The following is a 122,107-nucleotide window of genomic DNA, read 5'->3' on the forward strand; positions in this document are numbered from 1 at the left end:
AATACCTTGAATAATTTCTCAATATATTTAAGACATCTTTATTGTGTAGGCGTGGCAGGTTGCCCACGGGCTCTTAGCTCTACTCAACTTGACACCTTTCCTAGTACAATACTACAAATTCGTAACGTCGTATTGACACTGACAAGATTTTAAAAAGCGTACGTCTGTTCATTGGTACGACGTTGTTGTTCACACTGTCTTTTAAGTGAGTGTTTAGCCTACTGCTAGAATAGGCTAAACGTTTATTATTATTTTTATTTTCCTGAATTGTCATATGCATGTGGAGCATGGTGTAATCTATGCAGCTCCTTACACTCTTGAGAATAAAAAAATTGGTTATCTGTAAAGTCGGTTTACGGACGATAGTTCAAAATGACGTCATTACAAAACATTGGTGAAATGATTGCATACTTTTATGAATAAAAATGAATCATTTTTATTAAATTTATATGAATCACCACATACTTTTAGTTAATTGTACACAACCTATTATTAGTGAACTCGCCGACGGATGCTTCTTTTTTTAATAATAAAAAATAAATAGGTACTTAAAATTGTACTAGTAATTACATTTTTGAAATGCAAAAATAATTGACCATTATTGCCGCAATTTTGTAATAAACAATAAAAACCACACAACGAAACAGTTTACATGTAGATGTAAGTTGTGTGCTGCCGCTGTTTTCCTCCTCGGACGCATAGACCAATGGAGTGGAAGAGAGATAGATGCGGCGCAAGCGTACAATGAGCGTAACGGGACAACGAGCATAACGGGACAATGAGTCGTGGTCTTTCGTGCGTACAGCCGCTGTTCATTGATTTATTATATGTTGTCACGGTAAAAGGTAAAATAATAAAATATAAACAGTGGTGGAAAGAGTCTTTCTAGTTTTTCCCGTTTGTTCTACTGCCTTCATTATGATATACTATAAGTAAAATAACTAACCAAGTTTATAATTGCAGGGAACACAGTATTGTGTCTAAGTGACACAGACAATGACAACTGACATATTTGATTTTGATATTTTATATGTCACGCGACGAAGCCCGTGGTCAACGACTAGTTGTTAAATAAAGTTCGGTTGATAACTAGTGCTTGGGAGTGAGTTGCATCAATTTGTATATGTCAAGAAATGTTAAATTTTTTTCCATCAAAACAACTCCAATGATGATGATGATGCAATCCAAGCACAGAGCAAAACAAAATTAACACGTATTTTTGTGATGTTAAATATAGTTTCTCCCTCTGCAGACTATACCATACTACTAGAACCATAGGTGTTTTATAACAACTAAGACCGAATTGTATGTCAACATATTTTTTAAGATATAACTTGGAATGATAAGCGCCATGTCAGTGATGCCAACTCCCTATAATGTTCCCCTTAAACCAACTTTAAATATCCCTAAATATCTATTAAAATCCCCTAAAGTTTTTGTTGTGCACTCGATTTGAGAAGTACATTCAAATAGGCATTAAAGAACCATTCAAGTAGTTTAAAATTGGAATAATATAGCTTTTGATAGCCACGGTTGGAGTTTATTTTAGGTTTAGTTTGTTGGTTGGGTTCGAGTCTTAATATAAATTGTATAGAATCGTGCGTTATTTAAGATTTTTTATGTTTGGTTCACTTGGCAGGTTCAGTTGGCATCAGTGACCATTGATATCCACTCTGTACCAAGGAAGGAAACAAAAACAGCTGTTTCCTCCTAAATGTATGCATACTATATTATGGTATTTGACACAAAATTTGTCCTCATATTTGTATACTTATCGGCAATTAATAAATTTAAATCCCAATTTACCAATGCCATAAGGCTAATGAAAATAGGAAAAATTATAATATACGATTTCTTTTTTGCAATAATTTATAATTTACCTTATAGACATGATAACCATTTCATTAAAGTCAGTATTCATGACACATGGTCATATTCAAAGTCATCATCAATGAAGAGTTTGATAAGTGACAAGGCGTCCGTCACTTCTGTCTTAGTAATCGCTGACACGGACACATATCTACGGATGAATTTATTTAGAATATTTACGTACTACATAAAGTATTAATAAGTGGCATATAATAAAGAAGGTCAATTACTTATTTTATTGTATTCATTAAGTCCATCTTCGTCGACTTCTGTGGAAATACATTTTCTTTAAAATGTTTATGTTTTCTAATGCCTCCTTTAACGTTAAACCTACTATTTGTTATATCATAAACTGACCGTAAAATATCGATTTATCTATACGAATCTCTGCAGCTCTATCCAGTACATATATGCTGGTATTCGGTTTGTTGTTTAAGAGTGCTTTTGTTACCGTTCCGCCACTGACCCTTGACTCCAAATCTATCACGATTTTTATGATTCAACCTTCGCATAACTGAATGATATATGAATCACGAGAAGAGCATTTATTTTACGTCAAACGAACTATCTCTGTTTGAAGAATCGTTATTCGTATATGTTTAATTAGGAAATAACAATGGTTTTCATTGGCTAAATTATATACAAAAAAGTAACTATTATATATGCTCTTTACAAAAGTCGGAGATCAACAAGTTATTTTAGGGCAATTCGTGAAACGAAACGTGATATGTCCATAATATTTATTCAACAATGTTATGATAATTGTGTTGTAATTCTTGTTAGGGCACGAAAATATACACACAGTATCCGTAATAAAGAAATATAATCACTGTTTAACTTGGAAGTGATATGTCTGCTTCCTACCACGATACAAATTGGAATGAATCAGAAATGACCTGGAGCAGAGCGAGGTAAAGACAATTTTGCGCCTCGACAAGATGGCGGCTCGATCGCTCATTCAAATGACAGGAAATAGTCAATACAATGATTAATTTTTGCAATCTTACTCAAATAAATCAACACAGGAAATAGTCAATACAATGATTAATTTTTGCAATCTTACTCAAATAAATCAACAAATTGAATAAAAGATCTCACTTTTACTGTAAACGTGAGTTTATTACATTATTAACATGACTAGGTGTTTGGAGCGCTCTATAGCAGTAGTGCTCAGCGGGAGTAAAGCCTTCCTGCCGTATATATATAAGTGGTTTTAGTAATAAGATGGTGATCATTATTAAGCTTGGTAATGTTAATTAGGAAGAAATACACCTTTCTATAGTACGTTTGAAATCGCCAACGGCGTTCGGTCGTAATATATAATGATGCATACAAATGAGACTTGATGAATTATTGAGAATATAAATTACACATTGTCGAATAAAATTAATGAACTTTATGTACTCGATGAATTAGATTTCAAATATACTGCTAAACTATATAGATAGGTACAAATATATATTATTTTAAATGTTTCATGTTACGGTACCTTTAATGTATATATAAAGATTTTACATGTTATTTTTATATTGTTAAACCGTGTTTCGTAATTTTTATTATATAGTTTTGTGTATTAAGACGTGATACTATTCCGTCGTTATCATTTGATATATCCAAGATGTCCGCTATCAGCAGTTATCACTTCTCCACCTGATAACAGATAAGTGCTGATAACAGGCGCCAGTGTGAATTCAGTTGTTGGAGTTAAAACAATGTTCCTCAATACTTAATAAAATGGTAAGTTTGTTTTTTTTTTAATTCAAGTCAATATTTATTTAAACAGACATCTATATTTCACGTTATTAGTAATAAAATATTATTATATTTGCATAAGAGTCAAAAGACGTTAGGAGTACATCTCCATGTTATGTTTTTCAAACAGTTAGCGGCGTCAAACGGCGTTAGCAAGTTGTCAAGTCCAAATTGGTACAAATCCAAGCAGCAGTAGGTTTAAATTTTCTTTTAATAGATAATAAATAATATAACAAGTCTACAAATGGAAAGTGGACTGATATCTTTGAATCTAGATTAGGTTGGATTTCGGAGCCTAACGAATGAATTTCCCCACCGATAATTTGAGATATGTAAATGACACCTCCACGGCTTAGTAGTTAACTTAAAGAGATTTACATTTAATCCCTGCTAAACATTGGAATTAAAGAATAGATAGAATCCATCATCCATCTTCTTTCTGAAATAAAATTCAACGTAGGAAGGAGCGCACCGTAGTTTCTTCATTAAGACAATAAATAGCTCTCAATCCAGCCATTGCAATTTTAATTATTTATTTATATATGTCCACGCCTGTTTACCAAATCGGTTGGCAAAGACCACGGACCCCCACTTGCTACGGTCCTGACATGCCTGTCTCGCTTTATCCTCTTTTGCTTCACCATGCATGCTCGTCGATTATGGGTACTTTTAACTTCCGTCCGTTCTCTAGAACCTTCTGGATTTGATCTCAGTATGTACAAGAAGGCTTACCCAACCCGATTTCACCATCCCCGGTTGCCTTGTATATCCTACATGTTACCAGCTTCGCATTCATCCGTTCTACGTATCCTTGTGATTTCGTCCTGTCTTAACCCACACTGCTTACTCAAAACTTGGCGATTAAAAAGAGTGGCGGAGAGTTTCTTGCCAGTTCTTCTTGTCCGCTCTACGCCTTTGACTTGCGAACTGTTAGTAAATGTACATTTAGAATCAATTTAACTTCTTTTCTGACGTCCGTAAGTGTCCGTAATGTTTATCTATATGATTCAAGTTATGTTTGAGGTTGAGTTTGTGTTTGCTCACTTATCTTTTTCTATAACAACACATAGTTCTTAAAGCTCTCATTTACACGGCATTTATCATTCATTCATTTTTCTCTGCCATACCCAACATTCCCGTATGTTAATGTCGGGTTTAAGCACTTCCCTATGTGCGGCCGTCGAGTAAGAGCTTTGAGCATCGTTTGAAATTTCTTGGCTACACATAAAGGGATGCAAAGCTCCACTTATCTTACCAGCTATTATTATTATATTTTCTTTTCCATTTCTAATAATATATGCAGCAGCTTCGTTTGTATGCTAATCGCTTACTTAGTATGCTATCATCATTCGCGGAATTTTCTTACAAATAAGTGTGAAATTATTTTTTAAACATTGCTTCAACAGCCTGATATCTTTGTTTATCAATATCCAATTCACGAGTAACACGTTATTAAAAACTAATTAAGGTAATCGAATTTTTTTCCAGTTTTCATAACATACATTCTTAATTAGATTCATATTATATGAGTTTGAACTTTTCTTTTACTATTTTTGGCTTTTTATTTTTTTACAATATTCAGAGATTCATTAATATGTTTTTTTTCATTCGAACAATACCTGCGTCATGTCATACATAAGAAAAACATGAATAAAAGTCATGAAAGTTATCAAGACGTATCTTGTAAGGAATTTATATTCTTAACAAAAGACAACGCCTGTTCTGTTTCTTAAAGCAAAAATATACACGTTGATCAATTGTGGGCTACAAAGTAGAATCTTTGAAGTATGTTTTTTTACGGTCAAAGTATCTGAATATAAATGATGTATATAATGTATATTTAACTTCATTATTGGTCTATTCATTGACATATTCGTCTTCAGATTTTGAGGTCTAGGGTTCGTCAAGTCATCGTCCAAATTTACGGTAAAAGTAGCAGAGTTTTAACACCCCCGTGCTTGTGAATAGGGCATTAAGCTTTTCGTCTTAATCTTTCCTAGATGATGATGAAGTCGTATCGAACATCCGTCTAATCGTAGCATGAGAGTAGCAGAATTTGAGTACTGACTTACACTTTTACTAAAATATCTCCTACTTCGCAAGACGGCTTATCTCTATTGAGATAAGATAATTTGGTCCATCTGTATACGTTGTAAGTTATGGAGTTTAGAGTAAATACCTATTACGATGTATTTTGCTACAGAAAATTTTATAGGAGTAACTTTAATTTTAATTAAAAAAATAAAATTTTACTAATAAATCTAAAGTATGGGATTTTCATAATTATAAGTGTTTATAATGACAGACAAAAGCTGCTAAAATTCTTTGAGTATATAAATACATATCTGTGATCATATCACTAAGATACTCTACATGTTTTTTTAAAGAAACACAATGTTTTCATTATATTAACACATAATAATTTTATTATTAATGTTCAGGACACCAATACGATAATAATCGTAAGTGTATTCGGAGGTGCGTGGATCGTTCTCCTGTTGGTGTGTATAGTACTGTGCACGCAGGTGGCCAGCCTCCGGCGCAAGATACAGGATTTGAATCACACAGGACGACTTAGAGTTCAGTAAGTTTCCATATATTTCACTGTATTGTTAAGACACTACATTAACATAGAATTAGTTCATAACCATAAGTACCTGGGGCTTACAATAGATGACCGAATGTTCTGGAAAATGCACATTAATTCTGTCTGTGATAGGCTAAGAGCAATACTTGCCAAATTCACTCTAATAAAAAATAAAATACCTCTTAAAACTTTGCTACTATTATACAAAGCACTAGCCAAATCCATTATAACATATGGACTTTCAAGCTATGGGAGAACATGCAAAACTTATCTAAATCAAATATTTGCAATACAAATACGTATTTTAAAAACAATTGCTCCCATAAAATTAAAATCACAATACAAAGCGGACTACAGAAAGCTATTTGCATTTTTCAAAATTATACCTATACACGAGAAAGTACAACTAGGATTATTAAATGAAAACTACTTTACAGAAAATTACCTCAAAACAATTAAAACTCACTATCACTATTCAACACGTAGAAAATTAAAAAACGTATTTCTATTACCCAAATACAATAATTTATATGGGAAAAAAACATTAGATTACATTATTCCAAATTTAATAAACTCGATACCAGCTACACTTCTTACTAATATAACAAGAGACAATATTAAATTTAAATTAAAAAAATACTACATAAGTCAAACAATTATAAATTATGCATAACAAAAATTATGCTATATACGTCATTAATACATATTCGAATATTACTTTATTATTATTACTCACCTGTATGTGAATGAGAATTCTCGAAAAGAACATGTTTCTTGCATCGGCTATCTATGGCGCGTCAGTGTTTAGATTTGTTTATGACGTTTTACGTGCAATTTTAAATCGTTTGAATGGTTTGATTGTTATAAATTTATAGTTTATATGTCACTGGCCTTAGTATATAATATATGTGTGTTAATGATTTAATTATGTTCGACGTCCTGGTGGATAGAAAAACTGTGCACAGTTTGTGTTTCCACCACATCAACTTCCTTTATATTAAGAACACTTATACAATAAATAAATAAAATAAATAAACAAAAATATTTTTAATTCTTTTAGGAAACTTAAAATGAGTCCTGAGGGAAACCACGCGTTCAACAACCCCAGCCTTGTGCCCGATGAGGAATTATCTCGCCGTGGCTACTCTATGTACCAGCCCTCGGAGGAGGACGTTGAGAGTGGTAGAGGTACTGAGCGGTATGATATATATATTCCTCATCCATGAGAACAATACTGAGCATAACTTCAGTGTAATAATTTAAATTTCGATTAAGATATCTATCAACCATACATCGGTTCGGTATCTTTCGGATTTTCCGATTTGTATCAAATATGCACCGACAAAATTGACACATAGAACAAAATTCAATTTCTTGTTGCCATTTTCAAGGAAGCTTCGTAATGCCTCTGTAATAGAAGTCTTGGTCCTAATTAGAGAAATGTCTAGTAATTGATTTTCACAGACTTATTGCAGCCAGGACCGGGGCCTATAATAATGAATTCATCAAAGTGACAAAACACCTCTTCTGTGGGTTTCTTTTTCTCCAACTAATTATATATCCCACAGCTGACATAAATAAACAATACATACAACTATGTATATAAAAATGGATGTATTCCAGGCAGACGGGTGGGGAGTTCGTAGAGGAGCTGACTCGTAAAATTGACGACAGACAGTACAGACAGAGTCAGACTAATGGCCAGGCTCCACCCTTCTTACTGCAGAGCATAGAAGATAACAAAAGGAAGAGCAGGCAACTGGCTAACCCGACTACAAATAATGGACGCCAGAGCGACACTAATCCAAACTTTATATTTTAATTTCTTTCAGCAATAAAATATATTCATAGTATTTGTAACATACATGTAACATTACGAAAAGAAAAGGTGATATTGTCAAGGATTCAAACATTGAGGACGCAAATTATGTTTATTTCCGCGACAATATTAAACCAAAATCAAAAATATTTAATACTTTGATACTGACATCATGGCTAGCTTGAGTAAAAATGCAGTAATTTTCGTTTCTTTTCAAATATTCGAAAAGGAATTTGAAAATTAATTTTATTAACTAATCTATAAATAAAATTAAGTAGCATAAAATGAGTTTTATTTCACACGGTCACAACATTGTTAAACTTAACATAATAATCTATCAAACATAACAATCTTAAATATTAAATGATAAATATTGCACAAGTGGGCAGTCTTAAAGCTTATTATGCCAATTCATTCTCGTTGCATTATTACTAATACTGAAAGCATGTAACTGGCAGACCTATTACAATAACATTGAATGTCACATAATTGAAATATTGCCAATTATGCAATTCTATAACGCTTGATTTTCCGGATGTAAGGTCGTGAACCGGATCTGTAGGAAGTAGAAAGTCTTTTCCTGCATCTACCCGAACGGCATCTTGAACGTAAATTGTTATTCTTCAAGAACCTGACTTTGCTCTTCATTGGCTTTGCGTTTGCAGCGTATCGAGGGAATTCCTCTTCATCCTTTGGCTCATATCTTGGATACTTCTCAATACTATCATTGAAATCTGACTCAGCCTTAAGTCCCTTATTAGCTTCGTGAGCCTCGAGGATATCTTGAATGCTTCTGTATGCTTCTTCTTCTTCGGTTTTCGCTTTATACGGTTTAAAATCACTTTCGGTTTCTGATAGATCGGCTTTGTATGATTGGTAATCATCAAGGTGTCTGAGGTAACTATACATTTCGGGGTCACTTGAGTGGCTAATTGGTTTGAAGTTTGATAAACCTACAAAACTCAACGGTTTCGTCTTTGTTTTGACTTTGTGTTCACTTTTAAGGTTCTTACCGAATAGCTTAGCGTATCGGTCCCCGAACGTAAAAGATTGCAATTGCTCATCAGAACCCGTATCGTCATTGTTAAGGGAGGCAAAGCGTTCATTCTTTTTTGATTCTTGTGCTTTAATTTTTTTATTTAAATCAAAATCGAAAGTTATTGTTGGTGGTAAAGTTGCTCCGTAAAGCTGTTTATCGGACGTCTTTCCATATATTTGGTCTAGCGCTTTAATATCATCCATCCAAAACTGGGCAAGACCTGAAAATTTCATAGAAAGGTTAATTACGACAAAGTACTATGTCATTCATGTTGAGTGTAAAAGTATTGTTTTATATCAATAACGTCTGTGGTCAAATTTATGCAATAACTCTCTAAACTAGTTACTGAGAAAGTGCACAGTTTGATTCTTCTCACAGCACTTTCGAATCTTGATACTATATCGGTATTTTTTAGACTCATTTATAAATTAAATTTAATATTTTAATATCCTATTTCAAGTATTTTAAAAAATAGTACCAGAAGGCTTAGTAACTCCACCGCCTTGCACCGCAGACACCGCTAACATAATCGACATCGCACACAGCGCATCCATGTTTTACTGAAATTATTAATATTTATTAAAATTATTCTATTCATAAAAAGTTCCAGGAGTAAGGAAGTTGCGATTATGTGTATTTGCTGTTCATTTTGTTATCCATTTGAAATGTAAACGAAAGCAAAAGAAAGTTACCGCGTTTATTGAAGCATTAAATTTATTGTATTATAAAATAAGCAAGTCTTTATGGGAAAGTATATACAGCGAATACCGCTGACAAGTAATATGTCTTATTAAAAAAAAATTCATTGGCCAAATTAAATGGCTTGTTGAGAAAGTTTTTTAAAGTAAATATTAATTAAAGTTTATCTGTGGTTAGTTACAAAAATAATCTCCTATGTACTCAAGTAAAAATTCAAACGAAAATAATTTAGGTATATTTAATGATAATGGAAAAATATAGTTAATTTCGTTAGTTCTTTTTGTAAGAACAATTGTAAAGAGTAGCGCCATAAAACATGCAGCCTTACTCCGAAACAAACAAATATGTAGCAGATCAAACAGCAGACTTGGGTGCACAGGGAGTGTACCTAAAGCTTTTATTCACCCCACCATTCTTCTGTACATAGTTCTTTTGCTAGTTACATAGTCAATATTTGACCAATATTTTCTATTTTCATTGAATAAGTTAGCCAAACAGTCCTGTATGGGCAGAAGAATCTACTTAAATTTCCTTTCATGGTGGCCAATGAATATACAGTCTATGTCCAATTATAATTACAACACGATCTTTATTTATTATAACAAAACAAAAATAAAGAACAAAACACAATGCCGCGTCTTTTCCGAAATAATGTTTACTTAACATTGGCCACATTTGTGCCAACTTTTAAGTTCTTAATTTTTCACACAAAATAATCAATGTTTATTTACAAAGGGATATTGATATACTATTGTAAATTAAATATAAGGGAGGAAAAAGAATACATGCATTTTCGTTGCTTCCAAACCCACAATATTCCTTCGACAATACTATTTATCCAGTCAACGAACAATATTCGTTGGTCTACTTCACTCCATCCAGGATTATCTATTTGATCCGCTAATCTTTTAAGAGAAGCTGTAAAAAGCACGGTATCAATTATTATTTCGGTCTTAAATAATACTATTTAAGAGAGAAAACAGTTATTGATTATTTGAGTTTACGGACATTGACGTTATGTCTATAAACTTATATAATTAAAGATATATATCGTTATAATTATATACTTCGTGATACGTCTATAAAAATATTGTAGATAAAAACTTTGTAGATAACATCAAGCATAATGATATTTAGATGCACTGACTACCGACCAGATACAAGTGAAATTACCAAAGGATTATAAAAGCAGAAAATAACTAATATTTAAATTCACGAAAGATAACAATTATTCAAATGTCACGTTGTTAATTAGTGATAAAAGAATTATTTGGCTTTACCTGCTTTGTGCTCGTGCGTATATTTTATAATTTAACGAGATAATTATTTTTAAAACGTTAATTTTGTGCCTTATGAAAATTATTATTGTTTATCTTAATTAATATATAATTTTTTAAAACCAAAAATATGCCTTTGTAGCTTATATATTGTTTTAAGTATTTATAATAAACGCCAATTACAATTTATTTGATTTAAATGGAGCAATAGGTTAATTGAGAAATGTTTTACCTTATGACCACAGCACATATCCCACTTTTCTCCACACAAATGCAACATAAATGAAAGTGCTAAACACCCGCGCCTTACTTTATAAGTTCGCTTCCACCTCTGCGCGTGCGACTCTTGTACGACGATTTCAAACTGCCCAGTCATTGAACGTAATACAATAATGAATGTCAAATTAATGCCTTCGTTACATAATTTTAAAAAGCTCCGTATCGTTGTACTGCTAACATTGACAATTTCTACGAAAGTAAACATAGTAACGCAAATTTTTGCTACTTTTTTTTATTGGCAATAAATACTTGCGACTGTCAAGGACATCTTATGAGGCCTAGTAGGTTTTTTGTTAATCTATGATTGTTAAGATATAAGTGAGATCTTAAATTATACTATCACTTAGGATTGGAAGCCTGAAGGGAATCGAAGTATTTACTCATAAAATTTTGTACCTCGTCTTCACGCTCAGCATCATTTCGCAAAAAAAAACATTGGAATAAAAGTTAATAAAACATTAACAAATAAAACTTCTTAGACCAACCAAATATTCGCCGTATATAGTCGTGAGTGGTTCAGGCCGGCAGAGGGAAAGTCAAGTTCAAAATCCTCTGAGCGTCCTGTTCTGACTTCCGACAATCTGATACCAACTCCGTTACGACTTACACTGGTTTTCCGCAAACACTCATTATTATTACAGCTTGCGGTACCGCATTCACAAATAACGGATATCGACCAGTTAAACTATTTACAAAATTAAATCCCGTTTTCCCAGTCGTTTAATTGATTCTTTATGTTAAGCATGGAACTTAGGGAAACGAATTGGGCTCGAGCTCACAGAAGTTATTTCACAAGAGCAATCAGTTAACCCTCTACCCACTGGGAGTGCCATAATGTTGCTTTCGGGCTTTACCCAAATGGGCAGGCACAACCGGGGCAGTACCACTGTCTCACAGAAAACCGGCGTGCAGTGATGTGTTATACTCGTATATATTTTAGTAAATAAGGAAGTAAATAAACAGAATAAAAGTTAATTAAGTTTGGTTTTTAACCACACTCATAACTTATAATTTAACATTCTCGTTTGAGGTACAAAACTAAATAACATAAGAGTCATTTAGATTTGGATTAGATTTACGAACTCTTCAATAACTCAAGTCGGTTTTTTGTTAATCCAGCGTGGCAACCCCACTACCTCTTATGTTATAAGGTCATGCTTTAAACAATTAAAGCCTCCGTCCTGCCCTTCAGGCGATTGACCACTCCAAGACAAAACTCGAGTCTCACAGGAGACGCCCTTGCGCAAGCCGCGGGATAAAATGCCATTTCAAACAGCCCGATCTGAGCTGTAAAAGCCCTTAAGGCCAACAGCGAGATTCCATAAAAAAAAAACATTAAAGCCAGTTGTTACCCAGCTTCAAACAAAGTGTTTCATATATCTGAATATATCCATATAACAACCGTCACCGACCTTAACTCGGGGCTTCACTATATTTGTCTTCACGCTAAGAACACAATAACGCACATAGAAAGAAGAATGCCCATCCGTGAATCGAACGCATGAGCACATGGTTAAGTGACGCACATGTCATTCATTAGACCAACACTACTCAAAGTAGATGTACAAATATTTGCAGTTTTGTAGCATATTAAAATGGTTACACCTCAATGTGTCGTATGTACATTATTTTATAACTAAACTTAAATGAAAAAACAATATCAAATAAGAATTAATAGTGATTCTGATATATATGAAAAGGACGGATATTTATCCGTTCACCCGTTTTCAAGATATTAACTGAAATGTATCTTATCTTAATATCAATAGTGAAAATGGGCGTGCCGCAGGGTTCCATATTGGGTCCCTTTTTGTTCCTTGTTTATATTAATGATCTCCCGCATATGATGTCTGAGATATCGGAAATTATCTTATTTGCTGATGACACTTCCCTCGTTTTTAAAATCAATAGGAAAGATTCCAGTCCAGTAAACGTCAATGATAGCTTAGTAACTCTATCGAAATGGTTTGCCGGGAATAATTTACTCCTCAATTCTGCTAAAACTAAATGTATCAAATTCTCACTGCCTAATGTCACCCCAGTAGGGCTTAACGTAACTCTCGATGGTGACAAACTTGAAGTCATCACTGAAACCGTTTTCCTGGGCATAACCATTGACAGTAAATTACAATGGGGAGCTCACATCGCAGCATTATCAGGTAGACTAAGTTCTGCAGCTTATGCAGTCAGAAAAATAAGACAGCTTACTGACGTTGCTACAGCTAGGCTTGTATATTTTGCTTACTTTCATAGCATAATGTCCTATGGTATTCTACTGTGGGGTGCAGCGGCTGACGTAGATGCCATATTCATTCTCCAGAAAAGGGCAATTCGTGCAATTTACAATCTTGGCCCCCGCGAGTCTCTGAGAGAATTATTTAAAGAAATTAATATACTCACGTTGCCTTCCCTATACATTCTAGAGAATATCATGTTTGTTCGTAAAAATTTGCATCAATTCACTGTCAAAAGTGTTATTCATTCTATAAATACCAGGAATAAGCATAAAATAGTAGTCCCAAAATACAGATTAACAAAATCGAATAAATCGTTTCTTGGAAATTGTGTCAGATTCTACAACAGGCTACCGAAGTGTGTAACTGATCTTACGACTAAAAAGTTCAAAAACGTCATCAAAGGAATCCTAATTAAAAAAGCGTATTATAAAATCCAAGACTATGTTGACGATAAAGATGTATGGCGCTAATTCATCTCTGCATGTGCGGCTTCCCTGGCAACTTGCGATGTGCAAGTGTGTATATCTCATTTTACACTAATAGTAAAAACTCAATTTTCTTTTGCATTGTATAGAATCTCTGTATACCTTGCATTATATAAACTTCTCAGCCGATTATTACTATTGTAACCGAGTCTTTGTAAGCTAAATCATGGTTGAAAAGAGTGTCCATGGAGTTTCTTGCCGGTTCTTCTCCATGAGACCCACTTTTTGGAACCGTGCAACTAGACGTTTCATAAGAGCCTGCAAAGGCCTATTTGAAATAAAAACTTTTGATTTTGATTTTAAGTAAGTAAGATAAATTGTAATAAAAGTAAATAGATTTTGGTATAAAACTAACATAGGAAAGCAGTTTATGAATATTACAACGATACTGTTTCAGCGATAAGTATTATTATATGGGTATAATAAAAACATTGACATATTTAGTAATCATACACTTGTTTTATTATTATATACTTCGGATGTTCGAAAAAAAGGGATAATGAATATGACCAACGTCTTTTATTAAATGTTATTTTAATTTTCAATTCAATTATGTGTATTTCCAAAAGAAAAGATTTGCATCAGCGACTTTTGCTTCATCATCTTTAAATATATGGCCCCTGAAATTTTATTTAATCATGAAAATAAGTAGAAATCACTAGGAGCCAGGTACGGTCCATAAGAAGTGTGTTCCATCAATTGTTTTGGAAATAAAAACAAAACAACTTTAGCGAGTTTGCTACGCCGTTGCTTCAGTATTTCCTCTTGCAACTTTGCTATTTGTCTTGCATTCCCCATAATTGTACCTCCAAAACTGAGGTATTCGATTATAACACCCGATGATATTTTTTGGGACAGCCAAGCCCAAAAAATATCATCATCTTATAAATATCCTCAAATAACTTCAGAGCTGGAGAAAACATTTACAAAATGTTTAATTACACGTTCCAAAAAAGACGCAAACCAAGAGGCCAGGACCTTGGGGGTTGTAGGGGCACCGGTTTTTATATCTCATTGCTGAAAATAAATTTTTGGGCGTTATTCTGCATTGAAATATTTAAAATCGAGACTCTTTAAGTTTTTACCTTACGTAGATACACAATCTTTCACCTTACTTCACCCCCTTCTTCTTAAATCCTAAATTATCTATTTGCTCTTTTAGCTAAAGCACTCTTCCATCCCATGACTGATATGTACATAAGGTAAGGTGTGTTTAACATTATATATTTAAAGGCTTTTGTATAATAAGCAATAGCAACTGACAATAGAACAGTGATAAAGTGAGTAAATCATTTTCGCCTAAAAACAGATAAATATCTTATCGCTCATGTATTGTTACTGATAATTATCTCGGAAATATATAATCTACATTCAATGTAAGGTGAGTTTAGTTTGATAGTGCCTCCTAGAGCTATGGCTGAAATGATAGAAAAACCTAAAGCAGAGAAGGAAGGTAACGAAAACGAGGTGTCTTTGGACAAGTTGCTGATAGAAGAAGTTGGCCAACTAGGAAGATACCAATGGCGCATACTAGCTCTCAGTATACTAACTGGAATATTTGCTGCGATGGCGGCAGTTGAATATATATTTACCACGGGAAGGATTCCTACAAGGTATGCCTGCGCTATATTTTTATTAATACATTTTGAAATATTATATATGACGGAGAGAGTAGTAACAACGATCGAGAAATGAGGGTAGGACCTAAATAATAGTGCAAGAAGATGGAGAAAGGATGGTAGCAAGTAAAGGGGAAGGTGAAGGAATATTGTCATCTAACGACAGGGCGGAGGAGAGTAAATACAGAGACAGGGACCGATTGTTGAGAAAGCAGCAAACGGTAACCAGAAACGATGACGATAGTTAGAATACTATCGTCATAAATTTGTTTATTGATGTTAGAGTCTACTTTTTAAAGGCTTCGAATTGGCTCGACAAATTAATCGAACCGAGGGCAGTACCAACCAGTTCCTGTTATAAAGAAACTAGAATTTGTAATAAACCAGTTTCGTGACATTTCATTTTTAGTTCCACAACCGAACCCGGATCGACTACAAAGTCAAACGCCAGTCATAGGAACGAGTGTCCAGATTAAATTACTTTTAATAATAATAACACGATTATGGAATCATTATTATTATCGCCTATTGAATAGTCGTCAATTTATAGATCTAGCAACTTAGACAAATTAAAAAAACCATTCGTATTAACGATTTTGAATAAATTTAACTATGTTGTTATTAAATTATAATGACAATGGCAGCTGACACTAGGGTTGCCTTTTTGCTCTGTTATTGGATTTTTTTCAACCTTTATAAAAATGCTGGAATTTAGTTTTTTACCCGGGACAAAAAAGAAAACAAAATTATATGCGAAAAGCAAGTCAGTTATAACAAATTTTATTTGTTTAAACATATATAAATCAATACAATTATAATAGTAATTGTTCGCGCTAAATCGGTGTCAATCAAAGAATGATGACAATTGTCGATTTGACTTTGACACACGAACCGCAGATGGGAGGTGGTGTCCCGGCGTAATGGCGCAAGGGAGTTAAATTTTAACCGCTGTCGCATGCGCACTAAATATATACCGCATACCGTATAGCATTTACTTTTTTTTTATTCATCATTGAAGGATCCAGTGTTTGGAGTGAGATACGCCACCGTTGATGGTAAGTGCTAGTTTTAGTCTTATGGATTATTGGATTCCTTTTTATTATACTGACACGGGACAGCCGAACCAGCGCATATTATTTCACTGAGGGCAAGGAGCATCCTGGATATAGATTCCGGATACCCAGGCCCACACATCTTTTTTGGTCCTTCTCGAGCCGTATATGTATCATATATCTTAGTTGGGCATATTTATTTTTCGTATCTTATTTAACGTATTTTAGGTTCGTTAAGTTAAATTGCCGGTGGGTATTTTCTTACCTGTATAACAACAAATTTATATTATTTATAAATCTATTATCCGTATTACATATTTACGTATTTAATAATAGATTGTGCCTGATTTGGTGAGAATGATCATGCGTAATTAATATCTCTATGGGGTTGGGTTTGGATCTATGCTTTTACGGTTTCCAGCACGACATGCTCGCTTTAGCATGGTAGCATAGGTGCAAACCCACCCTACCACATCCTTCTGATGGGTAGGGAGGCGTGGTCTTGGGGGTAGCGCAGGTCGCTGTGATCCCCAAGGCAAGTTTTGGTGGACTAACCTTCCCGAGGTTGCCAACCCTGTTTTTGGTCTAATACCCTATGTATTAGACGTAACTAAAACCACCAAGCGAACTTTTGCAGGGATGTAGAGGTCATTTCCTTGCGAGTTCATCATCCAAAATAAAAGGACGGTGGACAGTAAATGACCTCCCGCGTGTTTGTGCCGTGCGCGGGGACCCGTACGGGGGGATGAAGGAGTCCTGGAGGTTGAGTGGAGTAGTGCGCCGGTACAGTTGTGCGCTGCACACAACACACCTCTTTGGTCTGGATTTCCCCTCACACCGAGGAGGAGGCCGTGGATTAGCTGACCACGGTCAACCGGCTGTGGTATCCCGTAAGAGGGCTACCAAGCGAGAGTCGGGGTGTGGGTGGGGGGGGGCGTCGGCGTGGCACGGGACTCGGGGTGAGTTTGCGTCATCGTCTCGGGATGCGAACAGCTCCGTACTCTCTTGCGGCGTGCGGACGCGCCTGCCCCTCTACACGCTGACTCTATACCGAAGGAGTAGCTCTGACGTCGCTTGCTGAGCAAGGGACGTCCCCGACTTGAGGGCTCCGTGGCGGGTGGAGAGCTCCGACGGTGAATCTATTTCATACCACCACATGGATAGAGAGACAAAACACACAAACCAACAAAAGGCTGCATCCACAGATGCGCCTAAAACTAACATAAACAGGGTTGCGTCGCAGAACGTGTTGAGGTGCAAGTCACCAGTGACACGATACTCTGATGCCCCTATCTCGCAAACGGATGCACCCAATAGGGCAGCGTCCGAGGCACCAAAGGAGAGGGCAGCGGCTGAGGAAGCGCCAAACCGGGATGCACCCTTAACCGTGCCCACTCCAATGGTATCTCATACACCACCACACAAGGATGCGTCCACTGTTGCGGCCAGGCTGACTGCGTTGGTCGAGCAGAAGATAGCAACTCCGAAGGATGATACAGCAATGTCTGCGTCCATAGGGGGGGCATCCGAAGCAAGATCGATGCGGAAGACCGAGGCTGCGACGATGAGCACGTCCAGTGCACAAACCTCGACCATGGACATGTCGGCCCTGAAATCAGCGATTCAGGAATCGACTCCCAGGATGGTCCTAAGCTCCTCAAAAAGGCGACGGCTCAGGAAGGCCAAAAGAGCGACGGAACAGCAACAGCTGATTACCGGCTCTCAGAGGATACCTGAGAACCCTGGAACTGCCCCCGCGGTTACCACAACTGCAGGACGCGGGAAAAGGGCACCGAAGCCGACTGGGTCCTCTGCCGCGCCTATTGGCTCTAGGTGCGGTAAAGGACCTAGAGGGGGGTACCAAACCAAAAACCCAAACCAAACCAAACAACAAACAAAGGGCCAGAAACGCGATCGGCCAGAGGAAACCGTGACACCGACTGGGGAGAGTAAAAGGGTTAAACCTAACAAACTCCGGCTGGAGTCAGGGACCTCGGCCAGTTACGCGGAAGCGGCAGCATCCTACAAAGCCAACGAGCTTTGTGTTGCCGTGATGACTGAGCCCTTTATAGACATGACACAAGAACAGGCAGATAACATTCGCCTACAAATCGAGGGTAAAATCCAAGATGAGCTCATGGCGGATCTTGAAGCTACCCTAGCAACTGAACCCAACGACATCAGATTCCGGGGAAGAGCCCACTTCTCAGATGGTGTCCTCAAAACTTGGTGCGAGGATACCTACACGCTGGGATGGCTTACCGGAGCATGCGATGTCATCAATAATCCGATACCGGACACCAAACTGGTGGTACGGCCTCAGTCAGACATTCCGAAGAAGGTGCCGTGCTTACTGCATGTTCCAGAGTTCACTGGTAGCACGGAAACTTTACGGAAACTGATCACCAGGCAAAACCGCCACCTAAACATCAGATCTTGGACCCTGACTCACGAACGTAGAACACAGGACCCGACAGGCGTATCTTTGTTCCTTCGTGTTCCGGAATATGAGATCTCAAAGATCTAGGCACACGAACGTCGCATCTACTATCTGATGGGGAACATCTATATCCGAATTCTGGAAAAGGATGAACCCTCAGTGGTAGCTGCCGCCACAGTAACTACTGCCAGTACATCGGGGACGGGATCCTCGGGGCCAAAGCCGCCCTCGTCAACGACGGAGATAGCCGCGGTTGCCGAGGTAAACGTCCCCATGGAGACAGCTCAACAACCACCCTCACCGGTGCAACTAACATCGGATGACGAGTTCTTTTAGGAGACAGGGGGGAGTGAATTCAGCGACAGCTGTTTGCGCTCCTCCCCCTAACCGGACTGACCTTATCCAGACCAACCTCCAGCACAGCCAAACAGCGTCGGCTTCACTACGCAGACTGCTGGAGACCAACCCGAAGACCATTGCCGCGATCCAGGAGCCGTGGATCAGGAATGGCAAGGTATGCGGCCTGGGTAACACCGGTGGTAAACTTTTGCTGGATACCTCAGTAAGTAACCCAAGAACCTGCATTATCATACCTAAACATGTACCAGCATACCTAATTAACGAACTGTGTTCAAGGGACCTTACAACCATTAGGTTACCTAGGGACGCACATCCAGACATCGTCCTGGCGTCCGCCTACCTACCGGGTGACGAGGACGTGCCCACTCCAGAACTCGGCCTTCTGGCGGACTACTGTGAGAGGGAGAAACTGGAGCTTATAATCGCAGCAGACTCCAACGCGCACCACACGCTATGGGGTAATGCAAATACCAACGCTCGAGGTGAGAATATGCTTAACTTCATTCTTAGCAATAATCTTATCTTAGCAAACAGCGGCTCTGAACCAACCTTTATCAACGCACGCTCGCAAACCATAATCGATCTAACAATGGTGACCTCTGGTCTGTCAGATCACATACAGGATTGGCATGTCTCCAGAGAGCTATCATGCTCAGATCACAGGTGGATCCGCTTTACAATCAAAGGGGAGCTACCTAAACCACAACCACGACGCATACCTCGGAGAACTGATTCAGTAAAATTTTACAATATAATCGACTCAGAGGTAAGCAAACTAACAATACCAACCACCATTGATGTACAAGACATAGACAAACATGTAAATAACCTAACGTCCCTACTCCAGACCAGCTTTGAACGGTCGTGTCCCCTTACCATGCCTAGGTGGGGGAGTAGACATAACTGGTGGTGCCCCGAACTGGAGAGACACCGAAAGAAGGTCAGGAAGCTGTTCAATAGAGCAGGAAATACCCGTTTACCTGCCGACTGGGACAAGTACACAATCGCGAGAAGACGATTCAAAAAACTTTTACGCTCTAGGAAGCAAGAGTGCTGGAGACACTTCTGCACCAGCATTGAAAGCAACAACCAGGCAACCAGAGTGAAATCATGCCTCTCTAGTGAGCCTTATCACTCAATTGGTTGTCTTAAAAAACCTGATAAATCATTTACAAAAACCGATGCAGAAACATGTGAACTACTGATGGAAACACACTTTCCAGGCTGCATAATTGCCAACGACCAAGCATGGCAACCCTACTCAGAAAGTGCCACCACCGACTCAGACTGGAATGTAGCTCACAAAATAATCACAAATGAAAAAGTAACATGGGCAATCAACTCCTTCCTACCATTCAAAGCGGCTGGCCTGGATGGCATCTTCCCAGGCCTACTAAGATGGAGTAGAAACCTTTTGGTGGACTATCTTGTCTCAATCTTCCGAGCATGTATAGCCCACCGCTACATACCCTTGAAATGGAGGGAAGTGAAAATAATATTCATCCCAAAACCAGGCAGAGAGGACTATACCCAGGCAAAATCCTTCAGACCCATAAGCCTCACATCTTTCCTGTTAAAAACAATGGAGAGGCTTGGAGATCTGGAAATACGTAGCCAGGTATCGCTATCCAAATTCCTGCACCCAAATCAGCATGCCTACAGCCCAGGCAAGTCAACGGATTCATCACTCCACAACGTTGTGTCTCGCATTGGCGACTCCCTGAAGTTAAAACAGTCAACCCTTGGTGCATTTATTGACATCGAAGGCGCTTTTGACAAAACAAACTTCACGAGCATTACCAGAGCACTCGTTACATGTGGAGTATCATCAACCCTGATAGGGTGGATAAACAACATGCTAAAACAACGAGCTATACAGTTCACTGTTAATTCCACGACACGGGGCATTGTCAGCAGAGGCTGCCCGCAAGGTGGTGTCTTATCGCCGCTACTGTGGAACCTCGTAGTTAACGAGCTCATCACAGAACTCAACGCTGGCAACCTCTACACAGTGGGTTATGCGGACGACATAGCTATCTTGATATCGGGAAGCTTTGAAAGTACCCTATGCGATCTCATGGGAAGGGCTTTCAAAGTAATTGAGAGATGGTGCATCAAGCACGAGCTATCTGTCAACCCATCAAAAACAGAGCTAATACTCTTTACAAACCGGAGGGTTCTGGGACCACACAGGCTTCCAAAACTCTTCAACACACAACTCAAACTCAAAAATGAAATAAAGTACTTGGGTGTGATTCTGGACAGTAAACTGCTCTGGAACAAACACCTAGAACACAAACTGAGCAAAGCAACGATCGCCTTCTATCAATGCAAAAAGATGCTAGGCGTGAAATGGGGCTTATCGCCTAAAATAACATTATGGCTATACACTGCCATAATCAGGCCAATGCTGGCCTATGGAGCCCTGGTTTGGTGGCCAAGATCTGAACTTCAAATGGCGATCACGAAACTGGGACGCTTCCAAAGGCTTGCCTTGTCCGCTGCTAGCGGTTGTATGAGAACAACTCCGACCGCAGCAATGGAGATAGCCCTGCAAATCTTACCTCTAGACCTACACATACAGCAGGAGGCGGCACTTGCGGCCATCAGGCTTATGGTATTGGACCTATGGGGAAAAAACCACTATAGTTCACACACAGTGATTCTCAACAGGGCAATAGAGTACCAACCTCTTATAGCTGCGCCATGTGACAGAATCACTAATCAATTAATATTCAACAAGAAATATCTTATACAACTGAGAGAAGAGGAGCAAGATCAGTCGCCCCTGAATGAGCTACGTATATACACTGATGGCTCAAAAACAGGGTGTGGCTCAGGCGCTGGTATTTTCTCCTTTGATCTCAACATCAACATACACCTACCTCTGGGCACACAAAGCACAATCTTCCAATGTGAATGTGTCGCTCTAACCGAAGCAGCCAGAGCCGTACAGCGGATGGGAGTCAACGACTTTCACATTAAGCTCATATCGGACAGTGCATCCGTGCTGATGGCGCTCGGTAACGAAAACACAAACAGCAAACTAATACTGGAGTGTCACGAAGCACTGGAGGCAATAGCTCTAACAAATAGAGTTACCTTACAGTGGATTAAGGGACACAGTGGCTCTCTCGGCAACGATGCAGCCGACGAGCTTGCGAGAAGAGGCTCTGGTATGATACCTGCTGGCCCGCATCCGCTTCTCCCCTTGCCCTTCTCGCTAGTTCGAACCTGGATTCGCCAGAGATCCACTGTACTCCAGAATCAACGATGGTCGCGAAGTGTAGATTGCAAACAGTCCAAAATGGCTCTGCCGGCTGTGAACCCGCAACTTACTAAGCGACTTCTAAACCTGAACAGAACCAATCTCAAAACAATCATAGGGACAATCACGGGCCATTGTCTCCTTAACAAACATCTTTTCGTCCTAGGCGCAACAGACAGCCCCTTGTGCAGAGGCTGTTTCAGCGCAGAGGAATCAGTCACCCACGTAGTCCTGGAATGCGAGGCTGTGGCTAATCAACGTACAAAAATCCTCGGAACAGTGAGGTCGCTCCGCGAAGCCTGTGAAGTGCCCGGGAGACTTCTGTGCTTCTGGAAGGAGTTGGGCTGGCTAAATTAGCCAGGGCTTCTACGCACAACGGACCGACTACGTGTCTAAGTGCGGAAATTGAGTCCACCTACCTAAACCTAAACCTAATATCTCTACCTACATCACTTTTTTCTAAAAATTGTTTCGTGCACAACAATAGGGAAATTTCGGATTCCGAAAAGGTGTTCTATTGTGGGCAACTAACAGGGAAGGCCCTTACTGTGATCGCCGGCATAAAACCAACGGCAAATAATTATGATTTAATTTATTCTACCTTAATTGACAAATATCAAGACATACGATCACTTGGCTTTAATTAATTGGATAATATTTTTAAATTTTAAAACATTAACAACGTCTTCTACAGACAGCTTAAATAGTTTCTTAATAATTTTGTTACATCTGTTGTTTGAGAATTCCTTTAGAAAAGAAAAAATATCCTGTTACATGCAATTAATTACTTTTTTAAGGGAACAGTGTAAAGTTTTGGAACGAACAAATTCTACTATGATAAAACCACCTAATAATAAATATTCCAATTTTTGTTACTTCTAATTCTGTTCAAACTAATTCAAAATATCCTTTATGATCCCAATTTACGATCAGTTATACAGTTGTCCTGATTTTTTAAAATTAAACACAAAAGAACAATTCAATATCATTAAAAAACGGAATAATTGCGTAAAATGTTTAAGCGTAAAACATAAAACCACAAATTGTAATTCTGTTAAGTTGTAAAACGTGCAATACCAACCAATACCGTCCAATACGCACAATACATTGCTGCATTTTTCGTCAAATCCCAGTTTATTTGAAAAACAGGCGAAACTTTTCGAACCTGATATCGATGGACTGCGATCAAACGCTCGAGCCATTGGATCGCAGCGAGAGTCATTGCTAGTTGATAATTCTCCGCATGTCGCATCTGGCTCCTTAGACGAACCTAATTCAAGACAACGGCTATCAAAATCATTTTATAACAACTGAGTGGTGTACAAAGTTACTATTAAATTACAATACGTTTTCCGAATCTATGTATGTGAACGGTTTTGGTGGCAGTTCGAATGATATAATAGGGACAACTAATATAGTTATATCCTCTCGTTTTGACAAAAATATTAAATATTCCATTAATTCTTTAATTGTGAAACGTATTACTGATTATTTACCCACTTCTAAGGTTGATAGATCGAAGTTGGAATATTTGTTTAACGTACCGCTCGACGATAATATATTTCATGAACCCGGTCAGTAGGTCGAAACTACTCAAGCAGAATACGACATTCAGGTTGTTTCTTTAGCTCGACTTGACCACCTCATAACAAAATTAATCTTATTTAATTTGCGTCAGCAGTTAATCCGCGCTTTATGTGGACTTGATGATTCCAAACAAAGTATTCTTGATGCAACACATATATTTGATATGGATGGAATGTGTCAATATACTAAAAGTTTTTATAACTGAAAATATGATATTACTAATTGGACTCGATATGAAAAAAATGAAAAATGGATATTTTTAAACCTTATTATGCTTTGCAGATGCCTAATTCCAGAATGTGACGTTCCCGAGTCAATAGAGTTTCAACCTTCATGGATTTTAAACGCAGTGCCTGAGAGTGGCAACTCTTTTGACAATTGTCGCAGGTTCAGCTCTGTCAACGCAACACTCCACTCAGACACGTGTCCCGCAAGCCTCTTTAACAAAGACAATGCGGTCGACTGTGAAGAGTTTCTCTATGAGAATACCGATACTGTCGTATATGATGTGAGTGCTAGTATATAGTAATGCTTTACGTGTAAAATAATCATAAATCAATTTCAAATGACATTTTTTGTGTCTGAAAATTCATACTTTATTCGATTTTTTTTCCTTTTGATTAAATTTAGGCTTGTTGAATGTAACTTGTTTCACTTTACTCATAAGCCTTCTATGTTATCCGGCTAGGAATAGTATATATAAATAGTATAAAAGTAGTGTCGCTTCTACCACGTAATCGCCACTTTAAAAACAAAATATTATGTCATACTCATGTGCAAGTGGCACATGCGCGCACTCTTATTCCCAGCTGTTGTTAGGAAAGCCTTATACGAGACCGTAAAGACCAACGTATGAACCTACAGTTTAGATTTAAGCCTTATCAGGTCTGCAGTGTAAATTGTAGCCAGAAAACATCAATGACCACTGGAGTAACACGTGATTATGTCCGGCTTAACGGTCTTGGCCTGTTTTATCATCATCTACTGACAAGACAAAGCTTTAATCCGATCAACGAATGACCCTCTTCAAAAACCCTTTATTGTTCTTAGTATGATCTGGCTTGCGACGAATGGGGTCGGACTCTCATCGGATCTGTCCGGACTTTTGGAACCCTTACTGCCTTAGCAATCACTGGGTTCATATCAGATAGATGGGGCAGACGAACTGCCCTTTGCATTACTGCCCTAAACACTGCTTGGATTGGTACCTTGCGGTACCTTGCAAATACGTATGTTGGTTTCCTGATTTAGCAAGTGGCCGAAACTACTTTCGGCTCTGGATCTTTCTCTTGCGCTTATATTTTATGTAAGTATTTTCAAAGAATTCTATGCTTCTATTAGTTACTTCTGTTTACATTAATGGAAATAAATGAATTATTGTACAAATTAAATCGGCTGCAGTAATTTTTAAAATTAATATTATTTTGTTCGTAACATTATAATAAAATAGCTAAATAATATTTTAACGAAATCCCAGTATGGCCTGATTGCATGGCAGATACTTTAATACGGCTACTTTTTTGTTTATCTGAAGATGTAAAATTATTTACCTATAGTTTATGTTTTCCCAGTGATCTAGCCTTGGACTTATAAAAAATAACACTATATCTATTTTTCAAAATTTATCCTGGGCAGCATGTTAAGGAAGTTAGCCCCAAATTGTACGGTACCTCCAGCATCCTTCGACGTCTTAGTAATTTTCTCCCCTTTAGCTCTAAAACCTTACTGGCTCAATCTCTCTTTCTGCCATTACTAGACTACGCCGATTCTTGCTCTTTTTATATAAACGAGGAATTTCTTAATAAACTGCATCGTCTCCAAAATATATTTATGCGATTTATATTCGGTCTAAGAAAGTACGACCATATCTCTGGGTTGCGTAAACGGCTAAGCAGATCCATCTCTTATTCTCCATTCCGTTCAATCCTAAATTTCTTCTTAATCTCGGAAATGATTTAAAAATTTTGGAAGAAATTATAATTTACGCTCTTCCGAAAAGTATATCCATGAATTTCTATGTTATAACTCTTCCTTTATTGGTGAATCCTTTTAGGTCTCTGCACAGCTCTGCTGCGTGGCTATGGAATTCACTTACCGTCCCTATCAGCTAAGCTCCTTCCTTATCTAATTTAGACAACATTACCTGTCCACATTGCTTCCCTAACTTTCGTACTAACTGATCTGAAATTATCGTAATTTATCAGCAGTATCTTTTTCATGTGTATTTTTTATTATTGTCTATTTACATATGTTTTTTATTGATTAGCTTTGTTTCATTCGTTTTGTCTAAATAAGTATAGGTAGCTTTCACTTCTTTCGCTTACGTTATCTATTTTTTTCCTTCTCGCAGTGGTTGCCTGGAAGAGATCTATTGGAAGCGATAAGGCCGCCAGTTACACCCCTTTTAATGTAATTATATTTCAGTATACTAGCAGCGAAGTGTTAATAAATAAATACATTATACAAATAACATACGTCATGATAATTCATTAAATCATTTTAATTAAGTCACTTTTGTTATCCAGTAAAATCCAGTTTGGTATCCAGTACCTATATTTTCATTTATATGTGTAAACACACACATTAACTATAATTATATATTGCAGTGATGGAAGTAGTTGGTCCAAAGTATCGCGTGGCAGCAGGAACAACAATGAACTCTTGCTTCTCCATAGGTCAAATTACTGTTGGATTAATTGCCTGGGCTGTGCCCGATTGGAGGAAGCTTACACTCACTATCTTTATCCCTCAGTTTATAACAATAATATACTACTGGGTGATGTTCGAATCTATTAGATGGTACCTGAGCAAGGAACGGTATGACGATGCAGAAAAAACACTTAAAAGGGTAGCGAAAATTAACGGAAATCAACTATCTGAAAACTCTATCGAATTTCTTAAATTGACCGCCAAGAAAGGGAAAATCCAAGCGCTTTTAGACAAAGAGGCTAAGAAGGAAGACACTTGGCTGATCGTACTTTTATTCCGCTACAAACGTGTATTGTTGCGTGTTTGCGTTTCACCAATTTGGTGGATTACCACGATGTTTATTTATTACGGCATGTCCATCAATTCAACAAATTTGTCTGGAAATCGATACGTAAATTATATTGTGGTGGCCGCCGCTGAAATTCCCGGGTACCGGACTTCTTTTCTCCTTATGGGTATAGTGGGAAGACGACCAGTGTTGGCAGGAGCGTTTTGGGTCTGTGCTGTGTGTCAGATCGCGTATATTTTTATACCTTCGGGTTAGTAATATTAATACGTACCTACTTGTAAAAAAATATCTGGCTTGAAAACTTTACACACTGATACTTATATTTTTCTGCAGATGTGTACAGTGTATCGCTCGCCGTATACCTGGTAGGCAAGTTCAGTATTGCGATGGTTATGACCTATACTACTGAATTGTATCCCACAAAATACAGACATACACTATTCGCGTTTTCATCAATGATGGGCAGGATTGGATCTGTCGTAGCACCACTTACACCAGCTTTTGTATGTACTAAAACACTTTATTTTGTTTATCTATTGTGAATTTAGACTAAGATTACATCGTTGTTTTAACAAAACTTGTAATACGTGAATATATCGCTTAACGTGGCAGAATTATGTTCCAGCTATGTTTTGCTAATAATAAATTGTAAGGCGTTTTTAATTTTAAATAAGATTCTCTACAACAAAGCTTTTGTCCTTTTTTATTTAAACATAGAACAAATAGTTGTCAATATTCAAAAATGTTTTAATGATGAATTAAACTTTTTCTGTTTTCAGGGGGCAGCTGTGTGGGAAGAATTTCCCTTTGTTCTGTTTGCATGTTTTGCTTTATTGTCGGGAGCGTTAGTGCTAATCACTCCAGAGACTTTGGGTTCAAAGCTACCTGACTCTATGGAAGACGCTTTTAATATCGGTCTGAAAAAAGGTGATCCAAACCGTACATAGACATAGTATGCCTATTATTGTATTATAATATGTACCACCTGAATCACTTAGTAATTTATTTATAATATTTGTTACTCTAACGCGTTTAGCCCGGAAATTGGTTTCGTCAGCGAAAAATCAATGATTTGGTTTAGAAGGCTATAGGTATATTTACCTTAATATCCATATCATGTATTGTTATTTTTCTTCTGAAAAATATTAATAAATAAAAAAATACACAAAAATGTATCTATATTGTGATTTATACCTCGTAAGGTAATAATTTCAGATTTATTATGGAGTTGCAAATATTTTTATGAAGTATGTTTTAAGAAGTATAATCTACAAGAAACATTACCCAATTAAAAAATTACTTTATATTAGGTAAGTGTTATCTAAAGACGCCTAGTGCAAAGGTTAAAACATTTGTCCGTTTTCTATTATATACACGATTATCGCATCTCAACAAAAATATCACAATGTATTTATTCTAAGATTTACGTAAATACCTTCAATTATCACTGTTACCCAACCTTTTTTGTGGCATTTCATCTTAGAATTTCTATTTATTATAAAAAAAAACTTACTAGATAATTGTTAACGAAGTATAGTAAGTCAATCGTGGGCCCCACGTTGGGAAACACTGATTTATATCAAAACGGATTCAATAACATGCCATTTTCTAACAATAATGTTAACAAAATAACAAAACGTATATCATTAATAAACGTGACAACGTTGATGGAAAGATTTGGAAAATTAACAAAGACTAATAAATTACTAATACGTTATGATTACATTGTTAAAAACTATAAAATATATATAACTCTTGTTGTACAAAATGTCATATATTAATATTTAATAGAAACTGTCTCGGCTTATAAGGGATTGTTTGAAAAATATCTATTTAATTGTTTATTTTATTTGCGCTTAGTAATACATAGCATATTACCCACACGGCCAGTGAATTGAAGGCTAAGGATATTATGATAAGCTATTTCTCTGGGTATCAAACCAAGGACCCACTATTACATAAGGGGATTTAATTTGGCCAACCATTGACTAACTGAACTTATTATTTGTGAATATCAAGTGTATTAAATAATCAAACTTACTTAGTGTAAGAAATAAATATATTTTTACAAACTAATGACAAAACATGTGTCTAATTCATAACAATATATAGTATTAGGCTTAAATATAATGTATGGCTTTATATTTAAGCGATTGGAGCTTTAGAGTTTTCTCCGGACAATACAATTATTTTTTAATAATTTGAATCTACGTATTGACAAGAGAAACCTTAAAAATTCTACGCAAATTATAAATAAAAATGGACTATGCAAACCACTGAATTTAGCACTTTTTTGATATTGAAGATGCCGAAAGCGGAAGCTAAATAAAAAACACAAACAACACTCGTATCAACTTGATAAAATCTGAAGAAAGCTGTCGAATAAAGAGCTGTTGGTGTCTTCGTGCCTACTCGTTGGTAAGTTAATTCATTATTGAAATAAAATATAGATTCCAAAAAAATTGTTGCTAATAAACAAAATAATACAATCATCGCATTATCATAATGCTAAAAATCTGCGGTATATAAACATCGAACGAAGGGCTACGACTCATAATGAAATCAGTCTATGTATAAGCGACCTAAGCAGTACACAATCAGAAGTAGGTATATAGTATTTTCCGAACGAGAACATCGCATTTTATGTCAGTGCGGAGCGCGCGCTAACGCACAGACTTTTTCCAAATCCGGCCATGTATGAATAAATTAAACCCTTTTTTTTAATATATTTTATTTTCTGTGTTTTGTGAAAAAATAATGTGTATTTAACACATGTGATGTGTAATGATTGTTATATAATTCTTAGGTGAGTAAAATAAATTTAAGATATTAAAAATATTTAATATATTTGAAACAAAATGTTTACATATTTTGGAACTACTGAATTTGGTTAAAAATATTCTTCTTTTACTAAATCCAATATAAAGTATCAATATATACTAATAGAAAAATATATAAAATACATGTATTCATGAGATGGCTCATTATTAAATTTTTTAGTTTGTTGTATCTTAGAATAATCTAAGAATTGCTTTTTACTAGACATATTTTCTGTAACGTACATTGTTCCATTATAAAATGAATATTATTTTACGTAGAAGTGCAATCTTAAATGTAGTATGTAGTATAGTACTATATTATATCCATTAGAGAAAAGACCAGCTTTTTTCGACGATTACAAACAAGTTGTCGGCGCAGTGAGAGCGACTATTTTTAGCTACGAACGGGTAACAGCTTCGATAATGCTATCACTTTAAACACTTCCTTATCTTCACATAACTCTGTTATAAGTTAGTACTGGATGGTAGTATTATGATAAAATTGTTGTAATTCAATTCCACGTAGGGTACAGTAGATATTTTCAGTATGAAATATAATTTTAAAGTAAATAATAATACTAAAAAACGGGATAAAAGAGCATTTAAGAACAACGAAAATATTCTCATTATGAATCATTTATTTCTAATACCTATAACTTCTAAAGGTCGTAAGCCAATAATTATTATACAATCTCTTGATATATTCAAGTTCTCGACGTTATTTAGTGAATTTTTATGTAAAATCTTACCAAATCTAGAATTTTGAATTTACTTGTATCGATAGAATTTACTTCCAATAAACTTACTTTTGGTAAAAGTAATTTACATTTTAATCTAAGAATTTGGTAGACTAATACCTGAAATAATTGGTATTTTCGTTCGTTTAATTAACACGCCTTACATCAATTACAATTGTCTTGTTTTGGCAAAACAAATTCAACAGAAGCATTCGACACGTGCAAAAATTACACATCTAAATAAACAATGATGCTAATTTATTGTGAATATATTACGACAACAATAGTTTCGTTTAAAAAATTTATTCAATAGTGACTATCACTTTCAACGAAACTAAGTAACATGTGTCATGTCGAGGACTGGTCGATATATAAAAGCAAGTAAAACTTGCACGACTTCAATTGAAGATGGAATTTCTAATATAATATATTCAAGAAATGATATAATAATAAAGAAGTTGCATAAAAGCAATGAGCTTCATTTGCATTTGGTTCAATATATTTATAATATTATCCCTTTGTGATGAAGTCGCTTACTACTAAAGTAACATACGGAGACAAAAGCTTAAAACAAATTACTAAAACGTATTACTAAAATAAAAGTAATTTTTATTATAGTAATGGGTTGTGAAGACATTCCCTCGTAAGCGATAACGTACCTCAGTACTGTTTTCTAATTAATTTTTATTCTTTTCCAAACGTTTTATGATGAAATAAACACCGTAACCATTTGTCACTATGCACACACACACATATATAATATTTTTATTTGAAAATATTTCGTTATGTTAAAGTAGTATACATTTTTGATTAATACTACTAAGTAATTACATCAGGGTCAGTCTGTATATATGTATCCGTCGAGTCAAATCAACTCCTGGCGACTAACCATTTCTGAAGCTCTCTTTGATTCATTTGTGCGCGAATCATCTATGTATTAAAGAAAATATTTAAGTAGAACTGTTTGAATGGTAAGATAAACATAACGAATAATAATATAATGTCAATGTCAAAGCCTTTTAATCGGACTTAGGGTAAATATCCATGATTGATTGGTGTAACGGTAGATATATAAATAATATATTTGAACTATATACATTTAATCGCATACATACAATCACGTAGGTATCATCCACGAGACAATGTCAAGGGCGTTCACACACGCAAACATATTTTGGATGTCGTCCAACACGCTTTGTTTACAGACTGAATTTACTGACACACAAAAAAGGAAAACAAAGCAGACCCTTTCTCCGTAATTATTGCGATATAAAGATGTAATTTACCGGTTTTTAGTCAGTTTCAGTCGAAAATCTCAACTTGTGTATCAAAAATCATAAGTGTGAATATGATTAAAATTCTATTTTGACGTACAGTAATTTCTTTAAATCAAATTAATGCTTCTCCTCTTTGATCCAGTTTCAAGTAGGAAAGGGTTGTTAGGTTATATTAAAAGGAACAAGTGTTGAACGAACAATGCTGTTTATGAAAATCGACTCTCACCGACAAAACATTTGTACAATAACCGGATTTAGACGAAATATCAATGTATTAATTGTGTGTAAAATATACTCCGATATACTTTTGTTTCTTTAAATTGTAACTAAGACTACATTATACATTTATAGCTATTTAAATAGAAACCACGTCGTATCAATAAGCATATATATTATCGCTTCTAAACCTACAACATTAAAACTTCACCTCAGTATCTTGGTTTTATTATTTTATTGAATCTAAGTGGCGTTTGTGTTTTGGCTGAGCTCATAAGCTAAACAGTTTTGCTACACGGAAGGATAAAGACACAAATAAGAAGTGGCCATTTGATACCTTCTTCGTTGCTTGCATCGTTGTAGCTTGTTAGATTGATGAAAGTTCTTTATTTGTAATTGTTATAATACAGGTTTTTTAATTGTTATACAATGTACAGAGCAAGTGATGATATTAATTTAACAAATGTTTGACGTCCAATATAACCTGGAGTCTCAGTTCAAGAAAGAAAATAATAACAAAACTTATTAAAGGGTTTATATAACTTATTTTACTGTGATAGTGTTAACATTTATAATTTGTTTAAATTAAAAGATATTTATCACTACATACAGTGTCAATGCTAAGAAATACAAAACACATTGGAATGTAATAACTAAATCAAACTAAATAAACTAAGGTATAAAGTTAACAGCAATTTAGGAGTAGCTGAAGCGTGGCAAGTGTTAACAACAACTATCAATTTGTTTGTCGTAGCATAATAATGTATAAGAACTTATCTTTGGCATGCAACTTTATACATAACGAAAAAGATTTTCAGCAAAACAATGTAAATATGTTTGAGAACTGTTTAAATCAAGTATCTCTTTGTAAAAACATACCAAAAAGAAGCAAATTAAAGCAACCAATAATGTTATGGTAGCTAACAATGGTTAACGTAAGAGTTACGTGATCACTATTGCACGGGTCCTCCGACCACGTAACGAAACTCTACTCTTCATAAACCACTCTAAGCGTACTCTATATTTCAACAGGAAATATCAAATGTTCCGCGGATGTAACATTATGACCAATCGATACCTACTATATTTAATATATAGATAATGCCGTTACTGGGTAAAACTATGCACACTATTAATTCTTCTAACTAGCATTTTAAACATAGTATTGTCTTTTGTTAAAATAGCTTTTACACATAGAGAAAAACACTTTTTGAACGGATTAAAGCTATGTAATATTATTAAAAACTTATAATTATTTACATAATTCTAAATTTTAATTTTTTTGCGACGTATTGCGTACTTTTCAGCGTGCGTTATGTATGTATTTAATGTTAATAAGAACTTACTATTACTATAAAAAATCAGTAACGTGTTAGATTTGTAAAAAGTTTATTTAATAATTAACATTAATTGTTTTCAGTTATCATGCAACGGGTGTGCTAGGAAAGTTTGGAGTCAAGACAAGGTACATATGTTAAAGTAAGTTTTATATATTTTTTTTAATAACTTTAAACCCTATCGTAGATAATTGAATTGTATCTTTACTTGAAGAATCACAGCAATTATAAAACGAGAGAGCATAATGCGTATAATCAAACATTTCAGATGGTGGAACAAGGTGTAGATGGCTTCAATTTGGACGGAATTCTTAGTGAGCTCGGAAGCTTTGGAAAGTATCAGCTGCTGCTTCTTCTACTCCTGGGTTTCCGAGACTCCTTCCTTAACATGTGTAACTTTAACTATGTCTTCACAGCAGCTGAAGAACCATTCAGGTATAGAGTATAGAGTATAGAACCATTAGGTTAATTAGAACCCAGCAAAGATATAATAAAAATTGTAGATGACGTCACAAGACAACAACTGCAATCAACCAAATCCTTAACAAATATTGCCTGAAATGACGAAAACATAAATCTTACTCCCTAAATAATTACTTCACGTCACATCACAATTTATCTCTTACGAGGAATCCAACAAAGGACCTTCGTCATAATAAAAATGTTATATGGACACTGGAATTTTATTTAACAATAGTAAATTAATGTCTTTATATGATGTGAATAACTAAATCATAGGACTCAAATCAAATTCACTACCAATACAAAAATGAATGGCGCTAGGATCTATTTGGGTCTGGGTCATATTTCGGTATCTGTTTCATGATCATTTGTAAGGCAATAAGCAATAATAGGCGAGTAGGTGATCATCCTTATGTACCTGACGCACGCCCTTAGACTTTTTGGGTCTAATTGAAGCCGGTTTCCTCATGTTTTCCTTCACCCTTCGAGCGAATGTTAAATTCGCACATAGAAAGAGTCCATTGGTGCACAGCCGGGGATCGAACCAACGGCCTCAGTAATGAGAGTCGCACGCTGAAGCCACTATGTTGTGGTGGGTGTGGTATGTGCTGGTGGATTTAACTGTGTAATTAGTAGGTATTTTCGTTTTTTAGAAGGTTCCATTAGCGGAGTACCAAGAGCCAAGTTTAAGGAAACAATAAAATCGCTTAGTCACAACCATTGACAGTAGAGCAAAGGTCGCAGACACTTCGGGGCTATCTCTTGTTATTATCACGGCAGTTACACTTTATGATTTATTATTATTTTAGACTCGTGGATCGGTAAACGTGACGATGTGTTTTGAATTCTCGTTTAAGCGAGTAATGCGTGGAACGCGTGAAATGTGAACCAAAATATAAAATGACTAACGTAATTGTAAAACGCAATTCGAAAGGAGTATGCATATAAAAGTCCATTTGTTTATATAAATTGTCATTTAATAGGTTTGATGAAAAATAAAAGTGGCGTTTATTCGAAAATTCACTTCTAAAATAGTAACAACATAAATTCTAAAATTATTAATAAATTACTAGATTATCGCGATGAGTCTAATTCTTGATAATTATAATCTCCTGGTTATGTTAAAGTTGCATTCTTATTATTTATTACATAAAGCCCCGTTGCATGACGTAAATTTCTACTTTCTATGACGTATATTCTATGTAAGAACATTAATTAATATATTAATATGAAAAACGTTACAGATGCCTGAAGCCATCCTGCGATATCAATTCAACTGACTCCTGGATTTTATTTCCTTCTAATGACACAACCTGCTATAGATCCGACAACACATCCTTGAGCTGCTCTTTTAACACATCGGGACCTAAGGTCGTACCCTGTGTAGAAATCATATACGACAAATACAACAGTATAGTTTCTGAGGTAACTTGACCTATTATATTTCCTTAAAATAGATGCATACAGTAAATAGACTATAATACCCGTACGAAGCTTTCTTTAAAGCTCCCTTATTAAAAACATAAACAATGATGTACTATATTTAGTAAACATAAATATAATCATATATTAAAGTCACCCGTGCAATTTCCATGTTATAAATAATGTTTTTCCATGTTAAAAACAAACGGACTGTAACCAGACGGTAACAGAGTTCATTAACAAGGTTACTATTTGATGCTTCGCTTTATGTGATCATAAACAGCGCTTTGTACTAAACGAAATTCAGCTAAAAAATCCTAAGTTACGACCTTTTATGATATTTTATAAGCTCCAAGTGTCGGCAACGCATGCTAACGCACTAAGCTAACACTGCTCTGTACGTAAACTACGTGTATGAAACATTACAATTAAGATTTGTCACACCGCTTTCTATTGAATTGTATGTTTAATATAAAGCGATGACACCGCTAGAAGATTTAATTGTAATTCGACTTGTTCGCAAAATTATCACTCTCCTAACTAGACATCATTACAGTGACTAAGTACTGTAAAATAACACAAATTAGGAACTCGCATTGGACAGTAATGGCAGAGACGCAGTTTCTAGGGTTTAATGAGCGAATTTCATCGTACGTTCAAACGTTTTCTCATTATTATTTTTTTATATTAAATGAGGATGTACGTTACTAAACGTATGTTTTGAAAGAGACAAATAGTATTTTATTTAAAAGAGTAAACCTTACGAAAGTAAAGTTCGGTAGCGACAAATGTTTGAATATATCAAATGAAACACTGGGCTTGAAGCTGAGTGTCAACGGTCTAACGAAAACCTATCTTGACTTATATAAAGAATATAAGTGTAGTCGACTATTGGTCATTATGGGAAACGAGAATATTATATAGAATGTTGGAAAACTAAAGGCCTCAAATGCTCAACATTTGATTTGCACTTCTAATTATAAACTAATACATATACATACATATATGTTTAGGTAATGTTATGGTAACATAACTAAAACCACCTCAATATTTTGTTCATTACACTAATGTCAACACTCATATACTTTGCCACGTTGAATCTTTTGCATGTTTCAAAATGTATATTTATTTTTTTCTAAAACCGTTCGCTACTCGTACTTTGTTTTTGCACATAATTAATAATTTAAAGTCGTGATTCAATGATCACGATAGACGTTACATAATGTTACTAAATACAAAACAATAATAAAATTGTGACATAATATCACATTTACAATGATGTCGAAGATGTGCATTGAGATAGTCTAGCTAAATTATATTGAACAGTATATCAGAATATTTCGTAAATTTCAGTTCGACTTGGGATGTCAGCCTTGGAAAGCTACGCTAATCGGGACTGTGCACAACTTGGGGCTTGTCTTCTCATTCGTACTCTCCGGATTTATTTCAGACAGGTGAACTCAACAAACGTAATTGATAGTTATTACTGTGGCTCTATTGAGTCGTTCATATTTTGATAACAATATGGGACAGGGCGTGGGATAGACACATTTCAATAAAAATACTCTATTGTTACGAACACACGACCTATAGGTTAAGAAAGTTTTGCTTCGCTTTGCCAGTTTCGTTACAAATCAGAATTAACAAATATTTACTTAATTATTGTCAGGTATGGACGGAAAGTAATTATCGTTAGTACCCCCCTAATGGTTGGGATCGCCGGTCTACTCAAATCTTTTGCAATGGACTACTGGACTCTTCTTGGTTTAGAATTTCTGGAAACTGCCCTCGGTTATGGCAATGCATCTATGGTTTTGTGTAAGTTTTTTTTATATTTCAAATCATTATATTGTTTGGAAAGATCCTGTCTGTGATAATTAATATTAAAAACTCCTCTTTAATCAATGAATTTGGGTTATGAACCATAATTTATGTAATATAATAATTAACCTCGTTAGTCTATAAGTAATGACTCACCATGGCTTCGCACGCGTAATACCTTGATAAATTATAAGTACTTATATTCAAACCTTTCTGAGGAATTCCGCAATAAATTAAAATGCAGTAGCTTTTAAGTATATCGTAAACAGACAGACAAATATACGTGAGGGAGGACTTTAATAATATTCTCAATGTTGTTAGGCTTTAAGTTTTAAAAAGCGAGAAACATTCCATTTGACTCCTCTTCGTTGCAGCATTTCATCATCAGACTTTTTTGTGGGAATTTTCAAGCTTTTCTTGTATTCTTCTGGTTTATATAAAAACATACTAAAACCGTTTTAGTAGATATATAGAATATAGAGACAACCTACAACCTAACAAACTTTACCTCTCCATTAAAGAAGTTAAAACCGTTCTGGATTTACATTTAGTATTCGTTTAGAGAAGTTGTGAAATATTTTAAACCATCCAGTCGCCAGCTCTAATAGCTCTAACAGCTCTCAGTGTAGGTCTATTAGCTTCAGCATGCGTCTCCAAAGCAGTGGATTCTCGATAGTACGGTTAAGGAAAACATTGTGATGAAAATGGCAAGTAGGCCCGAATATTAACCGTGTGTGTCAGACACAGAAGGCTGGTCACCTTCTTCCCAATGAAGAATATAAGATGATGAAGAAACAAATAGAGGTATCTAAGGCCTAGCGTTGTAACACCATTGGGTTTGTCTAGCTCTAGAAGCGGTCAGCCACAAGAGCCGGGTGGTGTATTCCTGCATATCAGACATCTTAGCGTGCCTTGGGGGCGCGTTCTTTGGGCTGATTGCGTGGAAAGTGCCATATTGGAGACACCTTATGAGAGCCATCTACGCGCCACTACTTGTAGTAGTAAGTTAAATTTTAGATCGCGAAATACTTCTAACTCTCCTTTCATTTATGTATTATGCTTAAAGACTAATGCTATATACGTCATATTTTCAGGTGTTTTACATATTTCTGATGGACGAGGGAGTACGATGGCTGCTGGCCCATAACAAGAGGGATGAGGCTGTACAAGTATTGAATAAAGTAGCCAAAATTAACAACATTACCCTATCAAAAAATGCACAGGATATGCTATCCAGCATTAGTGAACCAAAAACCGACCTTAATAAGGTATATTCTTCAGATTTATTAATCTATTAAAAATATAATATATAAAACACTTCGACTTATAGTTATAACTTTGAATCTATGTAAATAATATTTTCAAAGTTAGTCAGTTGTATGGATGTATATCGAAGGGCTCATCAGCGATAAAACAAAACAAGCTATTTTGGACATTGTTAATTTCATTTTAGTGGAGATTTCTTAAGTCTATAAAGTTTCAGCCTACCAATCTTTCATCAAATTATATCAGCATAGTAGGTAGTAAATATAATTGGCACCAACCTCACAAAGGAAAACAAAAGTTGTAAACATGATTATGATTTCGATCATTTTTTAATTATAAAATGCTCAACCTATCAAAATTTTTATAGTGTAACTTATTTTTTAGAATCATCATCGATTTTTAGACGAGTGTATTTACTATTTAGTGTCTAGAATGGAATCTATATTAACAAACTTAAAAAATTGATTTAAGCTATGCAGAGTTATATACTAGTAATTCGGCTGCCTCGTAAAAAAATATAATAACATTTACAGGTGGAGAAAGCAGCAGAAGAAACTCCTCATATTTTCACTGTTCTCCGGTCAAAAACGATTCTCTTGCGAATGGCACTTATCGCCGCGTGTTTTATCTGCTGTTCGTTCGTATTTAGTGGTGCTATTATCAATTCCGTCAGCATTTCTGGTAGCAAATACTTGAACTTTTCGATCATGATGTTAGTTCAGGTTCCGACTAGAATAATCACAGCTCTGACCTTGACAAGGTTCGGAAGAAAGGCACCGATTTGCGTCGCTTATTGCTTCTGCGCCTTATTTTTTATGGCGTCGGCATTTGTGCCTAAATGTAAGTAAGGTTTTGGGTGTTTATATACGTAATGTTAAAGACTATCAAATTTAGTTACTATGAACTATTTTTAAATTTTCATTGAGTCGTTAACATAAGAGTAGATTTGGAATTGACATTATCACTAACATCTATAATAGCCTAGTGGCTAGACGTTACACCCTACTACAGGCGAGCATTCGCATTTTGGATGTACATGAATGGGTTTCTCTATTTATGAGCGCATACATGAAGGTAAACATCGTAAAGAAAAGAACATTATACAGCACCCACGTGATCACAGAAGGCTGCAGCACCCCTTTATAAAATAAAATAGAATAGATTTTAATACATCATATGTAATTCCAGCAATATGGTGGGCTTCGGTTTTGTTCTATATTGCTGGCAAGATGTGTAGCAGCTACGGAATCTTCTCCGTACAAGTGGTTGCCATGGAGATCTTTCCCACCACATCCCGTAACTGCCTCACCAACGTTGCTAACACTGTGGGCAGGTTGGGTTCAGTCTTAGCACCGCAGACACCGTTACTAGTACGTTTTTGTAATACTCTTTATTATGAACTCTGGTTTGACGATTATGAAAAAGGATTTGCAAGAAACTAATTTAAGAGTTTTTAATCAACGTTGCGTTTTAAACAAAGCTTATTAAAGTAATAAGTTAATAGTATAAGTATATATAGTTCAGATAGAAACTGTATTTACTGCCAATTTATCGCGACAAATAATCTTTTTGACAATGAAAGAACAGATGTCACTACTTAATACAAACTCGTTTAGTCTAAAACAAAGCATAAGACGTACTTTTCCTTTTAGATATAATTAATCATTTTATCGGAAAGATAAAACAAATTGTTCTCATAAATGTAAATAACAAGGCCACGCTCTAAATTCTTAAATAAGACGATGTGTATATTACAGGAAAAAGTAATGCCCGGTCTACCGAGCATTGTCTTCGCATTGGCAGCACTAGGTCCAGCATTTCTGGCACTTCTGCTGCCAGATACAAGTCATACAGTTTTACCAGACCAAGTGGCCGATGCTGAGAAACTAGACGCAACTAAGGCCGAAGAAGTGGCAACAGAAAGCTTTAAACAGCGGTTATGATCTTTGTAGAGCTTGTATCACATACCTTATACAGATTAATGATATTTACTATGTCCTATAACTCCTCTATCTATCCCTCTCTTTGTACAAGAAGTAATTTAGAAGAATAGTTTGACTTAGTAAATAAGAGAGAAAAAACTCAGGTAAAGATTACAATTTGTATAAACTTTCAACCTATCTACAATTAGGATTATTGTAAGTTGTGATACTATATTTTATATTTGTAAAAATGTATTATTGAAATGAATTTAATTAATATTAATAAAATACTATGCATTTTCACAATGATAGCGGTGTATATTACGAAAATAATACGTTTGAAGTATAGGTATTATATCATCTATTTTTTCACTTTGTCAACAGAATATGGATAGTAACATTTTTAAGTGTGTTTACATTTGTGTTGCAACGCATAATATAAAGGTTGGTATCTTGGGAATTGCATTAATTAAAACATAGTAATTCTACCTATAATTCGTTTATTATTAATTGTTGGAATGTAAATTAAGGGCACGCGTTATAAATATGAATTAATTGACTAAACAAAGAGATCTCATTCTATATTCATTTCGTTTTATTTTCTTAAGAATCTAATCAAACCTAAATCCACACCAGGAATGCAGGTAAGTACAAATAGCTGGTATTATATATTTATGTTTGATTAAATAATAAAGTCATGATAAGCGTTTATTATTTATTTACAACATGAAACTACTTATCTTACATTATTAATATTATTAAATTATAAAACCTAACCAAATTACACAGGTGAGCTGACTGTTTGACAATAAACTAAATAGCTTGCTTTCTTTAAATAATGTCGGTGTCTGGTGAAGAGGTGACAAATGAATAAGATTCGATAGCAGAATAGGCGTTCAAATAATCTCAAAATATATATAATTCGTATTTTTGATCTCACAGAAGATAGTATGATAGAGAGCTTATTTTTTGAGCCTTTCAACAGCTTCGGCTTCTGCGAGTATATCAGGTGCCCACGATTACAGGATGGGTGAGGATCAAGAGAGAGAGTATAGCTATATAGTATAGTGAAATGCTGAGGCAGTAACCACACTGACATATTACAAGATTTTAAGATATAACGTTATAGTTCGAATATTTCTACGATATATGTCTCTAACGACCTAGAACTGCCCTAGTCACTTGTAATATGTATATTTTACAATACTTCTGATATATTTATAATAAATGCCTTTATCATGAATTTATTTATTAGCAATAATTTGCATTACATAAGAATTTTAAATAAATAGATTAATTCGCATAGATTATAAATAATACTTAGGAGCAGCGGAGAAGACATCAAAGACAATGTCAGTAACGTGTGTCTATGTGGGTTAGAGCTTTGACGTACAGAAGTACATAAACATAAACACCAGTTGTTCGAAATACATAATTTCAATTTAATAATTTTTGATGAGGGTAATCCCAAATATTTTTTCTCGGCCGATCATCACATTTATTTGTTGAGTCATTGTTGAGATTTACTCGAGCTACGTTAGACACATTTTTATTTTGATAAATACTTTTTGTTAATTATAATTGATATTAGTTACGTTCACTTTATAGAATTTTATAGTGAGTGTTCAGTGCGTTTTTGAGAACTATCGTGAGGCAAGGTATTAGCATCAGTCTAACCTCTCTTTGTTCCCAAACTAATAGAATTAATCCTTATGGCTGATAATATTGTGTGCCTTTCTCCCTGGTATCAAGATATTGTAACGATGTATATACTCAGGACTTATTATTCTAGTATAAGATTGTGTATCGACCGAACTCTTCTTTGTGGTACACCAGTCAAACACCGAATTTACCACCGGACGAAGGCTGTGAGTTCTAGAATTTAAGCGAACATATGTTAAAAATGTCTACAATATATCAAACAGAAATCCTGAATCCCAAAGATATAGGAAAATTAAGAGGTTGTGTCACAAATTTATCATATTATACCTATCATAATGGCGTAAATTATGTTTTTATAAGTGAAATTTAAAAATGGGTCTTCAGACTGAGAAAAATTTCTTGAAAGTTTTAAATACTTATTATCTTTGTCGCTGTTTAGAACGTGTCTTTATCAACTTATATAATTCCACTATCATATCACTTCTTTTTTCATACGTACTATTGAAAAAATTTAATCTTTTGACATAATAATAGATACCAAGATTAAGTATCGAATTATTAAGGTCCAAAATCAACTTTATGTCGTCAGTTGTTACGTTTGTGGCGTCTTCCATTTTTAATGTTTCAACGCTTCCGCGCACGTTCTACAGTTTCCTATTACTAACTCAATAAATCAAATATTCGGTGTAGCAGCTGATTATCAGACAAAAGTTTGTCTTAATCTCACTTTACTATATTATCGATAGATTAGAGAATATAGTATAAAATGATAAATTATTTTGTTATCAGAGTGCAGTAATAACTAGATTCATATCTTACATGATATAATATTAAAAATTCAAAGTCATTAATTCATATAGGAAACACAATGTACACATATGAACGTCAAAAAAACAACATATATACTGCTAGTTCTCAAATCAAGGGCGTAGAACGGAAGAGAAGAACTGGCAAATAACTCGCCGCTACTATTTTTAATCGCCATGTTTTTTTTACACAACGTTTGCTGCAACCATTACACTATTTCCACATGACATCATAAGTAATTAATAATAATAAAATAAATTTAAACAAAGATTAGTCCTCTATCAGCAGGAGGCATGGTGAAATAGGAGCACGCACTTACATTCTCGTGGGAACAACACGCAAATTGAATTGACATTAAATTAAGACATAACGCAAAAGAACTAAGACCAAGAAGACGAGACTCGATAGTTTTGATATCAAACTTTTTTTGCAAGACCTGATAATCTTGCGCAAGAATTATTGTGAAAATATATTAATAAATATCAATTGGTAAAGTTACCATAAAGTTTTCCATATAAAATATGTATATAGTATATATTTACTTAATTTGAGCACAAATAAAATGAGAATTTATATAAAAATAATAAATATTTATTACTATTCATAAATTATTAAAAAAATTATAATGATTCGACATTTAACATTTCCTTCATGATTCCTGCATCATTTCTTGTCCCTCCCAATGGCCTCTGCATCCGCAAGGGTATCCGGCATTTTGGTGCCCAATGTTTCGGGCTGAGTGAGAATCAGTAGACCAGATAGTATAGCCATGCCTCCGAACAGCATTGAAGGAATGCCGTGCCAATAGTCCATCTGCGATGAAACAGTAAAATAATCTATATGATGTGTAACATTAAATAAAGCATGCGGCGTGGCACCTTTTAAAAAATTAATCATCTTATAAATAAAAAACTTCAATAAGAAACCTCAGTCCTATTCTGTTTAAACTGACAAAAAATCTTCACATATAATACTAGTGCAGACTGTATTCTTCAGATTTCTTACCGACGTCTTACAAAGGCTGTTACCAACGAAAAAAGATCAAAAAAGTCCACAAAATATTTTTGAATGTAATAATAAGTTGGAAGGAACGAACATATCTTAGATGAATATTTGGATATGCGAAAGCTCTGTTCAATGTGGGTACCGTGCAAGCTCACAATCGATCAGTAACAACAGCGAATAATTGATTCTGAGCAGTGTTTGAAGCTGTTCAATCGTACTAAACCCAAAATTTTTGGACAGATTTGGCCTTAGCGACTTTTTCTGTTTTTAGACCTTAAACGAATGCTCGCTGGTCAGACATTCTGCGCTGATGAACAGGTAATCGCCGAAACTGAAGCTTATTTTGAGGCTAAAGACAAATCGTACTTCAAAAATGGTATCATCATTAAAAAAAAATATGACGGCTTTAATCGCTCAAGGAATATGAAAAATCAAATCAAATTCTATAAAAAAATATTTTTTACCGAGTACCGAACAAGTTAGTTTATTGTCAATATTAAGCCCCTCACATTTGTCGTGGCATTTTTTTCTTGATTGGCACATTGTTAATAGTAAAAGATATAATAACAGATATTTGCTTGTTTATAACGCCAAGTTTTATCTATTGATAGTTTTAGCAGAATTAAAATTGTTTTGTAACCACTCGTTTTACGAGCGGAACTACTTTATTTTCGTTTGTGTAAATTTAGATACAATTCATGAGAAGAATCCGAACAGAAAGTTTGCATGTACAGAGTTCAGTATAGCCTTTAAAATACACATCCATTCAACAAACTTTCTAGCTTTACATATGCTCCGAGCGTTGACGTACAACAATTTAAGTCGAGATAAGTTTGTGGTTGAAGGGTTTCCATAATTATTTTGTATACTATCTGTATGAGTTAAGTGGGTTTTCAACGTAATTTCTGATATTCAGTTTTTGGCCTCAATTTTGTTAATCATGGGTTACCCATTTGTGTACTTCATTACAAGATTCGATTCACCTCCTTTATCACCTCCGTTCAAGTTTCTTTTTGAGATGTTTGAAATAATATCTTCGCCACTCTACATTTTTATGGCATCTGGCAGCATTTTCTTATTTTTAAGTAACTATTTAGCAAGTATTTGAGTTGGTTTACCAAGTCTGTAAGTTGAGATCCATAAACGGTCCTTCGAAACTGAAATTTATTTTCGAGACCAAATTTTGATCGTCTAATCAGCTACATGTTGATAAACTTGATCCAGGGAGCAATAATGTTTTTTTTCTTACTGGGCCGGATTAAGATTTCGCTTTTTACTATCTCATCGTCAAGTGGTTGACCACCACATATATTATTGTGAGGGTGAGATGCGTTTAAGGTGTTTAGGTCTATTTCCAAGGATTGTATTTTATTTTGCCCACTCGGGATTGAGGCATCCAATCTAGTAATCCATTGCTGGCATTTTTGGCTGTAATGCTTGTGGATGAAGTTTTCATATCATTTACTTCTGTTATGTCTTCATCTTAGTTCAAAGTAATCGTTTTGATCCATATCAACAAATTAGTATTTTAGGTCGAAATATTGTCCTAAATTTTTGCATATTCTGTTCATTCGACTCGACAAGTTTTTCAAAGAGTAGAGTGACACGTGCAATCGCTGATCGCCTCTATGATCTCGTTGACACATTTGCATTCGTATGTTAACATTGTGGGTATCTGTACTATTCAGTCATAGTTGCGCTCCGGTTGCACTGAAGATGGTGTTCTGAGTTGGGGATCGGTGAGGGCTCATTTTACGCATGTCTGAGCGATGTTATTTAATTTACGTATAAAATGTAGGTATTGACTTAACTTTACGACAGATCTTTGTCTACCGCTACTAATTTGGCAAATAACTGATTTGCGAATAATTGAGCAATGATAATAATGTAATAAATTGTTTAAAAAATCCTACAATATATAATGTTAGGCAAAAAAATACTTTAAATTTAAATAAAATTGTAAGATTAAATATTTGCTAAGGGTCCAGACGGGTGTGGATATGGGTTTTTATTAAAAGTTGTTGTTATAAATCACTGGAACTAGTCAAGTTTCCTACAATGTGGAAGAAAGCCTGATAGTTGTCGTTTGCCAAAAAAAATACTCACAAGTACAGGTGTGAGCGGTGCTGTGATTGACCCAATTCTGCCAATCATCGAGGAAAAGGCCAGTAACGTGTGTCTAAATTCTGTGGGGTACAGCTCTGATGTGTAGAGGTACAGAGAAGTAAACACCAGCGATATACCGAATTTACCCGCGAGATACACCACCAGACGGGCCACGCTGAGATCTAGAACAGATTTCATAGTGTCAAATGTAGAAGATTAGCAATTTTACTCTATACAATTTAGTCATAGGTAAGAAACGTAGTACTTATTGAAATCCCTTTTGAATTTGAGGTAAAACTGATTATTGACTAGAACTTATCTAATATTTATATAATTAGTAAATAACAGGTCTCAACTTCAATTAACACAATTTAAAGTCAATATTTTATAAAGCTTTAAAGATAAAAGTCTCAATCGTTAATTAATACGTGACTATTCATTTTTATCAACTTATCACTACTTTTAATCGCGTTTTGAAGAAAAAAAATTACAACAAACAATCATTGTGACCTTGGGCTGTTATTTGAATCATTTGGTTAAACACAGTATTCATATTCATGAAAAAATAAATTTCATTAATAAATATGCCCAATTAAGATTCTAATCGAAAATCAAAACACACAATTAATGAAAAATTGATTAAACTTATGATTATATTTACTTATAATTGCTGTACATATCTTACCTGAGGGAATAAAGACAAAAGCTATATTACAAGCGGCGCTGAAGAAGAACCCTGCGGACAGGGTGGGCTTCCGTCCAATCCTGTCCAAAATGAAAACCGCCGTATAAAATCCTGGAATCTCGATGGCAACGGTCAAGATGAAATTGAGATAGATTGTGTCAGAGAGACTAGTGGAGTTGATAGAGAGACCGTAGTAGACGAAAGTTGTGGTGATCCACCAAACGGGGGTGGTGCACACTCGGCGTAATAAGATTTTCGACTTAAATATTGTTTTCAGAAGGCCATCCTTGCTTTCCTGGAAATAAAAAGAGAATTTGTAAACGTGCTTATAGCAATCGGCTCTTTCGATATAAATGTAAATGTAAAAATATATATTCAGGAATTAATTTAGTAAATTATCTACGATTCAATTATGGGGGTAAAGCAATAACATTAACCGTCATACCTTTTTAAAGAAAAAAGACTAATACCTACATCTCACTATCAAAAACGTTGTTAGGACGTGATATTATAAATTTGATAATATTCTATATTACCTTGCAATTATCAATCAATTAGGTCATTGGCAGTATGTTATGAAAATCACATTTCGGTGATAAACTGTCAATAACCAGTCAATAAAAGTTAAGTAATAGTTAAATTTTATCAAAACTTTTATATAAATTACAATTGGTTTCAAGATTTATTCATATTGAAGAGTCTATTGAGAACTAGAACAGAGACTTTTTTAATGTATTTAATTAAGTTTTATATATTTTGAATAACTTTAATTTAAATTTAATTTAACTTAATATACCAATTGAAATCCGATATATTATGAATACACCACGTTATACAACATTTTTACGATTTCTCGAGTTGAGTATCTTAGAAGTCCTCTGAAATTTAACGCGTGAATAATTAGATATGATGAAGTACCTTCACTGATTCCGCAGTGACAGCGGGCGGCATCATCAATCCCTGCATGGACTTTTCACTGATCTGTGTCTTGTTCACTCTCGCAATATTTTCCAATACCGTTCTAGCTTCTTCAAACCTTTGCTTTGATAGAAGCCATCTGATGCTCTCAGACAATATCCAGTAGTAAGAGATAATGAGGAAGCAGGGAATATGGAGGGCCATAATCATGTAGCGCCATGGCTGAATAAGCCAAGCTACTCCACCTAAAATCACTTGTCCAAGTGCGAATGTAGACGTTGCTGTTGCACTCGCTAACACTCTCCATTTGGGCCCGACCAGCTCAGCGGCTGTAACAAGGGACGTTATATTTTATTATCAATGTATGGTTCCTGTCAAATAGTTAATATTACAACACGTAAGATTTATTGACTTAAAATGAATATGTATCAAACTTCTCACCAAAGATATACGCTGAACTGAAGGTGCCAGCTCCAAGTGTAGTTTGGAGAATTTGAAGGGCCAAGTACATATTGTAGTTTACCGAAAAAGCTCGTATAAGGCCGATTAAGGCCAAATTAAATACACTTATGATCAACGCTACTCTCCGCCCAAACCTATCGGACACATAGCCTGTTATCGGTAAAACAAGTAAAGTTCCTACACTATTAAGCGTCCCCGCTAAAACTCGCATGAACTCCTGACAACCGAGATCAAACTGGAAAAAAAAATATATATATATATATAGTTTTTTAATATTATTTTAATTATTAAAGAGAAAAACTACTTACCTCATAGACAACTGAGTTGTCCCTCGCATAGACATAACTATCACATTCAACGGTGACTGACGAGTCGAACAGATCTGCGGGACAGTAATCTAAAGAGCCGTTAACACTTATATCTCTTGGCCGGTAACGACTGCAGGTGGAGGTTGACGTCCTCTCGGGCATAGCATTCGTTAGCCAATCGGGGTCAAACCGGACTAATTTCGAATCTTCACCACATTCTGGGACACGACATCTTGAACACAAATTACGTATTAACAATAATTGAAGACCAAAAACTGTTTTGAAGTTCTAAGTTACCTGTGAGGGATTGCAGCAGCTGAGAAAATATATTCACTCATGAAGGCGGACATAATAAGCGGAATCGATACAAGGACCATGTAACGAAGCTGGAAGGGTCCAAATTGACCCAACTCATTCACTAACACATCATCTAAATCTACTCTCTTTATTTCAGCAGTTTTTATTTCGTCTCTTGCGTCCTCCATTTTTTTATTTCAAATCGACACCGGCCTATCTCTGACTCTTGCAGTCCTACACTGAGTATGGTGGTGCTGCCGTTGTATCAGCAAGCGGAAAACGATTGCGATTAATTGAAATTAATACTCAAGATACGATGGAAAATAGCGATTAAATCAAGATCTACAAATTATTATTTTTTAAATTGTCTTGCTGATTGTTTTGACCTTTATGTAAAAGTTTTAGAAAGATTAAAACGCCAGATTTCATAAATAAAATTCACTACTGTTTCAATACCATTAAAACTTTTTATTATATTATATCAAATAAAATTTAACTGCAATAACTTATAATTATGCCATGAGCTGGATTATTATACTTTAAATCGCTTCAGCCTCCTCCAGAGTATCAGGTAGTTTCTTTGAAAGTGTCTCTGGCTGCGTTAGGACTAGAAGACCAGATAATGCTCCAAATATAGCAAATATTGTATGCGGCAGACCGTGCCAATAGGCAGTCTGAAAAAAAAATATTATTAAAACTAATTATAACAGGTTCTATATGCATTTGTTGTTTGTTTTCATTCGCCTTTACGGTTTATGATTAACACTCACAAGTAGTGGAGTAAGCGGGGCACAAACAGATCCAATTCTGCCAACCATTGATGAAAAACCCAGCAAACTGTGTCTAAACTCCGTAGGGTAGAGCTCTGACGTGTACAGGTAAAGTGAAGCGAGTACTAGCGATATACTAAATTTTCCCGCTAAGTATATAACGAGTCGAAGAATAGAAAGATCTGAAACACACAAAAACCGGGAATTAAATCATCAATAATCATATAATATAGTTTAACTTATAAACTTACCTAATGGTATAAAAATAAACGCTAAATTGCACGCTGCACTGAAAAAGAAGGCAAAACACAGAGTTTTCCTTCTACCAAATCTATCCAAGGTTATCACTGAGCTATAGAATCCCGGTATTTCGACAGCTACGGCAAGGATATAATTTAGATATATTGTGCTGGACAGACTCGTCGAGTTAATCGATAATCCGTAGTATATGAATGTTGTGGTCATCCACCATATTGGAGTCGTGCACACCCTTTTTAGTAGAACACGGGACCGAAAGATACATTTTACGAGGCTTCGTTGTTGGCTCTGAAATATAAAGCAGCTAATGATTAAGAAATTTGTTGAGATTTTTAGCAAAGTTTGGCTAACTCTAGCTCTGGTGGCTATGAATAAATTATTCACATACATTTTTGGTAATTGTGGAAGGATTCAATAAAGCATCCAGGGACTTCGCACTTATTTCGGCGTTATTTGTCTTTGCTACATTTTCTAACACATTTCTAGCTTCATCAAACTTCTTCTTAGCTAATAACCACCGCACGCTTTCGAAAAGAATCCAGTTATATGACAAAAGGAGAAAAACGGGAATGTAAAGAGTGAGGATGAGGGTCCTCCATGGGCGTACAAGCCAGGCAATTGCTCCCAGCAGTACCTCACCAAGGGCAAACGCCGATGACGACGTAGCAGAGGTAACTACGCGGTACTTGGGACCCACTAGCTCGGCAGCTGTAAGTATATTAATATAATATAAAAAAAAATTGTGGCGAGACAACCTTTTAGGTCTGGGCCTCAGATTTCTGTAACTATTTCGTGATCATTTATATTTCTTAATAGTGCCCCTATTATGTGAAGCTGACAGCGAAAAAAGTTTTTCTTTTCCCTTTTAGATTAGAATTTTATTTAAATAACAAAATTTTGAACTCCAAAACCGAAACCATTCCAGGAGCTAAATGCAAAAAAAATTATTTCAAAAACCTTTCGATGTGAAAATTAAAATTAGGATATGAACGTCAGTAAGTACTAAACAGTGACTTTGATATTTATCTGTAAAAAGACATTATGAAATGAAATACATACCGAATATATATGCGGAACTCGCTAAACCAGCTCCTAGTGTAGTCTCCAGAAGTTGGAGGACTAGAAACATTGTATAATTTACCGAGAAGGCTTTGGAGATTCCAAAAAGAGCTGTGTTTAAGACGCTGAAAAGTAAAGCCATACGTCGGCCGAAATGATCAGAAATGAAACCAATCAATGGTAAAACCAGAAGTGTCCCAAGGCTGCTAAGCGTTCCTGAGAGCGATCTCAGCCATTCTTCACATCCCAAATCGAACTATAAATTTAATAAAACAGTTATATATCATCAAGTGCATCAAACATAAAAACATTAAATGAAAAATAAAAATGAAAGTGCCCCCGATAATCTTCGAGCTCCTTTATCAGGTCATACATGGACTCCCAAATGTAAGGTTTAAAAACAAAATAAATACACATTAGCGTGTATGATTTCTACGCCGACAAATAGAGCAGCAAGATAACAACCTCTTTTTGCGGCTCGAGTAAAAAAAACATGAAAAATACCAACATCGTACACAATAGAATTGTCTCCTTCATACACAAACCCATCACATTTTTGAGTACGTGAATGATCGAACATTTCTATAGGGCAATTTAGCACGGAACTGTTATATCCAGGATAGGCAGACACATATCTCTCGCAGCTTGCAAGCTTAGAGTCATCTTCTATAACTGGTACCGCGTTTGCTATCCATTCTGGGTGGAACACCACACTCTTGTTGCCCTCGCCACATTCAGGGATTCGACATCTGTTAAATGTATGCAAGTACTTTACAATACAACTTCATTGTTTATGCATATTCCAAATGAAAGTCAAAACAATTTAGTTTCATGATAATCAAAGCCCTTGTCAGCAAAAAAACATTGCAGCTAATCAGGTTGCATAAAAGTTCTTCAAAATTGAGATATGTAATTTATTATCAATAACAACAACATGACATTAATTGTATCATAAAATTATTAATTAATAAATGATTCTCTTGCGCACCCTACTGGAATATTTTATCTATAACTTATAAATTTTATAAACCCATAAATATAAAACACTGGAATAGGCCGAAATAACCTAATAACTTACTACGTAAGGATTCCAGGATAGCATGAGAGCGAAAAAATTATAACCTAACCTAACAATTATCTAAAGTAATTATTTTCTTCTCAAGAAACATAAAGAGGAGAAAAATACTAATGTACCTGTGTGGTAGTGCAGCTGCTGTGAAGACGTAGTCACTGAAGAAGGCAGCTGCCATCAGAGGCAATGCAATGAGGCAGATATATTTTAGCTGGAATCGCCCAAACTCACCCAGCTCGTTCACCAAAACATAGTCTAAATCTATCTTCTTTTCTTCAGTATCTGAACTTTCACTTATGTTAATTGCCATGTTTTAGGGACGTCTCGACCTTAATGTAAAAAAAGATACTGTACCAATTATATTACGCGATCTTAATTTTAATGAAATTATGTACGCTGTTAAGATATTTACTAGCGAGAGGCTTAACTGTATTTAGATTTATGATAGTGAATATATATGCGACGATGCCTTGGGTATCTCGTTACAAGGTGATATTTCAATAAGTAAGCAACGAACTTTTTCAATATCAAATTCATATGATATAATCAATATATATAATCAAAATTAATGTTAATTTCGTTGGGATTTGATCATATCTATAGGTACACCCGCTGTAAAATTTAAGACAAGGCAACCGATCTTTAGCTATGTATATAATTTTAAATTAGTGACAATGAACGAGTGCGTATTTTTGCGTATAACACTGGATACATTTTGTAATTAGTAAGCACATATTGGAAAATTACAGAACAAAGTAGACGGCTTCATTTCTGTGACTAACGGCATGGACCCATGCGACACTCGCTTTCGGGGTGACCTTGTCTCAAACAATTAACACACAATTTATACTTGGTCACGTCCATCATTCGCTCGTCAAGCCTTCGCTTTAAACGTTGGACAATCATATATCCTATGACGCTAATTGCAAATAATACACATAAATGTAGTATTTGGTTTCTTGCTATAATTATTGCTAAATAAGATGCGAGGTAATGGAATTTATGGATACCTGATAAACGACCATTCTTATGTATTAGATTTTCAAAAGTATCCCGAAACTCCAACCAACCAAATTATGACCCGAATTGCGCCTTTTTTCGCATTCCAATTTTTTGGAGAATTTTTCGAAAAAAGTTTTGGCCTTTGCTATATTCATAATTATATATTATATTAGGTATTATATAATTTTTAAATTTTGTAATTTGTCCCTTGGCGGACGTTGTTCCAGTGATTAAATCACGTAAACTTTGTTTATTCATTTCTTCTGTTTCATTCATTAAATATAACACTTACGAACAAACAACAACGAAACAATACAATTTAAGCTTTTCTTTTTTGGTAGTCAGTTAACTAAATATTGATTCTCTTTACTTAAATAGAAATGCAATTCCTGCGTAATTCAATTGAAATGGCTCATGTTCCTCGTTCTGGTGATACTTGCCGCTCAGTGAACCCGGCTGCGCATGCTCAACAGTTCGCTCCCGGCCGCTGCAGGAGCCGCGGGCGGCCAATGTGGTTTACATTAACGGGATAAGTATGTGCTTGCAAACGGCGCACACAGTGATAAATATTAGCCTGGAATATTCGGCAAATACGCTAAATATTATATGTATAAACAATACGAAACGCGAAAACCTAAAATACGAAACCAACGTTACTTCGTAAAATAATTTAACTTTATATCAATTGAGTCGCCTTTTATTGCTTAATATACTTCCATTGACCTATTTACGGAATAGTGAACATACAATTGAATTATTTATGTATTAATTTAGATAATATTGCGATAAATAGCTAAAAATTCATTCCTTTTTTCACTTTTTACATTGACGTGCATAAAACGCTGTAAAATTTGTCTAAAACACTTAATTTACATAGCGGATAGATGGTGTAAATTAAATGCCCAGATACTTAATAAATGCATTACAATGATCGTAGGTCAAGTGACATGAGTAGACGGATTTGTATGGAGAATCTTCAAGCGCCTGATGTGGGTGACGGCAATGTTCCCGCGATGGTGTTTTGGCGTTTAATATTTGCGCAGGCGTTAAGTCTAAACAAGAATGACAAAGTAAATTGCCATTGAGGTCCCCCCACACAATTAGCCCATTAGTAATTTACACCATATCTCCTCTAATACATTTTCAACATTATTATAGAAAACTCATGGAGGACAATATAGACCTACAATAATGACTTGCTCCAGTTCAATAGTTAGTTCTGCAGAGAGGCTGATAATATGGTTTCTTTCTTTGCATTTAAGTCTTTTATTAATTAGAATTAATGAGCGACCATAAATTGCATTTCCTCTGCAAAACACACTACCAACCCTGTAGTTACAAAAATTAAACAAAACTTCACATAGTTTTAGCCAGTGCTGTGTTATGCATAAAAATTATATTTTATACTATTCAAGAATAGTTCTAACTCTTTAATTTTATAGTATATAGTATATAGTTTTATGTAATACAAAATTTTTGATAATGACTTTTATCACTTATACTAACTTTACTATTGCAAGTGTTGCTATGTTGTCTTATTATCTCATTGAAATAAATATTATTTGGAATTTGTCCCAAAGTCTTATAATCAATTGCTTGCTTATTAGGTAGCGGTCTAGCCAAATTCTTCTCTGTCATCAGTATAAGATATGATTGACAGCTATCCGTATTTTTAAGAAAGCAGGTGGGTAATAATATCTACCATCATATCATTCAATCTATCTATAATATAAAAATGAATCGCAAAATGTGTTGGTAAGCGCGTAACTCTACAACGCCTGGATCAATAGTACTGTTGAGTCATCTCCTTATGGGCCAGGATTAAATTAAACGAGTAATTACGTCACTATTATTTATTGCCTAACACTCGTCTAAGCGCAACGGGGCCCGGAGACAACTGACTCGCGACTCGTAATTTTCACACGTCGACAGTTGTCCCCATAGTACCAATTTTTTTTTTAATGTTCGTTGATCTAAGTCTAAGGATGGTTTTTACGGCAAGAAAAAATCTAATAATTTCCGGGAAAACCCTAAAACAGCCCCTTTCTTTTTCCCATACAAACGTTTTATAAATAAAATGTAGAGTAAATTTGAAAAAGAGTAAAGTTCATTTGTAATTTAACAAGCCCTTACTGTTGTCTAAGTAATGTCTCGTTCCGAAACACAACAAGTAATAATAGCGCTAACCCCACCAAATTGAATAGTCAAAAAATGTGAGAGCTATAGATCATTAGTACTGATTTTTAATTTGGTTGGCTTCGCGATATTATTTCTTTTATTTTAGTTTCGGCATGCAACATAAAATGCATATGTTTTCACGTCATTACATTTGTCAAACAAGCCGCGTTAAAAAAAGAATTTAATTTTTGAATGATTAATTTAATATCTCTATCTGAGCAATATTATTTGAATACATACTAATAGGAAAATATATCAATGAGGCACGCAATTTTTAAATATTTGTCACTTTTAGGTTCCCACTATCCTTTTAGATTATTTTCCAATCAGGTTTGAACCCTAAGTTCGCCTCTTAGTTTGAAGCCCTCTAGCAGACTTCCCAGTCGGGGTTTTTTAGTGGGTCACAGAAGAGTGGAAAGTTCGTGGAAGCGAAGATACTTTGGTCACCCGAGCTGAACCTCACACATTGGTCTATCATCATCATATGGTTCTGCCATCACCCGTTTTTTGCGCCGACTATAAAATTGGTAGGAACAAAAACTGCCACATTTCAAATCTTTTTGACAGAACGAAGTCTGTGAGGTCCGCTAGTATTAAATAAATTAAGTTTAATAGAAAGAAAACCTTTCTGCTTGAACATGTATTTCAACTTCTACGCTTGATTTTATACATTTGTAATCGAGCTCTGAATTTTATTTTCCAATCATTTCGGCCTCCTCCAAGGTATCCGGCAATTTCTTTCCAAAAGTTTCGGGCTGCGTGAGGACCAAGAGGCCTGACATTAAGCCCAATATAGCGAACACTGTGTTTGGCAAACCAAGCCAATAATTAGTCTGAAAGCATGTCCGTTGTTTTATTGCACATATTAACATAATACATATTATGTATAAACAATGAAATAACTTACAAGAAGTGGTGTAAGAGGTGCGCATATAGACCCAATCCGACCGACCATAGATGAGAAGCCCAATAGACTGTGTCTAAACTCGGTGGGGTAGAGCTCTGATGTATAGAGGTACAGAGACGTGAACACCAGTGAAATACCGAATTTACCAGCGAGGTACACTACCAGCCGGAGCACTGTGAGCTCTACAACAAAGAAGCGAATTTAAATTACGCGAACTCAGCCTGAATGTAGCACTTTATCAAAATGAAACTAACCTGCCGGTATAATAACAAACGCTAAGTTACAGGCTGCACTAAAGAAGAAGCCACTACAAAGCGTCATCTTTCTCCCGAATCTATCCAATGTGAGCACGGCCGTGTAAAAGCCTGGTATTTCTATTGCAACTGTCAGGATATAATTTAAATACACGGTTTTCGACAGGCTTGTTGAGTTAATTGATAGGCCGTAGTAGACAAAGGTCGTTGTAATCCACCACACAGGAGTCGTACACACGCGTCTCAGAAGAATTTTGGATTTAAAGAACGATTCTATTAGATTCCGAGGATCAGTCTGCAAATTAAAGAATGTTAAATGTTGTTACTTTTAAAATATATTGAGATATTTGGTATTATTAGTTGCAGTGTCGAATAGAGTAATAATAAGCTAATGGTTAAGATACTCACTTGCTTGCCGATTAAGGGAGATGACATTGGGGTTAAGGGACCTTAGTAATGTTAGATTTATAGGCAATGTCCAATTATGTTATTTGATATGACTTGCTAAACTAATAATGCAAGGAGTTAAATATTTTAAATAAAAATACATACTTTTAAGTTCCTTGTTGGAGGATTCAATAAAGCATTCATAGATTTCGCACTAATGTTTGTTTTATTTGTTTTAGCGACATTCTCTAGTACTTGTCTCGCTTCAGCGTATTTCTTCTTTGCTAACAGCCACCGGACGCTTTCGGACAGTATCCAATGGTACGATAAAAGAAGAAAGACCGGGATGTACAGAGTCAGGAGTAGAGATCGCCACGGGCGGACAAGCCAAGCTACTACACCTAGAACCACCTCCCCGCAGGCAAACGTTGCCGAAGATGTAGCGGACGTAAGCACTCGATACTTCGGACCTACTAACTCGGTGGCTGTAATTTAACAAAACAATAATTGCATTTAAGAAAAATAAAATTGAATTCTAAATTTAAAATATGACTAAGTGAGCTGAAAAACTAGGATTAATTAACGATGCTTATAATGATAATTAAATTAAATAATTGTTTTGACTAATAAGTGCCAACAAAGTACTAACAAAAAATGTAAGCAGAACTTGCTAATCCTGCTCCTAAAGAAGTTTGCAGTAGTTGTAGAACAAGGAACATGGTGTAGTTTACTGAAAAAGCCTTGAAAACCCCAATGAGGGCCGTGTTGAAGACACTGAAGAGTAATGCCATGCGTCGCCCAAAGTGGTCAGAGATGTAGCCGACAAGTGGTAGAACCAACAACGTGCCAAGATTACTCAGCGTTCCAGCCAGGGTTCTAAGCCATTCTTTACATCCCAGGTCAAACTGCAAAAGAAAATTAATTTATCTTGCAATAATTTGTCGGTGCATTTTAAAAAAGGTTAGTTAAAGATACTAACATCGTATACAACAGAAGTGACACCATCGTATACAAATTCATCACATTTTTGTGTGATTAAGTGATCAAAGAGATCTATGGGACAGTGAAGCAAGGAGCCGTTGTCGCCAGACTGCGCAGGCGCATATCTCTCACAGCTTGCACCTGCATCTGTTCGTGGTATTGCATTGGTGATCCAGTCCGGACCGAAGACGTCACTCTTATTGCTCTCACCACACTCAGGAATACGACATCTGATGGAGACATGCCTCATTATTTTAGTATCTAAAAACTTTGTACTAAATATATATAAAATAATTATTCTTGATCAATAATGCAATATCCACTTTTTATATAAAACAGCCCATGGACACTCTCAATGCCACATAGCTAAGGAGTGCGTTGGTGGCATTTTATGAATTGGTAAAGTTCTTAGGAGGAAGTTCTTTCAGAGGCCCTTAAGACGAATTGGTTTGGAAATACGTCAGTGGGCAGTTGGTTCCACATGGCGGTGGTGATACGTGTGAAATTTAGTATTCTGCCTCGACATCTGATATAATGCAAACAACTCCTCTGAACACTCTCCATGGTAAATGCGGTAGAAGATGCAGAGAGACCGCTCGGAAAGAGATTGGTCGGCGACGATTCAAACCGCTCTTCGTTGAAGATCACTTCGCGGTAGATAAAACTAAAACAGCTTATAATCTCAAATACAATGTAACACAAACCTATGTGGGAGCGCGGTGGCCGTAAACACGTAATCGCCGAAGAACCCCGAACTCATCATTGGCAGTGCAATGAGACATATGTATTTGATTTGAAATCGTCCAAATTGGCCCAACTCATTCACCAACACAAAGTCCAAATCGACACTTCTTTCAACTGTTTCCTCTGCTTCCAAATCCTTGGCTTCGCACATTTTGCTAAGGTAACATACAAAATATCTTATAGTATTTAACTTAAAACTCGGCTGTATTTCAATTTGTACTTTATAGAGACAAATTTAATCTAAATCGTTACGTTGATCTTTGTATCTTGTAGTGAGGATGTAACTTTAATCTTATCATATTGACAGGGCATTGTTACCTACGGGATAGATATAGTCATCAATAAGCTGAAGCTACCAAGCAGTTAATAGAGTTATTGAGCACGATTAATTATTAATGAGTGAACGAATATATACAAATGTTATCCCAGCGAACTTCATAAAGTATTACATACATTATCGAAACAAATTTGTCAACTATTTACATAAGCACAAAGGCAAAACGTTTTCAATGTGTGATCCGTGTGATCCGTTCGTGCCGCAAACTCTACAATTCGAAACGTTTCACGCAATTTAAATGTGTAGTAGGTGTTTCCGAAAAGAACTTCTATATTCTAGCAAAAATATTATGTGGGATTGGCGAATCAATTCAGAAATTCAAACAAGTTATATTATATCATAAAGGTGAAAGTCCAGGAAAACATGGAGTAGGTATCCTGATCAAAAAGGAACTCAAAAACTCTATAGTGGAAATAATCGGCATATCAGAAAGGATCGCCATACTGAATGTTAGAATCCCTCCAGGCAGAGAAACATGGTCGATAGTGCAAATATAATCACCAACTGAGCAATAGTTCAGAGATTGACCTTTTCTACTCATCCCTTAACACCGCCTTAAGTGAACATTATAATGGGTGATTTTAACGCACGAGTTGGAACCCTAAGGAACGGGGAAGATGTCGATATGAATTCATCAGACGATATTATTATTGTAAAACATAGCACATTTTTTTTGTCGTTTCACGTGCGACCGACGATGGCAATTGACATTTCTACCAAAATAATACGTGAGAAAAAAAATATCGTTGTTTTGTTACGATTTTTGCGATTATTTGAACAGTTGTGCAGTGTGAGGTTTTTATATTTTAATAAGCGCAGTGCTATACAGTCACTCATTCTACAGCTTTGCCTAATTCTAAAATACTGGAAGAAGCAAGCTCTGTTACTAGCAGAAAATCATCTAGTACCTGCAGCGAGCCTCACGCTATTTTAAACTATTCCTATTCCAACTATCGCTGCTCCTAAAACGGGTCGCAAACAAAATGCCGAAATCAAAGGTTGACGTCTAGTCTCGTCAACCCTCAGTCAAACATCAAACTGAAATCAATTTTTTATTACTTTATTACTGTTTAGTGTGCGCGGAAAGCACATTGAACCACTAGCCGAAGATTGGATGTAATGTTATCGATGCAGAAGTTGGGTGCATAAAAACTGCACTTCTTATGTAGGCTTATCCGTTTTGCCCAACCCCTCCGGGCTATTGTTGAATAAATTAAGATTAGTCGCATTCATCACAGAAGCAGCTGCCAACTCCTACATAAGAAATACGGTCTTCATGCACCAAACTTCTGCATCGATTACATTGATACATTTTGTTAATGCTTAAATGAATGAATATAGAAGTATATTAAAGTAATTCAGTTTATGTGATTGTTTTGCTAAAATGATTTACCAAAGTACAAATTAAACGTACAAAGAGTTTTATTGATTATCAGATTGCGTTTTTTTACATTATCCCTTAACATATGCACCTTGCCCGGGCTTCCCCTACTTGTTATTTTGGACAATTCACACAATATTTTTATAAATTGTAGTCTATGTGTTACGCTGATGACCAAGCCAAATTATTGTAAATTTTAAGTTTTTGTAGTTTTTACGTGAAAGAGTAACGAACATTCACCCATACTTAAAAACTTTCGTGTTTATAATATTAATAGTATGTATACTTTTAAGTTTGACTTATTAGTATTAAAATCATGTTTAATACAACTATTCGGTTTAGCAGCTGACTATAAGACAAAAGTTTGTCTTAATCTCACTTTCCTATATTATCGACAGATTAGAAAAATATAGTATAAAATGATAAATAATTTAATTACACATTATAGTAATAGCCAGATTCGTGACTTGCATAATATAATATTAAATTGCTAATATCTAAGAAGACATAACGCAAAATAACTAAGACCAATAAGTCGAGACTCGATAGTTTTCTGAAGTTGAGACAAAACAGAAATGTTTTCTTTCGCAAAAAAATATTGTGAACATATATTAATAATTGTTAGAATTACTCCATATATATATAGCACCTACATATTTACTAAATTTAAGCACAAATAAAACTAGAAACTATAAATTAATAAATATTTATTACTATGAATAAAAATTAAAAAAAATTATAATGATTCGACTTTTACATTTCCTTCACGATTCCTGCATCCTGCATCATTTCGTGTTCCTCCCAATGGCCTCTGCATCAGCAAGAGTATCAGGCATTTTGGTGCCCCTTGTTTCGGGTTGAGTGAGAATCAGTAGACCAGATAGTATCGACATGCCTCCGAACAGCATGGACGGAATACCGTGCCAATAGTCCATCTGTGACGAAACAGTAAATTAATGAGTAACGTTAAATAAAGCATGCGTTATCTTCTTACTTATAAAAAACTAACTCAGTCTGTTTCCACAATTTTACCTGAAACATCAAACAATAAACATCAAAAAATCCACCAAATAATTTTGGATAACCAAAACGTTGAAAGGAAGGAACCTGTTGGACATATCGTAGATGAATATTTGATCAGAATCGATCAAAAACAACAACGTATTAATGATTCCGAGCAATGTTTGAAGCTGTTCAATCGTACTAAGCCCAACATTTTTGGAAAGGTTTGGCCCAGGCGACTTTTCTGTTTTCAAACCTCAAAAGAATGCTCGCTGGTACACCAGGTAATCGCCGAAACTGAAGCCTATTTTCGAGCTAAAGGCAAATCGTACAATAAAAATGGTATCGATGTTTTTATGACGGCTATAATCGCCCCAGACACCTAGGAAGAAATATGAAAAATCAAATCAAATTATATTAAAGAAAGATTTTTTACCAAGTACCGACCAAGTTACTTTATTGTCAATATTAAATAACGCCCTCACATTTTTCGGGGCTTTTTGATTGTCACATCGCTAATGGTTAAAGATATATTTGCTTGTTTATAACGCTTAATATAACGAAGCTAGTTTTAGCAGTTTCAAAGTGAAAATCACTCGTTATTGCGTCCGAGTAACTAACGGGAGGGGAACGAGGAACGGAACTACTTTACTTTCGTTGACTTGACTTTTTGCTATGCTATTGATAGATAAATATATAAATATTGGGCACATACAGCTCGATCTTTCAATGCGAGTAACCAAAGCAGCCAGAGCCGTGCAGCGGTTAGGAATTAATAACTTTTGTAATAAGTTCTTATCCGACAGTGCGTCTGTGATGATGGTGTTAGTAAGTAAAAAGACAAACAGTTAATTGATACTGGAGTGTCACAATGCACTGGAGGCAATAACCGTGACAAACAGAGTTACCCTGCAGTGGATTAAGGGACACAGTGGATCTCTCGGCAATGACGCTGCCGACGAACGTGCGAGGAGAGGTTCGGAAATGATGCCTGCTGGCCCGCATCCGCTCCTTCCCTTGGTCTTCTCGCAGGTGCGAACCTGGGTTCGCCAAAGATCTGCGGAACTCCAACATCAACGATGGTCGCGAAGTGCGGACTGCAGACAGTCCATAATGGCTCTGCCAGCAGTCAACTCGTAACTGACAAAGCAACTTCTAAACTTAAACAGAACCAATCTCAAAACAATTACGGACCATTGTCTCCTTAACAAACATCTTCTTGTCCTAGGCGCGACAGACAGCACCCTGTGCAGAGGCTGTTTTAGGGCAGAGGAATCAGTCACCCACGTAGTCCTGGAATGCGAGGCTGTGGCTGAACAACGTGCAAAAATCCTCGGAACAGTCTGGTCGCTCCGTGAAGCCTGCGAAGTACCCAGGAGGCTTCTGTGCTTTTGGAAGGGCTTTGGCTAGCTTTGTTAGCTAGGACTTTACGCACAAGGAACCTAATGAGAGTCTAATTGCGGAATCTTAGTCCACAAACCATAATCATGTACTATTCAGTCGTATTTGCGCTCCGGTTACACTGAAGACGGTATTCTGAGTTGGGGATCGGTGAGCATTCATTTTACGTATGTGCGAGCGATGTTATTTAATTGACATATGACATGTAGGTGTTGACTTAACTTTACGACACAATATTATTTGGCCAGATCTTTATCTTCCGCTAATCAAAGAACACCTCAATGATTGTGATTTATTTGCTGATCACTTTAGGTAAATGTTAAGTAGCGATGATAATAGTGTAATAAATTAATTTCAAAATCCCACAATACGTAATGTTAGATTTTTTTGCAATATAAGATTAACTAAAAAATATATTTTTTTAATTTAAATAACATTGAAAGAAATATTTAATATTTGTAAAGGGCATGCTCCCGTATTTATTTAAAAAAAAATTATATACCTTGAATTTAAAATTTATTTTCAATCAATAACTGGACTAGGCAAGTTTCCTACAATGTGGAAGAAAGCTGCATCGTTGTCGTTTGATATAAAAATACTTACAAGTACAGGTGTGAGCGGTGCTGTGATTGACCCAATTCTGCCAATCATCGAGGAGAAGGCCAGTAACGTGTGTCTAAATTCTGTGGGGTACAGCTCTGATGTGTAGAGGTACAGAGAAGAAAGTACCAGCGAGATACCGAATTTACCCGCAAGATACACCACCAGACGGGCCACGCTGACATCTAGAACAAATTTCATAGTGTCAAATGTCTTCTATATTTAGCAATTTTACTGTATACAATTTAGTCATAGGTAAGAAACGCAGTACTGATTGAAATCACCTTTGAAATTGAGGTAAAACTGATTATTGACTAAAACTTAATCTAATATTTATATATTTATTTTATTATTATTAAAGCTTGATAATTGATATGCATACAGCAACTGGTTAGTTTACATTTCTTAAAATTTGTATTAATTGTGTTAGTAAAAGATTAAAATTCAGATTTATTTTTTCTTTTAGTGGTTTAGTGGTAGTTTTTCATTTTTCTTTGTCTCGAGAAACATTCATCCAGTTTCCCCCCGCTAGTTTTATAATATCATCTATCCATCTTTTCTTTTGTCGTCCTATACGTCTCTTTCCAGTAGGTCCAGTCTTCTTGTGTTGTAGACTGTAGTATCCTTTCAGAATTTCCTTGTGGGCCCAGTACTTCTTCCAAGCTGCATTTATTTTTCTCTCTACTTTGTTTTCAATGCTGTTCTTTTCAAAACATACTTGTTTTCTTAAATATACATAGTCATTCATATATTCTATAGGTTTACTTTCTGCTCTGGTTGGCTAGCACAGACTATTGGATAAAATTCTTGTTATTGTAGTGTTCATGTTTAGGCCAACTTTTTGACTTTTCCTGTCTATTAAGAAAACCATTTTTAAACGAATTGAAGGTATGTACTATTATTATAAACTTATAATTATTTACATAATTTAAAATTTTCCGACGTTTCGCATGCTTTACAGCGTGCGTGGTCACGGTGACTGACCTGGCTAGTGTTTGAAGCATTTTTTCTAGTTTTGGGGCGGTCTCGGCTATGTCATCTGCAAATCTAAAGTGAGTTAGATATGTTTGTGTCGTATCCAGAGGCAGTTATTATTCTATTATATACCTTGGAGTATTCCAAAGATCCGATCATGAGACATGAGAAGATATACATCTTCGAGGACGGCTATAAATAATTTTGACTATGACCCAACATATCTACGCAACGCCAAAGGATCAAGCCGCTCGGAGAAGGATTGATCATCGACGATTGGAACCGCTCTTTGTGGAATACGGTCAAGTGGAAGGAGCTGGTACTGGGAAGCCCCGAGCAGTATTCCATGTGGGGTCGTATTTGCGGTTTATAGAGTTGCAAGCGGTGGCCCGGAGTGAAGTACCATCTCGCCTTGCTGAGCTCACCAAGCTTTTTGGAGGCTAATTTAGCCCTTCCCTCCAAGTGACCACGAAACTGAACGTCGTTCGATATATCAACGCCAAGTATACCGATACTGTGTCCGATCCAAAAGTATGAAACAATGAATGTTCCAATTTGTACCCTCTCCTACCCGGGGTAGGAAGTATCAGCCGGGGAGGATATTTGAGTCTCAGTAAGGAAGAATAAGGTCGGCTTCGCAGTTTCGAGGTGAAAGTGAACCGCGTTGAGATTAGAATTGAGCCCCCTAACATTGGTAAAGTCCACTGAAAGCTTGGAAGGGCTTGCCTTCGGTAAATTCTTCCGTTTGCCTCGAGATCGAAACCTCAAATTTAAGTTTTTTGTGCAGTTTTTGAGCCCCCCCCCCTGAAATAAGAAGAGCAGCCTGTGCATCCACCATCGAATACTGATTGTTCCGATGATGGATGCTCAGAGGAGAATTATCCACAGCGGAAACGTGTGGTACACCCTTGGGGTAAACTCACCGCACGAAAAGCGAATATAACAAGATGAACCTATTGTATCACTTCACGCCGGTTTTCTGTGAGACAGTGGGACTGCCCCGGTCATGCCTGCCCATTTGGCTGAAGCCCGAAAGCAACAGCATGGCACTCCCACTAGCAAGGGGATGACTAATGCTATGTAGGTGTGTTAAATTCCTGACATTTCTCGATGCTTTGTTCAATTGTGTGGGTGTGGTTGATAGTAGAATATCCTGGGTGGAAGGTTTCCGGTCCTTGCTCTACTGGTTGGTTGATGTCAATTTTTGTTGATATTGTGCTCAGTAAAATTGAAGAAAACAATTTAAATATAATACGGACAGCAAGCTGATCGGCCTGTATTTCTCCATGTCTAGTGGGTTGCCTTTTTTGTACAGCAACACTACATTTAATTGATCACTTCTTCTTGTTCTATCACCAAAAAGTATTGTCAGATAGCTGTGTGTCAGATAGATCTAACTAGGATGGGTGCTCCAATAATTATTTAATACAGGTATCAACTTTGATTTATACAATTTCTCATATAGAGAGAAAATAAAAGACTCAAACTCAATTAATTAATACGCGACTATTAATTTTTTATCAATAAATCACTAGTGATTAAAGCTAGCTTTAATCGCGTTTTGATGTAATAAATCAAATACACCCAATCATTGTGACCATCGAATGGTATTTCGGTAAAACCTATTATTCATAATGATGACAAAAACATATTTCATTAATAAATATGTCCGATTGAGATTCCGATCGAAAAATCAAAACATACACACAGCTGAATATTTAACATATTGATTAAACTTGTACGGTAAGTAAATACGGTATTTACTCATAATTTCAATACATATCTTACCTGAGGGAATAAAGACAAAAGCTATATTACAAGCGGCGCTGAAGAAGAACCCTGCGGACAGGGTAGGTTTCCTTCCAATCCTATCCAAAAGGAAAACACCCGTAAAGCATCCTGGAATCTCTATGGCAACCGTCAAGATGAAGTTCAGATAGATTGTATCAGAGAGACTGGTGGAGTTGATAGAGAGACCGTAGTAGACGAAAGTTGTGGTGATCCACCAAACGGGGGTGGTGCACACTCGGCGTAATAAGATTTTCGACTTAAATATTGTTTTCAGAAGGCCATCCTTGCTTTCCTGGAAATATAAAGAGAATAAGTAAACATTCAACAGATTCTGATATCAATTTAAATAATTGTATTAGGATTTGAAAGTTTTTTATCCAGTGGCTAACGAAAACACACACAAACACAATCAAAAATGTTGATAGGACGTGACATTATAAAATGTTACATTTTAAAACCGTGATTTTAAAATTGATAATATCCTATATTACAATCAATCAATTAGGTTATTGACAGTATGTTATGATTATCATATAAATAAAATAAAAATAGCCTTTATTCGAATACACATAGTTACACTAAGTACATGTCAGATTTTTCCTAGTACTCGACCTCCGACGGAGCGAAGGCCTCCTACCAATTCTTCCACTTGTCCCTATTCCTTGCGACAATTTTCAATTTTTTTCCCGCTAACCTCTTTATTTCGTCTTCCCAAGTTTTGGGTGGGCATCTTCTTTTTTTTCTTCTCACTGGACGATTCCAATTAAGGACTTTTTGACCCATCTGCCATCACAAATGCGGCCAATGTGAGCGGCCCATTTCCATTTTAACCTTTTTGTACAACGTCTTTTATTTTTGTACGGCTTCGTATCACATCGTTTTTTACCTTGTCTTTTAGTTTCAAGTGAAGAATCGAGCGCTACATAGCCCTTTGGCATACTCCAATCTTATTTATTAACGCCTTTAAAAAATCCACGTTTGCCATCCATATGACAGACATGGAATGTGCATGTGTCCACGACTGTTCTTTTTATAGATCAGATATAAGGTAAGGTCAGATTTCAGAACTTCTTTTAATGCCCAAAATTTGTTCCATGCTAGGTTTACTCGTCTGATCGTTTCATCCCCATGTCGATTTTGGCTAAACGATATTTGCTCACCTAGGTATATGTAGTTTTGCGCATATTCAACAGACGTGGCGTTGACAAACACTAGTCATTCTTTGCTGTTAGTCATAACTTTAGTTTTGGAGGTGTTCATTTCTAGACCAATGCATTTACTTGCGCAAACCAATTCGATAGTCTTGTAGCTGCGTAGCACTGTTTGAGAAAATAACTATATCGTCGACGAATCTCAAGTTGCTTAGATACTGACCGTTTATTTCTATCCCTTTTTTCTTCCACTGAAGGTTTTTCAGAATGCTCTGTAGAACCGTTACAAATATTCTAGGTGACAAAGGATCGCCTTGTCTTACGTCTCTGCATATTTTTAATTCTGGGCCTATTCTGTCTAACTTTACGCGGCTTACGCGTTGATGGTATATATTTTGTATGAGTTCTATTATTTCATAAAGAACATGAAATACCAAGAGCTTGCCACATGCTTTTGTGAGATATGGTGTCGGAAGCTTTGGCGTAATCAACGAAACCTAGGGGGCAGTTTTGGTCATAATATTTTTCTATAATCATTTCTATGGTATGATTATGGTATATAGTTGAGGAGCGTCTTCTAGAACTAGCTTGTTCTATTGGTTGATATTCATCAGTATACTTTGACAACCGTCGTTCTAAACAGGAAGCCAACAACTTGTACATATTTGGTTGCAAGCTTATCGGACGGATCACAACAAACATCTTCCAACTTTTATAGCTTGATTCGTTATGCCACCTGGTCCACAGCTTTTGTCTTTTGGCTTTTTTCTTAAATTTTTCCATAGCTTTGACAACTTCACAAGTTGAAAATCTTTCAGTCTGTAAGCTGTTGCGATGGATTTCGAAATTTTCTGTATTAATTATTGTATGCTTAGAACCATATAACTCTTTGTAGAATTTAGTAGCCACTTCAAATATTTTGAATCTAGAGTATGTTGTCGATGATCAACTGGTTTTTATTCGAGGTATCCATTGTTTGGTTCTTTTAAGTGCTCTCAAACCTTTTCAAACATTATCATATTCATTATCATATCAGCATTAAATTCTACCACTTCATAAGAGTAATAGTTAAATTTTATCATAACTTTTATATAAATTACAATTGGTTTCAAGATTTATACATATTGAAGAGTCTACTAAAAACTAGAACAGAGACTTTCACCGTAAACGTGTAAAATTAAAGTAATACGACGAGTGATAAATATATATATATAGTTATTTCCGGCCAAATATAATCTATTTGATGAAAGTTTTATATATTTTAAATAAATTTGATTTAAATTTAATATACCAGTTATATACGTGAATAATTAGATATAATGGAGTACCTTCGCTGATTCCGCAGTGACAGCGGGTGGCATCAACAATCCCTGCATGGACTTTTCACTTATATGTGTCTTATTCACTCTCGCAATATTTTCCAATGCCGTTCTAGCTTCTTCAAACCTTTGCTTTGATAGAAGCCATCTAATGCTCTCAGACAAAATCCAGTAATAGGAGATAATGAGGAAGGAGGGAATATGGATGGCCATAATCATGTAGCGCCAAGGCTGAATAACCCAAGCTACTGCACCTAAAATCACTTGTCCAGTTGAAAACATAGACATTGCTGTTGCACTCGCTAACACTCTCCATTTGGGCCCGACCAGCTCAGCGGCTGTAACAAGGAATGTTTATTTTATTGTCAATTTATGGTCTCTGTCAAATAGTTAATATTACCTGTAGTAATATGAATTAATTATTAACTTCAAATGAAAACATATCAAATTTCTCACCAAAGATATACGCTGCACTGAAGCTTCCAGCTCCAAGTGTAGTTTGGAGAATTTGTAGGGCCAAGTACATATTGTAGTTTACCGAAAAAGCTCGTATAAACCCGATTAAGGCCAAATTAAACACACTTATGATCAACGCTACTCTCCGCCCAAACCTATCGGACACATAGCCTGTTATCGGTAACACAAGTAAAGTTCCTACACTATTAAGCGTCCCCGCTAAAACTCGCATGAACTCCTGACAACCGAGATCAAACTGGAAAAAAATATATATGTATATATTTAGTTTTTTAATATTATTTTAATTATTAAAGAGAAAAACTACTTACCTCATAGACAACTGAGTTGTCCCTCGCATAGACATAACTATCACATTCAACGGTGACTGACGAGTCGAACAGATCTGCGGGACAGTAATCTAAAGAGCCGTTAACACTTATATCTCTTGGCCGGTAACGACTGCAGGTGGAGGCTGACGTCCTCTCGGGCATAGCATTCGTTAGCCAATCGGGGTCAAACCGGACTAATTTCGAATCTTCACCACATTCTGGGACACGGCATCTTGAACACAAATTTATTTATTAATAATAATTGAAGACCAAAAAGATTAGCTGTTTTGTAGTTCTGAGTTACCTGTGAGGGATTGCCGCAGCTGAGAAAATATATTCACCCATAGAGGCGGACAAAATTAGCGGAATCGATACAAGGACCATGTAACGAAGCTGGAAGGGTCCAAATTGACCCAACTCATTCACTAACACATCATCTAAATCTACTCTCTTTATTTCAGCAGTTTTTATTTCGTCTCTTGCGTCCTCCATTTTTTTATTTCAAATCGACACCGGCCTATCTCTGACTCTTGCAGTCCTACACTGAGTACGGTGGTGCTGCGGTTGTAACAGCGAGTGGAAAATGATTGCGATTAATTTCAATTAATACTTAATATACGATTGATAACTATTGATTAAATCAAAATCTAGAAATATTTTTTTAAAGAATAATGTCCTGATGATTGTTTCGACCTTCGTGTGATAGTTTTAGAATGATTAAAATGCCATAATTCATACATAAAATTTTCTACTATTACTTTTTTATTTTAGTATATTAAATAATATTTACCTGCAATCTATATTTATAAAAATGAATCCCTTTTCCCTGGGTCACGACATCACGCGTGAACGGCTGGACCGATTTCGCAAATTATTTTTTGTTGTGTTTGTTAAAATTAGAAAATTTAAGAATGCTTAACCACCATATTAGTAATCACTTTTTTTCAGTGCCTAGCGCTTTTACAATTCAAACTTTGGAAGAGGATGTAAGAAAAATGAATATCGCATGTCTCAAGGAGTCACAACTACATTTGTGTGAGAAAGGAATGAAAACAGCCAAAGTGTATCAAAATACAGTCTTGCATCATGTCGTGAAACCTCTCAGCAATATACTTTTTAAAAATATAACGTGAACTTTCCAGCAAGATTCTGCATCTGGTCTCAAGGCAGAATTTAAATTGGTAACAATGAACGAGTGTCTATTTTTGCGTATAACACTGGATACATTTTGTAATTAGTAAGCACATATTGGAAAATTACAGAACAAAGTAGACGGCTTCATTTCTGTGATAAAACGACTAAGGGTCGCTGTTAACCATGGTACTGGATTAGCGGCTTGTCATGGATATTTTGTTTCGTCTATACTTATATATGGAAAATAGTTTGGGTTCGAAGTAAATAGGCTCAAAAAAATGTAATAGAGCCGCAATTTTATCCCTTCCCTGTATATTTTTTGAATAGCCTTATTCGTTCAAAAAACATAATTATATGCTACTATGTTACTAAGTCAACGAGAATGTACCATTGTCGAAGTAGACATGGGGAGAAATTGGCTAGCCAAAACTTTTTCTGGAATTGTATAGGAACAACACCTTTTGTGTGGCAATCAAGGTTTATAATAACTTACCAAAACCTTCAAAGTGACTAGAGTTTGTAAAAATCGACTTAATGTACTACTTTTGGGAAAAAATATTATTCCATTAATGATTAGTTGCGTAAAACACCAGAATTGATATTAAATTGATAACGATATAATATATTTTAATAATGTGATGATCTAGCGATAATATAAGAATTGACTATAATGATATGACTCATAATGTAATTGTAACTTCTATTCTACCTTTTAAGACAAATTTGCAAGCCATTACGTGTGGCAGAATATGCGAACTTTAGATTGTACCACCATAACGTGTTTGAAACATTGTCTTGCAAATAAACTATTGTTATTAATATTAAATAAAGCTGCGTAAGGACCAAGAGTCCTTATAGTAAGCCCAATTTAGCGAACACTGCATTTGGCAAACCAAGCCAATAATTAGTCTAAAAGCATGCCCGTTGTTTTATTGTCATATATTATATATACACAATGAAATAACTTACAAGAAGTGGTGTAAGAGGTGCGCGATATAGAATCAATCCAATCGACCGTAGATGAGAAACCCAGACTGTGTCTAAACTCGGTGGGGTAGAGAACTGTCGTATAGAGGTACAGAAACGTGAACACCAATAAAATACTGCATTTACCAGCGAGGTACACTACCAGCCAGAGCACTGTGAGCTCTAAACAAAGAAGCAAATTTAAATTACGCACTGTACACTGTATCAAAATGAAACTAACCTGCTGGTATAAAAACGAATGCTAAGTTACAGGCTGCACTAAAGAAGAAGCCACTACAAAGCGTCATCTTTCTCCCGAATCTACCCAATGAGAGCCTAGTATTTCTATGGCAAGGATGTAGTTGAGGTGATAGATTCGAGGATTTTATAGACAGACAGTAGTAGACAAATGTTGTGCTTATCTATCAAATCCCAAAGACCAGAATAATTTTCGATTAAAAGATTGATTGTGTTTGATTCCGACGATCAGTCTGAAAATTCTATAATACTTAAAGAAAGTTAAATATTATTAGTTTTAAAGTATATTTATATTTCTGGTATTAAAAGTTGTTACTATCTCGGTGGCTGTAATTTAACAAACCAATAATTGCAATTAAGAAAAATAAATTGAATTCTTATAATTCTTTAATTATACGTTATCAAATTAATGTAAATTATAATGTTAAACGCAAATAATCATTTACTGAGTAATACCTTTTTTCCAAAAGTAGTATTTGCTCAATTATTGTAAACCTTGATTGGCCTACAAAATGTTTTCTTCCTATACAGTTCCAGATTAATTTCGACAGATGTTTTGTTTTGTAGTGATAATGTAACTTTATTTAGTAACGCATTACTACCTACGGGATAGATATAGTCATCAATATTAGTATCAGTATTACATACATTATTTAGACAGTATTGAAACAAATTTGACAAGTATTTACATACGCACAAAGGTAAAACGTTTTTTATATTTATATTGTAGGGGTTTATGTAAACCACACACTTTGTATAGCCTAGCCACAATCGGAAGCGTCGGTCGTTCTTCCCGCGCGCAATAACTATTAGCTACGATTATGTTTCATTTCCTACATCTCCTTCACTAGGTGGTTGTACACCTGCACATCTAAGCCGTTTACTTGAGACCAGATATATCTGATTTAAAAAATAAAACAATGATTTTCTATCTTAAATAAAATGGGTAGGCAACTTCTGTACCCATTGTCCTTTTAACTTTAATTTGCTAAATATATATGTACAAAAGATATTTGTGTTTAAAACTTCTAATTAGTACGTATATATATATACAAAATGTCTTATATTTTACGCACAATAAATACATTAAATAGGTAAACTTAAATTTGGTATGAAAACCTTGTACTTCCACTTTTAAAAGTTTAATCTTTTACGCCTTTATCTTTCCGATATCTTCAGCTTCCTCGAGAGTATCTGGTAGTTTTGTTCCAAGTGTCTCTGGTTGCGTTAGAACTAGAACACCAGATATCAATCCCAAAATAGCGAATATTGTGTTTGGCAAACCGAGCCAAAGGTTAGTCTGAAAATGATGAATGAATGAATACGTCGCTTAAAGATGTGTTCGTCTAAGTACATAATATCACAAATGTTTGTTTCAAACATAATTTTATCTTTACGTCTACATTTCGTTTTACAGGCAAGTGTCCGATTAGCTGTTTGTTACTTCCAGCACGAAACAATTTCTTTCAACGATAAGCCACCAATTCTTAAAAGGCCGGCAACGCGAATGAATCGCGAGCCCTCTGGCATTGAGAGTGTCCATGGGCGGCGGTAACACTCATCAAGTGAGCCTCCTGCCCGTTTGCCCCCTGTTCTATATAAAAAGAAAGCACTCCCTCGTCATGCAATAGACAAAGACATTGAAAGACTGATCATCACCGTAATATCTGACGGTGGAAAGCTATTGAAATAGACGTTGACGGTGATATATGTATGTAATATCATCTCACTAAGATTAAAAATAAAAACTTACAAGTAATGGTGTAAGCGGAGCACAAACAGACCCAATTCTACCGATCATTGAAGAAAACCCTAAAAGACTATGTCTAAACTCGGTGGGGTAGAGCTCTGACGTGTAGAGGTACAAAGATGTGAACACCAGTGAGATACCGAATTTACCCGCTAAGTACACCACCATGCGGAAGGCAGACAACTCTGAAATTGATATTAAATTATGAACCAGCGATAAGATCTGTTACAAATGAAAATTTGCATTTTTTAAAAAATTAAGTAATGTAATATTATTAAAATGTATACCTAAATATTTATTAGTCTCAGTAAAAAATAAAAAAATATATACATTCGAAATGGCCTATGGCTTTTTATTATATTATATTATATTCGGAGAAACCTATGGCTTTTATACAGGCCTTTAATCTGTTTGGCCACGAATCTATGGATTTACACAATGTTTCCAAGGGATCCCAGCTTGCTCCAGCGATTATTTAAGAGACTTAATGTCACCGTGTCGTTTTGAGCAGGCCATGTCCTCTAAAACTGACCATAATTTGAAGTCTAAAGAGTTGAGGTCTGGGCTAGATGAGGGCCAGGCTTAATACTCATAAAGTCCGGAACGTTGGTTTCAAGCCAGGCTTGGGTAGTTCATGCCTTGTGACCATGTGCAGAATTCTGCAGAAAAATCCACGGTATATTTTTAAAAAGTGTATTGCTGAAAGATTTCGCAACATAACCAAGACTGTATCTTGATACACATTAACTGTTTGCATTCCTTTTTCACAAAAATGAAGTTTTGTGACTTCTTGATAAGACACAAAACCATCACTAACCCAAGATGATGACCACGTTCTCTCTTTGCGACCACTTGAGGTGTTTCTTTAGAACTGTGAGCGTACACTTTTTTATTTTGCTTATTGTAGTGTTCTTCGATCGCGGAAATTTTTTCATGGGTAAAGAGGATATTTCTTTGCAGAAGGCGGACGGAAGGCGTTTCGATCCCGACAGAGTCCTAGCGGAAATATTCATATCTGGTTTGGGGTTTCGAAGAATTCTTTATCTAGGCTTTACCTAGACAACACTGAAAATATTTATAAAATGAATAACGGCTTAATGTCGAAAGTTGTCAATACTTTTTTTTAAGTACTCTCCGTTCCTCTATATAATATATCGTTGGATTCGATTGAACCAGTGCCATTCTTCCTTAGGGGTCTCTTCTATGGCATTTTCATACGCTTTCGCCGCATCTTCGGAGCTCGTAAAGCGAATACCTCGAATTTTATCTTTAGTTCTTGGGTATAAATGAAGGTCACAGGGCGCCAGGTTAGGACTGTATGGCGGATGACTTATTATCTCGACACCTGCCATAGTCGAATATTCACCAGTCCATGCGATGGTGTTTCTCGTCGTCGGTTAATGTATGGGGAATCAATCTGGTACTGGACTAGGCGGGAATGTTCGTGTAATATTTTTTGAACTTGACTCATACCACCGCCTAGGCTTGCCCGTATCTGCTGATAGGTCACTCTCTTATCTTTCTCTATCATGCGTCGCACACCACTGATGTTATCTTCAAGAGTTTTAGATTTGCCGCCAATTCACAAGAACAAATGACAAATGAATGCATACATTAGGTTACCAACGACTTCTAAAATTGAAATTCGAAAAATGTTTTCATTGGCAATGTTTCTAACTGGCCCGTTCTAAACATTTTCAGTGTTACCCACGTACGTGTTCCAAATTCAAAATAATTAAAAAGTCGAAATAAAAGTATTTTATGGAACAGTATTTATGGCTAGACTAGTTAATTATACGTATAATAAAATTCGGTATACTAACCTGCCGGTATAAAAACAAACGCTAAGTTACAGGCTGCACTAAAGAAGAAGCCGCTACAAAGCGTCATCTTTCTCCCGAATCTATCCAATGTGAGCACGGCCGTGTAAAAGCCTGGTATTTCTATTGCAACTGTCAGGATATAATTTAAATACACGGTTTTCGACAGGCTTGTTGAGTTAATTGATAGGCCGTAGTAGACAAAGGTCGTTGTAATCCACCACACAGGAGTCGTACAAACACGTCTGAGCAGAACAGGGGATCGTAATATTGATTTCGTCAGACTGGGATTCTCGTCCTGAAATATTAATAACTTAAAATACAAAAAAAGTCTTTGTAACACCGGATCTGCAGCAATGAATTTTCTATCTAAGCATGCCACTTTCTCTATACTCCCCCCAATGGTTTTGTGGCGCCACTGGAACATTACTTTGTCTTACAATTTGAAAACTGTCTTTTTTCTCCTAACATCCACTCAATTGATACTTACTTTTTCCGGTTTGGCGGGAGGATTCATCAATGCATTCATAGATTTCTCGCTAATTTCGGTTCTGTTAACAGTCGCAACATTTTCCAGCGCTATTCTAGCTTCAGCATACCTTTTTTTTGATAAAAGCCACCTGATACTTTCCGAGAATACCCAGTAATAAGATAAGAGAAGGAAGACCGGGATGTAGAGAGATAGTACCAAGGTCCGCCAAGGCTGGACAAGCCAGGCCGCGGCACCGAGGACTACCTGACCAGTGGCGAACATTGAGGAACATGTAGCGGAGGCGAAAACTCGGAACTTGGGGCCAACTAACTCTGCGGCTGAAAAATTATACATTTTCATTTTAATCTATTTTCAAATATATATTATTTTTGTTAATTAAGTTACAGAAGAGAACTAAATGATGACTGAATCGAAAAAAATACGGCCATTTAAAAAGGCCAACGCTCGGCAAAATCGCATTTGTGATAGAAACGTGTTTATGATTTCTTAGACTGAATGTATTGACATAACTTTCTTTTTATAAAGTCGTGATTCTAAAATTACCTACCAAAAATATAGGCAGCGCTAAACAATCCACCGCCTAACGTTGTTTCTAGTAGTTGCACGGTCAAAAACATTGTATAGTTTACGGAAAAAGCCTTCAATACTCCTACGACAGCCGTATTGAAGATGCTGACGAGCAGAGCCATGCGTCGTCCATAATGGTCAGAAATGTAACCGATGAAAGGTAGAACTAGTAACGTTCCAAGGCTACTTATGGTTCCTGCAAGAGTTCTGAGCCACTCCTCACATCCGAGATCAAACTAAAACGACAATACATTTTCAACTATCGAATATTTTAGAGTACAAAATATACAATTTAGGTACCGATATGCGATGATTGTGGAATTATATACATAGCTTTGCTGTTGTGATCGGCAAGAGGTCAATTTATATCCGCTTAAGAAATGTTATCTCAAACTATGACAAAGACCAAAGACCAGCATTATTTAACGTAAACACTTACGTCATATACGACAGAAGTGTCTCTCTCGTACACAAATGCATCGCATTTCTGGGTATCTGAATGATTGAACAGATCTATGGGACAGTGCAGCGAAGAGCCATTAGAGCCAGTGCCTGCAGGTGCATATCTTTCGCAACTGGAAAGCATAGAACCCCCAGAAGTGACCGGCACTGCGTTGGTGATCCACTCTGGGCGGAAAGCGGCACTCTTATTTATCTCGCCGCATTCAAAAATCCGACATCTGAAATTATACAATTCTGACTAAATCTTACACAATTTAAATACCAGATAAGGCACAAAGCAGTAATAAAAAATAGTAATAAAATACATTTTTATCTTTTTCGATGCAATGGCAGACAACTGTTAATTAATAAGTATGCTGATTAGTAAAAGGAAATCATAGTAATGTTTATCTTTGTATGATATTATAAATAAATTAGTTGCAATGATAGTAATGTGTATCTTTATAGATAATTTATAGTAAAATACGCAGTAGTAGTACTACAATAATAAAATAGGCATTGAAGTTCCAGGTGCATAACAATAATTTAACGCTGATTCGCATTGCCTTATAACAATTTTATTCTCAAAAACCGCAATTTACAGCGCCATTTCACTTAGACCTTTAAACGTCTGATATTTCCCGATGTAATATTACCATAGTGGCAACTATAAGAGGACTCCATAGAAGACCGCAGGTTATTTGGAATTCTATTGTACATATTGTATAGATAAAATATTAGTTTGACTTCTAACCTGTGCGGTACTGTTGCTGCTATGAAGACATAGTCACTGAAGAAAGCCGAGCTCATGATTGGCAGTGCAATGAGGCAGATGTATTTGAATTGAAAACGCCCAAACTGCCCCAACTCGTTAACCAGGACATGGTCCAAATCTATAAACTTCTCACTTTTTCTCTCACATTCCAAAGTTTCACTTTTGTCAATCATTTTATTAAAGAAATTTAATTCCTCGAAACAGCGAGCGCTGTTGTGGTTGTTGTTTTAACTGGTGTGGTTGTTGGTTTGCTCAGGTGGGTTTCATTACCCTCGTTATTATTACTTGAAGTATACTTAACTACTTAAAGTAATTAAGGGTTATTATTAATGTTGTCTTAGAAATGCTTGATGACCTATGTTGATAATACAATAACTTATTATTTTTAAATAATGTTAAATACAAGTTATAAGGATCACGTCCACTTCCTGAGCTAGCAATGCGACGACAGAGAATAAAACATAATATTTACATGGAATAGATCAAACACATACGCGCTCTTACAATTTATTATATCCTAGAGTTGTCTGATCTAAATACCAGATATGCATAATAATTGTACATATTAGCAATTTATTAGTAATAAATGCAATAGCATATTGTAGTATAGCGAAAAATCAAACTATTTATAAGAACGTGTACGTATATTGTACTGTAGAACAAATATATCTAGAAAAGCAAGCACATTCCAAACACTTTCAAATTGTAAACTTGCTTAATGGCGTAGAAAGGACCTCGTTGGAGGTCGGAGTCGTGAGTATCGTCTTTACACTTGATCCACTCGAACAAGATGTGTGTCAATATAACTTAAACAGATAATGAAAATAAAGATGATCTTATCTCATGAATAGGGGTTTATTATCACAAAGTACAGCAGTTACTGGCTTGTCAAAGATTACGGTGGCGAAGATAATAACAACAACAAAATGGGTAGGTATTTATGATTGTTAAACCGACGCGGTAGGTAAGCCGTATAACTGTTTTTCTATAGGTATTATATTTAATTGAAATATTTTTCGGTTTTAAATTTTAAATTGAAGATTCTACCGTTTTTCCTATGTTACATTATAACTACATATATTTAAAATATACAGGATTTTCTTCTACTTAACGTATGACAAAGTAATTTTATTATAACTAACCGAAGAGTTAACAAAAAAACATTTAACAACCACATTACAATTTTAAACACTGAAAAGACTAATAATCTGTCGCTAAAGATACATACAGAATCCATTAATACACTTATTAGAATTTTTTTTTAATTTTACACTACACAACCGACACCAACACGATTACACATACACGCTGTAGGTACCTATGTTAATTTAAGTTAGGTTTAGAGCCCACTAGCCACATTGCATCGCTTTCTGAGTTCGACCTTACCAGTAACGACGTCAGATCTCTCTCCAATATTAGTCGAACTAATGTATATTGAAATTTCGAAATAAACGAATTCTTTATTTCTAGGCCTTATAGTAAAAAGTAACTAAGAACTACCTTCTCTTTCGCTAAGTTTAAGAATAAACGAGACAGTGCATGTGTGTGCTATCAGTTGCTGCCAACCTGTTTTTATTGGAAAATCGAAAGTATTTACTATCTCTAAAAGCAAAAATGTACAATTTCTTATTGAGTTCGTGATTATTGTGTATGTAAGCCTTTATTCAGTTGTAACTATGTTGATCATCCATTTCCTGATTACATTATCAGACAAGTAAGACATCTCAGATACAATAGCCTCATTGTGTATACAACTCACATCCGCTAAGAAGCAAGTGGTGTGACCGGCAATGACGCGGATCTGCAGTTCGCATTTTATATACGACTACTTTTAAAATAACCTTCAACTTCGTAAAGAGTTGTCAGTGGTTACATGACAGATACAAATTACCATAAACCCGTAATCTGAAGCAATATTCAGCTCCAATTGGTGTGAAATCAAAGAAACTTCGAATCAATATTGCTAATGGACAAAGCGTTGAAGTTAATTTGTGGTAATATTCAAGACATTTAGGTGATGCCTATGGTAGACACGATAACATCTTTAACCATACTAACTTACATCAAAACAAAATCGATTTAGCGTAATTAATGCGTTATTTGACAATTATGTTGTATATAGTAGGTACTGTAAGGTAGCTATAACACAATTGTGTCTACAATTTACAAATAACATCAATTTAAACACTGAAACGATTCATGATGATGGTAGATTTTCTTGGCCATGATTACCTGTATAACATATCAATTTAACACAATATATCAATACCAAATAACAAATAAGGCGATTACAATGCACGCACTTTTGGTATTATTTGAACAGTGGATATTTGATTTCTGAACACAAATAAAGTTGTTAATTTTAAGTATGTAGATATTTGCGCCTAATATTACGTGCAAAACTTTGAAACAACATTTTGCACATTACTTTTGTAAGGTTTATCGTTACCATAGACCGCGAATAAGAGAATATTATATTCAAATTCAAAATAATTTATTCATATATGTAACATAATGTACACTTATGAACGTTAAAAACAGAAATATATAAAATACTTCTAATTTTATATTTACTGTTCTCAAATCAAGGGCTTAGAACGGAAGAGAAGAACGTTTTTGTTTTATACAACGATTGTAAGGAGCTGCAACCATTACACCACATGACAATTTAAGTAATTAATAATGATAAAATAAATTAAAAACAACGATGTATCGTCTATCAGCAGGAGGCATGGTGAAATAGGAGCACGCACTTACATTCTCGTGGGTACAACACGCAAATACGTTATCGAAATAACTAATCTCACCGCATACACAAATTCAAATTCGACCTGTCACCTCACCACAAGTAGCACTCGTTCACTAGTATGATGCATGCCATAATTTAGGGAGAGAGAGCGATATTGGAAATGTGAACTTGGCTACATAAGAAAATAATAATAATTATACTGAAATAATTCGATACCACATGGATCACGTTTGTTTGCACTTTATATTAAAACAGTCATGGATGTTGACGATCGCCCCCGAGTCTGGAAGTGCAGCTGAGAGGTTCAGTCGCGTTACTTATTTATACTGGAGCAATTCATATCTAAGCACTAGGATCGTTTTATGCAGCCTTGTGGTTGATGCGCTAATTTTTTCATTATCACGAGTAGTATAATTATGGGAGCTTCTATTCTTTTTAAAGATAGTTTTTCCGCATATACAAAATATTCTCATAAATGTATTGATTTGCCAAAGTAAAAATATGTAATTCTTTAAACTTCCTTCGGAGTGACTCCCGAGGGGATAATCCGCAGATCGGAGTATCTAAAGCAAGTCAACTATAATAAAATCATAAGGTGATCGTTAAAGGACCTATTTTTTTAAGACATGTTGCAACAAACAAACAAACCTACACACAGAATACAGATAATTTCGTTTACTTTCAATTCAACACTAGGTTTTATTTTGCTTATACTACTATAAAATGAATTGGTATAATACAAATAGGTCAACATATTTCTGCATTAATTTTAATAAAAATAAATGTATCTCATTCATTAATTTTTCTTAAATCTTTTTAATTTATTTTATTTTATTCCTTTTTTTGACGTATACAATACAGTGTGGAATGGAAATTCTGAACGAGTCGAAATTAACTCTCCGTTTGACCGCAAATGACGACAATATTACAAACGAATACAAACCTGTAAACTTTTAACAAGTCTACACGAGAGATAGAACAGTTTTAAAGGTTTTATTTATATTTTAGACATACAATACTTTTCTATGAGAAATTTTTAAATCACCTCTATTTTTTATAACAAGTATGTTACCACCGCAACTTCTTGTATGCCAGTATATACATACTTAACTAAACCACTAACGATAAGTTAAACTACCCTCATTTAAAATCACCTCGGATTCAACATACCTACCTAGAAAAATAGCAAATAATTTTAAATGAAAAAATATTTAATTATTCTCTTGTATTTGTATATAAAAAGTTATGTTAGGCGTTCTGACCTTTATTTCTATAAATAAACTTATTTTTAACAAAATATTTTTGCCTGTATATTTTTTGCAGGCGCTGGGGGGATACGTAATAACATTGTTCGATATCTTAATTCCATGATAGGTACAGCATCGAGGTTTGAACCTAGGAAGAAGCAAATATGAACTATGAAATAATCGGTAATTCATTATAGTGAGTACAATAGGATAGGAGACCAGCCGTTCTCCCAAAATACTAAGGAAGCAAATGTATTATAGTATGAATTAAATAGAAGCAATTGGGGAAGTAATTTTTAAACTACATTTCAACGTCTTACACGACTAGTGACCGGCCACTCGACGCTCACAAATAATAGACATGCATATTAGCCGTACATATTTTATTTGTCATTACTTTACAGAATACTTAGGCGGTCTCCAAATGCCAAACCTATAAGTTTCACACATAGTTCTTGGCGTAAATTATATTATTGAGCTCCCAAATAAACTAGACTAGATCTATCCATTATCTTAATCGTTTAAATAATATTGGGCAAAGTGAAAATCTTAAAAATTGTAGTTTTTTTTAAATTTTAGCCCCCCTACGAAATAAAATTAACCCATTATATATTAATTTCTTGATATCTTCGACTCTTGTAGTGTGGGATATAGGCCAGTTGCCTCGCCTCCGCTCCGCTCTTGTTGCATGGAGTGACGCATTTAACAATCTTACTGCAGAAAGATCACTAAGTTGCGATCTGAAGCTTAACATTAAATGCTCGGTACCTTTATATCGATTTGTTGCTCCAGATCACACCTGGAGCCACCAAATACAAGACATGCTATAATAAGATGCATCACTGTCCAATGCAAACCATTATTTAAAAAATTACATTATTGATAAACCTCAAATAGCTATAGAACTTCTGTTTTTATCATTGTAACAATAAATAAATGTGACAAAACATCTACTAAGATCTTACCAAATTCAAGCGATAATAATCGTTTCTTAAATACAATAGATATATAAAGAACATCTATATCCCTAATATTTCGCAATTTAAATAAAATAATATGATTGAGGTAATGTCGGGTGCGTTACCAGGATGTTTAGATGCCATCTTACTTAGCATGAAGTTAAATTTGATTAAATACAAAAAGCTTAAGTATTGTACTGGTACACAAAATGATATTTCACCTACATTTTATGTAATAATTATTTGTTATTAACGTTCATCAGCCGTCTAAGATTTCTCACAGGCGCTGATTTATATATCATTGTTAATTTCCGTACCACCAGCGAAACCTTAACCTTTACCGGCTCACCCTCATTCATGACAATTCAATCAGCTTTTTCACAAAAACACTCGTTGATTATCATCACAGCTCCCATACCATTTGTCAAAAAGAGGGCGACTATTTTAGAGAGTCTTAGTAGAAGCCATTTAAAACTATACTTTAACTAAAAGCTATATCTGCAAAAAATATAAACAATTTTTTTATTGGATGAGATTATGAAGCGCAAATTATGAGCGCGTATTGCAGACACGTGATAGTACAAAGAAAACTCAAAAGTAACCAACGAACTGAATCGTGAGGCCTAAACCTAATCCACTATGATGTCTGTGGTCTTTCTGGTCCTCGGAGCGATAGCTATCCCTTCAGCCTGCTTAATAGTATCAGGCAGCTGGATGTGGAGAGTTTCTGGCGTGAGGAGCATCAGAAATCCTGCAATCGCTGCCATCAATCCGAATAAAAGGTACGGTAGTGATGGCATGTACTCCATCTACAAAAAAATATATATATTAAAAAATAATATGATTATGTCTTCGCATTCTTTACAAGAAATACAGTTCAATTAAAATAATAATAAAATAAGGAACTCAACGCTGTCAAGCGACCAGAGAGTAAGGTAAAGTAGTAAATAAAGGTAAATAAGGTGAGCGCAAGAAGTGCTAAACTACATAAGACATACAATCACTTGGACAACTAGAATTGAAGGAAATAAAGCAATTATAAATCATGTGTAAGTGGATAGGGACAGAAAGCCAATTGCATGTCTCACTGCGGAGACCCAAAAGAAAGAACGAAGGTTCCCATTATTTAATGAGATTTTAAGAATATAGTTTTTGGTAAGGCGTAGGCTATAGTTATGAGCTCCCAAGAATATAAAATCGTTTTTGAGGTAAGAAGGTGTTTTAGGATTGAAGAGGATGGGATATAAGAGATGTAGAACCAGGGTTACCAGCCTAGACCCTTACGGAATGCAGATATGAGGATATACTTTCTTAGACCGAATATGAAACGGATACAAAAATGTTGCAGATGATCCAGTTTATTAAGCAATTCCAAGCAAGCAAAAAGATCAGAAGAGCAAGAATCTATAATGGCAGAGATTGTGCTAATGAGGTTTTAGGGCTAATAGTAAAATTACTAAGTCGTCATAAGATACTGGATGCTCAGTAAAATTTGCAACTAAGCTTTTTACTGTTCGGCAAATATTTAAAGTCACACCATCGATATATACAAGTTATCTTGGCCTAATCAATTTTCAATGTTACATAAGGGCTGCCAATGATAATAACTTTACTCTTGTTGGAATCAATTTGGAGACCAAAATCTTTACTCCAGTCAACTATCTTTGCCAGCCTATCGCTTGTAGATTGTATGGCTTGCGGATGTTTTTTGAGACTTCATTGAAGATCACCGGCGTATTAATGAAAATTAGATGAAAAACGGAAAGTTAATGAGCTATAATAAATAGAAAAGAGAAGAGGAGAAAGTATGCCACCCCAGGTTTGATCAATGTCGATTAATGCCACAAAGTTCAGTATATTAAGAAATATTAATAGAACTAAGCAAACCCAACCCAAAAGCGTTGCTGAATATTAGCAGTTTGCAGTAATTGTTAGTTGTTTGATATTCAACACGCGAATGTGGCAACCCTAAAAATCTGAAAAATTTAAGATATGAGTGATTACAGGATGTATAATTGGATCCATGGGTTAGATGATAGCACGACCCATCCACTCACAGCGAAATACCATTCTCAACGTTATGGCTAGAGAATGCAGTAAAAGAAAAAGAAGGTAAACTGGGACGAGGTAGAGATGACAAATCCTCAAGTGAAAAGTCCAGGTTGATATTGTTTGAAGTAGTACGAGAAGGCGTAAAATAGGCCTTTACGCCGCCTTTACGATTGTTTACTTGCTTGCTTTGCTTACCAACACCCAGAGAAATTTCCATATTTTTGAGGAATCACCATTAGAAAGTCAATCATGAATGTGGCGTCTCTGCGTGTTACAACGGTAGCGAAAGATTTTGTAAAATTCTCTTTCCGCGTCTGTTCCGGCTGTTACCATCTTGGCTTTGTTGACACAAGTTTGAGCGTTCACTGGTAAAAAGAATCCCTTAGTCGTATCACCATTATTAGGATGCACTCCCCTTAAAGCCTGAGCCGGAATTCTCGGCGTGGACATATCGAGCGACGTTCAGTTCAGAGGGTAAAGTTAAGTTAGCCTCGAAAAAGCTGGGAGTGCTCAGTAAGGCGAAACGGTACTTTACTCTTTTGCAATTGTATGAAACGAAAGTTAACATGGAGTACTGTTTTCACCTCTTGGCGGGTGATCCCCAGTACCGGCTTGAAACGTCGACGACCCTGCTCTCAAATTGGCATGTTCCTTTGGCTCTGCGTAGAGATTTTGGTTCCCTCAACATCCTGTATCTATGAGATAGCATAATCTGTATGTATTTATGAGATAGCACAGCTCTTTTTGAGGCACTTTCTACTGCGGACCACCTCTTTGTGGAACCAGCTGCCAGTGGAGGTATTTCCAAAGCGATACGACATAGGGATCTACAAGAAAAGAGCGTACCATTTCCTGATAGATCACCATCATCACAATAGATCAAAACAAGGTCGTGATGAGAAAAGCAACAGCAAGAAGTAGGGAATGATTTAACATGGTTGAACTAGGTGACAATATAAAAGGCCTTGGCTTTGTGCGTAGCGCTAAATGGCAGATTATGAAGATTATAAGAGACGGTGATGCAAACTTTTTCGACAGTCCTCCTTTATTAAGGAAGTATTGAAATCATCCATAACTATTATGGTTTTATACAGAGGAGCAAATCTTTCAAAACCTACGAAATCGTCGACTAAAAGAGAAGGAGAGGAACACTCCAAGAAGAATTTTTAGTTTTAGTGATAATAATAAATAGAATTTACATGTATTTTAGATCTAAAACCCTAATTGGAAAGACGAATATACGTTTGTTGGACGAGCTTTTAAAAAAATTAAGAATATAATGATTTTGTTACATTACACATTTTCTTTGATTAATCATAAAAATGCCACGACACATGCGATCATAAAACAATGTAGGTAAACAAGTTATCTGTTGGAATTTCAACGATAAGACATTTGCTAATTACTGTTCATGCCCTTCAAAGACAAATAATTATTTTCTTCGTGCAAATATTTATTCAATATACTTGATATTTACTAAGTTCTATAAAACCTTGGAATATTGACGCGCTACATCCTTGATCCTACACTTAGACAGTACATACCTATTATAGAAAATATTATATGATATTTTAAAATTGCATCATAAAGACAATTTGAAACGCGAATAAACCATACTGATCTATAAAAATTTCACAGCTGTATTAACTAATTAACCGACCAGCTACACCCGTATACTAATCTAAATACGAGATCTAACCAGCAGAGGCGTGAGTGGTGCGGCGGTGGATCCTATTCGTCCAATCGCGGAGCAGGAACTTATCATGGATTGACGCACCCGAGTTGGAAACAATTCTATTGTGTATATGTAGATAGACGCAAACACCATGCTGATCATAAACTTGCCCACCATCGTTAGAGCTGTTCTCTCTGCAACATCAGTTACTGAATGAGGTAGCTACCTCTGAGCAAAAGGGGCACCGTTTACTTACATAGTTTTCTGGTTTAAGCATCTACTTTAAGCATCATTTTCAACATACATCCCTATTCATTTCTTAAAGAAATACGTAAAGTTTAGATGAAGCATGTCAACTGCTACTACAGATGAAAATACATTATTCTATTTTGCTTTCGAAGAGTTATATGATCGAATTCCGCAGATTTGTGCCTAAAATCTATTAAATACTTACTAAAAGGGGGGTCTGTGGGGCGATCAGCTGCCCTATCCTGCCTCCCATAGAGCACAGCGCTACCATCGAGTGACGGACTGATGTGGGGTACAGTTCTGATGTGTATATGTATATACTACTGAACACCATACTGATGGCCAGCTTTCCCAACAAGTTGAGGCACGTTTGAGCCCACTGTACATCTGAAATAACCTATCACTACACTACCATACTTTAATGATGAAAAACTTTTATTAAAAAAAACTAGGTAGTCTATTTCAATTTACCGATATGAGGGTACCATTTAAAGCAAATGTAGAAATACGATGATTTAAAAAAATTACACTAACGTTCTGGAATGAATGGCAATCCGAGCAGTGATAATCCGCAAACGAAGAATGCAGTCATGATAGACGCCTTCCTCCCGAAGCGGTCCAAGGTCAACACACTGAGACAGTATCCCGGAATCTCCACCAGCGCAGTGAGTAGGTAGTTTACGTAACTATTGCCCCCGAGGGATACAGAGTTTATGGATAGGCCGTAGTAAATAAACGTCACTGTGATCCACCAAAACGAGCAAATAAATAATCTCGACATCAAAACTCTTGAGCGAAGGACTTGCATCGCCAAAGATTCCTTCTTATCATCGTTCGTAGGAACAGAATCTTCCAATTGAACATTCTCATCGGTCAATAATTTTATAGTCTCCGGGGATAATTTCTTTTTGTTTATCTCGGCCGCTTTAAATATTATTCTTGCTGCCTCCTTTATTTTTCCTTTGCTTAGCAGCCATCGTACACTCTCTTCTATAAAAAAACAGTACAGGATAAATATGAACGATGGAGCGTAAAGGACCCTCGTCAATGTCCTCCATTCTGGAATTCCCCAGGCGATGAGTGACACCAACGCTTGGCCGATGGCAAATGCACAGGATATCACATTGCCACCGAGGACTCTCCGGTTGATTCCCACCATCTCTAGAGCTGCAAAAGAATCATTAATTTAGAGGAAAATAGTGTTACTTTAACATTCATACAGATGAGATCTGACGAGCTTCAATTGCTGGCTCTTTACTGAATTTATCTATTAAGACCACTTTCCACTATCATAACTCTACGTAATTGATGATTTAATTTTCCAATGAACTCACCTAGAATGAAACCCGAGGTATATACGCCGGAGCCGACAATAGCTTCGATTAGCTCGAGGCTAACGTAGATGATGTAGTTGGTGGAGAAGGACCGGATCACGCCCACCGCCGCAGGGGCCACCGCCGTCAAGATAAACGCTACCCGTCGACCGAATCTAGAGATTATATTCTTTTGTTATGGATTTCTCACACTTTCAAGTTCCTCTGAATACATATTAAGCCAGAGTTATATGATGACCATACTTTATAAAAGTTAAAGATTGCTCAATAACGTTTATGTACCAACCAAGGATTAAGAAATGCTGCAAATTTTCGGAAAAGCTCTTTATTATTAACATTAGACTGGAATGAATAACTTACGTGTCAGATATGTAGGCGGTAAGCGGGAGCGCGATGAATATGCCTGCACTATGTATGGTTCCAACCAGCGTTCGCTTCCACTCTTCGCATGCCAGATCAAACTGGTCATGGAAAATTAACAAGAGTAAATGAAGAGAACGGTTTGCTCACACTCAAGTGCCGTGCATATAGCCGTGTCAACTACTTTTAATCAAAATGATACTTACGGTGGCAACAATAGTATTGTTGTGTTTATAAACCCAGCTATCGCAACGTTCCGTCTGGGAGCTGTTGAAGGCATCCGCCGAACAGGTAACTCCCGTAGACACATATCGCTCGCACCGGCCGCCCGAGTCCGGCAGCGCCCACGGCCCCCAACCGTTCGTCTCGAAACGAGGTGGCGTTGCCTCACATTGGGGCACGCGACATCTGACATACGTTAAACATATTATATGGAAGGCACGGAAAGCACATGCTAACCAGTAAGGTATTTCTCAGGGAGAGTGCTCATGTACGTACGACCGTTTGACAGGGAACAGAATCTAAGCTGCTTAAAATAAAGCCCAATGACGTCATCTACTAGAAATATTTTTTTTATTACAAGTTACAAAGATCTTAAGCCGTTATTATAACGTTATTGATAAGCTAATTTCTATCGTGTAGAACTGATAAAAATATTTTTTAATCAAGGTTTAAGGACGTTTGCTATCTCAGAATGGACTATTCATTATTATTTAGTCTCTACCTAATTTATTTATGGCAGTTGTAATCACGAATGTTAATCTAAGACATCCTGCAAATCATATCAAGTACCGGAAATGTCCTTCGCTAAGTATTATGCTGTATTGTTGCATAATGTATGTCCTGGAGCTGCCCCTTTTATACGTAAAACGATATGATCGAATATTATAAACATTAAAAGATGTTGTCGTAGTATGGTTTTAAAATTCAATTAAAAAAAACTCAATTACGGTTGCGTTGACGCTTTAATTTGGTCATGAGTAACTTTATGCGGAACAACACCTACATGATTCAACGAACAATATGTTTCTCTAGAGTATGTGAATTTAATACAGAAAATAATCCGCTCGCATTAATCAACTAATCCATACAAAACGACGATAAGGGTTAATATCCAGACATCGCGTCCAAAATCCATAAAGAATGTGTCATTACAACTATAAATATCCCGACCCTATCAAATGGCAGGAGTAATTAATAACAATGATTACTTTTAGTAATACACCACCATATTTCTATCGGGGCATGATAATGTCATAATTAACTACTTTCGGACAAGCCGTTAGCGATAAACCTAAGCCACGCTTAGTGAGTTATAAAAAACCGACTTCCAAAAAGCTTAATACTAATGTAATAAATGAGATAGCTATATATATATTTATATATATATATATATATATATATATATATATATATATATATATTTATTTAAAAAAATATAGACAAGTAGCACAGCAGCGACCTCAAATACCACGATTCCCTTCCGCGACGACTTTATAAACAAAATCTCTCACAATGATATTATTTGTTCAACACAATTATTGCGTATAATCATTATCTTATGCAGGTGTAATGTTATGTATTACAGATTATGTATTACAGAAGAGAAAAAAACAGGTTCTCAAGTAAATAAACATTGTTTTCTTTTAAAATCGTATTATAATATTTAAACATATTACCTACTAGGTGTAGTCGCCAACACCAGTTACACTACAGTTTATTTTCAAACAATTTCACCTGATTGTTTAAACTCATCACATGAAATGTTTAGGCAGTAATTAGTTAGGAACGAAGATAAATTTATCACAAATTTAAATAACTCGTAATCACCTGTAATTTATGCTGGCAGCTGCAAAGATATACTGACTATTGTAAATCGCACTAAAGAGTATGGGTACCAAAATTAAGAGGTAGTTCTTAATCTGATATCTTCCGAACTGTCCCAACTCCTCAAGGACTATGTCCAAGTTTAACTTCTTTTCGGACATCGTGCTACGGTCAGCCACTGCGTGTACACACCACGCTCGCGGCGCGATCGGCCAACGTGTGGCTAATCTGATTGACTTTTTGCGATACAAATCAGTGAGAAAATCGTCACGTGTCGATAGGCCGTTTCAATGAAATTGACTCAGATAATACCCTCATCTGTCACTTACTACCTACTTTTTATAAAATTTTGTGCATCTGCTGCATCGGTGAGAGTGTGGATGCAAGTAAAGGGCATGAACAGACCTGTAATCGATTTTAGCGGCGTTAAAGATGTATTGGCTCTTGAACATGGCGTTGAAGATGATGACGGGCACCACCCAGCGGTACACGTGGCACTGGTACCTCCCGAACTGACCGATCTCCCGGAGTATCTTGTCTAGCTCCACATCGCGCGGCTTGCACATCTTAGCATTTTCATATAACACACTAACATTCTAATTTGTAGAGCTATTTAAACCTGAACATAGCTATCATGCGATAGTGATACTAGTAGTAGTCAAAAATTTGTTGCTTTAAGAAAAAATATCCTACGCTTGTCAAACAATGGCATTTCATTATATTATTTGGTGGTTTAATATGGCTCATCACTATGGTCACTTTGAAAAAAGTTTTAACGTCGTTGTCAAGGTAGACTAAGAGGTAAGGAAAACTAGAATCTCACGTAGAGAACTGGCCAAGAGCATAACCTCCAGCTAGCATGTACTGTTTATCTGCAATAATTTACATTTCCTTAACTTGACACTCATTAAGGCTGGTTGTGTAAAAGTAACGCTGTAAATACAGTTGAAGTTTTCCCTTAATCTTTCAACATTTCTATACAAGAATAACCTTTAACTTCTAATTTAGTAAATTCATAATGTCACTGAAACTTTTCATGGACCAGCAGTGTCACACCAGAAGGTTCTCTGAATACAGATGACTTCAATATATCAAGGTATAAGCAAAGCAGAGCGTGATAAACAGCTGTATATTGATATAAACACTTGACTGCTATTAGATTATTTAACGAATCTCGTCGTATAAACGATTCACGACATTTTCAAGATAATGTAAGTGTATCGTTTGTTAACAAATGCTATCTTGTATCACTTCGCTGCCTTTTCAAGTTTTTATCTTTAAGTTCACTACTATTTGGCTAATCAGTGTCACAATTTAATGCGCCAATTTTGACAGAAACACAATTGCTAGAAGTGATATTTGTCACGTTATCAGCACGAGATGTACAGAATTACCGACAATTAAGTTATTATTATGATTGCAGACACGTGGAATTTGACCACGTGTAATGGAAATACTTTCAGCAATTACTATTGTCTCGTACTAAACAGTGTAGTTAGATTACCATCGTTGACTTGTGGTCCATACTTTTATTTTCCCTGAACGATGAATAAATAACAAGTAGTAGTTTTACTAGGTGTCATAGTAACTTGTAAAACAAAAAAACTAGTCGGTTTAAAACCAGGGATTGAGACTTTATTGCCAGTTCTTCATTCCCTTGATTTGAGAAGTGGCAGTCACTGAAAGTTAAAAGCATTCATCTTTCTGATGTTCATAAGCATATATTAAGTTACCTATAGAAATAAATAATGTTGTACCACATAGGACGGTTCGGTGGCCGTCGATACACAATCTTATCCTAGAATAATAAGTCCTGAGTACATACCTCGTTACAATATCTTCTTACCAGGAAGAAAGGCACACAATATTATCAGCCGTAAGGATTTGGAGAAATTCTATTAGTTTGGGAACAAAGACAGGTTAGACTGATGCTAACACCTTGCCTCACGATAGTTCTCAAAAACGCACTGAACACTCACTATAAAATTCTATAAAGTGGACGTAACTATTATCAATTATAATTAACAAAAGGTATATATCAAAATAAAAATGTGTCTAACGCAACCCGAGCAAATCTCAACAATGACTCAACTAATAAATGTGACGATCGGTCGAGAAAAAATATTTGGGATCACCCTCATCAAAAATTATTAAATTGAAATTATGTATTTCGAACAAACGTTATTATTTTAATTAGGTTTTATCAGACTTTTAATAATAAATTAGTCAACTAAATGTGTAAGTTGACAATTAAAAGGAACTGCTTTAATTAGCGCCTGTTAATAATTAGTGCACGGAGATTCGCACTTTCTCACTTCTGTCTAGTTCAAAATACAAAGGATAAATTAAAAAATAAAACCAGATGTTATGTAACGCAATAATTACAATTTTCCCAAACTTTAATATATACATCAACACCGAATGCGAACAACTACATAAACGTGTAAGAACAGTATATAAACATATTTATATATCATATATATTTACAATTTAGGATTACAAAGTTACAACAGAGGCAGCTATGCGTACCTTTATCATTTTCAACTTTCTTGGTCTAAATTCTACGTCCGTGTGTGCAACTTACCGCAAATAAACCCAAAGTAAATTATAAAATAAAGCACCACCACAAAAACAGAACAGAGGGCAAATAGTTTACACAATCATTGTTGTAATCCATTCCAGTCACATTACGCCATTCCCAGAGTCACTTAAAATGTTACCAAGACAACAATTATTTTGACAAAATATTGAGATGGGAAATTTAAGAGATGTAACAGTTACTAACATTACTAAATAATTAATTAAGTTAGTTCAAATAATACATCTACTACGACTATCTTGTCTTAATGTCAAAAATCAATCAGCAAGAAGCTTTGGCAATTATCTAAAAATGTAAACATGTGACGAAATCTAAACATCCGAAACGATACTATGTCATCGTAGCAAGCTAACATTCGTAAAATACATAAGTTCTAGTAAGAGTGCGTTTAGAGAGTGACTTTTGTAAGGGAAATAATGTTCAAGTTAAAATTAGCTTAGAACAGTGAAGAAATGCAAAGCAAGAAACACATCACACACTCGAATATTATCATTTTCATTTACTTGTGAACGGATACAAGTCTTAGAAACAGCACAATAGAACTATCACTTAGACTTACCGAAACGGTAGAGTTAATAAAATATTTATAAATTCCAAAATGTGATAAATATTTACAAAAGATAAGACACACGAATATTCAGGTTAAAATTCATCACGTTATCGTTATCCGATTAGCGTATTTTTGGTAATTGTGGACAATAATAGCAAAGTGAAATGACGTATACGTTAAAATTGCGAGATGACTTTCGTTAATGTTTGTATGCGCTAAGGTGAGATCAATTCCTAGGCATCGAAATCATTACCATTCACGCTCAGAACAATCTCCCACCAGAGATGTAGTCACAATCTACCTTCGAGTCGAATGCTCGTCACTATTTCAAAATCGTATGACAAGTTTTGAAATTGTAACTTTCCAATATCTTACATTCTCCGATTCCTTTAAATAGGTTTTTAAAATCTACAACATACACGAAAATGGCTGTAAAAGAGCCGTATTTTTTTTTTTCGCTTTTTTTTCAACGATGTACTAATACACCGAACGAATTTAGGAAGACCGAATGGAGTTTTTATTAAACTACTAACGAGTAAAGCTCTGTTAGAAATCGCAAAAATGTCGCACGCATTTGTGCTTCATGATATTACAGGAATCTATTAATTTAATAAAAACGATCTGTGATCGTCCTGTCGTTTATGCGGGACATATGTCGCTATTGTTTACGGTGTCTCTGAACTGCTGGACAACGGCATCTGTGATGTTTTTTTTATTATTTTAGGACCCTTATTGGCGTCCATCGACAACTGATCGAACACAAGTCATATTAAAATGGTGTAATAATCTGCAAAGTTATTGTTTGAACATAATAAAGTTACGGCATGACTTAGATTGCGGAGTTAAAAGAAAATGGCGGACCGTAATTACTTTTGCCTTAACCCTAGTGTCGTTGTGGATACAACGCGAGTTTCACCCGACTTTCCCTTAACAGAACAGTTCACGTCACTCCGCGATTTCGGCAGATCCCGTTCTTCACGCGACGAGTCCTGAAAATTGTCACCACGATTAACACTCCCCGGCCGCATCTACCGCGACGCGGCAAGATCGAGAATACGGCCGTCGGCGCTCACCGTGTCAGAGGTCGGGACAGAGCGGCGTGAGCGGGTGAAGCGCCAGGGCGGCGGCGGCGGCGTCGGCGGCCGCGGCCGGCTCGCCGAGGGCGCCCAGCACTAGCGCCAGTCTGCGCCACGTGTCCGCCCGCCCGGGCTCCAGCGCGCCCGCCTCGCGCAGCGTCCGCTCGGCCAGGCGCAGCCAACCCAGGGAGTAGTAGGCCCCGCCTTGACGGGGCGAGAGCAGGTTAACGACAGGGTCAGTGGAACGGACCGAGAGAGCGACGAGTCAAAGGTGAGCCTCACCGAGCTGCAGCATGGTGTCCACGTGCGTGGGATGAATGGCGAGCGCGTTCTGGTAGCACTGGCGCGCTTCCTCCCACTCCCCGCACGCGCTGTGCACGCGCCCACGCTGCCGGTCACGACTTATTTAATTCTTTCGTTCTTTTTTGTCGCCGGATCGTCGCTGCACAATAATGCGCAACAGCGCATTCGGCATACGTAAAAGGCGATCGAACAACCCCTAACTCTACTGTGTCACTCACCGTGTACAACACGAGATGGCTGAAGGGCGTCAGGGCGGCGGCCTCCGACACGCATCCCGCCGCCGCACTCGTCCGACCCAACCTGGAATCCGCAGATCATCAACACGACGAACGACGACAGTCTCCCTTCCGGTCCCGTCGACCTCGCTCACCTCAGACAGAGATCGGCCAGCAGCAGCCAGGCGTGGGCGCGATGGTCCGCGAGGGGCGAACGCGCTCGTTGCGACAGCGTGGACGCGTTCTCGGACAGCGCCCGCTCCACGCGGTACGCGCCCGCCGACTCCGCTCGCACCGACGCTGTCGAGGTCAGGGAGAGACGAACGCATCGAGTCAGATCTCTACTCGCTCGTTCGGGTCGGGAAGCCTTCCGGGGCGAACGAGCAAATAGAGATCGAATCGCCGCGTGGACTGTAATTTGGACTGGAGCAGAGAACTGAACCAGACATTGTCTGAGGCGGGCGGGGCCCGCGTTGACGAGGTGGGAATACTTTACCGGCGTCCCTCACGCTGTGCCGGTCGTCCCGGATCGAGTCCGAGAGCGCGTCCAGTTCCGCGTACTGCTGCTCCCCGTCGGCCTCTTCGGCACTGTTGAGCAGCCGCAGCAGCTCTTTGCCCGTGGCCAACGCCGCCTGAACGCGACGATCACGATTACCTCGCGCTACGCGACAACTACTCCCAGATTGTGGAGCACTAATTAACAATTCGGTCTTTCTTCTTCAGTCTTTATTAAGGTCTTCAATTTAGAGAAATGGAATGTCACGCGATGAGACCGCGTACGAGTGTTTGTTTTTCTTCCTTGATCACAATATTACGAGACGAACGCCGATGCGAGCACTCACCTCGCCTCCCTCCCAGAGCAGCTGCAGAGCGGCCAGGGTCCAGAGGGGCCACTCGGCCGTGGGGTAGTGGTGCCTGGCCAGGCGAGCGGCGTGCAGGGCCCTGGAACCCCTGGGGCCGGCCGCCGCGCAGGACCACAGCGACGCCGCCAGGCGCAGGCCGCCGCCGCACTCGGCGCGGCACGAGAGACAGGCGCGGGTGGCGTCCTACAACGGAAGTTTCGTTGACGAGGCGGAGAGGCGGGGGCGAAGCGTCGCCGGTCGGCGGTCTCACCATGGCCTCGTTGAGCATGCCCTGGTGCACGTACTGCAGGGCGAGGTGGTAGAAGGCGAGGTGGTCGTTGTCGTCGAGCCGCACGCTCTGGACCAGGTACTTCAGGCACACCTCGTTCTCCGCGTCTTTTTCGATGCGACTGTTCGTTTTCTGCAAACGCCGTTTACGCTTTAGCTTCGTGACGCGGTCGAGGAACGCTTCGAATCGAAGGCGCGGAGGGCGCGATCACCTGCGCCTTCATCTGGTGCCCGATGGCGCAGTGCAGGTAGCAGCGCGCCAGCCGCGGGGCCGGGGTGTCGGGGCGGGCCCGCGCCGCGCTCAGCGCCTGCTCGGCCAGCTCGATGCCCTCCTCTATCTGCAAACGAGCATCGGTCACCGGCGTTCGCTCTCGACGAGCGGACGCCGACGCGAGGGGGCCACTCACCCATCCCGCCCCGAAGGCGGTGACGGCGGCCACCAGCCTCAGAGGCGCGTCGTGAGGCACCAGAGGCGCCGCGCGACGGGCGACGCTCACGGCCCGCACGTGCGCGTTCCACGACGGACTACCTGTGGACAGACCGTCCCTGTAGGCCCCGACCTCTAACGCGACGCCCGATCGACGCGAACCTCACCTTGCTTCGGCGGCGGACGAGCCGGCAGCGCCGGGCCGGGCTCGCGCCCGGACGCGGCGGCCGTGGCGAGCGCTCGCTGCCGCCAGATGTGGCCGCACCCGAACGAGAACTTCATCGCGCGCTCCAACGACTGCAATTGTGATAAATGAGAGGATGCCGGACGTCGTTTTCGAGCCGTCGGATGCGATCGGTCACCTCCAGCAGCAGCGGCAGCTGTCCCCAACGCGTGACGGCGACTGCCAGGAGGTCGACGAGCGCCACGGCGTTGTGCAGGGAGTGGGCTCGGGCGGCCTCGAACTCCGCGCTCTGCGAGAGGACGGCGTCCCTCACGGCCATGGCCTCCCCCACCACCAGCGACAGCACCACCTCCTCGTGCACGTTGCGGGGCACGAACTGCTCGCGAACATCGCTTTAGACAGAGATCTCCAATCGAACGAACCGAATGCGGGAGAACTGCGAATACCTGGTTGATGGCGGCATACTTCTTGGGTTTCCAAGGTCCGTCCGAGACTTGTTCCTCTCTGCGCCGGCCCAGAGTTCCGCCGATCGGCGGCGACACGCCTCGCGGCGCTTTGTAGACCTGCGGAGACGGTATTCGTACATTTGGTGCGCCCGCCCGACGCCGACTGTCATCGGATAACGAACCGACCTGTCCCGTGACGCCTCTCATGAGCACCTCGGCCAGCTGTCGGGCCAACGTCAAACGTAAGGCCTGCGTGGCCACGGACTCCACCGCCGTCAGCATTTCCCGATACCTTCGAATCATAAGCAAAGAGGGACGTAGAGAGCGAAAGAGAGGTCTGAAAGAACTGTCCCAGAACCGTAAAACACGAGCTCATAATTACGTTTAATAAATATAATAATAATAATTGTTAATTTTCAATAAATATGTTCTTTATCACTTTCGTAGAAACCTGACGTAAACCTTTTAAGTCATAAAAGTCATACGAAGTTCTGTCATAAATGGAAATAATGATAAAAAACAAAAGTACTTATCAGTTTTTAATGAGTGAGATATCAATTTATAGTACATTAGTTAAGGAATAGAAATAGCATGAAATATTCGCTTCTATTTTTAATACAGGCCCTGAAGCGCCACTGCCAGTCTTCTATCGCAGCGCGCACAACATTCATGTCAATTTCAGTGACTGCTTTCTTTAAAGATGAATTCGGACTCTTTGTTCCCCAAAATAATGGAATCCATCTATTATTAATAGCCAGCTCTTGAGGTATTAGCGATTATCAGTATGGCTTTCGTCGTGGTCGTTCGGCTGGTGACCTTCTAGTATACCTTACACATAGATGTGCAGAGGCAATTGGGGGAGGCGCTAGCGGTAAGATTGGACAAAGCGAAGGCCTTCGCTCGGGTGTGGCACAGAGAACTGCTCTCGAAGATTTCAGCCTATGGGCTTCCCGAGAAATTATGCGATCTCCAGCTTTCTGGCCGATCGGAGCATCAAGGTCGTCGTCGACGGAGCATGTTCCGACCTTAAACCCGTGAATGCTGGGGTCCCACAAGGCTGTGTTCTATCCCCGACCCTGTTTCATCTGCATATCAATGACATGTTGCAACTTAGCAACATTCATTGCTATGCGGACGACAGCACTGGGGATACTCTTTACACTGGCCGGGCAGGTATTTCTCGGGCAGTTGTCGATGAGTACCGGAACAAAGTTGTGCCTGAAGTCGAAACTCTACTACGTGGAGTCTCGGACTGGGGTAGACTAAACCTAGTCCAATTCAACCCCAAGAAAACACAAGTTTGCGCGTTTTTCGCGAAAATAAACACCCTTTGTCGCTACTCCTCTTTTCGAAAACACTCTTCTTGAAGCCACAGCCAGCATCGGAATACTTGGCGTTGACGTATCGAACGATGTTCAGTTTCGCGGTCATTTGGAGGGAAAGGCTAAATTAGCCTCCAAAAAGGTCTTGTTGAGCCTTGTGCTTCACTCCGGTGCACGGCTCCACATGGAATACTGCTCGGGGGCTCCCCAATACCAGCTCCTTCCACTTGACCATATTCAACAAAGAGCGGTTCCAATCGTCGATGACCAATCCTTCTCCGAGCGGCTCGATCCTTTGGCGTTGCGGAGATGTGTTACCATAGAGAGTGCTCAGAGGAGTTGTTCGGATTAATACTTGAGGCTGAATTTCATCACCGGACATCGAAATTCCTATATATATATATATGTATAACCTTCTCGTCCGTCGTTCAAAAAGAGCGGAACAAGTCTTAAAAGGCCGACAGCGCTCTGGCATTGAGAGTGTCCATGGGCGGTGGTATCTCTTAACATCTGGTGAGCCTCCTGCACGTATGACCCGTCTCTATAATAAAAAATAAAAATAAAAAAAAGATTCTTCAAATTTTTACGGGGAAAATTATCACAGACCTTCCTCTGTAAGATGGGCCAAATTTTACAGTCCTAAGGATTAAGATCCGGGACTGGAGGAAGGCCAATCCTCATTTCTAATTAAGTCGATGTTTTGACGCTCAAACCAGGCTTGAGTGGTCTCGGCTTTGTGTGCAGGCGCAGTCCTGCTCCCAAACAGACCATTACTGATAATTTACGATGTCGATGTTGCACCCTCGGAACTTTATTTCCAGCTTCTTAAGAACTCCTAGCTTACACACTATCATTCTGTTTATTGTACTTCTGTTCAATATCGAAACATTTTTCGTCCGTAAAGAGGATATCACGGTAAGCCTTATTGCTTTTAGACATTGTTGGACATAGCATTAGGTAAGTGCCCACTGTTTTTTTTGCAAAAAAAGTCTTAATTTAAAACCTTTTTTTACTGTTTTTCCACTGACACCCATCTGCAAAGCCATAGACTTCTGTTTTCGGACAGGATTCCGACAGGATTGTGTTTCTGCGGAGCGTGGCCCGCCAGTTCTGTTCTTGTCCTCAACACTGGAGACATCATTGTACCTATCATTGGTACGGTACACAAACCTATAGATCTCGGCGAATGGCCACAGCGGTGCAGTTGTGTTTTGTTTTAAAACAATAGTCAAACATTCAAAAATAGAATGCAATATTTTTTTTTATAAAATCATGTTCGAAATTTAAAAATAACGCGCCAGCGACAGAACTTTGGGACCAACTACGCAGTTTGATTGAGTAAAGTTGAATAAAAGGTCATGGAAAACACACACTTGATACATTTGGAAATCTCGTATTTCGTTACCACCACAAATACAGAATAACCTTTACAGGAAATTGTTACGCCTGGCTAACAAACTATTTAATCACCTTCTCAGAGGTTATAGATCACTGCCGTGTGATGCTTTCACGGGGAATGTGATTAAATTTATGCCGGGTCATAATCGTACAAGTCGAGTCTTCTTGAAGATGTTCTCAACATCTTCAAGAAAGACCATTCACCTAGAACGAGGCAAAGTACGCTAATCTTCAATAGAGAGGCGAGTCCGAGTGTGCAAAATACAAGGCCTCGGCTCGTACACAAACTCTGACAACATTATAAATAACACAACTAATTATTATGACATTGTGAAAATTAATATGAATATAATATTGTAAATGTACCGTTTCATTGCATTATTTATTTATTTATTTGTACATCACCATTTACAGTTACACTTTCACAGTGCACACAGCTCTCTCACGTTACCTGTCGACGGCGGCGGTGAGTCTTCCGGCCCGAATGTGCAAGAGGGGCGCCCTCTGGAGGGCAGTCTCGAGAGTGGCTCCCGCGCGAGCGGCCGACGCCCTCTGCAGGTACAGCAGCGTCAACTCGGACGCGAGTTCGAAGCTACGAATCTGAAATTTGCCACAATCCGGACGTTAATGAGCATAATGTTTTACAGCTTTACTCTCCTGCAACTTTATCAAATAAAGACAAACAAATTTTAAATGTAATAAAACCTTTTTTTTTTTAAATCCAATCGTCCTCCAACATTGAGATGTCACATGATTGTATCAAAATTTCATGCAGATTAAATATCTATAGAAATGGTGGCGGCAAAACCGTTCACTATTTGTGCTATACGTAGTTAGAAATGAGAAATTAATTAATGTTAATTTTAAGTTTTTTGTTTACCATCTCTGCCTCCCATTCGGCTTGTTTAAACTTGCTGGTAGACGACGGTAACACGCTCTGCTCCAAGCATAGCCCTTTAATAGCATAAGACTCAGCTACGATGCGAAGACTTCGACTGAAATAGTTTGATTACTAATTAGGTAATGATCACTAAAGAGAAACATTTTCATCTTAAGAATCTAAGTAGGATGTGATATTGTTATTCTTATATTTGTTCCTACGCTATCGATAATTACCACATTACATCATGCACCACTTCCTTCATGACCGTGACTCATAATCAAATGTTATCTTAGTAAAAGTTACAAATTCCATGGACAAAATGTACTATGATTATAGTTAGTAGTCTTTACTCTTTTGTGTGTGCTTACATAATCGTGGTCAAAAATTATTTGAAATTGGCTTTTTTTAGCAAAAATTTTATAGAAAATCAGATCAATATATGCCAGAAAATGAGCATTTCGGAAAGAAATATTATGACATTATCAAATATAACAATTTTTAAATAAACATAGTACATACATATGACAAAAAAAATTCAAACCATTACAATTAACTTAAAAGCAAAGGCAGATACATTATTATACAAATTGTACTTTTTGTTTCATTTCTAGATACATCTTCTAAATGGCTTGATAAATAACATAAACAATATTCTAATAAAGTTTGTTAAACTTACACAGGCAATTCTTTCTCAGTCAAAGTGTTTAATTCTGCAAACTTATAGTGTTTTAATGCATCATCATATGATCCACATGCAAAGTGAAGCTTGCCAAGCAACAAATGAGCATCTAATGCAACTCCTGCTTTCTTTCCAGCTTCGTCTGTAGCCAGTGTCAAGTATCCTTTAGGCTCAGACAACTCTCTTTGAGCACGTTCTGTATTGTCCTTGATAGGAGGCCATTCTTCTAGATAGACTTCTAACTTTCCTTCCCCAATCAAGAAGTGTGCAAGGCTCTCTGGAACACCACAATTATCAAATAGTTTACTTATTGTTTGCAGAGAAATTGGACAAGACAACTCTTTCATATAAACTCTTAATAAAACTTTATCAGAAACCTGTCATAAATTCAACATTACATTTAATAATATTGTTATGAGCAAAAAATAATTGCTTATACAATGAAAACTAATTAGGCATATACAATCAGAAACACATAAATAAGATAGAAAATAGTTAATTTGATGTAACTAATTCCACAAGATGATGTGGGATCATGCATTGCGATACAATCTTTTATGCCTCAATTTATGTTATGCATCTTTAATCAAATTTAAGAGCCAATTTTAAAAGATAGTGTTTACTAGACTGGTTGGATAGTAATGATATACGACGATTAGTAAACTCCAGTGAATATTTTACCGTGCTGTGGTGACCTGGCCTTGAGTTGTTGAGCTAGCTCCACAGCCTTCTTCCAATTAGACTCCTCGCGACTCTTTTCAATATCGGTCTCGTAGGTTCTCACCGAATTTTTACTTCTCGATGTCATGATAATACCAGTTCATATAATAGATGTCACAGCATATATTGACAAATTATCATTTTATTATAACATTACAAAATCTTAGCAAATAAATCTAAAGAATGCTAAGTCGACAGTCCTAACTCCACTCCACAATCCCCTCTCCTATCCGATGACAGAACATGGGTATGGCATAACAATGTCATCAATCGACGTTCACTAATCAGTAATCACTGTTCTGCGGTTCAGCCTTGAGACCTAATAACAGAATATATACACTAAAAGTCATCTGACATCTGTATAATGGTACTCTGTGCGATGTCTGTCAAGAACATAGCTGGCTGTATGAAACTAAAGTCCTTTGCCTGTTCCATTAGGGATAAATTAATAAAAAAATAACAACATAGATAAAATACTCTACAGACACAGATGTTCATTCATTGGGGTGCACTATACAATTTATCACATTATAGCTTCCTAAATAGGTTGCCATCTTATTATAAATCTGGTATAGTTTGATGATTATAACTTATTTCATTAAACTAAGCCGAGTTCGTATAAAATGTAACACTAAAATTGTTTTGATTTTTTGCTCCTCATATCATGAAATACTAGATGGCGTTAGGTGTTCAAACAAGATTATCAATGATTAAATAAAGTTTATTTTACGATGAACCATCAATGTTTAATAAGAATTTTTTTATTTTATTTTATATAATATAACTTTAAACGAGTTTTGTAATAATATTTTACATACCATACATATAGATGTACCTTAATGTTGATCTAGAATAATTACTAGAACTCTTATCATTCTGAGATGTTGTAAAATTCATTTCATTTTGTACGTTCAGGTATTAATCCTAAATTTACGTCGGCGCCCTTGGCGCTGAGAGGACGAAAGGAATATCACGATGCTTTGATCTTTAATTTCAAAATTCATTAAAAATTTAGCTGCATTGTTTCGTTTCTCTTTTATTATATCAACCCAAATATTATCTGATGAAAAATATACGCAGTGGACTTTTTCTCATTGAAATAAAACGGAGTTTACTTTATCCTAATTTCGTATTCAAAGTCGAAGGAACTCATTATTCTAAAAATAGCTTTAATACTTATCAACTGTGTTTTCCGGCGATGTCGCGGGGAGGCACTAGGCCGTGACTGACACTGTCCCTCGATATGCCGACGCGGGACAGATTATTTCCAAGAAAACGTTTGATTTACTGTAACGAAATATTAAAGATACTATTACATAAGTATTACTCTGACAATAATAGTGTGTATTATTTAAAAAGTCAGATTTCAAAACTATCCCTGTGTCAACTACCACACGGAGGGCTTTAATTTAATTTGCTTGTCAGTTCCAAATGGTTCATACTCTATAATAATAACAGGCAATGTCTAGAATAATTGCAAACGAGTAGCGTGATGTTCGCCCGTAATCCGATTACATTAAGAATACGCAGCGCGTCGCACTACGACAACTTGCCACTCCTATTCTAATTGTTACGCAGTTCTGATGCAACTAGCAGTACTTCGAGCCAAGAAGATTGAAGTCCGCACCATGATGTAGGAAAATAACCAGGAATCGTCCCTATCTTGAATTTTGGCTCTTTTCAACCGTTATTTTTTTATTATATTGTTACGAAGATGGGTCGACTGCAATGTTTCTAGATTTTTCCACTAGTTAGAAAACTTTTCAGCAGGCTGTAATATGATTTCTGACCGTGTCAGGAGAGGGTCAATCACATATTAGAAAATTGTAATTTCCATAATGTTACCCTAGTTTTCAGGAAGCTGAAACCTTTTTTCAGTCGGTTTCAGAACATGTGTAGTAGAGTGGTTTAGTTTTCAGGAGACCCGTTTTCAGGCGTTTTCAGGCCTAGTTATACCCCTTTGATGAAGGAATATTCTAGACCGAACTTTCTAGGTGTGAGACAAGGACGAAATGATACGAGAGAGAGAGAGAGAGAAGATCAGAACTTTCTCGAAACTAGACGAGCACTCTAGAACGCTGTACGACAAGGACGGAGCAACGTGCGAAAGAGACAAAGAGTGCGGACGTTCTAGAATTGTGCAATCGCTCAGTAGCAAGCCCGCCTAGAAAGTTCTCGAATATTGTTTAGAATTATTCCCAGGGATATATAAGCGAGCCGAAACGCGACTAGTCGCCTTTAGTTTTGAATGCGATAACAGGAGAGAAACACCGAAGCGATAAAGTGAATACAAGTGATAAAGTACTGTGTGAAGTGTGCATAAGTGAAGTAATTAGTGACTGTGTTTTTGTGTGTTATTAATGCATCTCTGCAATTAATTTGTGCCCAAAAATTCCTCATTGATTTATCAAGAAATAAACCTTTGACGAAATCTACGGCATTTTCTATCCGATCCCCTAGCTCGTAACAATATCAAAACAAATACCAAGAAATCATCACCAACATTGTGATTTGGATGTTTTCTGTTTCAATTTGTCTCGTATATTAAGATTTTCTATTTTAAACTTAAAAAACGCAAGTTGAAATTAAGTCTCGCTATATTTCGTTTCCAACGAGAGCAAAAAACTAATGATACTCTATAGGGTAGTTAATCTAACGAACTGCGCTTCTGAATATTGAAGTGGCTCAATAATATTAAACGGTTTCCGAGTGCAGGGAAAACGAAAAAATGTTTATTTTCATTGGCCCATATCCGCTGCTCCGAGACTCGTTACTTTGTAATTTCCGCTCTACCCTTACATCAAGTTATTTCATTTCACAACATCGCAGTAGATATTTGTTGACTCAATTATTTCATATTTTGTCTGTTACTTTACATTTACTTGTTAATCATGATTTGTATATTATTAAGAATAATTTATAGATCTTGTCTCTATATATCAAGTAACTAGAAACAAAAATATTAATATTAATAATTTATTGTTTTTATAGGTAAAATGTGATATAATAAATCCGGGACTGGAAAATGATTCAGCATTCAAATACATAAAAGTAAAGCCAAACTCAATAACGAATGTGTGAAGCCTCCCAAAGCGCATCTATCGCTAGGTATGGGCGCGGCAGAGGGCTTGAAGGGGCGGCGTGGGGGTAGGGGAGCACAACGTTCACTGTAAAACGAGCCTGAACTGCCTACATGGATAATATTACGTTAGAACACCAGTCTATGTGTGCCTATCGTTACGCAGGGCTTGCAATCTTCCATATTCCGATCGAAAAGTCATTCACGAAGTACTTGTTATTGATGCCATACCTAGTATATACATACTTACTTATATTTTAGTATTTCAAAACTCGCCTACAGTCATATGTTTAGCACAATGCAATGAATAAGTTTGACTTCGTTCCCTTTTTTGACTAAGTGTAGCAACCCTATTTAAGCAGGGTGGCAACTGGTAAGGGGATGAATGACGTAGGTCAATGTCGGGCCGGCAGCCGCCTCGCACCGGCAAATTGGTTTACGACTCTTCAAATTGCAACATTAATTAATTATAGCGTTCAAGATCAATTTTATTAGCGGTTAAAGAAGAATATGCATGTCTGTCTCTCTTTCGACATTGTTTCTCCTTATAACACACACATTTATAATGATTTCCGTCGACATTATACAAAAATAATGACACACCCTGTTTCGTGTATATCTTCTTAGCAGTTCAATAACTTGATTAACCTCTTCTATCGTACTTCGTATTATTTAATCTCCACATACATACAGATTGGTCACATTGTGTATCGATCATTATAAATTATTATATTTATACAAAAAAGTTATTTTCCATTTGTAACCTAAGAACAGTTGAACTGTATGATACATAATTTGTTGATGTCTCCGCCCCGAATTAGCAAATTATTATAAAATAAATGTTCCATTACATCTCTCTTTTATCCTACACCTAACATAAATTATATATAACAAAAAACAATTATACTAAAGATATAGCCAAAAATACTACAATACATATAGGAATACTTAATATATACAAAAAGGTTAAAAACAAGTACAAACGAACGTCAATAAAAATTATTCAATACATTAAACAAAGCAATACCTTTTTCTGGTGTATTGTGTGATAGTGTGAATGGGAGGGTATGTACATGGGCTGTGCTCATGATGCAATTGATTTAGCGCTATGGATATTCTTAATACACCTTTTAGGTATATTCCTCGATAGCTTAAACAAGTCAAGAAAACGTTGGGTTTGTTGTTTTTTGTTGGCTACTATACCATATGGCCGATACGATCAACGTAGGTGGAACAGAGGAATGCTGGTGTATTCATTAATATTATGTCTATAACTGTTTCGCCACAGAAATGTTAGTGATCATGGCGGATCGACAAAGCAGACTATCTCCATGGCTACAAAACTATTATTACATTCCAAGTCGAGAACGAACATTATCAGAAAATGGTTGGATAAAGTAATGTTAATATTTTTTGTGCATTAAAAACATGTTATTCACTGAGACTAGTATAATACATATTATATACCATTATGGAACGTACTTTCATATGAGATGATGTATTTCATTCGGCGCTGTCTTAAAAAGATCATACTGTCTAGCCTTCCAACCTCTCTTTCAACTCACTCGTATAAATCTAATGTTTATTAGATCGCCGAAATTATCGTGAAGCTAACATTTCAAATATTTGATGAGATTCGTGTTTAATTCCACTCACAATGCTTTTTTGGGTTTAAAAAATTATTAAATGGGATAGCAGGACACGACCCGGACATAATTGGAAGTTGTCATCCGTATCCCAGTAAGACAATGCTACGCAGCTACGAATTCGTAGACTCGTAGGAATGTAGCGTAAAATCAACCGAAGTGTTTATTTTCATCTCTCAGGAATATTGCTTATATTTATTATTAACACATGATTGAACTAAATTTAATATACCAAGTAATAAAAGAGTGTAAAGTGAATAAAGTAATTTATGAATCTTTGTCGTGATAGTAGAAGGTGAGCGAGATGAACGTAGCTGTGTCGTATAAGCACAGACCACGAAGCCTTCAGAGTTTAACAATTATTTAAACTCATAGTGTTGCCAAGATGAGTTCATTTAATATATACGATAATTATTAATTAACCGTAACACCCGCATACTAAAATAAGTATTTTAGCTCGGATACTCTAACTATTACTAGGGATAAACACACGGAACATTATATATGGTACACCCATATTAACAATGAATAATAATGAACGTGGCATCAACGCCGTTGTAAAGAGAGAGTGTCCGTCGTCTCTGGGCGCAGCGGGCGCTGGTCTGTGCGGTATCGAGCGAGAGCGCGTCCTTGGCCCGTTGCAGCGCAACCGAATTATTCAGGTTTCGGCAACGTCGCACTTTCATATTCCTTTGTTCCAGCGCCGCCAGCGCCACCTCCGACACTGCGTCACTTTCGTCAACAATTATTACTATGCTACGAACTGCACGTATACTACTTCAACTTGCCCTGCTTAGAAGATATGTAGGATGTAACGTGAATGTGTCAAAATATTAATAGCGAGGAAGAAACTGCGCTTCTAAACAAAAAATATCACCTCCATCGATTCATATAGCACGAAACGATTCACACCTGCCGTAAAGAGGTTTCATCACTACCACATGAAGCAGAAATTGTACAGGTAGTATCAGTATCAGGCAGAAATTCCCATTCCCCCGCCCTCTGCCCCTCCCCGCGGGCGCTCCCCGCTGGCCTGGAGGAATCTCCCTCGACGCGCGTTTCATAAACTTTCAGGTATGATTGTACATTAATAGGAAAGCTGCGTTCTTGTCGATGAAATCCGAGACGCAGGTGGAAGTTTTTGATCGTTGTTTGGTTTCGATCTATACTTAACAGCTATAATGGTACACTCTCCATAGACAGTGTATAAGTGCCCATAGCCACTGTGTATAACTTATGATTTTTTCAACATTATGCGTAAACTATATCAACAATGTGCCTTTAGGCAGGCCCATAGTTAAGGAAAATAAATTAATAGAGTATTTAGGTTTCAAAATCAATGCAATAACCATATCGATGTCGATAATCAGGCGCAAGAGGCACTTACAAGAATACATCTTGCATACTATAGCTTCTCTTTTTCATTTAAAACTTTGTAATAGCTAACTTAGATAAACGTTTTTCTGGAGATAGAAGAAAATGAATGTAACAAATCATCACTTAGAGATAAATTAGTCTTCTAATTTCATCACCTGTCATCCTTTCATCTGTCATCGCTTGCGTTCATTTGTTGATTGTCAAAAACTGTGACAAATACTAAAATTATTATTTAAGGTGTATAGTGTTAATCGGATTAAAAAGTTTGGTGGTGTTAGCAGTTGGCTTTTAATGTCCATGACAACGTAATAAATTCATAAACGCTACGGCCTTTGTGTTGAATGTGACTATATTTTCTGTTCGATGAGGACAAAATACACAAAAAAAAAAGAAATAACGCCTCTCTTTAAATCAATACATTCTGTTAAATAAGCTTAAATAAAAAAGACTAGTTTTATTTTCTGCCATTTGACTTGACTTAATGTCTATGCTCATGACCCCTGGACGGGGCAGAAGCAGTTATCTGCAAGCCACCATCTCGTTATGTCTTGAGCTTCGCATTTTACCTCGCTCTCTTTGACTCATCTGCAACTTATCGTCAGGTTTGCTTCCGCTTTTCCTGTGGGTTCTAAAAAGAGATTGCTTGGGGAAACGATTGGAATCCCTTCAGAGTGTATGGCCTATCATATGGTAGGATGGGAAGTCAGGCTTGATCAAGATCATTCATTAGACTAAGCTAAGTATCTGCTGTGATATGTAGTGAAACGCAACTGAAAGGAGACCTCGGCCAGTCTGCGTTATCCTCCTCCTAGCCGAATATTCTGCGCCTCACACCGCTTGGGAAGAAATCCATATAAAGCCGAGCTTGTCTGGAAGCTCTGAAGTGACACTGCCGGACTAGGGCACAGTGGATAGCTTTTAGCCAAAACAAATAAAAAATATAAAGCATATGACAGTACTCTTATATTAACTACAAGTCATGAAAATTCTCAGTAAAAGTGTTAATATGGTCTCCACACCGTAATTTCTAATTAGTCGTGTTTTGGGTGTGGCAAACGCGACATCATCGGCTTAATTTAATTATCTTTCGCTAATTTATGACTTTGGTCATTAGTCGTGTACATAGTGCTCAATATTAAGCAAATATCTCGATACTCCAGTATGAGGATGTAAAAAGTTGCTCTGCTCCGTAGAAGCTTTTAATATTGTAGAAAGTAATTATAAAGCTGCATAATATATTCAGGGAAACAGAGTAAAGTTTGAGTTGTGTCGTTAGTGCGCTCATTAGTGACGCCGAGCCTCTCAAACTAGCCTAATTATGCGCCAACCCCACCCCGCTTCGATATTCATGAAATATTTTTAGTTTTGTTTGACATTGTTCTTTGAGCCGAGTTTTTAACAAATAACCAGAGTTTTGGGCTTGTGTTACTTTGAAATCTAGGTCACGGTGCCAGAGCTATCTCGAATCATACTCTTACAAAAGACTGAACGTTGAAGCCGGCTTTGCTGCGCCAAAATCTAACTAAATATGTGACTACAAAATGCGGCGTGTAAGCTAAACTACACAAATAACCACTAACCTAGATTCGTACATTATTTCGTCATGTGTAAACTCTTAGTACTTCTTGGGTATCTCTCTATAAAACTAAAATCTCTTTATAATCCCGTCAATTGGCATTTAGTCTTTTCTGTTTGTATAATGGGGTTTAGAGTTGGAACAAAGACGCTAAGCCCGAGGCGTGTACCGAGGCAGGTCGTGTAGGTCGACCTAATTTCTGACTTGGCCAGTCCCCGTGACGTCAGCATTTAAGGACGCCTACAAACGATGCTTAGTTTTATTGAATTTAAAGTGTTCAAAAATAGAGCTTCAATGCCACTGACCTATCCAGTTTTTAAACTCAAATATTATATTCCAATATCAACAACTTACTGAGTTGTTGATATCGGAATATAATGCGTAAGAAGAACTTTTGAAATGGCATCTTTCATGATTACAGTTTTGTGATTCTAATAAAGCAGGTTTTTGTAATGTTAAAACTTCTAGAGACAGGATATATGCTATATGTTAATGTTGTTGTTTTTTTCGTCTCGAACAATATAAAATAATAATCGTTGCATAGTCTAGCAGTAAACATTTCTTATCTGTGACTCGAAGTTTACATAAGTTATGCGGAATATTTATGAGACATTAGAGTTGAACCTGGGTTTAAGCGTACCTTTGGAGACTGGCAACTAGCAAGCATTTAGCATAACAATAAGTGAAGCAGAAACAATAGCGAGAAGTTTATGCAAATAGCAACACAAAGCGTCTAAAGTGGCTGCTTGTAGCGACGACCTTGCCTCCGACAACCCTCCACAGTACTTAACGCTTGCAGTTGGACACCACTGTGCGACTATTGCCATCATAAAAAGAACAACGAACTGAAGATGAGTTAAACATAAATATAAAACAGTCAATTTGTAGTAACGTTTTCATAATTCATTTCAGATTTAATTTAATTTCATGAAACTGAAAAATCTCTTAGTACATCCACTATCACTATAAAAAGTGCAGTAATCCATGCAGCAATTTCTCTCAAACGTCTCTAGCTTTAAACTGCATTTAGACTGCATATTTTTATATTATTTCTGAACCGTCGCTGAATACATAAGTAGATATGTATTTACGTTTTCAAGTCACGATAGAATATTTGCAGTTATTTCGTAGAAGCTGTATAATATGAGGGAGCTGGTTTAATGTATTAAATTAAATTATTAGCTTAATATACTAAATTGAATGTTACACTCACATGCAAATGTCTAATAATGCCGAGACATTTTGATGCTACAAATTATTATCTCTATTGGTAAGGAGAAAATATTAGATATGAGGAGCTACGTTCTCGAGGGCGTGACCTGTCGACCTCTATAGAAATGTACAAGAAAAGTATAAGAATTTCTATTGAAAGATAATGTGATACGTTACTCACATACTTCATATAAATTCCGATCCTAACGCGAGCATTTATTGGATCGAGATTGCAATCTGGGATAGGCGAGATTGGCCGATAAGCTGCGGATTAGTTACGAGCTGACGGCTTCCAGATGGAAATATATGGGATCACTGTTCCTACATTATGTCAACAAATGAATAATCGTTTGACTTGCTTTCACTAAGCGTAGATAATTTTTCGAGTTAATTATTATGCTTTAGCAGGAATATGTCTGTTTCAAGTCCAAACGTAAATCCTTAAGTCATGCATAATTCTGCTTTTGATTCATTTTAATTAAATTTGCCTCCATACTGACAATATTCGCCAGTAATCGAAAAATAAGGGTTTTTAGTATAGGTGGGAAGCAATACATTTTCAACGAAATGTTTTAATGTACTGATATACTTAAGAAAATATAACGATGTCAAAGTAAAGCTGCATCTAAGAAGTGAGCAGAGCTATCGAGAGTGGAGTGGCGTGTGGAGAGGGCGGGAGGTCAACGAGCCTCACTTTACTCCTTCATATAACATACTACAGCTAGAACTGTCACTATTCTCTCAGACGAACCTCGTTTTTTATAACTTTACATGTAATTTTTTTTTTGGTAGAACGACTACTGGTTTGCCATCTAATGAAACAGATAGTACATATAACGAACTTAAACACTTTTCGATACTCACCGACGCTGAGGTGAGGAAAATGTTTGCCCAACTTAAATTATTATGTCATTCGACGATTACGTATATTTTAGTATTATTTTATTGGAAACTTTTTACAAATTATTTTTAAATTACAATTTTCTTAACAATAAATTGAAAATTAAAACAAATTGTTTACTTTAACCTTTAAATTTTGTGTGTCTAAGCTCTTAACGAGCTTTAAGCTTCTATTTGGTTTAAGTTTTAATATATTTTTATTAGTAATCATATATATATACATGGTGGCCAAAAAGTCGAGGATCAAACGCAATTAGGGGAGAGATGAACTAATCAGCAGCGATTGTTCTACGGAAGGTCCCTAAACTCAACCCCTGCAGAGTTATAATTTATTTTGCATTTTTATAAGAAAATTTACTTTTTTTTACAAATTCTTATTAAAATTCGAAAAAAATCCACATTCTGTATCTTTTTCATAATATCCACTAGATTGGTACTGATGTGTCCTTGCGTTAGACATGCTATCATCAATACGAAGCAAAACCATAATTATCAGAAATAAAAATCCATGGCTCTACAACCCTTTTAGGCCTGGACCTCAGATTTCTCTATCTGTTTCATAATAGTTTGTCTTTGTCAATCCAAAAGGCTAGTAGGTGATCAGCTTCCTGTGTCTGACACACGCCGTCGAGTTTTTGGGTCTAAAGAAATCCTGTTTCCTCACGATGTTTCCTTCACTGTTCCAAGAAAGTCCATTGTAGTGCAGCCGGAGATTGATCCTACGACTGCAGGGATGAGAGTCGCATAAAGCACGATGAGGCCAACACTGCTCCATAGTAACAGGTTCCATTTAAAGTGATTTTCATTTGGGGAAAATACGCAACCAGTCGTCGTAGCGTTAAAGAAGTGATAACATAAAAATGCGGCGAAACGAGCGACAATTGAAGTTAAATCGAGTTTGTTCCATGAAGTCCGGCCCCGCAATGTCTCTTTATGGGCTTCCACATTAACTCTACAGTGATATTTTCTCATCTACCCTTTCATGTTTATGTTTAAGAATTCTCAAGAGTAAGGAGTTTCTTTTTTAACTAAATTTGAATCAGGGAAACTGTCTTTGTGAAGCTTAAACGTGAGGTTAAATCGGTTGATCCTTGAAAAATGTAATGTAACATTATCGAGTCAACGTACGTGTAATCACGGATTAGAAAAGTCCGCGACATGAATAAGTATTAAAGAAGTTTAGGAGAGCCAGCACGAACAGGTCATTTTAAATGTGGCCATTTTATAGTTGGGCTATAAAGTGCACTTACTGCGGCGAACTGTCCATAAAGCGGGGAGGGCCGTAAACTGCGGATAGTTTTATGACGGAGCCTCAATATGGAAATGACTTTTTCATTTATTACTTTACTCGTAACCCCTTTCAAGTTTGATCACGTAAGCTTGTTCAGTCTTTGGAACGAACACGTACTTACATCGTTTGGCTTTAGTCGCTTAATACACTCGATCAACATATGAGAAGAAAATAAAAACAAAGGAATTTCTATCCTTTTATCCTAAATCTCGGCACGTAGGTGACAAATGAACGCGCGTTATTTGTTTGGGGCGATGGCCCCGTGAAACCCTTAAAACCCGCTCTTTACATCCTTTGTTTAGCTCAACCAAGAAAGTAACATAATTAATTTCTTCTAAGACACGACAAGAATGTTATTTAATGTTTCTGTCATATTGCAATACAAGATTATTGAGAGGATTGATGTCGCAAGGAAAACGCAATGCGGCAAACTTAATTAGGCCTTTCGACTCACTTTTATCTGATATGTTTACTCCATTTAGACCTGTTAAGGCTACCGACAGAAGAATATGAGCATTGAATGAATAATGACTTTATTAAAACGCTCAAAACCAATGTTAATAGCACAATAATTCCTAATTTAGCCTGCTTTTCACAGGACAAATTCCCAAAAGCCTGTTTTTCACCCCAAATTTTATATTTATTGAACGATTACCGACTTTTGACAGCCATGCGTACAATAAAGGCATGTGAAGTTAATGTATAAATTACGCTGTTAAGAAGATGACTTAATTAGCAATAAGGCAAAAAGGTCACAAGTACAGTGCGGTGTTGTGACGTCGTTGCGAGCGAAACAGGGTCAGTAAACCAGTTAAGCATGAAGCTAATACGCTTATAAGAATATTGGATTTGTCGGCTGCCGCACTCCGCGGATCTTTACTACCATTTGGCTTCCCATTACTATGCGTACAATGTAAGCTTCGCTCCCGTCTGTGCCTGTACCATAATTATTTGAGTGTGATAGGAGTGACCGAGTATTCCTTTTTCATTCTCAAATATTTGCACACAACTTTGTTTGCCCAGAACAAACGAAATAGTACAAACAAACATATGTTTTATTTGTCTATCTTTATCAAAATCATGTTTACAATGTACTCAAATTACATTCACGATTAATGGGGTACATATTTGTACATTATTAAATTAAATTTTCAATTGATATCGAAATAGGAATGTTTTACGGTTCTATTAATAATTATTTATACATCTCGTAGCACAAGGCCTCGAGCGAACTGCTTCGCTACGGATTTGCTACGCATGTGTTTGTTCACGTGCTGTGTACCACGCAACACGAACCTACGACAACTTACAGATCCACTGTGACTGGAAAATATATACTATTATTAATACTTTTATAACAGAAACATTTTCATTCTTTCCGAACTTAATAAGTCGGCAACGCACACACAAAAAACGAGTATCCCTGGGTTGCGATAACCGCCCTTTATGGGCGTCCTGTAGACTTATTGTATATGAAAAAATTATAACCATCGTTTATAAATTCAATCGTAGTGATTGTACTATTTAAAGAGAAGGCGATTACTACTGTATAATAATGCCCGTCCTACAAAACTGTTTGTAATTACAACTTCATTAGACCCCTATTTCTTAATACATTATCAATATATTCATAATCGCTGGCAGTTTGCGAAATAATCGAATTCACTGGTATAATACGATATTGTGAAAAATATAACTTATTTGTTATGTAAAAAGTGTTCCATTTTGTCACGAAACACTAAAAGCAAACGTATCGCTGACACATAAATCCCAGCTCGTTTGTTTATCTGTCTGCTATGAGTAATGGCTTGCATCAGCCGCGCGCCAGCCCAGCAAAGTGCTTGGATTTCTATAACACGCCACTTAAAGGATAAACATGTCCTTTGCAACAAGATGTTATTCGTTGTGATTTCTTAAAACAATAATAAATAAATATTTAAGTTAAATGTTAACTTAAAATTGTTAAAAAATACAGCTTGTATACTTTTTTACTTCAAATTCAATGACATTTTAATAATGCTTTTTCATTTTCGAGTAATTCGTTGAATAATTAAATCGTTGATCATTCTTTGCAACTTGCTTATCAACATTTATCAACTTTTGTTATTACTGTGGTTAGAGACTGATAAACTAATCTAATTTCTAAATAAGGCACGTTAAAGGGTATTTATGAGTAAACACAACCTTTGTAAACAAATTTTAACGAAATCAAATAAAACCTTTCATCGCAAATTTATTGGCATCAATAAAGTTCGTTTATGGAAAGAAAAATTAGAGGTGGCATTTGACTACAAGATTGAAGGAAGGATGTACGTTGATAGCTTGATGGCTATTGCGTCGTAAAGGACCTTGGTTTTGCATTTCGTTCTATTTTATTTTACGAGTCTCCCAAATGGAATAAAGCAATTAATGCGTTTGATAACGTGACATTGCCCAGCTCGCTATACATTGCTGCTTAAAAACCAGAATTGTAAAAACCAGATGAATAAATAAAGAAATGTACTGCATTACATTTCGTACAAGTTTTAGTAAGTAGAGCTCACGGGCGCCTCACGTGGCCAAGCCCAGATCGATAGTACGAGCACGACAACTGTTGCGCCATTCACCGCCTCCTTCTTACAAACACCGCATTTGCGTGCCAGACAGAGACGGAAGCCAGGATTCATACGTAGATTCATAGCGCAACATTCTAGCACACAGCTGGTTCGCTTCATCTTGCGTAAAAAGAGGTGGTGGAACAAGGACACGAGATGCGGCAAGCGTTCCCGAAACGCCACAAAAGAGGTCGCTTGATGAATAACAATGCGGACTGCGGGTAAGATGTCCTTATCGAGCTCTAACTTTCATAGTGAATTTATTATTTTACCGTGAACATTGAACGCATACTTCATTCTGAATTACCATAGAAAACTTAAACAATTTCAATCAAGCAGTATAAAAATTTAACATCAGTTATCATTTCGCTAGAGTAGCTTCTCGGCTCCTGGTGTTCGAAGGCTGCGTGATTGATCAAAGACGTCATTGATCTATATAACCCAAAACTCGAACGACAATAAGTTAGTGTAGCAGGAATTGTCGTTACATTGGATTGAAACTTAGAATTATTCATATTTGAAGCGAGTGGATATTTATGAATAAATTATGAGACAGGGGAGCCACTCGAAGGTTACACTCGAATTGTTGCGACGTTCAGGACAACGCTCTGTAATTTCAATTCGGAATTGGAAATATTTTTAATAATTGACGGAGAATACTCGAATATGTCCAAATTGTTTGAACGATTTGTATCGTTGACCTAATTACTGCTGAGTTTTTATAGTTCAATAACTAACGATAAAACTTTGATTGATTTTAATTTCCTTGACAAATATAAACACCCCACTAAACTTTTTGATGTAATTGAAAGCTAACACCATCAGACGCCTCGTGAACTTTTATATTGAGTAGAAAGGAAATAAAGAGACTGGACCAGATGGCCTCGTCCAAGGAAAAAACCATCGACGAAGTTAAAGTAATGACTTCTGGATCCACTCGGCTGTCACAGATGTGTATCAAACTGAACTGTACCAAACAACATTCATTTCGTTATGCGCCAGAAGCGACGGTCCCTAATTTAATCACGACTAACTTCAAGAATTGTTCATAAAACAAAAGATTGTAGTTTTTGTATTACTATTCCTTATTCACAAATGGTTCTTAATCAATATTACACATTTTCAAGCTTTGTACAAAATATCTATTATAAGTAAATAGGTTGTCTAAAACCTTTTTTAAACTGTTGAACGTTCGTTCTATTCGTAAGACAGGTTAATTAGGTAATACATTTTCCTATGTACTCGACTCCTTCCGTGTATACAAGACAGTAGGTATATAGTTGTTGAGCCTTTCTATTATTACCTCCACCATTAATGCAACATATTATAAACGCTCCTATGTTCGCTCATTAGGTGTACAATTATTAAGATTATGGTTTGTATGAGTATGTTTTTAGCACGTAAGAAATCAGTATATGTAATGTAATATATATATAACAATATTTACAAGTAAGTAATCACTACTCAGCAGCACACAGCAGAAAGTCCGCTGGAGTTTTGTCACTGTTACAACATAATCATTGTAATATTGCTGCAGTCGGGCATAATGCAGACATTTTTATTGGCTATCCAAAATAAAATTATATTTCGAAAGGCGAATTGCTAGAGGTTGGTTAAGGCGGAATAGCTACACTGGTTAAAGTATCTCCGTTAGAAAAGGTCGGGAAGAAGTGGAATACCCTCATGAAAAAGATACTAAAGATAAGTAAGAAATGTATTCGGTAGTTTAATCTCCCACCACGCAATAGAACTTCACAAATAAATATCCATTAGCTGCTTTCACGTCGGCTTCCACGATCCGTGGTGGTTTCGGGGCTGTTTTATCTCCCTCGTGTTTTATATACACTATAATATTAATTTAAGCCTGCAAAGGGTCGTAACAAGATTTTTCGTTAAATCTCATCACGGTTTACATTATGTTGTGTAACCTAATTGAAACAAGATCTGTATCGAGCGAAGAGATCGTTTAAAAAACACAGAACTAAAGTTTTTTTTTTTAGTTTTTTACTTTTATATAGTTTTGTATTTATACATTTTGTAGTTGTTTTAAGAACGGCTATCCAACATCTCGTCTAAGTTTAATAGGACTACTGTTACACGGTTCAGTTTCTCAATCAAATTTAATATTTTGTGAAGCCAAGTGTTTTTTAATTAGTAATGGGCTAACTGGTTTGACAAAGCAGATTCCGGATTTCATGACTAAAAAATATATACAAGAGTTTATTTAACTTAATGTTTGTTTGTTTAGGTCAAACGGACATGGCTCGTTGTTCTATGAAAAAGCTATTCGTTGCGAAATATTGAAACTCTCTGCCATATTTACTTATTTATTTACGGTTTCCGGCTTGAAAAGGCCGTCTCAGCGATATATGGAAGTTAGAATGTCGCCATGTAGGCTGACTTAGGAGAGATGTTTGCCAAATACTCGTAATTGCAACCCTTTGTCTCGCCTAGATTTACTTGCCAGAAACTATTCCGCATCGCACCAACTTTATTGCTGCCGTCTCAGAGGCTTGCCCTTATAATATGCTTAATATTTTTTCAAGACTTTGCGGCTAGCGTTTCTACTTACATTACGATTAATAATTGCTTGGAAAATAAAAAAATGTGCAGTCTGACTTGCACTACGTGGCCTAATATGGTTAACGGTTTTCCTAAACAAGATCAATCAATTATGGATTTATAGCACTTTTTTTTAAAAGGCAAAGTGGAAATTACCTCCTTGGTTACAAGTCATAACGCATAACATACTGCAACCTGCAGTACTTAGGATTAAAGGATACAGCTCCTGGTGATGTATCACTGAAAGTAATTAAATATATAATGCGCCTCCAGACTTTCCATAGTTTTTACTTTCAATATTATGTTCTATATTAGATTAGATACGCACATAACTAAAAACGTTGACAGTACAAACAGTAGAATATCTTTTCTTCATTATTTTACGTAATACTACCTTTCCTATTATTCAAATACACAAACTAAAAAGTTCACAAATTACATATCTTAATAGGTTGTGTGTGTTCGCGACCCATGATATGCGTTACGAGGAGTAATGAAATTTGAAATGTTTGTTTGAATATGAAATTTTCTGAAATTAACTCGAATGTAATAAAAAAAACGCCGAATTACACATTCGAATGCAGCCGTCTTCTAACTATATAGCGTGTGTAGCCACAATAGAGCGTTACAGCACCTGCATTGGCGACTCTTACCTACTTTAATTACCGCAAGACTATTAATATTCAAACGCTGGCACACGACAATTACACACCAATTTGCATAATTGTACGTTCGTGGTTTTCTGGAAAACTTGTTTCCTTAATTATTATTTATTTTTTCACATTTTGAATTCAATTTTCTAATTACAGCCCAGTTTATGGTTTACTTTCAATTACCTGAATGTTTTAAATTAATAGCTTAAGTGACGAATGATAGTTATTTCACATTAAAACAATTACAGCGAATTTTCTTTGTACGATGTGAACCGATATCTTTTTGCACTTCACAACCTAATCTATAAATCCTAAGCATAACACTGAAACAATAAATGTGTTGCAAAGGATCGATCAAAGGAACCTTTATGTAAATTAACCCTGCTCCGTTTTAAAACAAAGTATAATATAGAAGAGCACGCGAAGCCTGCACAATATCGATCGGAGGGAAACTTTCCCCACAGGTAGCTTGTAGCTGTTTGTTGCTTACTTACTTGCAGTCACGTCACGAATTTATAACTAGGGATATTACTAATTATATTAATGTTTTTCTGCTATCATTCTCCCAATGCCGATGCCAATCACATCTTCCATGCAGACGTATTTAAAAAAATGATAAAAACCAAGTAACTCATTATATATATGCAGTCAGCATTCATTTAATGGGGATAATTTGTGAAGATGATTTCGTAACTTTTATCCAGTGGTCTACAGTCTTATTGTGGTTATAAAATTGTACATTTCCAAGATCTATATTAGCTTGAAGCTATAAATCTTGCAGGTGGACCACTCTCGGCTGATTACGTAGATATTTGTACAATGCAAATGTGTTGTTCGAGAACGAAGTACATTCATGGTAGCATATTGCAAATTAATGTTCAGGATTATGATTATTGTAGTACTTATATCGTTTCGATCTACCTTTTGCAACAACCTTTTTGGATGTGTATTCTGTTTTCGGTACCAATAAAATAAATAATACATTATACAGTTAAAATGTATATGTATGTTGGTTGTCGAAATAAAATAAAACTTATAATTTAATTACAAAGATTGGCAGTTCGATGCTGCACACGTTTGCTTTCTTACATGTCTGCATTATTTCTGAATTTAAAGTAATTTATGCTAAAGTGTCCACGGTCTACATTACGTCGAATGTGAACACTTTCACAACGTGGAACCACTGATACCGATAGTATTACTATAAGCGTTTAAACATAAAATATAGTGTATAAATCATCGTCAAGTTAGTCTATTTAAAACATTTACAATTTCATTTGTGCCCTGACCCAGTTATAAACAGACTAATATTTTCGTCATTTGTTATCCACTTAAATGTTGACCTAATTCATTATTCTGCCTTTCATTATAATAATTTAATTAAACTTAAGTGCTCTAATGTAACACAATAAATTATAACACAGTTAAAAATTATGACTTACTTTATTTTTTTTAAGTATTTTTATAATAACTAGCAGACTCAGGGAAAATTCTATTGGAACAAGTTTTTGAATTCGGTCCAGTTTGACAAATTAAAATTGAAAAGCCACTACTGACTTAACTCACAATTTATTGAAAGTACTGTTAAATAATATAAATCAGTGGCACTACAATCATTTTAGGTCTGGGATTTCTGTATTTGTTTCATGATAATTTGTCAATCTAATAGGGAAGGTGATCAGCCTTCTGTGCCTGACACACGCCGTCGACTTTTTGGGTCTAAGGCAAGCCGGTTTCCTCAAGATGTTTTCCTTCACCATTCGAGCGAATATTAAATGTGCACATACAAAGAAAGTCCATTGATCACAACCGAGGATCGACCTCAGGGATGAGAGTTGCATGCTTAATCCACTAGGCTAGGACAACACTCGCTCGAAAGTACTATACAGATTTATAAAAGTAAGTACGTTTATGATAACTAAATGTACATTAAGTAGGGGAAGTTAACGACGTCGAAAGATGGCCCGACTCATTATCTTGCTTATCATGCTGCTAAAGTCTATGATACAAAGTATCTATGATATTAAACATCTTAAATACAACAATCCTACCATGAAATAGATGTTATTCAAATACAATTCAACCAACGACGTACGCAAAATGTAGAAGCATAACTCGCTTGACGACACACACGGTGTTTGTCTATTACTGTGAAAAGCCCTAGATTTGCTTCAGATTATACCGGTCTATGACGAGCTTTTAATTAGAAAATAGTTAATATTATATCAAGTCCTAGTCTTCTAGTTCTTTCAGTCATAGTCGACTGTAGCGTGAAGTGTAACCAGCTTGTTGATTGAAACACGATGTATTCAGCTGAGTCATGGTAATAATTTCATCTAAAGTACATTATTTCTGGGATGACTATTTCATTATTTTTAAACTTTTCCGTTAACGTTATTAAAGCCCCGTCGACGTAGTAAGCTCTCGTGGATTAAAATGTATTACGTCTTTTGTATTTCATTAGCTATGCTATGAAAAATATTAATATTCTAGAGGGTACCCACATATATAATATAAGAAATAATTTTAAAACAAAAAACCTATTATCTTTCTTAAACTTGTCAACTAACGAAACCTGTATTATTTTGTAAAAGTACAAATATTAAGGTTACAAAGGTTTATTTTAAAATCTGTTTCATGATAATTTGTCAATCTAATGGGCAAGTAGGTGATCAATATTAATTTACAAACAGCAACAAAGGTCCGCTCGCGTGCAACCACGGCTTAATAGTCGAGGTTAGTACACGCGAGTATCATCATACCTGATACCTTCACCTAATGGTATCAGAACTATTTAATCTTCTATATATTTCAAAGTATATCGTCTAATATACTATACAGTGAAAGCAGCAGCAGTAAAGCAGCAGGAATAGTAAAAAAGTACTTAAAAAAAATAAGATAGAAATAAAAATATGTTAAAGTGTAAAAGTATCTTCGAAAACTAAACGTAGAATAAATCTCTACTTGCAACCATTCATTTAATATTATGGATCTATGTCATGAAATGGACATTCCAGACTAAACAGCAAAGCGACGCATCACGCATCTAGCAGCAATATTTGACCTTACAAACATAATCTTTCCCTTTTAAAGTATTATTGTCATTAAACCGACACACATATGGGTGAATAATACTAACACAGTTTGGTTTTATACCAATAAATTTTGAGAAATTTTATATGCCTGAACAAGTTATATGAGCAAAATTATTGTCGTTTCCTTTTGCTAATTACGGTAAGTCAGCAAGCAGATTGCATAGGTACACTGAAGTTACGTAATATTTTACGTACGTTTACGTTACGTAACAATTATTATCTAGACATTTAATTGCGGTAGATTACACAATAAGGCTCGTGTCGTGTCGTGGTTTTTTCTGATA

General features: G+C 36.5%; 10 protein-coding genes and 1 pseudogene across 17 annotated transcripts; 3 read left to right on the forward strand and 8 right to left on the reverse strand.

Annotated features, from left to right (window-relative positions):
* Positions 1-3,548: 3,548 nt before the first annotated feature.
* On the forward strand, positions 3,549-8,306 carry LOC123713120. Its single transcript, XM_045666635.1, has 4 exons — positions 3,549-3,606; positions 6,063-6,205; positions 7,269-7,406; positions 7,832-8,306. Exons 1-4 carry the CDS (start codon positions 3,604-3,606, stop codon positions 8,028-8,030), a joined length of 483 nt encoding a protein of 160 aa, XP_045522591.1. The 5' UTR covers positions 3,549-3,603; the 3' UTR covers positions 8,031-8,306.
* A 111-nt stretch (positions 8,307-8,417) lies between these two features.
* On the reverse strand, positions 8,418-9,606 carry LOC123713451. Its single transcript, XM_045667119.1, has 2 exons — positions 9,545-9,606; positions 8,418-9,286 (listed from the first exon to the last, which is right to left on the reverse strand). The coding sequence occupies exons 1-2, from the start codon at positions 9,600-9,602 to the stop codon at positions 8,532-8,534; spliced, it is 813 nt and encodes a 270-aa protein (XP_045523075.1). The 5' UTR covers positions 9,603-9,606; the 3' UTR covers positions 8,418-8,531.
* Positions 9,607-15,456: 5,850 nt separating this feature from the next.
* On the forward strand, positions 15,457-28,397 carry LOC123713348 (annotated as a pseudogene).
* Positions 28,398-29,933: 1,536 nt separating this feature from the next.
* On the forward strand, positions 29,934-41,230 carry LOC123713276 (solute carrier family 22 member 1-like). Of its 5 annotated transcripts, none has more exons than XM_045666877.1 (11): positions 29,934-29,970; positions 33,837-33,895; positions 34,022-34,188; positions 35,460-35,640; positions 36,991-37,091; positions 37,307-37,455; positions 38,305-38,459; positions 38,553-38,726; positions 39,258-39,564; positions 39,913-40,094; positions 40,482-41,230. In XM_045666877.1, exons 3-11 carry the CDS (start codon positions 34,022-34,024, stop codon positions 40,665-40,667), a joined length of 1,602 nt encoding a protein of 533 aa, XP_045522833.1. In that variant the 5' UTR covers positions 29,934-29,970; positions 33,837-33,895; the 3' UTR covers positions 40,668-41,230. The 5 variants fall into 5 exon arrangements, with proteins under 5 accessions (XP_045522833.1, XP_045522832.1, XP_045522834.1 ...); XM_045666876.1 differs by lacking the exon at positions 29,934-29,970 and adding an exon at positions 29,980-30,173; XM_045666878.1 differs by lacking the exon at positions 29,934-29,970 and adding an exon at positions 29,980-30,173 and having other exon boundaries at positions 33,837-33,881.
* A 2,454-nt stretch (positions 41,231-43,684) lies between these two features.
* On the reverse strand, positions 43,685-49,137 carry LOC123712709 (organic cation transporter protein-like). Its single transcript, XM_045665924.1, has 7 exons — positions 48,897-49,137; positions 48,600-48,831; positions 48,271-48,526; positions 47,830-48,158; positions 46,912-47,206; positions 46,227-46,408; positions 43,685-43,928 (listed from the first exon to the last, which is right to left on the reverse strand). The coding sequence occupies exons 1-7, from the start codon at positions 49,082-49,084 to the stop codon at positions 43,779-43,781; spliced, it is 1,632 nt and encodes a 543-aa protein (XP_045521880.1). The 5' UTR covers positions 49,085-49,137; the 3' UTR covers positions 43,685-43,778.
* Positions 49,138-49,392: 255 nt separating this feature from the next.
* LOC123712711 (organic cation transporter protein-like) lies at positions 49,393-52,475 on the reverse strand. Its single transcript, XM_045665927.1, has 7 exons — positions 52,178-52,475; positions 51,492-51,732; positions 50,984-51,239; positions 50,313-50,632; positions 49,918-50,212; positions 49,667-49,848; positions 49,393-49,570 (listed from the first exon to the last, which is right to left on the reverse strand). Exons 1-7 carry the CDS (start codon positions 52,363-52,365, stop codon positions 49,436-49,438), a joined length of 1,617 nt encoding a protein of 538 aa, XP_045521883.1. The 5' UTR covers positions 52,366-52,475; the 3' UTR covers positions 49,393-49,435.
* A 3,028-nt stretch (positions 52,476-55,503) lies between these two features.
* On the reverse strand, positions 55,504-58,908 carry LOC123712706 (solute carrier family 22 member 2-like). Its single transcript, XM_045665922.1, has 8 exons — positions 58,831-58,908; positions 58,469-58,663; positions 57,763-57,994; positions 57,433-57,688; positions 56,949-57,268; positions 56,397-56,691; positions 56,143-56,324; positions 55,504-56,068 (listed from the first exon to the last, which is right to left on the reverse strand). Exons 1-8 carry the CDS (start codon positions 58,845-58,847, stop codon positions 55,928-55,930), a joined length of 1,638 nt encoding a protein of 545 aa, XP_045521878.1. The 5' UTR covers positions 58,848-58,908; the 3' UTR covers positions 55,504-55,927.
* A 2,011-nt stretch (positions 58,909-60,919) lies between these two features.
* LOC123712710 (organic cation transporter protein-like) lies at positions 60,920-69,998 on the reverse strand. Its single transcript, XM_045665925.1, has 7 exons — positions 69,555-69,998; positions 69,251-69,482; positions 68,922-69,177; positions 68,475-68,803; positions 65,993-66,287; positions 63,233-63,414; positions 60,920-61,161 (listed from the first exon to the last, which is right to left on the reverse strand). Exons 1-7 carry the CDS (start codon positions 69,740-69,742, stop codon positions 61,012-61,014), a joined length of 1,632 nt encoding a protein of 543 aa, XP_045521881.1. The 5' UTR covers positions 69,743-69,998; the 3' UTR covers positions 60,920-61,011.
* Positions 69,999-72,113: 2,115 nt separating this feature from the next.
* LOC123712708 (organic cation transporter protein-like) lies at positions 72,114-78,765 on the reverse strand. The gene is made up of 8 exons (XM_045665923.1): positions 78,683-78,765; positions 77,434-77,809; positions 76,678-76,918; positions 76,219-76,474; positions 75,669-75,988; positions 75,182-75,476; positions 73,362-73,543; positions 72,114-72,908 (listed from the first exon to the last, which is right to left on the reverse strand). Exons 2-8 carry the CDS (start codon positions 77,625-77,627, stop codon positions 72,759-72,761), a joined length of 1,638 nt encoding a protein of 545 aa, XP_045521879.1. The 5' UTR covers positions 77,628-77,809; positions 78,683-78,765; the 3' UTR covers positions 72,114-72,758.
* A 3,051-nt stretch (positions 78,766-81,816) lies between these two features.
* On the reverse strand, positions 81,817-91,373 carry LOC123713194 (organic cation transporter protein-like). 4 transcript variants are annotated; one of them, XM_045666752.1, is made up of 7 exons: positions 90,312-91,373; positions 88,286-88,487; positions 88,080-88,180; positions 87,720-87,874; positions 86,920-87,552; positions 86,161-86,330; positions 81,817-83,218 (listed from the first exon to the last, which is right to left on the reverse strand). In XM_045666752.1, the coding sequence occupies exons 1-7, from the start codon at positions 90,470-90,472 to the stop codon at positions 83,039-83,041; spliced, it is 1,602 nt and encodes a 533-aa protein (XP_045522708.1). In that variant the 5' UTR covers positions 90,473-91,373; the 3' UTR covers positions 81,817-83,038. The 4 variants fall into 4 exon arrangements, with proteins under 4 accessions (XP_045522708.1, XP_045522706.1, XP_045522710.1 ...); XM_045666750.1 differs by lacking the exon at positions 86,161-86,330 and adding an exon at positions 86,591-86,772 and having other exon boundaries at positions 90,312-91,104; XM_045666754.1 differs by lacking the exons at positions 86,161-86,330; positions 90,312-91,373 and adding exons at positions 86,591-86,772; positions 89,910-90,135.
* Positions 91,374-92,271: 898 nt separating this feature from the next.
* LOC123713023 (tetratricopeptide repeat protein 7B) lies at positions 92,272-102,097 on the reverse strand. The gene is made up of 18 exons (XM_045666495.1): positions 101,800-102,097; positions 101,116-101,395; positions 100,437-100,551; positions 100,008-100,156; positions 97,023-97,128; positions 96,837-96,953; positions 96,569-96,766; positions 96,374-96,503; positions 96,187-96,308; positions 95,992-96,117; positions 95,763-95,912; positions 95,492-95,695; positions 95,146-95,281; positions 94,805-94,949; positions 94,653-94,734; positions 94,414-94,519; positions 94,129-94,335; positions 92,272-94,044 (listed from the first exon to the last, which is right to left on the reverse strand). The coding sequence occupies exons 1-17, from the start codon at positions 101,924-101,926 to the stop codon at positions 94,133-94,135; spliced, it is 2,496 nt and encodes an 831-aa protein (XP_045522451.1). The 5' UTR covers positions 101,927-102,097; the 3' UTR covers positions 92,272-94,044; positions 94,129-94,132.
* Positions 102,098-122,107: the final 20,010 nt, after the last annotated feature.

The sequence above is a fragment of the Pieris brassicae genome, chromosome 8 (assembly GCF_905147105.1).
Source record: "Pieris brassicae chromosome 8, ilPieBrab1.1, whole genome shotgun sequence".
Lineage (NCBI taxonomy): Eukaryota > Metazoa > Arthropoda > Insecta > Lepidoptera > Pieridae > Pieris > Pieris brassicae.

What these genes read in the sequence shown, in the direction of transcription:
- LOC123713120 (XM_045666635.1), top strand. An exon ending in ACAGGACGACTTAGAGTTCA is followed by an intron (nt 6,206 to 7,268) that starts GTAAGTTTCCAT and finishes TAATTCTTTTAG; the next exon opens with GAAACTTAAAATGAGTCCTG. An exon ending in AGTGGTAGAGGTACTGAGCG is followed by an intron (nt 7,407 to 7,831) that starts GTATGATATATA and finishes GATGTATTCCAG; the next exon opens with GCAGACGGGTGGGGAGTTCG.
- LOC123713451 (XM_045667119.1), bottom strand. Translation starts at nt 9,602, where the DNA reads ATGTCGATTATGTTAGCGGTGTCTGCGGTGCAAGGCGGTGGAGTTACT. An exon ending in TGGAGTTACTAAGCCTTCTG is followed by an intron (nt 9,287 to 9,544) that starts GTACTATTTTTT and finishes TGAAATTTTCAG; the next exon opens with GTCTTGCCCAGTTTTGGATG.
- LOC123713276 (XM_045666877.1), top strand. Translation starts at nt 34,022, where the DNA reads ATGGTGGAACAAGGTGTAGATGGCTTCAATTTGGACGGAATTCTTAGT. An exon ending in GCAGCTGAAGAACCATTCAG is followed by an intron (nt 34,189 to 35,459) that starts GTATAGAGTATA and finishes AAAACGTTACAG; the next exon opens with ATGCCTGAAGCCATCCTGCG. An exon ending in CACCGCAGACACCGTTACTA is followed by an intron (nt 40,095 to 40,481) that starts GTACGTTTTTGT and finishes TGTATATTACAG; the next exon opens with GAAAAAGTAATGCCCGGTCT.
- LOC123712709 (XM_045665924.1), bottom strand. Translation starts at nt 49,084, where the DNA reads ATGGAGGACGCAAGAGACGAAATAAAAACTGCTGAAATAAAGAGAGTA. An exon ending in ACAACTCAGTTGTCTATGAG is followed by an intron (nt 48,527 to 48,599) that starts GTAAGTAGTTTT and finishes TTTTTTTTCCAG; the next exon opens with TTTGATCTCGGTTGTCAGGA. An exon ending in CAGTTCAGCGTATATCTTTG is followed by an intron (nt 48,159 to 48,270) that starts GTGAGAAGTTTG and finishes CCCTTGTTACAG; the next exon opens with CCGCTGAGCTGGTCGGGCCC.
- LOC123712711 (XM_045665927.1), bottom strand. Translation starts at nt 52,365, where the DNA reads ATGGCAATTAACATAAGTGAAAGTTCAGATACTGAAGAAAAGAAGATA. An exon ending in CTTCCACAATTACCAAAAAT is followed by an intron (nt 50,213 to 50,312) that starts GTATGTGAATAA and finishes TTTATATTTCAG; the next exon opens with AGCCAACAACGAAGCCTCGT. An exon ending in GTTTATTTTTATACCATTAG is followed by an intron (nt 49,849 to 49,917) that starts GTAAGTTTATAA and finishes TGTGTGTTTCAG; the next exon opens with ATCTTTCTATTCTTCGACTC.
- LOC123712706 (XM_045665922.1), bottom strand. An exon ending in GCCACCGCGCTCCCACATAG is followed by an intron (nt 57,995 to 58,468) that starts GTTTGTGTTACA and finishes TGTCTCCATCAG; the next exon opens with ATGTCGTATTCCTGAGTGTG. An exon ending in CTCCAACAAGGAACTTAAAA is followed by an intron (nt 56,692 to 56,948) that starts GTATGTATTTTT and finishes TTTAATTTGCAG; the next exon opens with ACTGATCCTCGGAATCTAAT.
- LOC123712710 (XM_045665925.1), bottom strand. Translation starts at nt 69,742, where the DNA reads ATGGAGGACGCAAGAGACGAAATAAAAACTGCTGAAATAAAGAGAGTA. An exon ending in ACAACTCAGTTGTCTATGAG is followed by an intron (nt 69,178 to 69,250) that starts GTAAGTAGTTTT and finishes ATTTTTTTCCAG; the next exon opens with TTTGATCTCGGTTGTCAGGA. An exon ending in TCACTGCGGAATCAGCGAAG is followed by an intron (nt 66,288 to 68,474) that starts GTACTCCATTAT and finishes TTATATTTCCAG; the next exon opens with GAAAGCAAGGATGGCCTTCT.
- LOC123712708 (XM_045665923.1), bottom strand. Translation starts at nt 77,627, where the DNA reads ATGATTGACAAAAGTGAAACTTTGGAATGTGAGAGAAAAAGTGAGAAG. An exon ending in CTCCCGCCAAACCGGAAAAA is followed by an intron (nt 75,477 to 75,668) that starts GTAAGTATCAAT and finishes TTAATATTTCAG; the next exon opens with GACGAGAATCCCAGTCTGAC. An exon ending in CTCCGCTTACACCATTACTT is followed by an intron (nt 72,909 to 73,361) that starts GTAAGTTTTTAT and finishes CATCATTTTCAG; the next exon opens with ACTAACCTTTGGCTCGGTTT.
- LOC123713194 (XM_045666750.1), bottom strand. Translation starts at nt 90,472, where the DNA reads ATGTGCAAGCCGCGCGATGTGGAGCTAGACAAGATACTCCGGGAGATC. An exon ending in GCCGCTAAAATCGATTACAG is followed by an intron (nt 88,488 to 90,311) that starts GTCTGTTCATGC and finishes AACGTATGTCAG; the next exon opens with ATGTCGCGTGCCCCAATGTG. An exon ending in CCCCACAGACCCCCCTTTTA is followed by an intron (nt 83,219 to 86,590) that starts GTAAGTATTTAA and finishes ATTTTTTTGTAG; the next exon opens with ATGGAGTACATGCCATCACT.
- LOC123713023 (XM_045666495.1), bottom strand. Translation starts at nt 101,926, where the DNA reads ATGACATCGAGAAGTAAAAATTCGGTGAGAACCTACGAGACCGATATT. An exon ending in GGCACCAGATGAAGGCGCAG is followed by an intron (nt 95,913 to 95,991) that starts GTGATCGCGCCC and finishes CGGCGTTTGCAG; the next exon opens with AAAACGAACAGTCGCATCGA. An exon ending in GCATGCTCAACGAGGCCATG is followed by an intron (nt 95,696 to 95,762) that starts GTGAGACCGCCG and finishes CTTCCGTTGTAG; the next exon opens with GACGCCACCCGCGCCTGTCT.